A 128355-nucleotide genomic window follows, 5' to 3' on the forward strand; every position below is an offset into this window, starting at 1 on the left:
ATGTGCATTATGTTCACACAACCTGCCAACCAAGGTGAACTGAGTTAACCCAGTGCTGTGGGTAGACATAGCACGGTGCCACGCCATGCCACGCCGGCTGGTTGCGCACAACATGCCTTGTCCAATTGGCAGATGCTGAGCAAAGCCCAAAGTATCCCAGCTGGGGCTGGTGCAGCACATATGGCCTCATCTCAGAGCAGGGCCCAGTGTTGGTCTGGAGAGGGCAGCCTGCCCATCTGGATGGCGGTATGGTCTCGGCGGCTGGGAAAGCGGGGGGGGGGACTGCCTCCTGCCAGCACTGGTGACTCTTCTGGAAGTGCTTTTCCAAGGATGGTACGGCAAGGAGGGAGGGAAAGGATAGGCTGCTGGTCCCTGAGGGGAAGATGGGCCTGCAGTTTGGAGCATTCTTGGATTCAGCTCTGAACTTGCATGTCCAGGAGCATGTCTGCAGCAATAATGCCAGTGTGTAGCAGCAGCGTTGGATGCGGTCGTGGTGACACATGCCCAAGTGACATTCTGTTAGTCACTGCAGCAGAGACTGAACCCTCAGGCGTAGTCGAAGAAATCGCCCCAGTTCACGCCGTGCTAGCCAATGCCAAAGAAATTACAGTATGGTTAGCGTGTTGTGAAGCAGCCCCTACCTGCAAAAGAGGTTTGAGGGTCAGAAGTCAAAGAGCAGTTCATTTCTCCTCCTTTCTGATGGATTTTTCACTATTTTAGTCTTAACTGACGTGACCCTGCCTGACTGCAATCTGTATTTTGCATATGTTTACAATTCCCAAGATTTAAGGTCAGTTCCCAATGATTTCAGGTGCTACTATTAATGATGGCAAACTCAGGTCCCCGTGCATGAAAAACATGCTGGAAAGGGCAGCTTCATGCAATCTAAGCTGAAGCCAAGCAAATTGCGCACACTAACCCTTTGACTCAATGCACAGAACCCAAGAACCAGCTGGGCACTTCCAGAGCTGGGCGGGCAGGCAGGCTGGTGTCCCTTCAGAGAAACAACTGATTTCCCAAGATGGCGGTACTGAAGGGCAGCCATCATGGAGAGGTGGCAGCAGTGGGATGGTCTCTAAGCATTACTCCAGTTTCTTCCCTCACAGCAAAGCAAATGCAACTTACTTATTAAACGATGGTTTACAAAATCATTGCTTGGAACAAAGTGCAGCGCCGCCCTGGCATCCTGATGTGTTTTGTTTCCAGGTAATGTCAGGAAGAATGAAGCCTCTGCATCTGCTGTTCCTCTTTGTACCATAAAAAGGGATGTCGGAGCAAAACAAGCATTATTACCCCAATCCTGCCGAGGTGCTTGCTGGTATCTGAGCTGACCGCCCACTCACCCCTTGGCCTGACAGTGCAAATGTAGTCATTAATCCATGATGAAGTTACTGACTCTTCACAACAGGGAACCCCACTTGCCTGTGAGAATTCCTTGCAATCCTCCTCGGGGCTACAGTGTGACCGTAAGTTGGCATAATTTTTATTTTATTTGTCAAAACATATGTGTATTGCTTTCCATTGTAGCCAGCCTCTCTGGGTCTCTTTGCCAGGGCCTTGCTTCACCTCCTGTCCAAACCAGAGCAGTAGCACGGGCCAAAGATGTCCTGGGCCCAACTTAAGCGGAGCGACACCTGTCTGCAGCAAAGGGCGCCAAGCGTAGGGGCTGGGTGGGGGGCGCTGGCAGCGTAGAATCACGTGTCCCGGAGCCGCGTCTACCCTTCAGAGAGGGCAGGAGCCACCACAGTAGCCAAGGCACCCTCTCCCCTCTGCTGGAGGACAGGTACGCAGAGGGCCACGCTCTGAGGCTAAGATGCTGGAGGAGGACCCTGCTTGCCTCTGAAACAAGCGAAGAGTCCTTTATGCAGACGGGGGTGGAGGACCCTGTCCTGCTCAAGGCATCCTGGCCTCCAACTCAGTTCTGCCTTCCCAGGGGTTCCATCCGATATGGATCTGGGGGCAGACACTTTTCTCTGGGGCCCAGGCAGGGGATCAGTGTCTTCATTACCCCACGCTCCGAACCATGCAGTGGGGAACAATATAAAGCCTGTCTTTGTTAGAGACGGAAGGTCCCAGAAATAGTTGGAAGAGTAAATTGCTTAGGGGAAATGTTCAGTGCCCCCCCCACAAGTGCTGTCGCTGAGGAGGGTCTGCACAGCAGCTAGGGAGAGGTGCTCCCCCTTGCGGCCAAGAGAATACAGCACAGCCACCTAGTTTGAGAGTTTATTTGCTTTCTCCCATTTTAAATTGACCCAGATCCAACGTTTTCTGTAGGGCAGACAAATCACCAACTTAAGATACAAGAGGCCAGGAAAACAGGACAGAAGAAGCCCGGCAGAATCATCACCAGCACGTAAGAACAATGCCACCAACCAAAGGAAAAGCACAGAGGGCAGAAACGTTAAATACGATCCCTGAAGTACCTGAGTGAACAAAGCCCCTTTCTGGGAAGGCTGGAGTCCTGCCGCCACCCCCTCCCTCGCCACCCCCTCCCTCCTCTGCCTAGCTCGGCTGCTGCCTGGTGAGCCCGGAGGAGGTTTTAAAAGCAGCTGCCACCTTTCGGCCTTGATGCCTTCAAAGGAGCTGCCTGACCTGGACCGATGGCAGTAGCAATGGTGAAGCACAAGGCGTCAGCAGCCACTCCCCCAACAATTCTGTTTCTCTTGCTTGGGACTAGCAGCGTTTGCTGGCCAAAGCCCCCCGCGCAAGCACTGAAATCATCTAAATTGGAGGCCACACGCTCCAACCTGGTTTCAGATGAATCAATTTCAGCGATTCCCTCGAACACCCTGAAAAGTGATGGCGTTAACTGCTAGGGAACATCGTAATTTACCCCAGGTGGGGGCACGTTTAGGGATGGTTTTCCCAAGCAATGGCCTCTGCGCTGTGTGCACTACAATTCTCATCCAATACCTAGCAAACCATCGCACCCCGAAGATAGCATTAGCGTGCTTGTCAATTACATTTAAGTCCCCCTCTGCCAGGAAGATCTCTACCTTTGGGCTTTTTTGGTCTAACCTACCTCACCAAGTTGTTGTGAAGACCAACTAGAAGAATCTTGCATCCTTTATTTTGAATCTCTGTGGCAAAAGGCCTCTGCATTCAAATAGAAATGTGATTAAAAAGTACATCACGTGCTGCGCGTTTGGTTACGAAGAGCAGGTGCCAGAGTCTGGACAGGAAGCTGGCTGACGGTCCCACTCCTGAAAGTCGCAGGCAGCCACCCCACCTGCGGTGCTGGGGGTCAGGCTTAGCAGGCTTCTGGTGACAGGCTACACGGCTTGCCAACGAAGACCCCGAGCAGATGCTCCAAAATGTGTGTGTCCGGGGAAGGCCGCCACAATGAAGGCAGCCCCTACAGCCTCAAGGAGGGCCCTGGGCCTTGAGTTCAGCAGTCTCTGAAGAATGGCCCTGGGGGGATTCCTGGGAGTCAGGTGCACAATGGGAAATGGGCTGCAGAGCAGCATTTGGGGGACTTGCTCCAGCAGGACTAGGGGGCAGCCTTAGTCATCAGGGCTGCTGTGGGGCACCCCTCTGAGAAGCTGACAAGCCAGGCCTCTCCCTGCTGGAGACCCCAAAGCAGAGGAAGGGCACGGGGTTTTCACTGGGCTTTGATGGCAGCTGTGGGTCACGCAGTGCCCGAGTGAAGGCTTTCCCCCAGGAGGCAGGGGTGGCCGGCAAAGACCCAGTAACCGCGGCGCCCTCCCAGCAGGGAGCCCGGGGAGGCCGCTCGCGCCCGGGCCGGGCTGCAGGAATGGGAGCGGGGAGTGAAAGCGCCTTTTCCTGGGCTGCGCTTGGACCCCTTTTCCGGAGCGCAGCCGATCGGATGCTCTGCCCGGATCCAAGCCAGCCGCTCCCCGCCCGCCGTGAAGCAGGCGAGCCCAAGGCCGGCCGGTTTCCCGCGCCCCGCCCGGGAGGAGAAGAGTCCCTTCGGAGGAAGCCCAGGGGCTCCTTTCTGCCGCCGCCGCCCCAGGTAGCCCGCTGCCCGGCACAAGCCGCCGCGCGGAGCCCCTGCCCTGGGCCCGGCGAGGGCGTCTCAGCTCGGGCAGGCACCGAGAAGCTCCGCCTGCCGCTCCGGCCCCGCGCTTCCTCTGCGGGCGGCTGCGCGCGGCAACCCGCCGCTCGTCCCCGGCATCCCGCCTCCGGAAGGAGCCGCCGCTGCCCGCGCTGCCGTCTGCGCCAAGGGAGCCCCTGTCCGGGCGCGTGGACCCCGGATGCAGCCGCCCGGTGAGGCGGCGGGGCAGGGAGGACGACAGCTCCCGTGCAGCTCCAGGCGGCCCTCGGCTCCGGCCTCAGTGTCCCTCTCGCGGGCCCTCGTGGACACTCCGCCGGTCCAGACCTCCAGCCAAGCGAAAGCAGGCGTAGCGTTCAAGCGGGAGGCGGCATCTGGGGAGAGCGCGGGCTGATCTCCACGGAGGCTCTGCCGGAACCCGAGAGTGGCTCGGCAGTTCGCCGCCGCCGCTGCTTCCCGTCAGAGGCGCCCCGAAGGCGCAAGACCACCCGCAGGCAGGGCGGAAGGGCTGCCGCAGGGAACTCCGGGGCGGGCAAGCCTGCGCCCGAGGGTGAAGGGAGCCCAGTACCGGAGCGGCTCAGGGAGGCCGGGGGAGCCGCGAGGGCTGGGGCCGCGCCCTGTCCCTCCCGCGGCCCGCGCAGGAGGCGCGCCCGCGCACCCGTTTTCCTGCGGAGCGGCGGCCGCGCCAGTCCCCGTTCCAGCTCTGGGCCGCCCACTGGCCTCCGACCCGTGGCCGCTGCACCCGGTGCCCGGCCGCACAGGGCCACGGCTCCCAGAAGCGCCCGCCCCTCGGGCGCCCAGAGAGGCAGCGGGCCGGGCCTGTCCCGCTAGGAGGCCGGCTAGGAGACGGCGCCAGCGCGATCGCTGCCCCGCCCGGGGCCTCTCGCCCGCGCCGCTCGCCGGCGGAAGACGCAGGCATGCGCGCTGCCCCTGCCCACCCCCTCGGGGGGCGCAGGGGCGCCGCTCCGCCCAGCCTGGCGCGGAAGGCTGATCAGTCTTCCGTAGATCCGCAGCCGGGAGGTCGCAGATCAGGCCAAGGGGAAGGGACGCCCTCTCCGCCGCCCCCGCCCCCCGCTCCTCCCCTCGAGCAGGCGACCGCCTCTGATCCGAGGAGGACCTGCCCCCCGCGGCCGAAGAGCCGGGGGAGGGGAGCCGAAGAGACCCTCCCCTTCGCCTCCCCCGCCGCCGCCCTCGCTCGCTCGCGCGGCATCTCCTCCGCCCGCCCGCCCTGCCGAGGCGCAGATGTGGCGCTGCGGCGGTGCGCCCCATCGGTGCCGGTGGGGGTGGCCGAGGCGGAGCGGCGAGGCGCCCCCGGACGTCGCTCCCACAGGTGAAATCCTGCCTAGGAGCCGTGCGAAGGGGGAAGTGCCAGCGCCCCTCCCGCGCCCCCTCCGCCCCGTCGCCTAGCTGCTGGGGCGCGCACAAAGCCGCGCGGAGACGCCTCCCTCGACCCGGCCAGCGCCGAGGTAAGACGACGCGGACGCGAGCGGGCGGGCGCAGGGGGGAGCCGGGGCCCATGGATCGGGCCGGGATGGAGGGGGCCATGCTGACGGCCGAAGCGACGCCTGCCACTCGCTGGAAGCCATTGTCCCTCCGGCCGCTCCCCGCCGCCCGTTGTCTCGGCTTCCTTTCTTTCTGCAGTTGGAACTGTGGGGGTCTTTGCGCCCTTCGCTGGCCACGGAGGCCGCCCGGACGACGATCGGCGGGCTGCGGCACCTTCCGCCCCGAGCAGAGCCCCTGCCTGCCTTGCAGTGACCCCTTCCCGGACCTCCGTCTCGCCCCTTCCAGGCCAGCCTCGGAGGGAAGAGGGGAGGAGCGACTGCAGGGCCCGGGTCTCTGAGTTGGGGCACTGCGGTCCCTCCCTCTGCCCGCATGGGAACCCAGGAGGCCCTGCGGTAGCCCTTCTTCGCAGGGAGGGTTTGGATTGCAGCGGGCCCGGGGGGCCAGGCAGTGGGGATCCCCTTTCCACAAGCAGGGGTCCTGCCTTCCCTGCCCTGTCCCAGGACAGGAAGGGGTTTCCAGGGCAGACCACCTCCCGGGATGGCACCTCCTGGCCGGGCTGGAAAGACCAAGGCCCGCAGCCCCCTGGGGCCTGTCAGAGCGGAGGGCCTGAGCAAGACGGATGCGTGGTTTGCGGGGGGGGGGGAGCCAGCAGAGGACCCAGGCGGATCAGGAATGTCCTTGCAAGGCGTGCTGCCCCTCCCTGCTGGCAGCCCCTCATGCATGGCATAGCAGCAAACACAGCGGCCCAGGAGACGGGCAGGAAATGCTGGGTAAGGCCATGTGCCCCCCCAACCTTTGGGAATGGCTGGGGAGTTGCAGCCCAGCGAGGAAGATGCCAGGGAAGGCCACAAGGGGGTGCTCTGGCTCCGAGGCCAGGGGCTTCTCCGGAGTGGGAGATGGGCTTGACCTTGCCCCCGCTTCCCCCTCCAGTCCTTTCCCGACTTCACCTGTGCGGTGGAGGGTGCTGCAAGGGTGGCTGCCCAGGAGCCCTCCTCTTTCCTCGCCTGGTCGGGAGGAGGGGCAGAACAGGGTTTCTCCCGCAGGACTGGCATTTTCTGTCTGCTATCCTGGGGAAAATAATTAGCATCAAGACCTGTGCTTGTTGGGGGGGGGCTTTCCCAGAAACTGCTCTGCCTGTCTGTGGCTGGCCAGCCCGTCAGCCTGGCCTCCCTCCCTTTCTGTGGCACGGTAGAGCACCTTCCCCACCCAGCCAGGGCTGACCTCTTGCCCATTGCCTGTGGTTGGACAAGCCAGGCAGCCAAGAGGCGGGGGGGGAGCAGGGAAGCCCTTCAGGGGAGGGTTCACAAGGAGCCTGCCCGGCTGAGACGCAACAGGCGTTCCTTGCTGAAGCTGGGGGGCCAGCCTGACAGCCCCCCACCTCTCTCCATGCTGGAGACTTCAAAGAGTAAGACCTGCGGGGCTGAATATATCCCCCAACCCCGATATTTGTCCCACCATTGAGAGGCCCCTTGCTTTTGAACTTGGAGGCTCTTTGCGGTCTCCAAATTCTGACCCTCTGCTGAAGACCGCACACCTCTATCTGCGGTGCGAAGCAGCTAGTCATTAGCACGTTTCGTGGCAGGGAGTTCCATAGGTCAGCGCAGGATCGCTTCTCTCGCCTGCCTGCTCTGAAGAGGCCGCAGGTCCGTGTCTCCGGCTGCCTCCGATTTCCAGAAGGGGAAGGAGAGAGCAAAAAGCCAGTCTTGGGGCTCCATTCTGCTGGATGGTCACCCCCTTTCTAGGCGCAAAAGCTCTCCCGGCAGCTCCTGCCGCCCCGGGCAGCGCCAGAGTGCCAGCAGCTCCTGCCTTTCCTGGCTGCCAGGGCAGGGAGCTTCCAAGGGCACAAGGCCCACCTCGCCCCACCCCAGCACTGTTCCCTTCAGCTGGATTTGGCGCTGCTTCAGCTTCAGGGTTGCAAAGGCTGGAGGTCTTGCTCGGGCCGCGGTTCCTGAGTGCCCCGTGGAATTCGCTCCTGCCAGCCGACGCGGATGGATGGCCGTCCGCCAGGATGGCGTAGGAGTGGGTTCCGCTCTGGGAAGGAGGTTGAACTTCACGATCCCCGAGGTCCCTTCCGTTCTTGGCCCAGTGGCTACCAACCTTGGCATTAGACAGAGGCACGGAGGAGAGGGCTACGTTTTGCTTTGAGCATTGGGATCAGCAGGGGGGTGTCTCTTGTTTCCAGTGGGCCACCTGGCAGCCTGCTATGGAGTGGGATCTGGTCTAATCCTGCGGATCTCGTTTTAGTTCTGGGGAATCATGGGGATTTGCAACTGCGAAGCGGGGGGCATGCTGAATCCAGGATTCTGGGCTCCCGCAGACCCAGGTGTGCTGCCCTGTTCTGGGGATGCTCCCGGTTGGTTTCCCTTAGAAGGAACTGGTGCCGCGTCTTTTGGGCTCTCCTCCTGGCCAGGGGCCCTACTGGCACCCCCTGGGGGGCCCTCCAGGCCCGCCTGTCCTCCAGCAGAGCTCTCCCAGGGCTGCCCCTCCACTCAGCAACCTGGGTAGAATGCGCGCCTTGCCCTGGGGCTCGCCATTCTTTCCTCTTCCCTCTCTCCCCGCCCCCCCTTTCTGGCTGGCCTTGCGTTGCAGCGGTGTCTCTGCAGACTGCTTGGGACCTGGCAGCTGCCCAGGTGGAGCGGTCACTCAGGATACCACCGGCTGGTTGCTCAGCATGTCTTGCATCCAGAGAGGCAGCGCTGTGCTCGGGCGGACAAACGTGGGTGAGGGCAGATGTCTTGGGCTGTGGAATAGTTGGCGGTGGGGTGGGCAGAGAAAGAGCTGCCCTCCCCAGGAGGGAGGTGAACTGCTAACCGAGGAGAGGGGGCACTGCCAGCTGAACAGAGCCCTGCCCCAGGCACTGTTCTTAGCTGTTTTCTGGGGGTGCTTGACCGCACAGTCCAACCCTGCTGCCCCACAGCTGTCCAGTCTCAGGTCCCAGCTGGGAGTTGTCCCTTCCTGCGGCTTCCCCAGGTGTGGTGCTTTCCCAAGGCAGCCCCCCCCCCCGTGGCCGAGGCAATGGGAATCTGCCAGCAGCCAAACAGAATCTGACAGTCTTACCCCCTCCCCACTTTTGAAAGCATGCCTGGTGCTCGCTGCGGGGTTTGGTTCCTGCGGGGGAGTCTCAGGCTGCCTCGGCATCTCAGGGAGGAGGTCTCTGCTACTTGGCGTCAGCGTCTCACGTGTGTTCTAGAAAGGGAGAGTTCTGCAGGGCGATCTTCGGGGACGTTTCCACTCCAGCAGAGTTGTGGGGGTGAGAGCTTTAGCCATTAGTGGGAGCAGGGGCTTCTCCAGGCAGGCCTAGAGGGAGCGCCATGAGTTGCTCCCCCACCCTAGCCAGGATCCCAGAATAGCAGCCAGAGGAGGGCCCCCGAGCCCCGAGCAAGCAAGCCAGTGAGGTGTGAGGCTGCCTTGCTGCCCAGGCGGAGGGCCTCTCCACCCTGGGAGCAGACCTTCAGCCAGCTCTATGGGGTGCACCTGGCCCTCTGCAGCTGAGGAGCCGGAGGGAGGGTGGGGTCATGCTCCCCTTGGCAGATTGGGAGGAGTCCGCTAGGTGCCCAGATCGTGGCCAGGAGGACCTTTGCCTGGAGAAGGCCAGTGCTCCGGCTATGTCAGTTCCCAGCAATGTGGGGCGCAGTGGTTTGGACAGCCCGAAGGGAGGAAGTGACTCCTATATGGAGCAGCTGGCTTGGGGCCGGTTGTGAGCTGGACAGATCCTTCTCTGCCTCCCTCGGCCGCACATTTGGTGGGGCCTCGGGAGACCCCCAGCCAGGAGGCCCCTCCAGCTCCAGCTCCAGCTCCGCCTCCGCTGCTGTCCCCCAACAGCCCTGCCTCTCTGAGATGGGCTTCAGGCCCTTTGTTGAAGTCGCTTTTAATTTAGTCAGTGCTGTTGCTTCGTATTGATTTTGCTAATCACAAATGCTAACTGTTTCTCGGAAGTTGTAGGGGAAGAACAGGTTAGGCAACTAGATAGATTTTGTGGGTATTTTATTATAGCGTCTTGAGTTCTGTTTTGGTGGAAAAGCAAGATAGAAGCATCCCAAATAAATAAAAATACATACGCCCTGGCGTGCATATTTACTCAAAGGGCTTAATGGGGTGTAATCCATTGATTGACTGGCTCGTGGGTGGTCATCATTGGGAAAAGATGCCCGCTCTGCTCCCCTGAGGGGCTGAACAGAGTAGAGAAAGCCAGATCTACCTCCAGGTAAAGTTGAGGAGGACTAGCAGCTTGCGATTTTGGATGCAGTGTGGGCTTCTTCCCCATACGGTCCTGAGCCTGGAGCCTCCAGGCAAGGGACCACCTGCTGGGGTCTGGCCAGTAGACTCTCCCCCCGGCCGGCGGTCTAGCCTCCGGACGCCAGGTAGAACGGCCAGCTGCCTTTCGAAGCTGTCCTGCTCTGCCGCAGAGCTTGCTGAGTAGGTGGTCTCCTCAGGCTCTTCCCCCACCAATGGTGCGGTCCCACATGGCGGGCCTCGGGCCTCGGACGGGCTGGGCTGCTGGCGAATCAGGAGGGCTTGGAGGAGAGGCTCCTGCCGCGCCAGGGAGAGCCTGGCCACCGAAACAGACTTCTTGGCCGCTTCCTGACCACATCCAGTCCCGGCCCGGCTGGGTCGATGTGAGTCAGGACAGGAGGGAAGTGGTGGGCTGGGTCTGCCAGGCATTAAGGAGCAGGGAGCTGGGCCCAGGCACGCAGCGGCTGGGGGGGCGGTGGTGGCGGCGGCAGCTCTGGCCCCCAAACGCCTGCCGTTCAGCCTCTCCCTCCCCTGAGCTGAGTGTCCAAGCGTTCAGAGGACAGAAGAGCTCTGGGTGGGGGCTTCTTTCCGGAGGGGGGCTTTGTCCAACAGCCAGGCTCTTCCCTCCCCCTCCCCCCCAGCGTGGAGGGGCAGGCTTAGCATTCCTCTTTCCCTCCAGACCATTGGAGAAGCTGCAGGCCGACACTGGAGGGGCGTTAGGTGCCTCCACACATCTGCGGAGGAGGTCCGCCCCCTCCCCCTCCCCCTCCCCTCGGCCCTCGGGTGGGGGCTGCCTCCTCCGCTGGTCCACTTCCTCTGGATTCTAGGAAGGCTTGTTCCCAGGAATGTTCTGCTCTGGGGCCAGCTTGGTTTGGCAGCTGCTACTGCGGTGGGGCGGGGGAGCCGCTTCCCCTCCAGAGTGTCCCACCCAGCCCAGCTCCTGGGAGCAGCTCAGGAATCCAACGAGAGGCCACTGGAATATGGCAGGGGGGGAGGCCAGACTCCACAGAGGCAGCGGGGCTGCTCTGGCGATCCAGACTCTCCGCCTGGGGAAAGGGTGGTGCCTCCCCCAGACTGCCCGGGGCCCGGCGGGGCTGCCACGGAAGCATTCTGGCGCCCTGACCTCCATCCTCCTCGGTCGATCCGAATGCATGCCGCATGGCCCTGGGCCTCTGGCCACGGGGAAGGAGGACCGGGAGACAGGCGGCCCCTGGCCACATGTTTGGTTCTGGCGCCCACAAGGGCTTGGTTCAAGCAGGCCAGTCTCTCTTCTGCTGGGAGGCACCTGGCACTGGAGAGCAGGAGGCCTCTCGGGGCAGGGCTGGACTCTGCTCTGGGCATTCCTTCTGGGGGGGAAGGACCAGCCCCGTCCTTGCTCAGGGAGGAACAGACTCAGAGGGCAAAGAGGGGCTCTGACAGACCTCCCCATGCGGAAGATGGAGTGGTGTGGCAAGCGTGGGGAACCTCCAGGTGGACCAGAGCAGGGCCCGGGTGGCTTATGTCCTGGGGAGGGGAGGCTCTACATCTCCACCTGGGCCTGAGCTAAACGCAACTGGCAGGTGAGACAAGGGCTCCCCTGGTCTGTGCCTGCCCTGCTGTTGCCTGTATCTTGGGGGGGGGGGGCCGAATGGGGACTGATCTCTCCCTAGCGTCCTTCGTGCATGTCCAGCCCTGTGGCTTCTCTCTGGGTCCACCTCGTCGCGCTCCAGAGCAGGTGGGGAATCCAGCCACCCTTCGTGCCAGGTGTGGGGCGCGGCAGCGTCACAGGCCTTTTTGAGCTTCTGGTATGGTTTAGGCTGCAGCCAGGCCAGGCGCGCTCTCCTCCCTCCAGCCAGGGCGCGTGGCGTTTCCCACTGTTCGCTGGGTCACAGGAAGTGGAGCGGGGGCATCACAAAGAGCCACAGCCATGGCGTGGGTGTGGGTGCCCTGCTCTCCCCACTGAGCCTGAGAGCACAGAGTGTGTGTGTGTTGGTGGGTGGGTGGGTGTTTTGGGGCTGCAAAGACCTTTTCCTCCCTTCTGCTTGCATGCGGTAGTGTGATGCCCCCCCGCCCCGGCCTCTGCATTGCAGACAGGGAGCTGGCCTTGCTGAGGTTCCTTTCTCCCTCTTTGCCTGCCTGGGCCTGGGCCTGGGCCTGGCCCCCGCCCTCCCCTTCCCCAGTTCCAGAGGAGGTGCTTGTGCATTCCATCATGTCTGAGCTGCAGCCTGGCGTGGCCCAGCGCCAAGGCCGGCAGGGAGAGCGAGCAGGACCCAGCCTGCGCCATCCGGGTCGGGTGAGTTCGCAGGTGCCGCCCAGACCCTGGCTCGGGGGGGGGGCACAGCGTGCCAGGCCCACAGAAACTGCAGGGAGGAGCATGGGGCCCTGTGGAAGCCCTGGCTCCCTCCCCCTGCCCCTTTGCTGGAAGGAAGGAAGGAAGGAAGGAAGAGCACCCTCCCTTTCACGTGCCTGCCCTTGGCTGTGGCTGCTGCAGACGGGGCGGGTGCTCCCAGCTGGCTGGGGATGCAGGAGGGGTCAGAGCCAAAGGAAAACAGCATGGCAGGCCCCTGGCAGACAGAGCTGCCCCCAAGGAGGGCTTACGGACCAGTTTGTTGGGTCAGGCCGGAGGCAGCAAAGCAGTGCTGGCGTGCCCTCTGAGCATAAGCAGAGTGTCAGTCCTGGCAGTGCTCAAGTGCAGAGACTGCTCACCCCCTGGCAAGCTGCAGGAGGGCCGGCCTCGTGAGGGGGGAGAGGAAGAGGGCAGGAACACGTGTCAGCAGCAGGCGCGATCCTGCTGCGAGGGAGGCGGGAGGGCGTGACGTGTGTGCGTGTGTTTATCCCTGGAGCGGTCTGGGAGCTGCTCTGCGCCAGTTCATTCTTAGCCAGCTGAGCTGTAGGGAGGGGGCCGCCACGGGGGGGAGGAGGGGCTGGCTGGGCACTGCCAGCGGGGGCTCTTCCAGCCGCACCCTTTCCTGCCTCCCTCGCTGTTCCCCACTCGAGCAGCCCCTGCAAGTGATTTCCCACGGCTGGCCTGGCCTGGGCGCCCACAAGCCACGTGCCTCGGCTTCTTGTGGCTCTGGGCCCCACAGGCTCCCAGGGGACACTCTGGGGGATTCCGCTTGAAAGCACGTTGCCCCTGGCTTTTGCTGTTCTGCCCGTCTGGTGTTGGGCACTCAAGGAGCCTCTCTCTGCAGAATAACCCCTGGATCATCAGGGCGGGGGACGCTGATACTGGCTGGAATGCCAAGGCCTGCTGGCTGGGAATGCCCTCTATACAGCTGTGCCCTGTGCACAAACAGGCGGGTGGTCTGATTTCACTCAGGCCCCTTGAAAATGCGACTTGATAAGTTTTGGGGCTCATTTCTTAAACTCCCAAGCGTCATCCTGTGGCCAAGTGTCTTCCTTGTCTGCCCCCCCTCCCCGCCTGTTTTCTGTCTCGGGAAGATGCTTCGAAGGCCTCGCGGCCGCCCTTTCTCCAGCTTCAGTCGGAAAGCGCCCCCCGCCTGCCTGTTTGCAGCTCCACAGCCTGTGGGCAAGAACAAGGAGCAGCTGTTTGCAATTGGGAGCCCTTCCTGTGGGGGAGGGGGGTGCTGGGACCCACAAAGCTGGAATCATGATCTGAGGGAGGGGTCTGACGTCTTTGCCTTTGCAATGGCCCCCTTTACGCCCCAAATCTCCTGGGTATTAACTGGAGAAGCAGGAGGGCATGGGGTAACCAGCCGGGTCTTCCCTCCATCCGTGACTGATGCCCCCCCTCCCCTTCCTGCTGAGAGGGGAAGGCAGCCCAGGAGCCTCCCTGGCACCCTCCCACAACCCCAGGAAGGAGTCGGTCAGCGGGAGCCACCCCCCCCATCCATGTGGGTCTTCCCCAGGGCTGCTTTGGGGGCAGGAAGAACAAAAGGGTCGGAGAAGCAGCAGCACGGGCAGAGATGCCTGGCCCATCAGGAGCAAGTGGGGCAGCCGTGCCCACCCCTGCATTTCCAATTCCCATGCAGGCTGCAGAAGACCCACCTGAAGCTCCCCACCACAGCTGACCAGAGCAGCCCGCTCCCTCGCTGCTGGCCACCCATGCATTCCCTGGACGAGCCCCTGGACCTCAAGCTGAGTGTCTCCAAACTCCGGGCAGTGCGAGACAAGCGCGACTGGGCCCTGGGCAGCACCAAGGGCCGAACTCTGTGCCAGATCACGGAGGACGAGGGCTACCTGGCAGCGGGCCCAGGCTCTCCCCACTCCCCTCCTGACAGTGAGTAGTAGGAGGGGAAGGGGGGCTCGGGCTGCTCCCTTGCCAGTGGGAAAGGGGGGTGGGACGTCCCGCTCGCTCTCCTGTTCTGCCGTGTCTTCTACCCCCTCCAGGCCTCCAGCCACACTCCCAATGCCAAGACAAGAGGGACTATCCATTCTCCTCGCCTCCCACCGTTGACCTGAGCCTGTCTCCTTCTCCGCCAGGCCGGGACTCCCCCAGCGGCAGCACGTCCGTCTCCCCCGACAGGCAGAGCGGTGGGGAGCTGGTGAACTGCTCCAGCTTGCGTGTGAGTGTCAGCGACGGGTGGGTGGTGGAGAACAGCAGGGGATTGATTCCAACTCTGCCACACATCCCGAGGCCGGCTCATGAAGCACGTGTGTGTGCCAAAGCATTTCCGAATCTTCTTGGCATGTTCCCGCAAGTTTCCTACAAGGCAGGTTGGGGATAAAGCAGCACAGCCTCCCTACCAGGAGGGTCTCTGCCTTGTGGAAGTTCCTGCCCACCACCTTGGTAGCTTTCAAGGGGGTGTGGTGTGATGGTGGTGGGGAGAGAGAGGGCTCTTACTGACCACTAGCAAGGGCTCTCTTTTCCCTCCTCTGGCAGCCCCCGAGCAGGACAGGAAGGCTGAGTTTCGCCCTGCCAGAATGGCTCAGTAGGGAATCCGGGGCCGCGAGCAGAGGGGCCGCCCACCAGCCTGGGCTTTTGGCCACGTCCAGCAAGCTTTTTCTGAATAGGCAGTTTTACTTCCAGCTCTTGAAAAGAATATGCTTTTTCTTCTCACAAATAGCGTTTATTGGTGGTGGAGGAGACGGTGGTTTTCTCCCCGGAAGCAAGGGCAGACCCTCCTCAGTTGCCAAGCAGGGGGGGGGCATCTTTTGCTGCCCTTTACAGAAGTCAACGGGTCCTCTGCTAACACCACCAAGAGCTGGGGGGCTTGGCTGCTAGCCAATGTCCCAGCTCTTCTCAAGGCCCCTCCTCCTGCCCACCCAGGACCTGCAGTCCCTGCGCTACATTGACAGCCTCCGCAGCTCCTTCCAGTTCTTCCTGCCTCTGAACTCGGGGGGGTCGCTGCACCTGCCCGCCTCAGCTTTTCTGGCGCCCTCCAAGGAAAAGCGGCTCTCCTCAGAGGCAGCTGTGCAGAAGCAGCTGGTCTGCCGCTGGACAAAGGTGAGCAGCATCTCTCCACTGGGGTCCCCACAACAGCCAACTCGGCCAAGAGCTGTAGGGCCTGCGCTCTTCCTGGTGACCCCAGGCCCCCCCTCTCCCCTGCTGCAGTGCAACCAGCTGTTTGATCTATTGCAAGACCTCGTGGACCACGTCAATGACTTCCACGTGAAGCCAGAGAAGGATGCTGGCTACTGTTGCCATTGGGAGGGCTGTGCCCGCCACGGCAGGGGCTTCAATGCCAGGTAACACTCTACATGCCACATGGAGGGCGTGGAGGCTTTCCGGGGGGGGGGCACAAATGCCTGAAGCCGCTCCAGAGTCTCTCTTGCAGAGCGGCGCTGTGACACTTCGTTTGCAGCGGCTTGGCCTTCCACACAGGACGTGAGGCCCCGGCTCAGAAACCTCAATGCCCCAAGGAGTGTGGGAGGCCTGCAGAAGGCCTGCTCTGGGTTGTGCCCTTGAGCAGCTGTTTCATTGGCCTCCTGGCTCCGGTTTTGGACCCTGTGGCCCAAAGGCACGGGGAGGCCGACCCGCAAAGGTGGCCCCTCCCATCAGCTGACTTCTGGAAACCTAAACCCTGGCAGGAAGCCTTGGTGCTTGGGTTTGGAAGCGGCTCTTTTATGCTAGGAGCCCCCCAGCACCCGGCCCCAGAAGTCCTTGAGAGGCTGTGATGGTGGGGAGGAACCGGGCCCCCGGCTCCCCACCCAGCCACCTTGCCGTGAGCCGCTATTCCTCTGCAGGTACAAGATGCTGATCCACATCCGCACGCACACCAACGAGAAGCCTCACCGCTGCCCCACCTGCAGCAAAAGCTTCTCCCGGTTGGAAAACCTGAAGATCCACAACCGCTCCCACACAGGTGAGCCTGGAGAGAGGGTGGTTTGCCCACCCCCAGCATAGCTTCCTTCCAGACAGGCCTGTTCCTCCTGAACACGCCCTCCGCAAAGGGCCACGCTCCAGCCGACAGGCCGGGGCAGAGGCAGGCAGGGCAGCGGGATGGGTGGCCTGGGGTTTTCCTTCTTGTGATGGCCGGAAGGCTGCCCACACAGTGGGCAGGAGCCCCTTTCCCTGAGCCAGTCTCCCCTCCCGCCCCACTGGCATCTCTCCTCCCTTTTCCCTGCAGGAGAGAAGCCCTACCTCTGCCCCTACGAAGGCTGCAGCAAGCGCTACTCCAACTCCAGCGACCGCTTCAAGCACACCCGCACCCACTATGTGGACAAGCCCTACTACTGCAAGATGCCTGGCTGCCACAAGCGCTACACTGACCCGAGTTCTCTCCGGAAGCACATCAAGGCCCACGGGCACTTCATCACCCACGAGCAGCAGGAGCTGCTGAAGCTGCAGCCTCCCACCAAGTCCCCCCTCACGGCGGATGGACCTTACCTTGGTAGCGGGGCACAGATCATCGTCCCCACCCCGGCTGCCCTCTTTGGCAGCCACAGCCTGCCCCTCCCGCTCCCCCAGGCCCCCCTGGATCTCAGCACCTTAGCCTGTGGCGGGCTGGGCACGGCAGCCATTGCAGGCCTGCCCAGCCCCGTGCTGGCCCCCTTGAACTTGGCCAAGAACCCCCTGCTGGCCTCCCCTTTCTCAGCGGGCAGCCTGGGGCTGCCAGTGGTGTCCCTGCTGGCCGGCACCTCTGCCAAGGCAACTGCTGAGCGAGGGCAGGGGAGCAGCCCCCGGCCCACCAAAGGTGGCAGCGGTGGTGGAGGCAGCAGCCGGTCCCCAGGGCTCCAGCGTTGCAAGGAGGCCAGCGAGAGGATGGAGCTGGCCAGGCTGCGGACCACCACGGACAGCCTCTCGCTGCTCCCTGGGGGCGTCCTGGACCTGTCCGCTGGCATGAACTCAGCGGGAACTGCTGAAGCCCTGCCCCCGGGCTGGGTGGTAATCCCAGCTGGGTCTGTTTTCCTGAAGCAAGCGGTGGTGAACTAAGCAGAGAAAAGCGAGGGAGGGAAAGGCGAGCTTGTCCAGGGATGCTGGCACCCGTGCCCAGCCTTGGATCCAGGCGCTGCAAGGCCTTTTGCAAGGAAGAGCCGCTGAGCTGCTGCAGGGGAGCAGGAAAGTCCCCCCCCCCGGTGCTCCCAGGTTGCTCCTCCCCCCCCTCCCCACACAGCAACTGCAGCTTTCTACGACAGAGGAGCCCGTCTCTTCCGAGCAAAGCAATAAGCAGCTTCCCAGGGTAGCAGCCAGGAATGCTCCCCCCCCAATTCTGCCATAAGGCCAGGCAGGGCAGATTTAGGAGCACTTCATGGTCCAGGAGCGCCAATGCAGGGCCTGGCTCTGCCCACTTTGCCTCCCTGCCTCTGTTGGGCTGCTTCCTCTAGCACCCCATTTTCTGGAGGCCAGCAGTGCCATCTGATGGCTCAGAGGCCTTTTCTCTTCGGTTGCTGTTCACAATCTAATACTGGAAGAGCTGCTACCAGCCCCCCACCCCCACCCCCGGCCTGTACCTGGATCAGGCCTCCCTGACAAGGCACACCCCACGAGCGTGCTGCTGTTCAGACCATTCCCTGACGTGGAGGGACTGAAATGCTCATCCCCCCTATTAGCAGTTCCTAGTTAAAGCTGTGCAACAACCTGCAGAAACAGCGAGGACGGAAAGACGGCGAATCGTCCCTGACCGAGATTCAGTCTGACAAATCCACACCGGGCCCTGTGCTGCTTCTGTCCTGCAAACGTTGCAGGAGCCCCCTCTCCCCAGGAGGGATCCCCCCCTGGGCAAAGTTGGCACCCTTTATGCAGGCCTGAGGGACAAGAGCCATTTGCAGAGGAGAGATGTTGCAACTGTTGGGGCTCCCAAGGGAAAGTCCTCACATTTCAGAAGGGGCTGTGAGCTTCTCAAGACTGGCCAAGGAAGGCTGAGGCTGGGGCTGGGTGGGGGTCCGAGCCACTGGCAGGCAAACAATCCACCTGAGTAACAGGAGAAGCTGTGGGCCCCCGCAGCTGCCCATTCCCCATGCCAGGAAAGTGGGTCCTGCCGGTGAATGCCACCATCTCAGCTCCTCCTGGAACAGCCCAGATTACCTCGACTGCCCTCCTTGTAATGGGGGGTTACTCCATGTTTCCATTCCCTCTTCCTAGACAAGGGCATCCTGGTGTATCGCTCTACACTTTGCCCCCAGGGAACTCTCCCTCTATGGGCCTGCAAATGTTCTGCCAGCTGTACATCGTACTCCAATTGCCCCCACTGATGGCTTCTGGCGGACCTTTGATGGGCCGCATGGTGCCAAGGATTAAGAACCCTCTGGGCAGGGGGAGCTGGCTTCCCAAGCACACAGTATGCCCAGCTGCCACACAGCCCACTGCTCCGAAAGCAACCTGCTGGGCAACCAGGCCTCAGAGCTGGCGCACGCACGTTTGCTGTTTCTATTGCCCAGCCCAGGCTGTCAGTATTTTCCCTGTTTCTAAGTGCCTTCCAATTGTAGTTTATGTTGGGGGTGACGACCTCCTCTTGCCTCCGTTATGTTAGTATAGTTTTAAGACAGAAAGAGATAAGCTATAATCTGACCCACTGGTCCTCAAGAAGAGAGGATGCTTATGACAAGAACAATAAAGTACATGGAAATGTTTGCTGGGTGCTGGCGCTGTCTGTGCATCTGTCAAGGGATGGGATGGCATTCAAAGAAAAGATGGCTTCGCACGCCCTCCCACCTAGCTTAATTAAGCCATGATTAGACATCACACAAAAGCAAAACCAAACTGCCCACATTCTGGCTTAGTGTCACATGCGAGCCCACAACTACCGAGCCAGGTTGTGGGCAATCAAACAGACCAAGATAAGACCTCACAAGCAGCCAGTCAGGATTTTGGCCCATCCAGGACAACGCAGCACACTTAAACAGCCAGCCACAACTTCCCACTTTTAGAAGGGATTCTTTTCCCGGTCTTAACTGAGATGCCACCAGGGACGTTCTGCGTGGAAACAGGCTGTCAGGCATTACGGCCAAGGGCTGCCTGGCTTTTAGATCTGGCCACCAGCTACAGTGGCTTCTCGCTGCAAGGAAGAGCGAGCTGGGGAACGTGTCACCTCTGGGCTTGAGGGAGCAGCTGGCAAAGCTGCTTTGCCAGGGAAGCTGCCTGCAAGGAGAGGGCAAACCAGGTCTTGCCATCTTGTACCTTCAGCAACAAAAACGGGCAGCTGAGCTGGCGTGGGAATCTGCAGTCTCCTGTGTCCCGGCACCTCCTTTCTTTGAAGACAATGCGAGACCAGCTACACAAGGGCAATTTATTGGCTAGCTATAATTTAGAGGGGAGGCCAGTGCAAGAGAGAGGTTGTGCTACGTGCCTGGCTTGTGTGCTGGGCCTTGTTCCCTCCGGGACTGGATCTGCAGCTCTTCGTCCAGCCGCTCCTTGGCTCTCACCACCTGCAGGGCAGAGGGTTGGCACTCGGGAGAGAATTCAGAGGCGTGTGTGGCAGACAGCCCACAGGCACTAAGGGGCACCAGGCAGCCGCCAGAGGGCAGCACAACCCAGGACAAGCCTGGGCATCTCTGGAGCAGGCAGGTGGGGTGGGTGGAGGGGGAGAGGAGAGCCACGGCAGACTTTAGCGGCTACACAGAAAATGCCTGCCCCAGCCATCCAAGGTAACGCAGATGCTGTGCTGCGGCCCCCTTGCTTAAACCTGGGGGACTTAAAAATGCGATGCCAGAAAAAGGGAGGGGGAGGAGCTGAGAGTGGGCTTTCATCCAAGACTCCCCACCGACAACAGCCAGTGGGTCGTTTCCTCCCCTCCCGTCCCGGCCTGAGCAGGGGGGACTCACCTTGGACTGCAGGTAAAAGGAGCCCCCCACGGATTTGTCGTTCACCTTAAATAAATGCTCGTAGTTCTGCCGAAGAGAAGCAGGCAATGCCGGGGTCAGCCCCACCCGCGCGGGCGGCACTTTCGGGGGCGGGAAGGCAGCCCGGCGGGATCAGACCCAGCGGCTCGGCCTTCCCGGCCCCGCCCTCCGCGAGGCCGCCCGGCCGAACCCGCGCCGGCTCCAGGCACCGTCCGCCGGACCGGGCGGGTCTGCAGGGAACCGCGGAGGCGCGGCCCACCTTCTGAATCTCCTCCGGGCTGAGCGTGGAGACGTTGAGGATCTGCTGCGCTTCCTGGAGGCTGATCCCGGAGAAGCCGGAGGCCGCCCCGGACTGGGCGCCCGTCCGCCCGCGCGTCCCCGCGGCCGCTTGGCTGGCTGCTCGGAGAGAAGCGGCTTAGCGCCCCGCCGCGGGCCGAGGCCCCGGGGAGCCCGCGCCCCGCGCCCCGCGCGCCCGGCCCGACTTACCTGCGAACTCCTGCCGCAGCGCGCGGGCGAAGGCGCGGCCCACCACCTGGGCGCCCACCAGGATGATCTGCGCTAGGTACTTGGCCTGCAAGCAGACAGCGCCGCGTCAGCCCAGCCCAGCCCAGCCCAGCCCACCCACCCGCGCGCAGGGCCCCCGACCCGGACGCCCGCCCCCGCCTCACCATGTCCGCCGCGGGCGCGCGGAGCCCAGGACGCCCGGAGGTGAGCGCGGCCGGAAGGACTGTTCCCCCGCCTCCGGAAGTAGCCATCGAGCAGCGCCGGCAGAGCGCCGCTGTGAGGCGCCGCGCGCGAGGGCGGCCCTAGCGGCAGGCCCGGGTACTGTGCAGGAGCCGCGCGGTTGGGTTCGCCCTGCGCCGCCGCCCGGGCAAGTTCTCCGCGACTAGCGGCAGCGCCGAAGCGGCCAGCCTCGCCTCCTCCTGCCGCCCAGGCGGCCTGGGCAGCTTTGGGCCGGCCGCGCGCGAGGCTGCGGCGGAGGCGCTCGGCGGGCGCGAGTCGCTCTCGCCCTTCCAGCGGCGCGAGCAAGCGCCCCCCGCTCGTCCCGCCCTTCCGGCCGGGGGCCGCGACACCCGCCGGCGGGGCGGCCACCACCGGCCCGTGGGCCGTGCCCGCGTCGCCCGGACCGGAGGGAGCTTTCCCCCGAAGGGCGGGGCCGGCGGGGCCCTTTGCCGGACCTGGGGGGGCCGCGGGCGCGGAAGGCCCTCGCGCCGCCGCCGACCGCCGGGAGCGGGAGGAGCGCGCGGCTCGAGCCCGGTGCCGCGGCTTCGCGGTCAGCAGAGCCGGCAGAGGCGAAGTCCGGGCGGGCGGGCGGCCCCCGCTCCTCTGGCGAGGCGGCGCCTGCCGCGGGGCGGCCCAGGGAAGGGTTCGCGGACGGGGCAGCGAGACGTGCCGAACTCGCGCGGCGGGACGCCGGGAGCTGGAAACGGGCCCTGCGTGGCGAGGGGCGGAAAGGCGGCTTCGGTTGGCCTGGTTCGGGGCTGCCCTTTGCAGCTGCGTTGCGTGAAAGCGGGCGATGCGGGCCCGGAGGACACAGTTCGGGGTGTGGGTGGCCCGGTTACTTAGGACGTGACGGGACGCGGCTTTTAAGAACCGCTCTGTTAGACGTGCCGTACTCAGAACGGGGAATAGATGCAAATCCAGGTCGCGTCCAAAAATACCTTCGTGGCTTTCACCGCAAGAAGCGTATTGCGGAAGAGAAGTGATAACGAAACATACGTGGTTCACTTACGGTGACATATTAGAGTCTCCGCAGGGAGAATTCAAAATGAACTTAAGAGAAGATTTGACGTCAGAAGGATATGCATGTCAACGGTTTTCCTACGTACAATCATTAGAAAGATTTAAAGTGGACAAAAGGACTTTTGGTTTTGAACGGCATAAGACTGAATTTGAAACAACTATGTACAAATGATGCACATGTTAAAATGCATAAACTTTTATTGAAATGTGAAACAGAAGAACAAATGAAAGAATGCATGATAAATTGGGCTAAAATTTTGGTTATAACATACAAATGGAACAATGGGAGAACATGTAACTGAAAGGCCTGCAATTTACTTTATGTTAACATCTTTACCATCTCTTATCTTAAAGAGAACTGTTATAAAAGGATGCATTGTTGATGTCTGTCACCGGAAAAATTGTCTAGAGGGTATAAAGGTACTTTGAATGTATGCGGGAAACGCGAACAAGAGGGGACTTTTTATCATGCTTGGTGGGCATGTAAAAAAGCTAAAAGGTTTTGGACTCAAATACGTAAATTCAGAATTAATATACAATTGAAGCCAGAGATGTTTCTTTTGGGACTGATTAACAAAAAGTTGGAAAAAACTCATGGAACTTTGTTTTTATATATGACACGCACAATGGTGGAAGGATTCAGTGTTACCCACAGTGGAAGAGTGGATGGTGAAGACGATGGAGCTGGCCGAGATGGCTAAATTGACAGCCTTGATTAGAGAAAGGACACTGATTAATGCCAATTGGAACCCCTTTTTGGACTTTTAGTGTGAAACAGAAAAAAAATGAACTTATGATATATGGATTTGATGATTAGGAAAAATAGTAGATGACAGAAAAAATGAAAGCTATGTTGTAACCATAGGGTAAGAGTTCAGTTTAATTTTCTACTTATAACTCTGGTAAAAGAAAATCAGAAGCAATTTCTTTATATTTTCCCTCTTTTTTCCCCTGCACTTTTGGCTTTCTTCTTTCTTTCCTTTTTCTTTTTCCCTCACCTTAAATATTGGTTTCTGTTAGTCTTCATCTTTCTTGCTCAAAAAGTGAATAAAGCTACTGTAAAAAAAAGGAACGGGGCAGCATCCATTCGGCTGGGGCGGTGCTCCATCTGGGGAGCCACGCAAGAGGAGGACTCCTCCGGAAGCGGGCTGTGTTTGAATCAAAGCACGGGAGACTGGGACGGGAGGAAGGGGTCTTTCGTGGGACAGCTGCACCCAGCAGGACAGTCGGCTGCGGAATCAGAGCAAGGGCCAACTGACGCCAGGCCCGGAAGTTGCTTGGAGCACAGGCTGGGCAGGGAACGAGCCGTCCGGACCATTTTTCTCTACGCCCAAGGCGCCTCTTAACAGGACGCTTGCAACTTGCCATCCGTGGAATGCCTCCCGGAGAACTGGCCCGCCCGGCACAGCCGGAGAACTGAACGGCAAGGCTCTTGCCGGGCCCAGACTGGGCCGACGAGGGCAGTCTTGAAGCGCCCCCAAGGCCGCCTCCAAGGGCCCCCGGGCTGGGGAGAAGCTGTTGCCAGATCAGCTCCCCTCAGGAAGCAGGTGGTCCAAGGTGGCCCCCGCCCCAGGTGGCAGCAGAGCAGGGACAGCGGGGGGGAGATGCCAATCCCCACCAGGCCCCAGGAAGCAGCCTGCAGCCCGGGGCGCTCCGGCGGAGAGGCAGTGTCGGCCTGTTCTGGTGTCTGCAGCTAGTCCTGTGGAGCAGGAAGAGATGGACAAAGCTGGCCACTGTCATGGCGGCTGCTCGGGGCGGCCTTCGAAACCTGAACTGTGCAAATGGTTCGGAGGAGGAGATGATGCTACCTCCCTGTCCGGGGTGGGGGGAGAAGTCATGTGCTGCTGGCAGCGCTGTTGTGGGCAGTGGCACAGAGCTCATCCCTCCAGTGTGAAAGACTCCCTCCGCAGAGCAATATGGCACTAGCCAGCTGTTAGCGACGCATCCCCCAAGAGTAATGGAGGTAGGAATCCTCTGTTTCCTGGCTGCTGCTGCTGCCCCCCACCCCGGGCACAGAAAGTGAGGGAGAAGAGCTGGCTCTCTCTGGGCACATGGGGGGTGGCCGTGGCTGTGGCAAAGGCCAGGGCTACCCCTGCCCCTCCCAGCAAGAGCGCAACCCTCCCACACCCGCTCTTACCCACTCCTCCTCATCGACGCCCTCGAAGGAGTCCTGCGGGAGGGGGTCATCTCGGTTCCCCAGCTTGGCCACCATGGCGTTGAGCAGCTGCAGAGAGAAGGGGTTAGGGGGAGCCTTCTTCACCCCGGAAGGCAGAAGGGCCACCCCCTCCTCTAGCGTGAAGAGAACCGGGAGGGGGGTGAAGGCTCACCTCCTCTTTCTTCTGTTCATCCGACTTCTCTTCCAGGTAGGCAGAGGATGGCACGTATTTCCGGCTGGGGGCCTCCTTGGGTGCTTGGCTCACTGGGGGGGGGGGGGGAAGGCAGCAGAAGCCCCTTTTCCTCATGTCTACCGAGCCCAGGACCTCCCGCTGCTTGGGACTGCAGCTCCTTCAGCCAGACACGTGGGGAGCCAAGTCCCAGCAACATCCCCAGCCCTTCTCCAACGCCCTGGCTTCAAAAGCACTTTTCAGAGCAGATCGGTCTGCTCTTGCTCACCATGGCAGGATGCCCTGCAGCCCCCTCTGTGCCTCCCACAGGGGTCCCTGAGCAGGAGGGGCCTTGCGCTAGCCATTCAGCAGGAGGGCAGGGGCACTGGCCCTTTTGTGAGGCCCTTCCCCACTAGCCTCTCCTTCCTACCTGGGGCCATATCCTTAGGCTGCAGGCTGAGCGTGGGGTGCTGCTGGTTGGCGCCCTTCAGCCAGGCTGTGGCGGGCAGGGCAGGTTCCCACCACACCTGCGTGGCCGGGAAAAGGTCATCCTGGAAGAATTCTTTCTGTGGGGAGGAAACGACGGGACCGGGTGAGACACTGGATCCAGAAGCTGCCCTAGAGCGACCTCAGCGGCAACGCTCAGCCTCTCAGACGGGAAAGGCTCTTCCCTGTGCCTGATCCGTTACTGAATTGTGGGGGCCAGGTATTAGAGTGGGGGCCCCGCTCCTTAAGGGAGCCCCAGAGTAGACCGAGCAGCTGCAGGAGATGAAGAGGGGCCCTTCCGTGGACAGGCCTGGCTACCGGTAAGTAAAGGACCCTAGCAGTTTACACCAAGAGAGGTCACAGTTTTGGGAGTGGGGCAAATAAATGGACCCATAAATAATCTGGGAAAGCAGAGAGGCATTTTGAGTTTGTGAAGGACACCTTCAAGTGGCAACTCGAGGCTGGTCAGTTGCAAGTGCTGCTTGGCAGCGTGGACAGATGGTCTGAGGAACACACACACACACACGCACCCCACCGGCTCCAAAGGCCAGGGGCCAGCTGCCTAACGTTCTACCTTGACCCTGGGCACCCGGAAGGCCACAGGCTCTATGGAGGTCTGCCGGAGGCGCAGGGCCCGGGCAATCTCGACGTCTCGCACGTTGCACTCCGTCTTGGGCAGGAAGTGAAAGCCCTGGGCACAGCAGAGAAGAGAAACTTCCACTGGTTGCCCTGCAAGGCATGGCTCCCCAACCAGCACCCCAGGAAGGCCGCCAAGGTCTTGCGAAATGGCCTTCCCTTCCCGACTGCATGGATGCTGTGGCTGCGGACAGCCGCAAGAGGGCAGCCCAAAACCGTCTAACGCTGATCAGGCCTGGGCAGAGAAAGAGGCCTCAAGGCGTGGGGAAGCGGAGGGAAGGGAGGCCCCCAAGAGTTCATCCCTCCCTGGCGCCACCTCGCCTGTGACAGAGACGGGCCCCCCTGTGTAAAGAAGCCAGCCAAGTGGGCGCTGCAGGGCAGGAGGGCAACTGCTCCTCCCCGTCCTTTGCCCACTGTCCCGCAGGGGCCCTTTCCAAAGTCAGAGCCTGTCTCGGCTTCAGAAGGCCCTGAAAAGGTTTCCCAGCATCGCAGCCCCATTTCTCCAGGCCAGTCCTCGCAGCCTCCTCACCTTGTGGGGGTCACTGGACAGAAAGCTGTTGCACTCCAGGAAGAACGGGGCCTCCGGGACAATCTCGTAGACGAAGACCCTCGTGTCTCCCTAAACCCCCGGAGAGAGAAAAGGTAGAACGCACAGCCCAGGCCGGGGGTCATGGCTGTATTGCCTGAGCCTTGCAGTAACGTCTGGCCAAAAAGGTGGCATGGGAAGACGCAGCCCAGCCAGGAGAAGCGCAGCTGGGCAACGGCACGGAGGAAGCCGAGCCTCTCCGGGGGAGACACGGGGCTAGGCACAACAAAACAGCAATCTCTGTCCCCCAAGGATGCTGCGTGGCTGACGTGGGATGGCCTGCAGTTGCTGATGCTCCCCTGGACACACATCCCCGAGCACTTTATGCCCCGAGTTGGAGAAGCTCCCACTCCCTCCTTGTTCACCTTGCCCGTGAAGAAGGCCACGCTGGTGTCCACGTCATAGAAGGGAATGAGGGTGGCGGGAGAGACGTCCAGGCTGATTGTGGCCAGCGGCCCAGCTGCCAGGGCCTCCGCCTGGTGCAGGGAGAGCTGGCGTTCGCTGCGGCTGAGAGAAGAAGGGTGCGAAAGAGGTGAGGCAGGCAACTTCTTGCAGGCAGGTCAGGTGAAGGGAGAGGTGGGAGGCCTTACCTGTCAAAGCCAGATGCCAGCAAGTATTTGCCTCCAGAGACCCAGGTGATGCGGGCTCCTCGGCCTCCCTTGGGCCCTGGGCCTTCCTGTCAGGGCAAGCGGGGAGATGCTTCAGAAGAAGAACGTGCTGCAGCTGCCCTCTTGGCCGGCCTCAGGACTGGGATTCTCGGCCTGCAGGGACCGGCTACGGGGGATGAATGTGGGCACTGCCCCTCCAGAAGAGCCTGCCCTGACCCTGACCTGCAAGGGCTGAGCAGCCTGCCGAGGTTCATAAACTCGCACTTTGCCATCCTTGCTGGCGGTGGCCAGGCAGCGTCCATCGGGGCTCCAGGCCAGGCTGAAGATCTGAAAGCAACCAACAGGTCAACCCCCGTGGCCGGATGAGGGAGGCGTACGCCTCCAGGATGCTGGGTCAGCCACAACACTCAGGATGTACAGGGCATCCTCCAACACCCCAGGCCTAGGACGGACTCCGTTCCCCATCATCCGCCCCTGCATCCACAGGGGCTGGTGCTGCGAGGCTGCGTTCCCTCTTCTCTGTGGGATGATGTGGCTTCGTCACTGGCTGTTCTGCAGAAGGCTTCCAGAAACAACAGGGAGTGGTTGAGAGGCCATTGTGCTCCTTACCTGGTCCGTGTGGCCGTGGAGGCTGAGCTCCTGCCTTCCCGTACGCGCGTCCCAGATCCGGACACTCTTGTCGTAGGAGGAGGAGGCGAGGACATCCGAGGCCAGAGGGTGGAACTTAATGGAGTAGATCTTCTCTGTGTGACCTGGAGGGAGAAGGGGAGAGGCTGCGTTCAGGCTACCTGCCAGGCTTCCCCAGGCCGATCCTGCCTCGGCCAGCCACAGGGAGAATGGGGGGAAGGGTCAGTGGTGCTTGGCAGGAGAGGAGGGCCCTGCAGGACGCAACTCTGACCTCTCAAGACAACTTCCGGCTCCAACGGCTTCTTCTGCAGCCCAGCTGGCTCAACCCGCCACAGGCGAATCTTGATGTCTTCTCCAGCTGTGCCAGAGAGGGAAAGAGGGAAGAGCTGCAGGGAGCCTAGCGATGGGGTGGGGTGGACGGGAGCTGGACCCCTGGTGGGGCTCAGTGGCATCGGAAGGCTGCAGTGTACAGGCCTCCTGGGGGAGAGGCCCACTCCAAGACCCCTGGTTCCTACCAATGGCCAGGCGTTGCTCATCAAAGGGGTCCCAGCAGAGATCTGAGACGGGCGCCCCATTCTGGATGGCTGGCATGGGGGTGTCGGGGAGTCGGCCCGGCTTGGAGAGCTGCAAGAGACACAGAAGGAAGGCAAGCGTGTGATGGCCCCTGGCCATGCCTCCTTATCCATCGGGGTGTGTCCGCGGCTCACCAGGACACAGAAAGACCCCCAGGACAGTTTGTGTCCTCCCCATAACCACTGAGAGGGGGAATGGTGTTTCACCTCCAAGATGGCCACCTGTCCACCTGCAGAAAGCAGCGGGATGGCGATGCGATGCCGGTTGGCACAAAAGCCATCACACTCCCCTGGCGTGGTGAGGCTCAAGCCTCGCAGGTTGGTAATGTGGGTGCTGCGGGGCAAGATGATGCCCTCAATGTGCCGGAAGGCAGAACTTGGGCCTGGAGGCAAAGGCACAGGGGATGAACGGGGCTGGGAGGGGTTGCCACAAAGGATCTTTCTTGCACCCCACAGCGTCCACACCTCAACCAAGCAGAGAGGGTTCATTCCTCAAAGCAGCACAGCCAGCACCTGGGCATGGGCATGCTTGGATGCTGAGGGAGCCACCGGTGCCCCAGTCCACACGCTTACCCAGAAGGTTCTGCAGGGACCGCTGGCTCGGGCTGGAGGAAAAGCCACTGGTGACAGAGAGGGATAGAGCAGCGCTGGAGGGAGACGTCAGAGAGCTGGCAGGAGACGGCAGGCTGCTGCCCACCTGGTGGGAAGCAAACCCCTTGGTCAGCCTGTGCAAGAGGGCCCGAGACCAGTGCATGGAGGGGAGGAATAGGGGGCAGGCCCCGCTTAAGCTGCCTCAGGCCCAGATCATCCCTGCTCACAGGAAGCCGGGGAGGGTGTGCCCTTGGGACGCGGGCATGGCTACCCACACCCAGCCAGCCCTGGCCACTCACGCTTATGTCCAGGTCCTCGGCTTGATCCCCCCCCTCCGTGTGGGAGGAGGGGGGGTCTTGGCTGTCTTGGTGAAAGCGAGGAAGGCAGGCAGAGATGAAGGCCAGGCTGGGCCGGCGGGCAGGATGAAGACTCACCCTCTCCACCTGGAGCAAGAAACAGGAAAAGCTTATGCCGGCCAGAGGGGCCAAGCCCCAGGAGGGCACTGCTACGGGGCAGAGCGTTGCTGCAATCAGGAGCGTGGGTGAGTGCCTGGCCAGGGCTGCATCACAGGCCAGAAGCACGGAGTCTCTCCCTGGAGAATGCCAGCAGGAGAGGGAGGCCGTGGGCCCTTTGGGGCAGGCCTGCCCGCTGCACGGTTCTCTGGAGGTTCCTCTGCTCAAGAAGCTGCCACTGAGCCAAGCCCCTCGTGGAGTGGAGGGGCACCTTGTTCTTTGGAGACCTCGGAGGGCATCAAGGAGGGGCTGGCGCTGCAGCCAGCGCTAGCCTCCACAGCTGGCAGGTCTTGGCTGGGCGAGCTCCACCCTTTCTTCTGGCTGCGCCTGCCATGACCCTCACCTGCGTGTTGTCTCCAGCCCACCAGGCCCGAGCAGATGTTGCCGGGACGTTTCCAGGACAGTCTGAAAACAAGTCTTCGTGGAACTCCTGTGTAGACTGCGAAACAGGGAGGGGGTGAACAAGGTCTGCCTGGAAGGCCACACGCCAGAGACCCCCACGTTCTCCAACGCTGCCAGCCCAGCTGTTTACCTTCCGGAGCACCGAGTAGCCAATGGGAACAACGGCAGAGTCGCTCAGCTGCAGCACCTTCATCACTTCGCAGGCCGTCACGTCCAGGGCCAGCTTGGGGAGCTGGGCCATTCCTTGGGTCCGGGTCTCCAGCAGACACTGGTTGACTGAGCACAAACAGAGCGAGTGTGGTGAGTGGCACCCCCACCCCGCAAGAGCCCTGCCCAAGCAAACCGTGGAGGAGACTCACCTTCTGTCACTGCCGGCCGGGCAGGCTGGACCTCGTAACAGAAAAGCGCCTCCTCTCCCTGGAAGGCAAGAGTCGCCTGAGCTGCTGCTTGCAGGGCTCCTTTCTTGCCCCCCCCGTTTCCATGGGGGTGGGTAAGCCTGCTGCCAGGCAGCCCCACGACCCAGCAGAACTTACCTTCCCTGCCAAGACAAGAAGGGCGGTGCTGGGATCAAAGAGTGGGATCAGAGCCCTGGAAGGTAAGAGGTGCCTACTGGAGATACGGGCAAGGGAGCCACGGGCCCACATCCAGATGCCACGTGTGCCAAAGAGCACTGGCTGCTCCCTCCCCAGAGCCCTCCTCTGAATCATCCAGCAGTCCCTCGCCAGGGTGCCAGCTCCCTCTGGGAAAGTGCCCCCCCAGCACCTCTCTGCTGCCCTTTCCACCCCCTCCTCCAAGATCCAGCTTGGAGAACAGCCTTCGGCTGCACCTGCACATCTTTCTCGGCATGAGGCAGCTGCTCCAGACTCCCTCCGCTGCCCCCACCCCATGCTCCTGGGCCAGGTGCTGCCCCACTCATTGCTAGGTCCCCCCTTCTCCCAGGCCAGCAACGCACCCATCCGCAGCAGCAGAGCCTTCCGCCCTCATTTCCAGTGGCCACCAGGGGGTGGGAGAGAGCCTTCTCTGCCCAGGACCCGGAGTGGGAGTGGGAGGCCCCCGGCTGGAAGGGCCCCTTCAGGCATCCCTGTGTTGGCAGCCAGCCAATGTCACACCCAGTGGTGGCACCAAGGTGCAGCCAGGAGGACCTGCATATCTATCTGCCCTTGTCAGCACCCACTTCCTCATTTATGGTTTCCACGTCATGCTCTGTGATATACAAGCCCCAGGTTGACATCTTCCCCACTGGCCCTGCCAGGAGCCAACCACCCCTCTGCCACACCCCCAGGGTGGCCCCTCTTCGGGGTGCAAGGAGCCGGGCAGTCGGCTGGGCCTAGAAGAAGGCAGCCCCCGCCGCCCAGGAGAAGCAACAGAAAGTACAAAGAAGGGGCAATCCGTCAAGCCAGCTGCTGGCCCGGGGATTCTCTGGAGGGAGCCAAGGTAGGCAGCCTGCGGGGCGAGAGTCTGGGACACAGGCAGAAACTACCCTCTTGGATGCAGGTCCAGGCTGCCCTGGCAGAGTTCGGCCCAGGCCAGGGACAGGCCAGGGACAGGCATGGTGGACTGCTATCTTCTTGGCAGACACACTCTGCTATCTTCTTGGCAGAGACACACTGCGGGGGGGACAGGTAGAGGGGCCACCAACACTGGTGACCTTCCCGTCAGGCAGCAGGAGACGGCGGTTGAGGGCGAGGGCGAGGGCAAGGCATGGTTTCGATTGCTCCCAGCCCTCCGGAGCAGTCATAGCGACTGGAGAAGCCAGGTGAAGCTCTCCAAACAACACGCCCTCCCAGCTGCCTCCTCCCTCCCTCCCTCCCTCCCCAAACAGGCCCAGCCGGTCCTCTTTCTTGGGGGTGACAGGAGCACCTTGAAAAGGCGGCACGCCTGACTGGCTGCCAGGTGATCCTGGCACGAGGCCTGGGTGTGATGCAGGCACCCTTGTGCGTCAGTGTGCGCGCAGGAGACCGGGGTATCCTTCCAGCTGGACCAGGCTGAGGACCAGACGGAAAATGGGCCTGTCCTGGGCCAGGTCTGGGGAAGGTCGGGGGCAGCAAGTCTGCTCCTCCTGGAGGTGGGTCGGCAGGCAGCCCTGAGATGCTCCCCACCTGCCGTCTGTGGGGAGAGCTTGAAGTGGGGCCTCAAGACGGCCCAGGAGGCCAGGCGTTCTCCCGCACCTTGCGCGGTGAGGCTTGCTTGGGAGCCCAACTCCTTTTGCACCAGGGCCCAAGACCTCCCTGGCGATGGGGGAGCAGCATCGGGGCCGAACCACAAGCGCTGGCATTATGGGGCGAGCAAGAGGGCGTCCAGTCCCACTGGAGGGGTTCTCCAAGCCCCCAGCGATGAGGCGGCAGGCAGGGGCCTGGGGCTATGAATGATGGCCCACTCCTCACCTTCCCCCAGGTGAGACTGACCCCCCCTTCCCAGCCGAGGAAACGAGGGCGGTTTCCCTTGTCTAGATCCAGTTCCTCGTTCCAGGATGGACAAAAGGGCCTTTTGACCATTCTTGCCAGCGCTGCCTCTCCTGCGCTGCCCACGCCCCCTCCGTGAATGTGGGCTAGGTTTCCCTGCAATGGCCGCCATCCCAGTCCATGTGGCACAATGGGTGGTTGGTGCCACAATCGGAAACGGGCCAACCTGCAGAGCCTAGCCTGAGTCCTCAGCCCTCTGGAACAGCATTTGGAGAGGGAGCTGGCCGTGGGCCTCCCACCACAGGCCCCCTGCCCGCTGCCTACCAGGACAAGGAGCCCTCAATGCTGACGAAAGCTCACACCCAAAGCAGTGGGGAGACACCTCCCCCCACCTCAAAGGAAACGCCAGCTAAGGATGAAAAGCCAGGCGAGTCTGGGGGCTCAAGCGCCGGCCAGGAGCAGGACAGGAGACCCTAGTTTCAGTCCTCTGTAGGCCCAGAAGTCAGTGAGGACTTTGAGCCTGGCGCTCTCCGCAGGCCAGGGCAAGCCACTTCCCCAGACGCTGCCCGACAAACGCCTTCAGCCACACACTGGCAGTTGGGGGGTGAGGGCAGGAGTGGCCCCCAGTTTTCTCGGCCGTGTGCAGAGCCGGGGAGGCACTGAGGCGCCCCCGAACGGCCTCAGCTTTGAGCAATACCCCACGGCGGAGCGTGGCCTCTCGGGGCCTCCGCAGAGACACGCTGCGAGCGCTCGCCCGGTCCATTCACCCAGGCAGCGATGCCCGCCCCGGTACTCAAGCAGGGAAGGTACCGCCACCCCGGAGGCCCAGCTGGGGGGGGGGCAGGACGCAGCTCCGCCTGCCGGACGCTCCAGAAAGCCTGCTTGGCGCACGGAAGGGGCGGGGGGCGGCCTGGCCAGGAGACCAAGTGGATGCCTTTGCGCGGCGGCCTCTGCCGTGCCAGCCAGGGCCCCGGGGGGGGCTGCGGCAGGGTCCAAGGCCCAGGGAGGCACGGCGCCCCCTCCCCATCGCGCCCCGGCGAGACGGACCCCCTCGCCGCTGCGCTGTCGACTCCGCCGAGGGGGCGGCCCCGCGCCGCGCTGGCGGCTCCTCCTCCCGGGCTCCCCAGCCAATCCGGGCCCGCCGCCCCGCCGCGGCTCCGGGGAGCCGCAGCCGGAGCCCGAGCCCGCAGAGCCGGGGCCAGCCTGGCCGGGAGTGAGCCGCCGGGCGCCTCCGCCTCCGCGAGCCGGCGATGGAGCGGGCGCCGCAGCAGCCCCGCCGCGCCGCGCGCTAGGAGCGCCCCCGCCTGCCCAGTCCCGGCGGACCCGAATCGGTGAGTGCCCCGCTCCTCCGCCGCCGCCGCGGCAGCCCGGGAGGCGCCTCGCTCCGCGTCGGGAGGGGATCGGCTCCGGCGGGGCGGGTGGGCGGAGCGGGTCCCCGGCGGGCTCCGCCGTGAAGCTCGCGGGCCCTTCGGGGCGGCCTCCCCGCGCCCTACCGCGCAGGGCTGCAGCGGAGAGCAAACGGAGGGGGCGAGGAAGGGGTCCTTCGGAGCCGGAGCACTTCCCCCTCCCTGCCCCCTCGATTTGGGGCAGGCTCAGCCGACCCAGGGCAACCCTGCCTCCTTGCTGGAGCTGGCAACCCGGGCATTATTATTATTTATTTATTTGACTTGTCCCCTCCCATCTCCCCACAACAGGGGACTCTGGGCGGCTTACAACAAATTAGCTGAACTCTCCCCTCTTCCTGGAGAGGAACTGCTGACTTGTCAGGAACTGGCTCAGCCCTGGGCACCTCTGAGCATGTGCAAAGTGCTCTTTCGGGGGAGATGGGGCCAAGTCTCCAAACTGGCCAGTAGACACCAACCCGTCCAAGGGCTCCTCTGTCCCAGCTCCACTGGAATGGGGCTTTGGCAAACTGCATGCCTCTCATGGAATCCCGCTTCCGCCCTGCCCTGGGTGCCATCCCAAAGTGGCAGAGCCCCCTCCCTCTGCCCCTTCCCCCTTCAGTGAGCATCAACAGAAAGATGCTGAAGCAGCAGAGCGCAAACCCAGAAGAGCGGAGGGCAGTCCCCCCTGCTGTGCCTTGCCACCACCCCCACCCCCACCCCGGAGCAGGAGGAAGCGAACTCCCTCCTCCTTGACCCTGGAGTGGCTTGGCAAGGCAGTCTTGCCCTTCTGCCGCCACTGCCTCTGGGCATCCCTGGAAAGAGGGCCCAGGGCTGGATGACAGTTCCCTCCCTGCCCCTGCTGAATTGCCCCCAGGACGTCTGCCCTACAGCCTGGCTGGGGCACCGGGTGGGGGAAGGTGCCAGAGTCCGGGGAGATGGGCCTGCCAGCCATGGGCCTCAGAGGGGCTCCTCCCTCTGTGCTGCCTCCCCTCCTGCTCTTCAGGGCAAAGAATTCAGGGCTGGGGAGGCACCTGGGTCACTGCCAGAGTAGGCTGGGCGGGGAGACGTGGGCAAGACAGGTGGCGCTGCAGGGCTGTGTGGAGGGGCATCCCACCTGGAGGGCTGCTGGATCCCCACTGCTGCCACTCAGGTTGAAGCTGAGACTTGCAGACCCGGTGCCAAGAGGAACAGTGCCCAGCAAGGATGGGTGGAGGAAGAGTATTACGAGAAGCTGCTTCAGCGTAGCCAACGCCTACCTGCTGCTTTAGTTGGCCCAGCCCAATTGGGCGAGCCACTTACAGGCATCCCTTGTGCCCCTCATCGGGTGGGGACCTGCTCCTTGTTATCAGGAATACAGAGCCCAGGTCCTGCCCTCTGGATCAGCTGGGGGGAAGACCGAGGAGGATGGCTGGGAGACTTTAGGAAGGGCACAAGAGGAGAAACAGGCACAGCCTCCCCGCGTGGCCTGTGCTCGCAGAGGGGAACCCTTTGCAGCCCAGGGACCTGTGCACTTGAGAGGGCACGCTGTGCTGAATTTCTGTAGGAACCCAGACATCGAGGCCGTAGAGGCGACTGCTGGTTCAGGAAGGGTACGCAACGCAGGGATTTCTCATGACTAAGCAGTCAAATTGGCCTCAGAGTAAGAGTAATCCAAAAGAGGACACCCAGCTGGGAACACCCACAAGCAGGACTCGGGGACTGGCACACCTCCTGGTAGACAAGAGAGAATGCCTCTTCCTGGTTGCACCTGCGCTTCGTGGAACCCCGGGCAGAGAGGAGACCTCAGTCTGACCTCAGGCGCGTCATCCCTCCAGCCCCACCTGGCTGGCTGCCTCCGCCCAGCATTGCAACCTGAAAAACAGCCCCTGCTGCCGCGACTGCGGTCACAGCATTGGAATTCTCTTTCCGGCAGTTCCTGCGTGTCGGAAAGGTGGTCTTTAGGGTGGGAGCATGGTGCGGGGAGAACGCTAGTCCTCCCGCGCAAGGGCTCCAGATTCACTGGGCTGCTGCAATGAACTCCTTTCTGGCTCGCCCCCTCCCCAGCACCTGGGGGAGAGCTGGAGAAGCAGAGGCGGATGCCTGTCAGGCTGGAACAGGAATGCTGTGGTGGGAAGGTGGGAGGTTGCCAAGCCCTCCAAGTCAACGGGGGGGGGGCAGGGGAACAGAGCAGAGGGGAAGCTAGTAATTAATCCACGGGCGGGGGGGAGCAGAGTGGTTCTCTGGGGCAGCTTGCTCCTATTGGCCCCCAACAGCCCTAGCAGCTCAGCCCAGGTGAAAACCTGCGTTTCCTGCCATCCCTGGGGGCATGGATGTCAGAGCTCTCCCCACACCCCACTTCCTGGTCTGGCTGCAGCCTTGCACCTTCCAATGTGTGGGACCAGAGGCCTGGACAATGGCTGCCTTGTGTGGAGGGCCTGTCAGAGAGTCCGTGGCCTGGGGTGGGCGCGTGGAAAGGCGAGGATGCCTCGATCTGGGTGAAGCTGTGCATGGGCCACCTCTGACTGGTGAGCTTCTTCTGAGCCTCCCATCAGGAGAAACTCCAGTGGCACAGCTTGGGAGTCCCCAGTTTCTTACCCCCCACTCGCCATTTGCGAGGAATGCCATGCTGGGCCTGACCCCAAAATTCCAAGCAAAGCAGAGAGGTGCTTGCCATGCCCTGCCCTGCCCTGCCTCCCCCCACGGCTGCCTGGCTTCCTAGCAGCCTGGCCACGGGAATGCGGGTTGGGCAGCTCCTCCCTGGCCTAATTAGGGGTTACGCTTGCACAAGGCGACTGACAGCCTGCCACTCAGGCGGCTGCGGCCGAGGGGCCCTGCACAAACACAGGCAGGCACGCACACCCGGCCACCTCTCTGCCCCACAGGGCCACCAGGCCGGGTCCTCAAAAGACTGAGCTGCCCTGGAAGGTGGCCTGGCCCCTCTCCAGGCAGGGCCATGCTGTGGCCGTGCTTCCATGGCTCTGGAGGCGGGAGGGGCTGCTGGGGTGACCCAGGAGGAGCAAGGGCAACACCAGAAGGGGCCGACTTGTCCTGGCCTCCCCCGCAGGCGGGGAAGGGTCGGATCCACTCGCAATGCCTTACAGGGAGGAGACACCGCTCAGGCTCAGCGAGAGTCTTTGTGAAACCTGAGCTGCCGGTTTCCCAGCAAGTCCTCCTGCTCCAGGCCCCAGACTGCGTGGGACCGCCCCTCCCTCCCTCCCTCCCGGCTCTCCCCAGTCTGAAGGGTCTGGGACATCAGTCCTTTCAAACAGCATTTCCACCCCAGCCCAAGCCAGAGGATAGCGCCCAGCACCCAAAATCATCCCATGCTGAGTAGCTGGGAAAGGAAGAGGCGGCCCCTGGGAGACCCCAGCTGTTTTGGCAAGCATTGCGTGGCCGCTGTAGTCTTGACTGGGGAGCAAATCTCGTGTGACCGGGCACGCCTTCAGCAAATAGTCAGCAAGAACCTCCCCGCAAGGTTTCGCGGAAAGGCAGAACGAAGCTGGGTAGAAAAACATGGGGGTTCCCCTGCCACATGGCCCCCTTGGCAGCTGCAGCAGCCCCAGGTGTTTGCAGCATGGTGGCGCCCCCCCAGCCCAGCCTGTGTGGGGCGTGTCCTGAGCTCCCCAGGGGCTGGCTTCAAGGGAAGGATGCTGTGGGTCAGCGAGCCCTCTGATCCACTGCCAGCCACCGCACGCTTTGGGCTTTTTTTAGCAGGAGCCTGAGGGAGCGTTTGGAGCCGTCTCGGGCTCCGTGCAGCATCTTGCAACCAGATGGCTCCCCAGCTCCTGCAAGCACGCCCAAGCCTTTGCAGGGGGCGCAAAGGGAGCCCTGCTGGGCCTGTGAGTTGCGTGGAGGCACGGCTGTCTCCCGGTTGGCATGGGGGGAGGACACAGGAGGTTGCTTATCAGCTGCCCGCACCTCAAGGGCTCCCCCACAGAAGGTGGCGTTAGAGCTGGGGAGATCGCTGGGGGCCAATGCAACAGTCACCTGGCCCAGGTTCATACCTTGGGCATTGCTGAAACTTCATTTCTTAATGAAACAACGGATGAGGGTCTCACAACTGTATTATGTTGGTAAGATCCCCCCCCCCCCAATGCTCCCAGTTCTCAAGGAACTTAGGACAGGGCTGGTGCTGGGGATAGGAGGTTCTGGGAGCTGCTGCAGCCCCCTCCCCTCCTCAGGGCCCAAGCCAGGAAGGTTGACCTTTCCGCTTTCCTTGTGACCCCCCCCTTTCCCAGCCAGGTAGGCGAATGGAGGGGTGGGCAGAGCCCAGATATGGGGCTGGGGTGGGGGGAGCCATAGGCCAAGATTCCCCAGCAGCCTCCCTGCAGCCCCTGCCCCTTCCTCCTGGCTCAACCCATTAGGCACCAAGGCAGAGATGTGCCCAGCTGCTCTGCCTAGGAGTGGGGCTGGCCTGAAAGCAGTCTGCCTGTCGCTCTTCCACCGCTGCGGGTGGGGGCACAGTGCCCCAGTGATAGAAGCCTGGTCCCTGAATCTGCAGTCCCCTGGGGAGAGGCTTTTCTCCTTGTCTGACACAGACCCTTCCCGCCCAGCAGTATCCCCTTGCCACAATTGGCTCCCTTGCTCGTATGTGCCAACCCTGGAGGAGAGGCCTGTAAACCACCTCTGCCAGACCGGCTGGGTGGTGCAGCTGCTGCAAAAGGCACAACGGGCAGAGGATGGAAGACAGGCGAGTCAGCGAGGAACCGCCCCAAAGGAAGCAGGCACAGGCAGGGGCGAGCGGGAGGAAAGGGAACACCACCTTTCCCAGCGCCCCTCTTTTCCTACACCCTCAGGAAGGAAAGGCTGCGTTCACCTAAGGCCCGATGGCGGGTGGCTAGTTGTGGTGCTGTGGGGAAGACCATGGCTGGATTAACCACATGTCAATCAATGCCCTCCCAAAGAGGGCATCTCCTTGCAAACTGTGGGGCTTTGTGAGAAATGGGATCGACTCCATTGCAAATGTCATGGTTGGATGAACGACCTAAATGTGGGTTTTCAGCCGCCTTGCTTGCAGTCCTGGCTCCGAGTCCTCATGCTGTAGCTGAAGCTGAAGCATGGAGTGGGGCCCGGGGAAGGATCCCTGAGCGCAGAGTCAGAGCCATCAGCGCATCCTGCGTGGTGAATTCCACCAGCGCCGGGTGCTTTGTGTGCAGGGAGCCCTGGGCTACCAATAGGCTGCAAGGGGGCCCGTCCATCTCTAGAATCACCGGAGGGGCAGAGGCCCCTCCCTCTCCCTGCAAGACAGTTCACTCGCCAGCCAGCCAGCAAGCTCCGTTCCTCCTCCAGCTGCACATTCCTGCGTTTATCACCTGGTGTGCAGCAACGCCAGTTTCTAAGAGAGCTCCTGACGGGCCCCTTTTGCCAAATCTCGCTTATTAAATGAGGTGACAGACAAGCCCCATGTGATCTCATTTTGGCTGGGGGGCAGGGAGGGGGGCACACCTGAGCTGGTCTCCAAGCGAGCAATGGCGGCCGTCCTTGCCAAGAATGCAGGGGAGGGTGGGTTGCCCTGCTCAGCTCTCGGGTGGGGATGGGCATAGCTACAACTCCAGTTTCTGTATATAAGGATCCCTCCTTTGCTGTTTTTCCATGGTTTTCCATTAAACTAAAAATCAAAATCACAACACCCCCGCTCCCTGGAGAGGGGTCAAATCAAGCCTGCAAGCTAGAAATGCTAAGTGCCTTCAATCCTGAGATGCTCATTTGAAACCCAGTCTTTCAGAAAGTGGTACTCCAAAGCTTGGGGCGGTGGGGGGAGTCCAAAGGTCAGGAAAGGGGGACACACGTTTGGGAGGGCTGCACGGGACTGTAGAGCCCCTTCCTTATTCAACCAGGAAAAGCATCTGCCAAGCTGGGACCTGCCAGCCAGTTTGCTAAAGTTCTGCAGAGCTGGGCGAGGGGAGCAAGTTCTTGCCCCAGTGGGACTAGTGGGATGGAAACTGCACTGCTGTGGACCCCCTTCTGTGGTGCGCTGGGGGGTCCAGAGACCCACCTCTTCCTTGAAGCTGACAAGAGCATGGCAAGCCCCAGTTTCACGATGGTGGTGGGTTTTCCTGGCACCATCGCAATTCTCCAATGGCCTTCAAGAGTCTGGCCGACTCCAGCAGGCCTTGCTTGCGTTCCCAGGAGAACAGAAATGAAAGTGCTCTGCGCTGCATAATTCGAGGCTTGAGGGACCCGAAGCTGTGCCTGGGGCAAGGAAAGGGGGCACTGGGTGGACACAAGAGGTCTCTGAGCCATTGTGACACAGCGGCGGCCGAATGTGCTCCCATTCCTTTCATACATGGAGCTCTTTTGCCCACTGTGAATGGGAGGCAGGGTACTTGAGGTCTGTGGAACGGCAGCTGGGTTAGACGGAGTGCCCAAAAGTGGCGGTGTCCGCCAGCTGCAGGGACTGCAGTGAATGAGGAAGAAGGTGCCTGTCAGGGCAAGCACATTTCCCAGCCCCAAAAGAGGAGGCCCTCGTGGCAGAGCCCCAGGTACTCCCAACAAGCCAGGTTCCCTTTGCAAATGGCCAGCTCCTCCCCTCTTTATCCTCTGATGCCCCCTGGCCAGAGAATCCAGAGCCCCCCCTTCAGACATTGATCCCTGGAGAAGACTGCAAAGGCAGGCAAGACTGAAGGAAGGCTCTGTTCCCCTGGGAAGGGAGATGGCTTACGTTCCCTGCCCCGTGCTGATCACTGAGAAGGTGCCAAATTCCCCATCTGTCTCCATAGACTGAACCAAGATGCCGGGGCGGGGGGAGTCCATCTCTCCAACAGAGAGAAGCCAAGTTTGCCTCCTAGAAAAATCCTGGGGCAAATACCCAGAAGGACTTGTAACATTAGAATAAAAGCTTGGGAAAGGGTGGCCCACAGGGGCTTTTCAGAAATGACCACAAGGTCAGAAGTGACCCATCAGCCCTCTCATTTTTGGTCTGCAGAAGCTACACCATGAGGCTCCCCCTGATCTGGATACTGCTGCTTTTCCCAGCTGGGATCCTTGCCCAGGGCTGCCCAGCCAACTGCCAGTGCAACCAGCCCCAGACGGTCTTCTGCATCTCCAGGAGGAGCCCTGTTGTCCCACAGGGGTTGCCACCAGACACGGCCCATCTGTACATGTTTGAGAGCGGCATCCGCTCCCTGAGCGAGGACAGCTTTGCAGGGCTCTCCACTCTCCAGCTGTTGGACCTCTCCCAGAACCTGATCTCCAGCCTGCCACGCAATGTCTTCCAGCCACTGCCAGGACTCTACAACCTCGACTTGTCTTCTAACCAGCTGCAGGAGATCACCAACGAGAGCTTCCATGGGCTGCACCTGCTGGAGCGACTCTACCTGGACCGCAACCGGATCCAAGTCATTCACCCGGCTGCCTTCGACTCACTGGAAAACCTCCTGGAATTGAAGCTCCAGGACAACCAACTGCAGACGGTGCCACCTCTCAACCTGCCCACCCTCCTGCTGCTGGACATCAGCCGGAACAAGATCACTGCCCTTGAGGGGGGCACCTTCCAGGTCCAGAGCCTTGAGTCTCTGAAAATCGCTGGGCTGGGCCTCAGCAGCTTGGATGAAGAGCTCCTACAGGGCCTGCGCAATCTCCACGAGCTAGACGTTTCAGACAACCTGCTGGCCAGGGTGCCTGGTGTCCTGAACCAGCTGCCTGGGCTAACCAAGCTCAGCCTGGCAGGGAATGGTCTGATCTCTCAGTTGCGGGCAGAGGACTTCCAGGAGCTCCAGCGCCTTCAGGAACTGGACGTCAGCAATCTTAACCTCAACAGCCTCCCCTGGGACTTCTTCGGCTCCTTCCCCAAACTCAGGGCTGTCACCGCAGCGGAGAACCCCTTCAACTGTGTTTGCCAAATGAGCTGGATCGTCAGCGGGGCAAGCCTCAGCAAAGCCTTGCTCCGGAGGTCAGAGGAGACCCGCTGCCACTTCCCCCCCAAAAACGCAGGCAGGCTGCTTCAGCAGCTGGAGTACGCAGACTTTGGCTGCCCAACCACCACCACCAGCACCACCACCTTACGGGCAACCAGCCCCAAACTGGCCACCCCTATTGCCAGCAGCAGGCCTGTTCCCCCAGAGCCAAGCACAGCCAGCCCCACCGCCAGGGATGGCAGCCTCACGCCTACCCCATCCCTTGCCCCGGAGCATCAGCCAAGCCCTGAAGCCGAGCTCTGCCCACCGCACACCTGCCTTAACGGGGGCCTGTGCCAGCCAGGTCCCGACAGCCACCTGGAATGCATCTGCCCCCTGGGCTTCGCAGGCCTTTACTGTGAGGTGCCCAGGGGGCAGGTGACCTCTCCGCCAGAGCCCACCCGGGCCAAACAAATAGCCATCAAGCACGTGGGGGGCACCTCCTTGAAAGTGGACCTGCAGAACTACATCCGGTCCAAGACTCAGCTGAAGGGGATCCGCATGACATACTGGAACCTCTCGGGCCCGGACAGGCGGCCAGTCACCCTCAGCCTGCCAGCCACGTTGCCTGAATACACGGTGCGGGCCTTGAAGCCCAATTCCTCCTACCACATCTGTGTTGGGGCCCTTGGCGACAAGGCCCACGAGGAGGACTTCTGCGTGGAGGCCCACACGCTGCACCTGACCCACCAGCAGCATGCCCCCGTCATCCAGAGCAGAGGTCCCAACCTCCCCGTGGTGGTGGCACCTTCCGTGGCTGCCGTGCTGCTCTTGCTGGGGGCGGCAGCCGCCGGCTCCTACTATGGGCAGCGGCGCAGGCGGCAGAGGAAGGCCCAGGCTGCTCCCGGGGCCGCCGGCTCCAGTCCGTTGGAGCTGGAGGGGGTGAAGATTTGCAGCGAGAAGGCGGAGCCGGCCGTGCAGAGTCCCAAGACCGCAGTGCCTGTGCCCATCGGCTTGGAGTGCGAGGTGCCTCTCATGCAGCCTCATTATACAGGCACTGCCACACCGAGGGCACTGGGACCTTCCTACTTTTAGGGCCACCAAAGGGCCCTGATCCAACAGCAGTCCTGAGTCTCCCTAACGGCAAAGCATCTTCTTGGTGCTGGGAGGGAGGTTGTGGGTGGTGAACACCCAGGGAAAGGGCTAGAGAGCTGCACCGAGAGAAAGAGGCTGCCTCCCCATGGCAAGAGGAACCCGTGTGCCGGCAACCTGAGTCCTCTGCCGAAGGCAGCCCCAGTGACACAGACCCATTGGGGCAGCTGCGAAAAGAACCCCAAATGAAGGAGCAGAGCCTCTTCTGTTAACAGCAGAGGAGGAGGAAGGGCAGAGACGGGGCCCTCTGGGTGCCCTCGGGGGGAATGAAGGGCTATGAACGCCGAGATCCTATTTGTAACATTGATTGTGTCCCGTTTCTCTTGAGAAATCACTTTTCTAACACAGACTGATACTTTTTGTAAAACCAGATGATAAATGCTTTTGTACAAAAATAACAGGTTTGTACAGATTGTGCAGACTATAAATGCTTTTGTACAAAAATGGGAGTGAGTGTGAGCAAGAAAACATTGCTCACAGGGCGCACTTTGCAATACAAACACACCAAAAAGTCCAGTTCTCGCAGCAGACCATGTGAATATGCTGGGGGTGGGGGGCAGAGGGCAGAGTACGGAAAACACCCCCACTGCCCCTGCCCCGTTGAGACGGGTGAAGACACCAGGCTGCCCCCCAACGCACCAGACCATCTGCCTGCAACGCCACAGTACTGTTGGGCTGCAGCCTTGTGGGGCAAAGGGCTTCATAAGGAGGGGCTCCCCGCCTCTGCCTTCTCCAAGGAGCTGGGGGGCCAGTTACACCCTCAGGCTTGGCAGACCAATTGTGCCTCTGTGCAGGCGCGCCCACTTTCTCCCTTGTAGGCAAAACCTGGTCTTCCTCCCAGAATTCATGAAGAGTTCATTCTTCCTGAATCTGGCCAGAAGTGATCCAGAACAGCCCTTCTGTGCCGTTCTTGGGATCTAGCAGCCCAAGGCCTGGAAACTCCCTGGTGGATGCAGAGTACTCTGTGGGGATGAGGCTTTACCCCGATGCCAGCTGGGACGAGGACAGGTGCAGGTAGCAGCAAAAGGGCAGCAGACAAAAAGGCCATGCAACGGTTCTGCAGGGAACCACAGAGAACTGAGGAAGCCTGGCTGTCAGTGGCCAAAGACAATTCCCGATCCGGGCCGCACACTTCCCAGGCGGCCCTGGACACACCGCCAGGGAGAGCAGCGGGCAGCAGGCCTGGGAAGGAAGCCCACAGGTCGGGTGTGTGTGTGTGTGGGGGGGGGCAACAGAGCTAGGCCTATTACCTGGCCCCTACCTGTCCTCACTAGGGCTGGAGCAGGTTCTTCCAGGTAGAATCAGCTGGGGCTTTAATGCCTGGATCTGACCCTCGAGGGCTGCCCAGGGTTGGATTCACGGAATGCGTTAAGCCACGTTGGGTGAGCCGAACCAGAGTCTGGCCCAGTCTTGCACATTTTCATGGCAGGCAGAGCAGTGCATCAAAGTGATAGATCTACGCTGGAGCCAATGTAAACCAAATTCAGTACCAAGAAAATCTAAACGCTGCCTGAAAATTAAGCGCAGGCCTCTGTTTTGCATAGTTTGCTCAACCTTTGTCCAACCTCTCTAATCACAGGGAGGCCCTGCAGGCATGACCACGTTTGCAGACCCAGGCAAGGAGATGGGTTCCTGGGCTGACCTTTGTCCGAAGAGCGGGAGTGGGGCCACTTGGCTCCAGGCCTGGAGAAAGCAGGATGGGCACCTGTGGAGGCCAAGGAGAGGGCAGAGTAACAACCCTACCACTTCCAGAGGATGCCCATTCCTTGAGGAGAAACCACCTCTCAACAAAGCAGCCCCCCCACCAACCTGGCAGAGCAGTTACCGCCTCGTACCCGCAGTCCTCCTCTTGGCAGCGTGAGCTGCAGCCCTGCCCGAGCCAGGCCTGAGCAGTGTTTACACAGCTGCCTCTGCCTGCTCCAGCCAGCTTCTCCCACCTCCCGAGCCTGCTGCTGCTGCTCCTGGATCAGGCAGGCACCACGTGGATCGCATTAGAGGATCCGCCTGGAATTCAGGCTAGAGCCGTGACCCGGCTCTTTCCTCGTGGCTGCGAAGGACGAGGGTGAGACTGAATGTTGGCCCAGTGACCAGACCCACACTGGTTGGGGCTGTGCAGCCCACAGGGCTAAATTATGGTTGGCTGGTTTGGAGCTCTGCGTGTTGTATGAATGGAGGCAGTTGGGTTCGGCTGATAAACCATGGCTAGGCTCACAGCTGGCTCTTGTACTGGGAACACAGCCTTTGAGCGGCCCAGCCAAACTTCCTTCGTCTTCCTTTCTCCTCCTGAGGCCCCCACTCTGAAGCAGCCTGCTTCAGCTGACCAGAGGGGACCCTAACCATGTGGGCGCAAGTCCCAGAGCAAGCTGACCCGCCCATGGAGGCAAGGGCCAGTCTCCACAGAGGACCAGAAATAAGCGAGTGCTAGCTTGCACTCGCAACCTGCAGGCTGCACCAAGGATGCTGCAAGATCTCCCAGCTGCACTAGGAACACAGATTTACCAAAGCACAACCCCACACCACGAGGAGCCCAAGAGAAAGAAGCATCAACTCTCTCCCAGACAGGTGGCACGGCCGCCCTCAAACTGCCAATCTGGCCAACGTTCCTAATGTCAAATCCTGCTCATTTGGGATGTCGGAAAACTTGTTTTAGAAACAAAAAGCAACAGAGGCGTTTGCAGACCAAGCCAAGGACACCGGGGGGGGGGGGGGGGGGATGGTCGCAATTTCCATAGGAAAGATTAAAAGCCCAGAGAAGCACCAGAGCAGCCTAATTTACAGAGCTGCAGGCTGTGTGCGGGCCTGATCCTGTGACTGAGAGGGCTTTTCCAGGGTCAGCCACCCATTCCTGGCATGACGAGGCCCCTGGCCCCTGGCCCCTCCACAGCCCTATTACAGCAGCGGAAGGGGGTTCCAGGTTGCGGCTGCTTCTGGAGGCTGGGGGCAAAGCCAGAGCCCCCTCCCCCGCTCTGGGGCCAGGAAGCAACTGGCCTGCTTGGCCTACGCATGGTCAGGGGAGACGGAGAGCTCGGGAGTTCCTGGCCCAGAGGGAAGCTGGGGAAGGTTGGGGGCACTGAGGAAGCTCCCCACAGGGACTAGCTGACCTGCTGAATGGGCCCTTTGTCCTCCCCCAGCAGATTGTTCAAATTAACATCCCAGATTCCTGCGAAAACTGCTGCTGAGCAAATATTTTCCTTATGAGCCACGTGGATTTTCCAACCGCAGCCGAGAGGGGAAATGAGGAGGCGTGGGGGGAAGGCGCAGGCAGCAGCCCCACGGCCAAGCCAGCCCCACCCTAGGGTTCTGGCCGGGTGGAGTCTGGGCCCTGGCAGTCAGGGAGGTCGGGACTCGCCAGCCGCTCCCGAGTCCCACAGGGAGGGCAAAGGGCTGACTCGCAGCCTCCAGAGAGGGGTGCGGAGCCCCCCCACCGAGGCTCTGGCTTGGGCGTCCCTTTGCACCCCCAGCTGGGGGAACCGGAGCCGCCTCCTGGAGTACCCTCTGGAAACCTTGCCAGCTGCACCCACAAGCGAGGCCAGCTACCCATTCCTGAGGGGAGGCACTCCGAAACCCCAGAAAGCAGGCCTCCCCTTCGGACACAGGCTGAAAGAGAACCTTGTGGGCGGCTGGGGGCATGGAGCATGGAGCCTGCCGAGAGGGTCGATGCTGGCAAAGGACGACGGGTGACTGGGTTTCCTAGAGAGCTGCCAACCAGCTCCCCCCCCCGCCCCCGATTTCAGCATCAGATGAGGCTCAGCTCCAAGTCTCAAGCCTGGGAAACGGAGCTGCCTTCCCAGCCAGGGCCCGGATCCATGAGAAAAGGCGGCCCACGAGGACGAGGAGGGCTCAGGGTTGCCAGCCGTGGCTCTCGCCCAATACCCCCACCCCGAAGTTTGTTCAGCCATCTTCAGCACTGCCACGATGCAGCCCGTTCTTACTATCTAGAAGGAAAGACAAAGCTTGTCCATCTGCTGGGTGGGGGCAGGCTGGAACATCCCCTCCCTCGCCATTACTATCAAAGCAGCCTCCCAAAGCAAAACGGCGGGGGGGGGGGCTTCTCTCCACAGTTGAATAAATTGCCCTCCCTTATTACAGCATTTTAAGTTTGACCCCAGCAGGCCTTTCAGGGCCCTCAGATAATCCCACGAGAGAAAACCACAAGTACTTTCCAGTGGGCAATGGGGTGGCGGGGGGAGGATTCCCCCAGCTCGGCAGGATTTAACCTGTCCACCTTCAAAGAATACTTGGGCTGCTGAATTGGGTCGAGCCAAGGAGTCTTGTCTCCCTTCACTATGCGCCAAGGGGCGCCAATCTACAGCCAGCATAGCCCATGGGACCTGCCGAAACCCTGAACGTGGTAGGAAGCGGTGAGGCCATGGACCAGCAGAGTTCCCAGCTTTTCCCTTCCTGGCTGTTGGGGTGTACCCCATGAGCTGCTCCCAAAGCCTTCAGCCCTCACCAGACTGAAGAGTGGCCCTGGCACAACCCATGTGGGTTCCCTCCCTGCAGGCTGCCTGGCACTTGGGGTGCTCCAGTTGCCAGGGCTCCTATTCCCTGGACATGGGCCCTTGGGGTTGCAGCTAAGGGCTTTGGAGGACTTGTGGCAGACATTGCCGCCCTGAGGCAGGTGGTCAAACTCTTGTGCTGAGTTGGTGCCCTGCTTCGATGCCCAGGGCCCATCCTCTGCATCTCGAGAGGCAGCATGGCAGGGGGCGGGAGTTTTCTTGGCTGGAAACCCAGAAGAGCCGCTTGGGCCCCCAGAGACCGCAGGCCTGCTCCAGCCAAGGAAGCTGAGCAGGAGCTTTTTTGCAAAATGCGGGGGGGGGGGCAGCATGGGGACCAAGACCCACCACACAGAGCTGCTGCACCCACAAACCCTTCTTGGGAGGTGGGCAGGGCTGCCCTAAGCCCCCAGCATTACCTGTGCTGGGAAGGCTGAGCCCATGGCCTCTGGTGGGCCCCACACCGTGGGGCCTCCTGAGTTCCCTGGTCTCCTGAGCAACGAGGCCTGCTTCCCCCAGCGCCGACATGCCCCTCACCAAAGCCGCCTCCGTTCCCAGAGTTACCCTGGGAACCGGACGGCGGGGCTCTGGCGCTGGCAGCAAAGGGCTGAGCTGAGGGCACAGCATCCCCTACTAAGGAGGGGCCGGGTAGGCAGAGGGCAGCCCCTGCCGCTGGCCCTTGCGCTTGCTCTGCGCCCCCGATTCAGACTTTGGCTGGAGAGCAGGGTCAACCCCCTCTTCGCAACCCGGCAGCGCATAAGGCCCGACCGGTTGCCAAAAGGAGGCCCAGCTTAAAGCCCACCGGGGCTCCCTTTGGCTGGGGGCAGGAGGAGAGAAGTCCCTCACCTCGCCCAACTCCAGCCAAGCAGCAGGGGCTCTGCGGGCCACCTGTGAGTTTCTGGAGCCGTGAGGAAGGGTCAGCGGCCTGCTAGGAACAGCCCCCCTGCTGGGGGGGACCGAGCCGTACCGGAGGAAGCAGCTCTCCGCGCTCGCCACCTCCCGGGTTCCCAGAGCCCGCTCCCTTGCACCCGCGTTTATCAGTTCAGTGGCACAGGACGGGCAGCCTCGCAAAACCCCGCCGCAGAGGCGGGCGGATAAGCCGGCACCGCCAGCCGAGTGCATTCCTCAGCAGGGCTGCCGGCCTGCGGCCAAAACAATCGCTTGACTGTGCGCCACGTTTGCAGCCGTCTCGTGGACCAGGCGCTGCCAGGAGGCGGCGCCTTCCTCCCCCCACCTGAGCCCTCAGAGGGACGCCCTGAAGAGCAAACGCCACCCCAGAAGCGACAAAGACGCCGAAGACAAACTCGCCTACAGAAAGCCACTTGGACGACCTGAAGATCTGGAGGAAAACACAGGCCGACCGTTTCCCCGGTCTGGTGACCCGGAGGTGACCTTAGCTCGCCAGAGGTGGCTAGTTTTCAGAATGGCAGGTTGCAAAGCTCGCATCATGCTTCCACCCACATCGTGCACATTTCCCAATTTCATCCTGGAGCAGGCGGGCCCCCCTCTAGCTGGCTGCTTTGAGGGAGGCCTTCTCCTGCAGCCCCGGCAGCACCCTCCCCCAGTGAGACAATCTGTGTGAGCGCAGCGGCTGGTGGCCCCAGAAATGTGGCAGCTCGGGCCAGGCTGCTTGAAGGAGCAGTGCCCATCTCATTGCCAACAGCCTCTAGGCCCACCATCTGAACGCGAGGCCAAACAACTCATGCCCCCGCGTGGCAAGCTCAAAGGGCGGCACCCCTGGGTCCAGCAACTCCCACCCCTGCTTTTCTTCCCCCAGCTACTGCGCCCCTCCACCACGGTCCACACCAGAAACTGCCGCCGCCACCTTACCTGGGGGATGCACCCAGAGTGATGGAAGCCAGCGTGCCACTCGGTTGGCGCATGTCCCAAAGCCAGACTTCCCGTTCCGTCATCTGGAAGGAGATGAGGCTGTGGAGGGCTGCCTCGGAGAGGCCCACCTCTCCCCAACGCAAAGGACCCTGCCGGCACTTGCGGGGAGATTCCTTTCTGAAGGGCTCAGAGAAGGGCCCCCCACCTGCCAGAAAGGATTCCTCCCCCTCCCAAGCCCCCCCAAGCCCCACAGGACAGAGTCCACACCTGGTTGGAGCCCACAGAGAGGAAGCAGCCTTCGGCGTTCACCCACAGCACCTGGGCCTCCCTGCCGCTCGCATGTGCCAGGACAGTCTGTGGGAGAAGACGAGCTACGCTGAAGGGCCAGGCAGGGGCTCTCTTGCACATCTCTACCTGGAGGCAACCCCATCCCCACCACTGGAGTGAGGCGAAGAAGAGCCCCTTTGGATGGGGACGCCCAGAGAGAAGCCAGGGAGTCCCTCCAGATCAGCCCCTCCTGACTAGTCTGGACTGATGGAGGGCTCCAGGTTGGGGGAAGCAAGAAAAGCTGCAAGGGAAGCGACCCCAAGGGCTCCTGACCCCTTTGAGTGGCCCTGTAGCGTGGCAAGCAGCCTTCTCCTCAGGAGGAGGACAAATCTGCCCAGGAAGAGAAATACTGCTGGGGTAGCAGGATCAGGGGCTTTGTGGTGGTCCTGCCAGAGTCCCAGCCAGGCGAACAGTGGCTGGGCAACCCAGCTCCACTGGCAGGCGCCAGGGTGGGAGAGGGGCTGCTGGGCCAGAGGGGGTCGCAGTGCCCCCCGCCGATCCCAACTGCCACTTCTCAATATGAGCCCCAGGCCCCAGAGTTGCCAGCGCGGCCCAGGGCGGAGGCCCACAAGCCTTGCAGAGTGCCTCCCAGCTGCCTGTATGACATTTCCCCCTCAGCAGGAGAACCGACACAGAGCCGGGCCCAGCTGGAGCCTTTCACCCTGATGGGCAGCCCAGCTCTGCTGAGCTCCTGGGATGGGGAGGGCCCATGCCCGCCCAGCAGCAATGCTGTGAGAAGCTTAACACCCCGGCTCTCTTCCAGACTGGTGGAACTTGGACAGGAGAGAGCGTGTGAAAGAAAGTGGGCATGGGGGTGACTCCCCCCTTAGGGGATTAACTGCAAATCTTGGTTGCTGAGGGGACCTTGGGAACATCTGGACGCACAGCTCTGGTGTTCCCAACCCAAAGATGTTGCAGAGCTATTCCACGTTTGTCTCCTGATTCTGAATGTTTGCAAGGAACAACCATGGTCCGCTTCACCCAGATTAATGGCTGCAATGCAGCCCGGGGGAGGTCGCCTTTCAAGCTCACTGAGAAACTTTCACGGGTGCCTCTACCTGGAAGCCGGGGGGGCACGTGGGACACGCTGCATGTGAGAAGCAAGAATTACACTACTGCTGTCCTGCTGTAAGACTAGGGAGGGCAGCAGGCCGCCACGGCTGACCCCAGGAGAGGTGAAGCCCTTTGGGGTGCCAGGCACCAGACGTGTTCTCTCCCAGCTGCAGAGACAGGTGGGGCAGCGCCCAAAACCAGCCCTTTGGGGCCACTGCTGTTGCTGCAGTCTCCGTTGTTTGCTGCCGCCTGTTCTTCCTCAGCAAGGCAAGCGTGAAGAGTCGGAGAAAGTGCTACACCCCCTTGCTGGGGGGAGGCAGTGGAGAGAGAACCCCAGGCCCCCGAGCCCCAGATTGGACATTTGATGCAGGCCCAGGCTTGAAGGGGCGGAGGCTCCAGACACCCTCCAAAAGGACCAAAAGCCTGCTGCCAAGGGAACGCACAATGGTGTGGTGCCTGGTGCCCGATCCAGCCACATCAGACCTTTCCGCCCAGGAAGAACAGAAAGGCAGGTCTCTCCCCTCTGCCCCAGCTGCAGCCGCCACCAAGCCACCCAAGAAATGCAAAAGAGGGAAGAAATAAGGGGATCCAGGCATTCCGCTGCTGGGAAGGAGCAGATGCCCCCCTTCCCGCCCCTGCTGCTCTCCTGCGCGGAAGGGTCCCCAAGGAAGGCATCTGAGGCTTTGGGCAGCAGAGATGACGCACGCCGTCCCTCCATTTCGTGGGGAAACAGGAGGGAAGTGGCAACCTCCAGACAAAAGGAAAGCCGCCACGTCAGCACCGCAAGGAGAGTGGGGAAAGGAGCCCCCCCCGCCCCAACCTGCCTCCCCAGCGATATTCAGTTGCTTGACTCACAGTCATCTTGGAACTCAGAGCGACTGGTTTGAAACTCCCTGCCAGAAACGCCTTCTGGCCAGGACGTTTCCTCTGACATCAGCCCCCTCCGCTCCCCTCCCCTCCCCTCCCGCCCTGTGCTGCCTGGGCAACTCAGTTGAGCCTCCTCGGCCTCTCGCAGCCTGCAGCACCGCTCAGATCCAGCCCCAGAGGCTGAGACGCCCGCATGGCCCTCCGTGACCGAGCTCCCTCCGGGGCTGAGGGGGCCCGCCAGGACCCCTCCTCCCCGGGCCCCCCCCGCAGGAGCAGCCCCTGCTCACCACGCTGCAGCAAGGGCCCAGCACAGGCTCTGCCATCAGGCGAGCGAAAGGAAACTCCCCGTCCTCTCCAGTGCGCACAGGGGAGCCGGGGGTGGGACGCCCTTTTACTCCGCACAGATCCCAGGGCCACTTCCTTCCCCATGCGCGCTCTGTGGCTTCTCCTGCGCCGCTTTCCCAGATGTGTAGTATGGGGGGGATGCAGCGGGAGCGGAAGTCTATGCCACTCATCCCGAGAGCGCAGGCCGTGTGGGGGTGCTCCCAAATACGGGTGACTGTTTCCCAGCTTCCCATGGCCTCCTTGAGAACCGGGAATGCTGGGGACGGCCTGCCCGTGAGCAGGAAAGCTTGGCTTCAGCCCGGTTGAAGGAGCCCGGTACCCCAGCCTGACCTCAGCTGGGGGGGTGTCCCGTTTGCAAGCAATCCCACTCCCAGCTCTGAAGCCTGAGGAAGCAGCCCCCAGGCATGGGGGGGCAGGATGTGCTGAATGCTGGCGGTCCACAGGTCATGGAGGGCAGAGGGTGAGAAGCGCCAATGGCGATGTCCGGGGTCAAACCCCGCAAGGTCTCCAAATGAAGCCTGGACATGGGCTCAGGTAGAGAAGGCGGACAGCCTCTGGGATGGAAGGGGGGCTCTGCTGAAGCCGGAGCAACAGCAGCAGGAAAGGACCAGGCCGAGCCTCTCCACTCCCTGCCCGGAAGGCAGCAGCAAAAAGCTGAGGCTGAAAGGCTGACCCCCGCCAGCCCCCCCATAACTTCGTCTTGGAGCTGAGGAGCTGAACTCCTGACGCTGAGGCGCCCCGGAACAGCTTCCCCTTAGCACCCCAGTCACCCAGGAGCTGCTTCACGGACTAGCCCCTCCTCCTGAGAATTACCCCAGGGTGGGGTGGAGTTCACACTGGGACCTGATGGTGTCAGCTGAGTGGCGTTTGCCCCCCTACCACCGGTGCCAGGCGGGCCATCTGCCCTTCTCCCTTTGGTACCCACCCCGCAACCCAAGAACACCATACCTGGCAGGCTACTGGCTTGGCCCGTGGATCAAAGATGCGCAGCTTTTTATCCTGTGGAGCAAAACAGGGGCCCGAGGGTCAGCAGCTCAGCCCTCACCCTGGGGCCAGTACCCAGAATCCACCTCCCATCAGCCAGGGCCCCAGAAAACATGGGGAGGGGTGACTAATCCCAGACCTGCTGCTAGCAGATCTCCTCCTCGTGCTCTGGCCTTTGGGGAAGTGTCCACTTCTGGCCTGACGGCAGGGAGTGGGGGGTGGCCAGGCTGTGGCAGCAGCCCCCCCCTTCTGGCCCGACCGATGCCACGCCGGGTCCCAACGAGGCTGCAGAGCAGGGCCAGGCAAGGGGGATGCAACTCCTGCAGCACATTCTCCTTCTGGCCCTGGCACTCTGTGGTTGTGGAGGGGGACAGGCCTGGGGACCCCCCGGGGAAATGCCACGCCCCCCGGGGAAAGGCTGCTTCTTCCCAAACTGGAGCCACGAAGGCACCCAGGGGCCTCTCCCGCTTCCAGGGCAAGAGAATGCAGGCACAGATCCCAGTCTGATGCTCCACTAGATGGCAGCCAAGGGCAAGCGGCCACAGGAGGCCACGCTGGGCGGATTGTGGCCATCTCTGACTTTCCAGCTGTGCATCTCTCTGGCACAAATGCCACTGCCTGGAGCACAGCGCCCCCTGGTGTTCACCTGCAAGACAGGCAGCAGGAGCAAAGTGAGCACCAGGCCTGCTCAGAAAAGCCCAGAGCAGCACGTGGATGGGTCCAGCTCCTTGTTCTGGCAGGGGCCCTTCCTGAAAAGGCCTAGAGCGCTCTGTGGGGATCAACCTTCCCTGCCAACCCAGGGATCTCTGCTTCCCCACAGCACTCACCTTGCAAGAAGTGCCCAGGAGCGATCCATCTGGCTTCCAGGCCAAACTCTGCACCTGGTTCTGGTGAGGCTCCAGCTCTGAAGGGAAGAACAAAGCAGGTCTGGTATTGTGGGAGGAGTCACCAAATGAGCCCATCAACCTGCAGGCAGGCATCCCCCCCAAACAGGAGCCTGTCACGCACCTGGGTTCCCTGCCCCTCCTGACCCCCAAAAGCAGGGCAGGACAGATGCAAGCAGCTAACGTCAGCCACGTACCATTATAGCTACCTGGCAAGCGGTACGCTAGCCTGGCCGGCGCTGAGCTGCCCTCTCAAGAGGTGTGCTGGACTCCATGACCTGCCGGGCACGTGCTTGGGACCACCCGGATCATAAGGGAAGGCTCCCCCGCCTAAGGCTGTTGATGACTGCAGCGCCATGGCACGAGGGGGCTCATGCTACGTTCCAGGGAGGAGCCTTCCCTCCACCCTGGATCTCTCCAAGCCACAACGATTAACCTTGATTTACTGAGTAAGCCACAACTGGCTGGGCTTGCACAACATGCAACAGGGGTCACCTCTTTGCACAGAGACAAAACTGAGCAAACTTAATTATTGCTCGGTTCCATCTGGGTCGTTTCATCCTGTCCCGAACTCCTGTGGCAAGGAGGCTTTTCCGCCTTCCGCCCCTCCTTCCCGCAAAGGAAAGTGGAGCGGAGTCAGCCAGGGCACTTCTCTCTCGTAGACAGGTATTCTGGCCAGGTGAGATGCTCATGGCATCCTTGGGGCATATGCAGCAGGGCACGTGTTTTGACTAATCTCGCCTCTAAGGGGCAGGTTCAGCAGCAAGTGCCACTGAACTGGTCCAAGGACAAACGTGAGGAGCTGCACGAGACGCCCTTCTCAGCAAGGCAGCAGCTCTGGGCAATCCCAAAAGTTGCCGTCAAACCTACTGCTGCTGCTAGAAGGTACACAAGCCCTGCCGGAAGGGCTCTCGGCAGACAAAGCCCTCTCTGTCCTCGGAATGGAAAACGCCCCTCCGTCTGCAGCTGCCTTCTGAAATCGGAGTGGCAGTGCCTGGACGGAAAGCTGCCGCAGGGCTCGCAGGCGGTTGCTACGCAACAGGGCTCGCCGTGGTTCTCGCTTCTCGCGCCTGGCTTCTCTTGTTGCTGCAACTGAGACAGCTCCCTCCTCCTTCCCTTGCGGAGCTCTGAGGGTCATCTGCCACCCTCTTTCTGCCACCTTCCCCCCAGCATCGATCCATGCCGTGCAGGCAGCAGCCCCAGAGGACTGGCCTGTGGATGCTCCAGGAAGGGAGGCAGACCCGGCTGGTCATCTGAGCTCTGTGCTGCTTCCACAACAATTTGGCGGGTTCTCTGGGGAGGACCCACTGCCCGGGGGGAGCCTTGCCGGGCGTGCAGGAGTATCTTCTGGTGTTTGCTTGGGGACAGGTGAAGGGAACAGATTGGGGGAGAACAATGGGGTTTGCCTGGGCTAGAGGGCCCCTCCCTTTTCCCCCAGGGCCATTTGGCTGCATCCAGGATCCCTGGCATCTCCTTCCCCACCTTCTGGGGGGGATCAAAGGATGCCCACTTACAACCGTACCAGTAAGGTTCTGTCGCTGCTCCACATCCCAAATCTTCACTGTCCTCCCAGCTGCGCTGGCCAGGAGGCCATCTGCTGTGGGGTGGAAGAGAAGCACCTCCACCTGGCTCCCCTCTGATCCCAGCGTCACGTGGGGGGAAGACGAGAGGTCCTGGCCAGACTCACGGAGACGCCACACCTTCACCTGTGGGCAAGAGACCGCCGGGCAATGCTCAGCTGGTGACTTTGTGCCACGAGAAGCTCAGCATTAGCTCTCAAGAGCCAGGAGGATGCCAGGCTCCCTTGGTGGGAGGGCTGTGGCCACGGGGCAAGGCTTTGGCTAAAGTACTTTGGCGCCATCACTCTTTCACCTTGCAGAATGTGCACACATCCCCCCTCCCACGGCAGCCTTTGTGTCAAGGCAGCATTGTGGCCTTCAATGCTCAGAAGGGTCTAGTTTGTACTCCAAAGCTCCCACCCCATAGTTCTGGGCCCACCAGAGACACCCCCCACCCCCCCAACATAACCAACCCAAAGGCAGGACCAGGTTTTTCACCAAGGCCTACTTAACGGAGGTGCTAAGGTCCCAAAGGGTGGCAGAAACGTAGCAATGGGACAGGAAGGGTAAACCTGGGGATACCGTATGGGAAGCTGGACATAAGCTCCCCCAAAACATGCGACTGGGAGTGGAAAACCAAAATTCCATCTGAAGGACCTCCATTGGGTCCCCGTGTTGCGCATCGCCTTCATACTGAATATACCTCTTCTGAAGGGACCTGACATCCTCGCAAAAAACAAAACCTGGCTTGGCACCCGCTTGGTCCACCTTGAGACTGGCTCTTGTGTTGCCACGCTGACACACCCTTCAACCCCCAAGCTGCTTGCATGCCCTCGCCAAGACCTGGGCAACCTGTCCCCCGCCTGTCCCCACACAGAGCCAGGAGCAGCTCTTCCAGGGAAGGGGTCTTGGGGTCGAAGCTGCGCAATGGATGCTGCACTTACAACTTCATCTGCGGAACCGGTGGCCAGGAGTTGCTGGTCAAAGGGAGAGAAGTCGAAGTCCGTTACCACATCTGGGGGGAGAGAGAGCAGCTTGTCGTTAAGCTCCTAGAGAGGGACGGCACCCAGAGGACCGGTGCCAGCACGGTCAGAAGCCTGCTGCCCATGGCCAGCCGTCTATTGCAGTCACAGGGCCGAGGGGTGCCGCTTCTCCTCAAGGAACTACTTCCCAGCAAGTGGGGGCGGGGACAGCCAGGAGGATTTGAACTGGAGACCCTCAAATCCCTTAAAAGGGTTGCGATAACTGCTTTTCCTTCCCAGCATCTGCAGTAAAAGGGTCGCTGTGGCGCCGTGCCCTTGATTCTCCAGCTGGGAGCTCCCGGGTTCAGGCTGGACGGAGGGAGCCTGAGGCCTCTGCAAATGCCAGCAGACGCAGCCCTATCACATCTGAAAGTTGCGTTTCCTGCTGCAGCTGCAGAACCAACTGGGTTTGAAGAAGAGAACCGCCCCAGGCCTCTTTAATCATCCCAAGCAAAAGAGAAGGAGGCCCCCTTCCTCTGTTCCTGTGCAAAGCTCCCTCCTTTAGCAGCCATTGCCAGCCAGCTGCCCCCCCCCCCACAGTCCTTCCTCTGTGGCCAGTCAGTCTGGTGCCAACTGACCCTCCCTGCTCCACCCAGCGGGATGAAACTGCCTTATTGTCCCATGGGGGGGTTGGGGGGGAAGAGTCTGGTGCGGCAATGATCCTCAGGGAGGCATTTGGTTCTCTGTGCAATTTCCCACTTCCGCAAGCCCCTAACAATGGTGACCCCACAAGGCAGGAGGAGGCATGTTCCAAGCCCCCCTGCCGATCTATGCACGTGCCCATCATGCTCCAGGCACCGGCTATTCAGCAGCTACCTTTCCTGCCCTGGCCCCCCAAGTGCTTTCCCACATGTGGGGAGGATTTAGCCCCCCCTTGCTTCCACGAGTGGGTCTACGTGCTGAAGAAGCTGTGGCCCTCGGAGGCTTGGGCACCCCACATCATCCTCTGGGTTCCATGGGGGTGGAAGCAAGGACGGCCATCCAAGGGCTTCTCCTGCTTCCCCCGGGCTGCAGTGCGACAGAGACTTTGGGCTGCAAAGCCACCAGAGCAAAGAGGCCTCTCAGGAAGTGGGGGGGGGGCAGCTTCTGGCTTTGTGACCAACCAGGCGATGCTTCTGCTACATCAAGGCCAGCCAACATCCGGGTGCTTCTTCCTCCACCTCCAAGGGAGAGGACCGGGCAGGAAGGAAGGAAGGAAGTGCGGCTGCCGGATTACAGCTTCCAGAGGCTGGGAGCTGAGCTGACAGCCAATAGTGCTGGGCCCATGGTGGTGGGGTGCAATGACCCTGACTTGCCGCCTGGCTGGGCACTTAGCAGAACCAGATGCAGGCGCCGCTCAGCTGACTCAGAAAGGCCCTCCAGGCCTGGAAACGGCTGCTGCTCCTTCCCACAATACCCCCACTATGCACCCTCGGGACAGGGAAGTTCAATCCCCGCCCCCCATCTATCTGCAAGCAAGCTCAGCCACGGAGGCTCAGCGCAACTGGGGCTGGGGGAGTCTTGCCTGCCGGTTCAGAGTCTGCCAAAAGTAGGACAAGGCCGTTGTGGCGGCGGGGTGGGCAGAGCCGCATTCTGAGCGTCACCCTTCCTTTCAGCAGCTGCTCAAGGAGCAATTGCAACAGAGGCATGCTTGTTTTAAGCAACCTGCCAGCAGAACTGAAAGCAGCTCGTGCGGTTCTCTCTTCCTCTAAAAAGTCTTTTTCTCAGCTAAGTACTAACCCTTTCATTTCTCTGCGCAGGAGAACAGCCCTTGGGATTTCTAGCCCGTTTCCCAAAAAGGCCACTCCCCACCCCCCACAGCTTCTGTAGCTCACCTGAATGGCAACGCAGATGAGATACAACCCTCTTGATCCCCTCTGGGGTCTCCAGAGGCACAGCGCCAAGCACGCCTGGCAAGAGCAGAAACAAAACCTATGATGCCAGCTGTCTGGGCAGCCCCTGAGCAACCCTCCCGCCAGGCGAAAGGAATGGAAGTCTGTCCCTGGCTGTCCTACCACTCAGAGCTGCCCTGAGCCTGGACAGGTGTGTGCTGGCTTCTGAAACTGGCCACTCTTGGACCTGACCCAAAGTGGACGCTGCAGCCAGGTCTCCCTGTACAACAAGGACTGGAGGCAGCAAAACCCTTGGGGGGAGTGGGGTTCTCCTGCCTGCTCCCACCCAAATCAGCCCACCCCTGATGTGCCACTTTGCAAATTCCAACCCTAAGGCCACTGGGAGGCCCCTCAGCCCTTCTTAGCTGCAGGGGGCCAACCAACAGGAGACGCTTGATGGAAAATCAAGTCAGGAGGGAGCCGCCCAGTGAGGAGGGGGTGCAGAAGCCAAGCCAAACTTGGAGGGGAAGGCAGAAGGGAAGACTGTCCACCTGCCTTGGAGCCTCCCCAGCAGCCAGGCTGTGGCCAGCTTCAGGGGCACCCAACCCGTGTTCCCACCCTCAACGGGGACACAGTTGGACTTTGGGATTTTTGCAAACTCCTTGCCAGGTCAAAGTGCAACCATAGAAACGTGCCCCATGCTGATTAGCAGGGCTGGGCCGTGCACCATCTTACCTGCCAAGTCTGTGTTGAATGCAATCCAGCGGCAGTTGGCCTTGATGTGGTTCCCTGAAGCAACTGGGCCACTGCCTCGGATATCTCCAATCCAGGCCTGCCGCAGGGAGAGGAGAGTGAGCTGAGGGGAGGGGAGGGGAGGGGAGGGGAGGCCTCCACAGAACTACATTATCCTGGGTCAGGAACCAGCAGGGAGCTGGGGAATCCTGGCCCTGAGCAAGCAGAGCTGGGGGGGCCTGAGGGTGAGAAGAAGGCAGTTCTGGCTGGAGTTGGCCAAACGGTAGAGGAAAAGCCTCCTGACCGGCTGCAGCCGCTTCCCAAGAGCCAACAGCCGAGAGCATCTCCCCTTGCAGTAGGGAACCCCCCCCCCGTCCTCCCTCCAGCCGGAACTGCTCTTGTGCTAATGGCCCCTTGAGGGCCGCGACTGTGAGCTGCGGTCCCCCCCCCGGCTTTGCTCCTTCGGCCCCATCCCAGACCACCGGGTCAAGATTTTATTTTACTGTATAAGATGGGTAAGGCTGCCCGACTCAGCTGGGGTGATTGATTGACACCCCTCCCCTTGCCCACAACATATAGGGGGAAAAGGCCACACAATCCCCATTTGTTGCGTTGTTTTCTCCCTCCGCTGCAAAGGTCCCTCCCTGAAGCACCCTACAAGCCCTTTCCCAGGGAGACTGAGGCTGGCTTGCATGGAAGGAAAAGCTGCCAGCCCGGGGAAGCCGAAGCAAAGCTGAAGTCTTGTCCCCTCCGGGTCAAACTGAAAACAAGGGGGCACTCGGCTCTGAAGGGCTGCACGGAAGAGTTAAGTATATCAGCCCCTCGGATCTTCGCTAGGCGCCGGCCTCGTCCCAGGTGGCCCAGAGGTGGCACTGCGCCATTTGAGGACTCTTGAGAGCAAACCGTTTTGTCGGAAATAACCAAACGGAGTTGTGTGCGCAAACAGGGCTTCTCGCCGCCATCTCCAACAGGGAGCTCAGCGGGCCACAGGCTGGACCGCTGAGAGAGGGGCTCGCTCGGAGCTTTTTCCGGCAGCGCGGCCCTCCCGTAGCCGGAATGATGCCCGGCGCGCCCCCGGCTGCTGCGCGGACTCGAAGCTTCCCGGCCGCCTCCGCCGCGGCCTCGCCGGCAGCTCCAATTTCTGCGGCGGCGCCAGCGGCGGGCGAGACACCTGCCGGCTCGGGCCAACCGCGCTCTGCTCCCTCGACCCCGCCAGAACCGGGGCCGCGCCCTCCGCGGAACGCGTGTCCAGGACGCCCGCGAGCGCCTCGAGGCGTTGCCGGACACCTTCCGGCGGCCGCGGGGCCCGCCAGCGCCCCCCCTCCGGCTCAGCCGAGGCCCGCCGGAGCAGCGAACGCACCGGCTCCTCCCGGAGCGGCGGCGCGACCCAGTCCCGGCGGACCACCGGCCCGCCTCGCTCTCAGCCAGGAGGTTCAGCCCGAGCGGCCCCGGGCGGCCGAGGTGGCGCCAGCTCTCCCGGGGAGCGGCGGGAGCGCATCTCCGCGGGGCGCCCACGCGAGCGCGCGCGGCGCAGCCCTGCCCGCCGAGCGGCGCTCCGGAAGCGCAGCCCTCCCTCGGGGGCCCGTCTGGGGGGGCGCCGAGGGCTTTCTCCGGCGCCGGCCGCCGCGCCCCGACGGGGCCGAGCCGAACGGGGCACGGCTCCCGCTCGAGGACCCGCCGCCGCAGCAGGCAGGCAGGTGCGGCGGCCCACAAGGGAGCGGGCCCGCGCCGCCGCGCTCCCCCGCGGCCGCCACCCACCTCCTTGCGGGCCACTTTGGCCTCGGCGTGCCGGAACTTGGACGCCCTGAACCGGCTCATGCTGCCGCCGCCGCCGCGCCCGGACTCCGAGTCCGCGGAGGCCCCGCCCCTGGCCCCGCCCCGCGGGCCCCAGAATTCTCGGGGGAGGGGCCGCCCGCGCCCCGGCGCGCCTCGGACGCCGGCTCCCCCGCCAGCCTGCGCGGAGGGCCCCTCCCTGTGGGCGAGGCCGGCCAAGCGAGTCGGGGCTGGAGGCCCCAGCTCGCCCCGACGGAGACCAGGCAGAAGTGACACTTTACTGGGGCGGGGGGGGTTCCGCGCGCAGGCGCCACAGCCGCGGGGGCTCCCGGCGGGATCGCGCCCGGCGCTCCCTCCCGGCGGCTTCGGCGCGCGAGAACCGCAGAAGAGGGGCCCCAGAGGCCCCCACCCTCTCTTCCGGGTTCCTTCCTCCGCTGCCCCCTTTTATTCGGTTTTCCCTCCAGAGCAGCGGCCGGCCGATTGGTGGGTCCGTTCCGGGACGCCGCCACTGGCCCCCAGCGGGCTACTTCATTGGCCCTTCGGCCCACCGAGAGGCCAATCCCGTGCAGCCGGAGGTTCCAGGCGCCTTCTCATTGGCTGGAGCGGAGAGAGTTCCACAGCCGGGACGGGGCGCTTCGCCCTCCCTGCGGAAAAGGGAGCCCCGCAGCCCGGAGGTGCCGCGTTTAAAGCGCCGCACTCGCGGCCGACCCAGCGACCACCTCGCTAGGTCCGTCCCCAGCCTGGTCCTTCAGCCTGTATGGCACCTTTTATTTCCCAAGTCTCAATAAAGCCAAATAAAAAGACTTGAGACGAGGCTTCTTTAAGATAACAGATGTATTTTGATCAAGACACAGCTGGGTGACCCCAATCAACACATTCAGAAGAGATGTTGATGGAATCACACCTCACAAAACAAACATCAGAGGCTTTATAGACATTTAAATCTGTAATCAGATAGTACATCCCCTCATACCCATACAAGGGATTTTTGGGACGGTCTGAGCAAGTGAAAGGTGGTTCTTAGGAAGGTAAACTTAAATGTAACTTTTTCTTCTGGTTACCAAGGGAATGGCATACAAGATTTTTCTTATCTTTTCTGGAATGTAGGGCCCCACAACTGTTGCAAAAGCTTGGTAAAACAAACAACTTGTACTCAGCTAATTGCTTATTCGAAGACAATCGGGCATACAGCAAAGAGATGGGGGGGGGGGAAGAAGAAACCAGTGCTCTTTACAAAGCAAAAGCAAGTTAACCCTTTAGAAATAAAATAGAGTGCACTGTTACAGGTATGGTTAAACATTATGTGAAGCATATATACTGTATATATATAAAATATAAAATTGTGTATATATAGAATATAAAATTGTGTATCAAAATAATGCCCTTCAAGCCTTCCGGCGGGGCCCCGCCCCCCGCAACTGAGGCCACCCCCTCGCCCTGGTCCCCGAAGCAGCTGGAGAGTCAGGCTTCCAAAAGCTCCTTCTTTCACCAGCACGTTTGCACTGGGCAAAGAACCGTTATGCTCCCCGGTGACAGCCCTAACGGAACAAAAACGATACGGGTCAACCGAGGCCGCAGAAGAATTCGCTTCAGCTGTCCCATTCCGTGCCAGCAGTAAGGAACTCCTTGGGTTACTCCAATCAGCTAGAAGCGATGGCTCCCGTTTACTTCAATACTGCATCGGTGCCTTTCCACAGGTCCCTTGGACAGTTCTGATTCCGGCTGTTTTTGATTTTCCTGCTCCCTGCAGTGATGTGGTATTGCTGAGGCTCTTCTGTATCTTGTGCAAAAGGAAAAATAAAGATGAATTACCTTTAACGCCAGTAAGCAGACCAATGCTGAAAGTCCTACTGTGCCAGAGATAACGCCAGCTCAGAAGCTGCTTTTGTTTTTCATGCATTTTAAAATGCCACTTCGGGGCCAAACTGGACTGAAAAACAGGCCATGTATGTAATAAGAATAAAATAAATAAGAAATACAGCAACCAGTTTAGAATAGTCCTCTGCACTGCCCTTGGATTCTGGGAGATGCAGAGGAAGACCTTGATAGCCCTGCTGGATGACATGGAGGAAACTTTAAAAACCCTGGGCAGGTAGACTGTGGTAAATGTAGCCTCGTGCCCATTAGGACACCGCAGCTTGGCGTAATTCAGGCACTTGTGCAGTGGAGAAGCTTTGGGGAAGCCGGCAGTGACGTCCCATGCTTGCAACCTATTGGATGGGAGTGTAAGCCTGGGAATGCCACCCCTTCTTGGCACTGCTGATGGATGCAAACTAGAAAGGCATCGATAGGGATCTGCTGGAGGATTCCGTGAAATTTGCCTGGGGAAATACCTTAACTTCCTGGTTAAGGTATTCAAAACCGGGGAGCAAATAAATGAATAACGAAGGTGCCTCATAAACATGAGTATTGATCACAGCACCCTAAACCAGCGCCTCCTTCTAACTGCAGGCAGGACTAGCCACTCTTCTGAATGCTGGCAGGGCCGGCAAGCCAAATGTGGGTGCTTCCGTTCAGGCAGCCCTTTGGGGAGAGAGAGAATGGGAGAAGCGCCAGCCTCAGCAGCTTCCCGCCCCGATGCAGGGCTAACATCTAGCTGGCAAAGCTTCTAGTCCTCAAAGAGTTGGCAGCTGTGCCAGCCAGGCCACCTACACATCAATGCAAGTGCAGTGAAGGAACAGCAAGGAGGGGGGGCGTCTCCACCTGCCCCGGGACGCCACTTCTGCTCCACCAGACAGAGGGCCAGAAGAGGCGCTGCCCTCCGGCATGTTCGGTTACGAGCACCAGCTCGAGGACCGGGCTTTCCCCGGCCCTCGCGGGAGACGGGCTCGAAGGAGGGGAGAAACGCCCACCTGTCCCCGGGAGGAGGGCGGCCGCGAGCCTGTCCGGCCCCCGGTCTCGCCCATGTCCTTCCTTGGACCGGCGGCGCTCCGGATCTCTCCGACCGAGCTTAAGGAGGGGGCAGCAGCGGCCGGGGTCCCGGTCTCCGCGTCTGCTTCCGTCGGCCCAGCCCCCCACCAAGAGCGGCGCCCCTCTCCGGGGGCGGCGGGCGAAGGTGCTTTCCCTGCCCCCCACTCTGAAGGGCGCCGACGAGTGATGCCGCGGGGAGCGGGAAATCTTAACGCGATCCTCTGGGCTCGGCCAGCGCCTGGCTCGGCACCGTGGGAGTGCGCCCCGTGCGTTCGGCGAGCGCTGTCTGCTTGGGGATGCCTAGCCGGCGGCTCCCAGCTGGACCCAAGGCGTACCCGAATACAGACGTGCTCGAGATCCTCGCACACAGCGAAGCCCACCCCCGCGTTTCTTGAGCGAGAGCGGGGCGGGCACTAGGACCCAGAAGCACGCCGGAGCGGCGAGGCGGCGGGGTTGACCGCTGGGAAAGGTCGGCTGGGCCCTCCCTCCCCCACCACGGGCCCGCGCTTGCGCACTCGGGCTCCCGGCTTGCCGGCCTGAGGTGCGCAGGCGCAGTGCGGCTGAGCGACCCAAGATGGCGGCGGGGTGCGTCTCGCGCTGGCTGGCGGAAGCGGCAACCGCTGCCGGGAGCTGCCGAGCGGGCGGCGGGGGGCCGCGGCGGCTGGCGGTGGCGTTGCGCCTGGCCCGCTGGCGGAGCGTGGGCCCCGCCGCCCCCATCGCATCTCGCCTGGCCCTGGCGCCGCGGATCGGAAACCGCATCGGTGAGAGGTCCGGGGAGCCCCCGGGAGAGACAAGAGCGCCTCCGAGGGCGGGCAGAGCGCGGCCCCCCTTGCTGGGTCGCCTGGCAAGGCGACGCTCCGGCCCTGGAGAGAAGGGGAGGCCCCGGGCCCTGCCGGCTTCTGTGCTTCGGCCTGGGCCACGCACGGGCCGCGGGGCGGGCGGGCCGGTGCCCGGGGGGCGGGCGGAGCGGAGCGGGCCGGGAATCCGGGGCGCGTCGCGGAGGTCGAGCCCCTGCGCTCCCCTCGAGCCGGCAGGCCGTCCTGACCCTCCGTCCTTTTGCCAGGGATCAGGCCGCTCCCGCTCGTCTGGGCCGCCGCGTTCCACACCAGCTTCCCGGCCTGCAGCCAAGAGGATTACTACCAGATCCTGGGAGTGCCTCGGAACGCCAGCCACAAGGAGATCAAGAAGGCCTATTACCAGGCACGCCGCCGCGCAGACCGTGGCCCTCCGCGGGGAGGCCGCGCGCGCACGCGAGGGGGGCCTGCGTAACGGGGCGCCTCGTGTCCTCCCGCAAGTGCCAGATCGCGCTTTAAAGGGCGGTGCAGCGGGAGAGCTGGGGATCCGCCTTTAGGCTGGGGGGGGGGGGGAGAGGAGACCGGCAGTCTGGCTGGGGAGGTTAAAGAAAGCAAAAGAAACGCGGGGATGATGACTTGCCTGTGGTACGTTCAGATAACAAGCTCGCATAGGAGTCTTTTTCCTCTCCAGCCTTAGAGCTAGAGAGAGCACTGTGCCAAATGCCTTCTCAATCCTGCCACGGTGCATCCTGGATAGTAATTGATTAAACTCTGTTTTAAGTACCTTTATATTTCTGTTTATTCCGTGCAGTCTTATATCTAAAGTAAAGGATTGGTAAAGTAAAAGCCAGCAACCTCCCATTATGACAGAGATTTTTTGCATTATTCTAATATTACCAGAGAGGTTTTTTTTTAACATTTCATTTTGAAATGTGTATGCAAAAGCAGAATCTCACAATCCAATCCTTCTATTTGGAATCTCACATTGACAATGAAGATCATCTTGAGAATGTGATCTAACTGAGGTGGTCAGTGCTTGGCGGCAAGACAGCCTAGATTTCTAGAGTTGGAGGCAGCTGTTTAGGTCATCCCACACTCTTTCTCACCGGAGAAATCCAAATTAATCTAGCACCTCTTTTAATCTTGTTTTTTCCCTCCATTGATAAATCTTTGGATTGTGTTATACCACTGTAGGGGTGTGATACTAGCTATACATAATAGAAAGGTGAGGACCAAGAAGCGAAAAGCCTTTGGGGAGCTTTTAAAGCAGGCTGGAGATAAATGCTACCCATGGCCACTGCTGATGGCTGTGTGGGATTCCCAGTATCGGAGGCATTTGCTGCAGGGCCCAAGGAAAAGGATGGCGCTGGCCTTGCGGGTGGACACAATCCCCAGAGCACCTTGCTGGCTGCTTGTGGGGCAAACTACCAGCATAGGTAGAGCTGTGGTCTGATCCAGCAAGGCTGCTCTTATGTTCTCCTACTACTGATGCTGATGAAGGCTGTTTATATTTATCCCCTCTCTTTAAACCCTTCTTTGTTTCTCTCGGCTTCATCAAGATAATTATTTCTAAGGGTTCTGAACTGCGCTACAAAAATGTGTGGAGCTGAATGCCTATGATTATGATCTGTGGTAGATTGGAGTGAGGAAAAGAAATAGTTAAATTCTTTTTTCTTGTCTATAAAATATATGTGAGCAAAAAAAACAAGCCATCAAGAACTGATGATCAGTTTAATTATTGCTTTGCTGTTGTAAGCAAATAAATTTGCTGAAGAGTAATTGAAGGGTACTTAAGAAATTAGGTCATATTGTGTTTGGTTAATGTGACTTGTCTGATCTAATTTTGAAGATAGGGGAAGAAAAAAGTTAAAAACTATTTTAAATAGTTGGAATAAATATTTTACAGAAAGTATCAATGGACTTGCTTTGAACTGGTGGCTTTTGGAATAACTTTTCTTTGAATCACAATGGTTTTATTAAAAAAAAGTAACTGTTAATGCTAAGTGATGTTATGCTTTTTAAAATTTTCATCTGCTATCTGTAGTTTAAATGCAACACAGTAGATTTAAAATTCATTGGAAGAATTCCCACCACATAAAGGCAGGAATCAGAATGAGTCTCTTGTCCACAATTTTTACTTTTGTGTTTTTTGTTTGTTTGCTTAGCTTGCCAAAAAGTATCATCCTGACACCAATAAGGACGATCCTAAAGCAAAGGAGAAGTTTTCTCAACTGGCTGAGGCCTATGAGGTAGCATGCTTGTTCTCTGCATTTCACCCTCCTTGGCTTTTGGAATTGAGGCGCTCTCAAAGCAGTGTCCCCTGGATGACTAAGATCTTGTGTCATTGACAGGTCTTGGGAGATGAAGTAAAACGGAAACAATATGATACCTACGGGACAGCGGACTTTGGCTTTGGCTCGGCAGGTTCCAGGCAGCAGTATAGGCAGAGTGGCCCAACTATTGATCCTGAGGAGCTGTTCAGGAAGATCTTTGGGGAGTTTTCACATTCCCCTTTTGGGGACTTCAGTGCTGTCTTTGACCAACCTCAGGAGGTAAAGATGAAATGTGTGTGAAAGTGAATTCTAACAGAGACCCCTGGTGTGTAGGGTGCCTCAGGGCTTTCACTCCGCCTGTTTACATCTACGCAAGAATGCTGTTTGTATATCTCAACTCTAGGCCAGCCAGGTGATGCTGTCAGGTCTTGTGCCAGTCTCTGGAGGCTGTGTGAGTCTGGGTGGGGAAGAATAGGCTTAGGTTCCCAGATGGCTGTGCGGTTTTGAACCACCCAGGTCTAGAGATGTTCCACTCTTAGAACTGAATGTGGTTGCCCCTCTCTTTTTGGAACCAATGTCCAACTTGGATGTCTTGTTGGATCCACAGCTCCTGCTTGAGGAGCCAATGGCAGCTGTGGCCAAGAAGGCCTTCACACAAATTCATTTAATGTGCCAGTTGTGCCCAAATCTAACCAGGAGCCCTTAAAACAGTCTCATGCTTTGGTCACCTCACATCTGGATTGTTGCAATGCACTGTACCTGGGGCTGCCCTTGAAGATCACTCGGAAGCAGGTCCAGAGTGCAGTGGTGTGGACAGTGACAGGCATGTCATGATATGCCCATTTAATATCTCTGCTGTGTGAACTTTTGATGCAGTTTATAGGTGATCGTGCCCAAGGCCTGGGAGAAAAACCCTAACCCTAAAGATTTTGTGTTTAAACACACTTGGGAATCGTAATGGCATAAATATGCTAATGATGTACCTTTAGGATTTACCAGTTTTTCAGAAGTAACAAATAAATTCTCTTCTGAATGACTACTCAGATTGAGGTTTTGCTGTGTTGGTTTAAATGGAACAATTAAAAATGCACTTACAATTACAGTGATTTTGCTCAACTTCATGGCTAAATTGGAAATTATTTTTATACAAATTCAGTAGTTATCCTTTTCAGTATTTAGGTTTTAAGGGGGAAACAATGATACAGAAATCTGTTAACAAAGGTAGGCTTCTGAGAGAAAATAATGTGAAGAAGTTGATTACAAATTTGATTTTTGATTCATTACAGTTAGCAAATTTGATTGTATTATGTTGGACTTTTTTTGTTTGTTTTGGTACCTTCAAGTTAGTGTTGACTCCTGGTGACTGCCTGGACTGGTCCCTGCAGTTTCCTTGGCAAGGTTTTTTGGAAGTGTTTTGCCATTGCCTCCTTCTTAGGGCTAAGAGAGAGGGAGTGGCCCAAAGTCACCCAGCCAGCTTTCATGCCTGCGGCGGGACTAGAACTCACAGCCTCCTGGTTCTAGCCTGGTGCCTTAATCACTGCACCAAAAGGGCTCTCTCACTGGTTTTACAGATAATTAATTTTCTGAAGGATGCGACAGCGCTTTTTCTCAATCTAGACATGTTTCCACTCTCCCTTGCTGTTCTTCACGGTATGCAAAATGATGGCTCAGAACTGTGAGCTCCAATCTCTGAGTGGGCTGTTTCTTTCTCCTTTGTAGTACCTAATGGACCTGACATTCACCCAGGCTGCAAAGGGCGTCAACAAGGAGATTGTGGTGCAGATCAACGACACGTGCCAGCGCTGTGATGGCAGAGGGCATGAACCGGGCACCAAAGTAGTGCATTGCTCCTATTGCAACGGGACCGGCACAGTAAGTGCAACAGCAGGGCAGGTGGAAATGTGTGAGCAAGGCCACAAAGCTTTGGTGCAGGGACCGACTGGGCACTCTGCACTTTAGAGGAAGATAGCCTGTTCCTTGCTCTAGATGGTCCTAGAGCTTGACACCGTGTGCTGGCTGGGGGTCCAGTTTCCATCATGGAGGAGAAATTGCCCAACGCTTCACCTTCCCTTGTGTCTTCTTTTGGATAGGAGACGATCAACACGGGCCCTTTCGTCATGCGTTCAACGTGTCGGAGGTGTGGTGGGCGAGGCTCGGTTGTAACTAACCCGTGCGTGATGTGTCGTGGCTCTGGCCAAACCAAACAGAAAAAGACTGTGATGGTCCCAGTTCCAGCAGGTGTGTACGTACCAGCTGCTCCTAAGGAAGAACAGCAACCGCTCTTCTGTGGTGAGAGAGCGGTGAGGAAAACCGGCCCTTGCAGAAGTCAGAGCTGGGCGCTCTGAACATTAGGAACACGATCCAAGTGTGCTCGGCCTCCCAAGCCCAGCTGCCACGAGAGGGGAGGAGAAAGTGAGGTGCTGGGTGAAGGTAACCGTGCCTTTGCTTTGGCTTTAGGTGTGGAGGACGGGCAGACCGTGCGAATGCCTGTCGGAAGGAAAGAAATTTTCATTACCTTCAGGGTGCGTATTTACCTGCAGCTTTGCCATATCATGCCCGGTACTTGCTGTGCCCTTGAACTATCCCCCCTGCCTACTTCCAGGTCCAGAAGAGCTCTGTGTTCCGGAGGGATGGTGCAGATATCCACTCGGACCTCTGTGTCTCCATAGCACAGGCTGTTCTGGGAGGTACAGCGAGGTCGCCAGGCCTGTATGAGACGATCAGCGTTATGGTACGTTCCTTGCCACAAAAGCAGAAGTACAGAAATGGCTGCTGCTTTGGCCGCTCAGGTTTAGCGATGCAAGGAAACATGAAGGGGATGTTACCCTTTTGCGTGGAAGGCCGTAGATCTTTTCTGTGGAAGGGCTAGTTCTGTGTTTTTGCATGGAAAGGATCAGATTTGCACTTCTGTTCTGCAACAGAAGCTTTGCTGCTCCGTTGGTGCTTTCAGGTTGTGCTCCTTTTGCTTCATGAGAAAATGGGCATTTTCTGTGATGTTCTGCATCTCTCCTTCCCAAGACGGTCTAACTTTCACAGCCTGGTGTATGAAGTCAGCCCCACTGTCTTAAAGTGTTTACTCCCCATAAGTGTTTTAGTAATGGCGGCTGGTTCTCATATTTATCAGATACAGTATGAGTACAGGAGCATTGTCCTCCCATGAGTGAAAAACAGCTGTCCAGAAATGGTTTAATCCAATGCGTTCTTCTTGTGCTTTCCAGATCCCCCCTGGTGTTCAGGCTGACCAGAAGATTCGAATGAGTGGGAAGGGCATTCCCAGAGTTAACAGTTATGGTTATGGAGACCACTACATTCACATCAAGATCAAAGTTCCCAAGTAAGCGAGAAGTCTGGGCATTTTGGAGGAACAGGTTAGAAGAGTTAATTGGGTGGCATGAAAAGGAGCCTTTGAGGGGAGCCACCTTCCTGGGGTTGCAGCTCACGAGTCTGATGATCCCGACAGAATCCCCTTTTGCGTCAGCCTGCTCCTTTTGCGAGAAGTCTGTGAAAGCAAGAGACCCTGGCTTTTCTCCAGACTCTTCTACTGACCTGCCCTATTACACCTCCTTCTTCCCCTCCTCAGGAGGCTGACTGATCGCCAGCGAGCCTTGATGCTGAGCTATGCCGAAGATGAAACTGATGTGGAAGGGACTGTGAATGGCATTGCCAACACGACGACCGGTGAGGCTGCGGAGCTGGCAGATTTTGGCTGCACTTTGGGGCTGGCAGGGCATGTTTTGGCAACTGTTGGCTCTATTTGGTGATGTGAACAATGGCCTTGAACAATGTGGACTGCAGTGGGATTGTGTGCGTTACACAGCAGGGAGCAGACTTCTGCGAAGGACAGCCTTCGATTCAGTCAAATAATTCATTAGGAATAAGGCGCCAGACTGCTGTGCTTGAGGTGGTGTCAGCATTTTCCCTTAGGCAGGAAAGGGCTGCTGTTGTTTGTGTTTGCCTGATACGGTTAACCATGATTCGTTTATCTGTGCTTTACTCAATTTTCTGGGCTTGTACAATGCACTGAACACTACTGACCCCTGAAGCTGAATAAGTGCAACACTCAAGGTAGCAGCGCGGCTGGCTGATGGTTCAGCAGGCGGAACAAATCCCCCAATTGAGAGCATTTTTTGGCCCTCTTGTAGCGATTTCCATGCCCTGTAGTGACCCAAAGGATGCTTTCAGTTGGTGGAAAGGCCATTCCTTGACCTCTGATTCACGAGTGCCTTTTATCCTTTCCACAGATTCAGGGCCCGAGACTTTTGCTCACCGATACATCCGGAGGAATTTAGCAAGTCCAGCAGTGGAGGGGGGCACTTTCCTTTAATATAGTAATGTTCTCTATACCACTGATTGGCATTAGAATGCATGCCATATGTGGATCTGTTACAGTTCAGTGAAAGACTAATGGATAAGTGATAGAAATAAAACTGTAACGAGGAGGCCAAAATAGTTGCTGTGTGCAGGAAGTGTCAGCAACAACACACCACGCCACACAGTGCAAGGGGCAATCTAGGAGAAAGGGAGGAGCCCAAAAAGCCCAGAATTATTCCTGCAGGCACTTTCCATCAGTGGAGGAAGTTCAAAGAAAAATTGAAATGAAAGGAGTGTGTCCCATTTCCCTGTCATTTGACCCTTCCTCACACCCCGGGCAAAGACAGTCTGAAGAAGGGGAAACAGCACCTTCTCAGCTTCATCTCCCCCACCCCGAGAGGCTGGGAAATGACCTGAGGCGGACAGTGGTACTTCCCACAATGCATATTGACCCAGCTCTCTGCTGTTTGTGTCTAGGTGGCAGGGGCACGACTAGAACAGGGGCAGGCGAGGAGAGGCCTGAGGCAGGGGACGGCACAGAGGGATTCCTAGCTAAACTTAAGAAAATGTTTAGCTTCTGATTAGCTGCACCAGAGGTAGGAAGCCCCTTGTGGTCTTTCCATGCACAGGTCTCTGTGTTTGCTGTTTTCAGAAACATTAGTGGGGGTGGATGAAGCTGTAGGGAAACCTCTCTGGAGCTGACGTGTTCCTTGCTGGTGACTGGAAATCTGTGAATAGAAACCTTGCAACTTAAACCCTTCTGTTAAATGCGGGTTGCCGCTTGGACCTTTCTTGTACCCCTCAGGCTGCTTCACCTTACTCCCAGGAGTTCCCAGCACTCATAGGGCAGCAGCTGCGCATGAAAACAAATATAAGGACCAGAGGAACTGGTGTTAATAGCGGCAGTTTCCATCCCTCAGCGTTACACTAAAGACTCCTGGTATAATTGCAGAAGACCTTACATTTAATTAAACGTTCCTCAGTTCTTGCATCTGGAAGCTTCCCCCAAACATTGCAGCAGATCTGGAGCCTGAAAAGCAGCTTTCAGGGGCTGGGGGGACTACAGCCCTGGCTTGGCTATTGAGAGGCTGTTCTGTTACCTAGCTCTTTCTCACAGTCTTTGTATGGGTCATAGACTACCCTTTTTCTTTTGGTCCTAGGAAAGCGTTCTGCTGAAAACTAGATGACTGGGAAGCAGCAGTCTGGAAGGTGTGATGCTGGAGATTTTGGAACCCAGGACAGACACATCTTGAAGGTGCATAGCCTGAGGGTTACCTTGAAGGAAGGAGGCCACTGCCTCTAGATGTTAGACTGCAGAATTGTCAGCCATAAGAACCGTGGAAGGTTCTTGGGCTTCCTGGACTTGCTTCTCTTCTGGACAGAGGCAGACTGCTGGGGGGGAGACCTGAAGAGCAGAAATAAAGTGTACCTTTCGCCGAATGCAGAGTCCTATCCTGAGGTTTGAACAAGTTCCCCAGAGAGCTCCCAAGATCACACTTGGTCCCATACTCCAGAAGAACAGAGAAGGGGAAGGCACCTCTACAATAACGCTGTGGTGCTTTGCTCCAGAATCGAGTGCTTCGGCCTGGGGTGGGGATGGTGAGAAGGGTTGTCCCACTGCAGATAATAGCTGTATCAGCCAAGGACCCACCGTTACAAACAGGCTGTAGAGGAGTCAAGTTTTTTTCTTCAGCACATCCCTGGGTTAGAAATCTTACCTGACATGCTCACCCCCTTGGTTTTAAACCTAGCAAAGGGACTGAAATGCTAGCAAAGTTCTAACTGTGGCTTATCAAGTACTGTCACTGTTGCGAGCAACAAAACTGATGTTGTGTGTGTGCAGTCTTCCAAGTCTGCATCCAGAAGCCCACAAATGTGACAAAACAGACTCTTGTGTTCTTGTTATCTGTGATGCTTCTGGAAATAAGGGTGATGTGAGAAATCACTCTGGTTCTGTGTACATTGTGTTTTATCCCAGGCCTGAGAAAAGAGTTGTTACAAGTGAGAGCAGAAAAACAGGTACTTGAAGAAAACCACTTATATAGCAGTTGAGCCTGTAGAACATAGGAGCATCTGGCCACTCCAACTGAGCATATGAATGACCACCATCCCATCCTCCCCAACCCTCTTGCATCTGCCAGCGCCATAGCTCTCAGCTTACACGGCTACCATATGCAGGTTGCCTCCCAAGTGAACTGGCTGGCAGGATGATCTGGTGTAAATAATGAATTTACGTTATAAAGATAATCTGAATCATCTGTCTGCTTCTGCCTTTCAAAACTTGGTGCAGTTGGGAGGGAAGAAATGGAGGAATACAAGCGCTTTTTGTAGGTGGGAAGGGAAATTTTATCTTTCAAGTCTCTTAGTGCCTGAAGTCAAGATTCCATCCAAGTCTGTTCTGGATGTGGTTAAAAAGAGGTGGCTTTGGCTGACAGGTTAGAACTTCGGCAGGTTGAGAACTGGGAACAGGTTACTAGTTTTACACCTTCACTGCTCAAAACAGCTTGTGCTGAGGATGTAGCACTGACCTTGTTTCAAAATGGGGCTTCTGAGTGCTACACATTATGAGAATGGAGAGAACAACTGGCCAGCAGCTACTGGGTGGCTTTTCTGCAGGTTTCAACCGACCCACAGGTTCAAATCCTCCCCCCCCCCCACTGTTTATGTATCAGTACAACAGTTGAACATCAGCAGGGGTACCTGTGATTAAGTGCTAAACTTGCATTTCTAACAACTCTAGGCTTTGTGGGCACCTAAAGGCTGGGTGGCTGGAACTGCTGGGCCTTGTTTCCAAAAGAAGAGGCTTGTCCACAAACTCCTCCACCCCCCACCCTCCCCCAGCAACTGCTACCAGCAGCATCAGGACAATCAGAGCAATTCTGTTTATTCAAGAGAGTGCAGATGTCATGAGTGGGCCGTACCCTCCTTCTGTTACAGGTCCTTAAAAGCTGCTTTATGATCTGCCATCCACTCTTCAAATGTCTGGGCCATTGGGTTGAGGTCAAGGTTAAGGCAGTATCTCGAGCTGGGCCCGTGTGGTAGAAATGGAACATGTGAGCTAGCTCTTGGCTACCAGGGAAGTCCAGTTTCTCGTATGATTCAGGTGACATCTGCGGAAAGAGAAATGCCATTAAGAGTAGCCAGGAAATGAGCTGGCTGCAAAACATGTTGCTTGTGCTACTCTGGGGCCAGAAAATGCATGTATGCTGGCCCAAGTGGTCAGGACACTATTTAACGTATAGATGCACAAAGGCTGTCTGAAGAATCCTGGACTGCATTGTTTCTGAAGCCATCCATGGGCCATCTGGCTTGAAAGATCAGTTGCTATACGCACCTGAAGACCTCCCCTATCGTAGGAAGGTGGTCAAAGGATGTGGCTCACCTGGGCATCTCTCACAGCCTTCCTGGTGCACCTTGCTATCAGAACTGTATATTCCACTACAGTGAGTTTGCAGGTGCTCAAGCCAATCTCCTTCCCAGTGAATTTTTCTGGCTCTGTCAGTTGAACAAACACCAGCCCAAGGTCAGCCACTGCCGTGCCATCCAAGGGCACCTCTCCCATGGGAATAGCTGCGCAGGAAAGAAGGAAAAGGAAGGATCACGAGATCCAGCAAAACGCAGGGATTAGAGCCAAGACTGGGGTGGGGGAGGTGGAAAATCACCCGTGAGTGGATGTCACAGAATCTTCGCGGGGGGGGGGGGGGGCTTGTTTAATGACCATACTGGTATTTCTTCCATGTCTATTTTAATTTGAAATAGGCATGAGCTGCCATGCATCACAATCAGCTATGGTGAAACTGGTTTGTTGAAACCAGGATGCTCTTGCTCTTCTTTATATTCCTGTTCTTTATGCCCAGCTTTAATGGGTGTTTTTAATTTCACTTAATAAACAAACCCGGGGTGTGAGCTTAAGCAGCATAGGCACTGGAAAAGCCACCTTTACCCAGTTTGTGGTCTTCTCCACCTGGGGCTTTCCGAGGTCGGAAGATAGTGAGGAAGTTTTCAAAGTAAGAAGAGAGCCTCAGGCTGGTCACAGGCACGCCAATGGCCCAGAAGTACTTCTCCACCTCGCCTTTACCATCAAAATGTGGCACCTCCAGCTGCCCACTTGTCAGCTTCTGCACATTCTCCAGACTGCCGTACACCACATAGTTCGAGACCAGCTGCTTTGCCAAGTCTGCGTGTTTCCCCTGAACAGGAAGCAGACATGGGTTTGGCCTTACAGAATTCACCTTCATTTGGCGATTTTTTAGCTGTACCTGCTAGGAGGCACAGCTTCCTAGAAGGATCTGCAACAAAGGATATGATGTTCAAGTCCTGGTCAAATGAAAGAGACCCTGCTGAGAGGCTCCATTTCCTTACAGGTTCCAGGGTTCAAACTTTGGTCATTTTCTGCCAGTGGGAAACCCAGGACTGCGGGCACGGCTTTGTCCCCGGGTTGGACAGCCAAGGGCCAGAGTAATGCCACCGATCGGCCGAGAGCCGGTCTGGACGGCTAACCAAGTAAAAGGGGCAGCAACCAAGTGGGTAAACAGAGGGAAGAGCGCACACCGGCCTGGGAACCAGGGAACAGTCTGGCTCTGGCGCAGGAAACCACAGACCTTGAGCAAGGAGCCAACTTAGGGCTGCCAAGGGCCCGGCAGCTCTCTCCCCCCCACCTTCCGTGCCAGCCAGTATTGCAGCCCCTGCGAAACAGCTCAGCAGCTGCACGCTGACATCTGATCTGGCCCCTTCCGGTCTAACTGATCTGTTTTGTCACCGAGACAATGATCTCTGTGAGCCCTCTGAACGCAGGCCAGGGTCCCGCATCCCTTTCCAGCAGCTTTCTGTTGGACAGACCGGGAGGGACCCTGCTCATGAGACACGCTAAGCCAGGGAGGGTTCCTCTTCGCCGAAAGGCCACCCTGCTGCTCAGGAAGGAAGCGACCGGCTCTCTTGAAGGAGGCGGCGAGGCCCCGCTGCCGTCAGGGTCAGGTCAGGGTTAGGCTCTGCCCGAAGGGCGGCTCCGGACGCTCGTGCGCCTGCACCCGGCCGTTCTGCGGCACAAGCCGCCCCACCGCCATCCCCGGGATCCCCTCCGCGCCCGGGCCGCCTCCCGCGCTCGCCGCGACGCTCCCACGTCCGCTACAGGGCAGGCCCCGCAGGGCGGCCCCCAGGCCCGCCCTCGCCGCCGCGGCCCCGCCACCGGCGTCCCGCACCGCCGAGCTCGGAGGCGATGTGGGCGCCGAGGCAGCCGGGGCCGCGCAGGGCCCCGGGCCCAGCCCGTCGCCGCGAAGACCGCGACCGCCGCCGGCCCGTCGCCCGGCTCCCTCGAGGGGGAAGCGACGCGGCGCCGGGACCCGCGCCGAGCGGGACGGGCTTCCGCGGGACCGCCGTCCCGGCGCCCGCCCCCTATCGGCTGCGCGCCGCCACGGGAGGACAGCCCGGAGCGGGCCCGGCGGGGGTCTGCTGCAGCGCGCGGCGCCTGCCACGGGTTGCCGACTGGCGTGACGCGCACGCGCACGCGGCCCTACCGGGCTCCTTCCCCGCGGGGCCGCCGAGCGAGGGAGCTGCGCTTCGCCTCCGGCAGGGGGCGCGGCGACGCCCGCGGCGCTGATAGGCGGAGCACGGCTCCTGCGTGTCCCGCGCGCTTTGTCCGCGTGACAGAGGGGGGCGGAGCCGGCCGGGCGGAGCCGCGCTCCCTGCGTTCGCGGGAGCCGACCTGAAGGGCCGCGGAGCAGCGGGGCGGCTGGCAGGTAACGGGCCGACGGCGGCGCTCGGGGGGCGGCCGGGCCCGCTCCGCTCCTCCCCTCTCCCTCCCGGCCCCCCCCCGCGCCCTTCTCTTCGCGGCCTTTCGGCCGGGGGGCGCCGCGAGGGCGAAGGGCTTTCTGCCTGCGCCCCCGGGCGGCCCTCCGGCTGCTCCTGGGCCCGGTGGCTCGGCCGCCGCGGCTCCCAGCGCCCTCAGCGGAGGCGCTGAATTGCGCGGCGCCCCGGCCCCGGCCCGGGCGGCCGGACTCGCCCGCGTTCCTCGAGCCCTGCCTGAGGCGCGGCCCGCGGGAGTCCCGGCGGTGCCAGATGGCTGGTTTGGCTCTCTCCGAGCAGGACGTCGGAGCTGAACCGGACCCAGCCCACCAGGCGAGGCAGGATGTTGTCTGAGGCAGCCGAGGGAGCGGACGCGCCCGAGAGCCCTTCCTACGAGCGGGAGGAGGAGGAGGAAGAGGAGGAGGGGGAGGAAGAGGAGGAGGAGGAGGGGGAGACCACCAGGTGAGCGTCCTGCTGCTGCAGCGGGGCCGGCGGTGGCTGAGAGGCTGAAGCGCCCTCAGAGGGCGGACGCGCCCGCCGCGGCCCCGGACTCCGGCCCCTGCAGGGGAGGCCGGCTTCACGCAGGGGTTGGCGCTCCCTGGGGCTGCCAAGGCCGGGCTGCAGTCGGTGCTGCGCAGTCTCTTTGGTCCTGCCCGCTCCGCTCTCCGGGAGCGAGCTTGCCTGGCAGGGCTCGGGTGCAAAAGACCTTTCCGGCCCAAAGCTTCCTCTCCCCAGAGGCGAGCGCCTGGCCTGCGGCCTGTCGAGGATCTGAGCTGAAGCCGCCTGCCTCTTTCCCTGCCCCCACCGCGGTCTCTCCACAGCCCCACAGACTTGTCTGAGCTGCTGAAAGAAGGGACCAAGGAGGCGCACGACCGTGCCGAGAATACCCAGTTCGTCAAAGATTTCCTGAAAGGCCGCATCAAGAGGGAGCTCTTCAAGGTACGTCCTGCTTTGTCCCGTTCTTGGGCCTCTTGGTTCCGGGTGGGAGGGAGGAGACCAGTTAACCCGTGTTGTTCGACAAACCCGTCTCTGGAGAGGAACAGCCCTGTCTGTGGCACAAGATGGTGGGTTTTTCCGGAGTCCCCCCTCCCTAGCTTCCTTCTTCTCTCAGGAGATCTTTTTTCTTCACTGGATTTGTGTCGTTTCTTGGACTTACAAAGCACCAAAAACGAAACCTCCTTCCGTCCTAGACGGATCAAACCTGGAGGTGTTTGTTCTTTCTTTCGCTGAAGCAGAGGGATGTTGCTGTTCTCGGACGCGTTGGCTCAGGAGAGCACGGGAGCCTTGGGCACCGCAATCCATCAGACTGGCTTAATACAAAACAGCTTGTTCACGTTGCTGCCCTGGGATAAGTGGACAGAAACTGCTTCCCAGGGGGCGGGTAGGGGAAAGAGGAGCTGGGTGGATCGGGAGCCTCATGGCTCCTTTGTTCTGTTGCAGCTGGGCACCGTGGCCCTTTACTTCACATACTCCGCGCTGGAGGAAGAGATGGAGCACAACAAAGACCAGCCAAGCTTTACCCCTCTGTACTTCCCTTCGGAGCTGCACCGGAAGGAAGCCTTGGCTAGAGACCTGGAGTATTTGTATGGGGAAGGCTGGGAGGAGAAGATCCAGTGTTCAGAAGCCACTCAGCATTACGTGGACCGCATCCATCATGTTGGACAGCATGAGCCGGAGCTTCTGGTGGCTCATGCTTACACCCGCTACATGGGGGACCTTTCTGGGGGTCAGGTGCTGAAGAAGGTGGCCCAGCGAGCACTGAAGCTGCCAAGCACTGGCGAGGGGATCAACTTCTACACGTTTGAAAACATTTCCAACCCACAGCAGTTCAAGCAGTTCTACCGAGCCCGGCTCAATGCTCTGGAGGTGTCCAAGGAAACCAAGGAGAGGATCGTCAAGGAGGCCAACAAAGCTTTTGAATTCAACATGCAGGTGGGCGGCTGCTGGGTTTAAGGGGGCTGGCTGCAGCAGCCCCTGCCCAGTTCCATCCTTCTGGGGCTGGGTGGGCCAGGTCCTTCCCTTTCCAAACCCTGCGAGGCCGGCCTTTTGGGCGCCTGAAATTGCTCTCTTGAGTGGGACCCATTTCTTCCTCCTCGGCTCACATCCGTAAGGGCCCAACCAGCCAGCAGGGCCAGCCTCAGGTTTATGTGCAGGCCCAAAGTGAGGCACATCTCTCGCAGCAAGGCTCACAGGCCCAGCAACAGTTCTGCGGCCTCAGGTTGCTGCCTGCCTCCTGCTCTGACCCCCCCTCAGGGGCAAGCCTGCAGCTTCCCTCCAAGCGGCAAAGCAAGGCTTTCTGCTGCAGAGGCCAGTCCCAGCGGCCCACCCGGTCTCCAAAGCTGTTACAGCTGCGGAGCTCCTCACTGGTAATTGGAGCGCCTTCTGGCTTGGGCCCAAGGCACGGGAGAAGCAGCCCAGAAGGGTTGGGCCTAGGCGAGCTGGAGCACCCGTAGCAACCGCTGCTGTGGTTCACGGCAGCCGGGGACTTTGCCCGCAGGTCTTCGAGGAGCTGGACAAGATTGGGGCTTTGTTAACAGAAGAAGCCCAAGATGGCGGCCTCCCAGCACACGATGGGAAAGGAGACATGCGCAAGTGCCCATACTACGCTACGAAGCTCGGTAGGTCCCAGGCTTCTCCCTTGTTCCTCATCAGCTCTGTGCTGTGTCTCACGGTCCTTTTCTTCCTCTTTTCTTTCTCAGGTGGCCCCAAGGACCCTGCCTGCCCCTGCCACCTCGCCTTGGCCGCGTTGAAGCAACCTACCATCCAGCTGGTGTTGGCGGCCTGCATTGCAGTCACTGCCGGAATTGCGGCCTGGTACGTGATGTGAGGCTGGGCACCAGCTTCCCGTTGGCACCTGCTTGATGAAATTGCTGCTTTTCCCTATTGACAGAAGTGGACTTTTAATGCCGGATTTAATTGAGGAACCATTAAATGCAAATCCACAGTGTACGAACGCCTGTGTGTCCAAACCGTTCGGGGTAGAATTGAGCAGGGAACCTTGGCTTGGGGGGCACGGCCTGAATGGTTTGAGCTTCGTGGAGGGAGGGCATGTGGGGGCGGGCAGGCAGCCCTCTTACCCAGGTGCAGAATACGCTACTCTCCTTTAGTTGTAGGCAGGGTCTCTGACTTGTACATATGGGAAGTGGTAACGGTTTAATTTTCGTGTAATTTATTATGGTGATGCCTCTGACACAATAAAATTGATACTTTAGTTTGTGGTTTGCCTGATTTGGGGAAAGCACTTTCTAGACTGTGGGCAATCGTCCTGCTCACCTGATAAATTGCCTCATGAATATCTTCCCTGGCACGAGGGTACCTAAGCGTCTTGCCCGCAGCCCACTGAGAGTAAGAGAAGGGCAATTTCTCTTGTCCTGAAATGAGGGGCAAGATGAGCTCCAGGTAACTTTTGGTCCTTGCCCCCCTTGCATAAAACCTGAAGGAGTCTCCCCATTCCTCCTCCCTCGGTGACTGGAGTGGGGCCACTTCCACTCCGCCCCCAGAGCCAGGCCCAGGCCCTAGATTATACCCCAACATACCTCCCCAATGCACAGCACGCAGCCTTGAGGGTCATTCTTTTTATTTGATTACAAACACAGAAGAGCTTTGACAGATTTTTCTGAAGAACAGGATGAGAATTCCCTGCTGGTTCCAAAGGCCTTTGAAAGCCCTTAAGCCCAGCCCAGGCCTACCTGCCTTCTGCAACCTCAGTGTGGCAGCCTTTGGGCGAACAGGTGCCTGGGCAGTGCCACACCCAGGGGCATACATGCTCGAGACAAGTTAGTTCAGGCCACCCATCTGGAGAATTTAGCCAGGGACTCAGACCAACCGCCTGCCATCCCATCGCAAGCCTCGAGCTCCTGTGCACCCTAGCTCATCAGTGCAAAACAAGGGCTTTCTAGCAGGACTAGTGCAAAATGGAGTGTATGTGTGCAAACAGTTTCACATTTCCATACAGTAGTTATTAAGTTTAGTACCCAAAACACAAGCAGCCACAAAAGGGAACTTGGGACAAGCACATTTCTTCTGGCTCAGGGTTGGCTTGGAGTGGTGGGGCAGAGAATACCTGCAGCCAAAGCACCTGGGGGCTACCTCTGGGCCGCCTGCACGTCTCTGACAGGCAGACAGGATCCACGTCCAGCCAAGGCCGCCCAAGGGGAGAGAGCTGGCTCAGACAAGCAACGAAGAAGCAGAGGAGAGATGATGGGAGACCAGCTCTCACTGCTTGCACGGTGCACAGAAGGGACACCCCCAAACTGGCTGGGGCGCTTCTTTCTTCTACCCTGAGGTCTCTGAGCAACTCTTGCAGGCACAGCCCCAGCAAGCGAGGGCAGTCTGGCCTCCACTGCTGGCCTGGCCGTAACAGATCTGGAGCCCAATCTACAAAGCGCAGGGAGCTGTGTGGAGTCCAGAAACAAACAGCCTCTTCGAAAGTGCAAAATGCAATCATAGACATGGGAACCACCAACACGGATTAAAGAGAATGCCGCCTTTAAACTTCCCCTTTGCTAGGAAGGCAGACCTCCGCAACACCAAGGGCAGTCAGAAAAGCACTGGGCTTCCGGGGGAGGAATGGTGAGCTAAACACGTCTCTGGGGAGAGCAGAGACGACAGCTGCGGCAAAGACTGAAGAACTGGTGAGTACAACAGACTGGTTCTCCGGAACCTCTCTGGATAAGGACGGGAGATCGCCCACGAGTGCTGGGAGACGAAGGGATTCATCATCAAGGTCAGGACTGTGGGCGACGCCTTTTAAAGGATGCTAAGTTCGCTAACCTTGCTTCTAATCACTTTTGGAAATTGCTTATTTAAATATCTTAAGGCTATTAGAGTTCTTTGGAATGACAAGTCTGAAAAGTCACCTGATGAATGTATCTTCCTGAACCAAAGAAAACTTAACTACAATTTTAAGAACTTGGAATAAATTGTAAAAAACTAAACAAGATTTTGAACTAAGAAAGTCATAAACTAATCAAGGGTCCGAACAAATTTAGAATATTGAAACTTTCACTTTAAGATTTTGGAATTAACTATATATAAAATAAACAGCTTTTTGTGAGAACCAGAATTATTTTGACTACTGCAAATCATAATAGAGGTAACAGACCTTATAATTTGAATTGGACACTAGAGGGGACTAAAGTCCAGGCAAAAAAGAAAAAAACTTGCCTTTAAGATTGGGATTTACAAAATGATGCAAAACACTATAACATTTAAAATATTAAAGGAGATCTTTGAAGAATGTGGCCAGAAATTAGTAGCCACAATATCAACAATATCAGTAACAATGTCTGCTTCTGTGGATAGACTACCGTAGGTCTAAAGGATGTTAATGAAGGAACGATAGATGTGAAACAAATTTTGCTTGAGGCAGGAATAGTGGAATCAGAATATTGGGTAAAAAAAAGTGTGGTTTACAAAATAGACGTGGCAGTCAAATGGGAAATTCAAATGACAGGAAGAAATGTGGATTACAAGATAAAGCCAAGATAAAGACTTTACTGGGTACACAAAAGAAATTGGCTTTGAAAATCAAAAGGGAAACACAAAAGACAAGCCAAGACAATGACCTGGATAATGACTTTCCACTGGATTTACAAAAGAAGTCTGTTACAGCCTCGAAGAAGTCTTTGCAACGGAAAAAAGGACAACATCTGAATGAATTAAAAATCAAGATTGTTAGAAGTAAAAGAAAGGATATATACAGTTGGTTTGTTTGATCAAGATTAAAACAATACATATTTTTATAAAGCTCTGGTAACTCTTTATGGACTGTTTGCTAACACCAGGACTGAAAAGTTTATGATTTATGGTTTTATGTATAGAAGGGATGGGTTATGCGAAGAAGAGATATGCGTAACTTTATAAAGGGGGTGATGAGTTATCCAATTTGCTTTTACTTGTCATGGAAACTAGAAGTCTCTTCTTTATTCTACTTTTCCTTTTTTTTCCTATTTTTTTTCCTTTCTTTGCACTTTTTATTCTTTGTATCTCTTTTTCTCAGTTTAATTTGTATTTGCTTTTACTACAGGTAGTCTTTGACTTAACAATTGGGAGCAGGATTTCTGTCACTAAGAGAAGTCGTCATAAAGCGCGTCTGCATTGCTTAACAAAGGCAATCCCGGCAATCCCAGCAATCCCAGTTGCTGTCATTAAGCGAGGATCGCAGGTCGTTAAGCAAAGCAACTTCCTGCTGGCTTCCCACAACCAAAGTCAGTGAAGAAACCAACAGGAAGTTGCAAGTCCCAGGATGGCAGCCAGGTAAGTGGGGAGGGAGTGACAGGGTGCATGGGGTACGCAAGAGGCGCCATGCACATTGGGAAGGGTGCATGGGAGTGCAAGAGAGGTGCCCTGCGGGTTGGGGAGGGCGTGTGGGGGGGGTGTCAGGAAGGGTGCACGGGGTGCATGACAGGCACTGCATGGGTTGGATGTGTGGGGGTGCAGTGTGGGTCAGGAAGGGTGTGTGGGGTTGTGAGGAGAGTGTGCAAGATGCACTGCACAGATTGGGAAGGGTGCGCGGGGGGATGTGGAGATGCACAAGAGGCGCCATGTTGATCAGAGAGGGTGCGCGAGTGGCCAACGCAGTGTGAGTGCAGAGGGACAGGGGCGGGAGACTCACCCCAGTGACCTGCGACCTTCCGTGCCGGCTTCTCCATTGACTTTCTGGGGAAGCTGGCAGGGAAGGTTGCAAATGGCGATCACACGAGTGTGGGGCGCTTGGCAACTGGTTTTAAGTACTAACAGGTTGCCAAGCACCCAGATCGATCACATGATCGCAGGGGTGATGCAACAGCTGGTTGTAAGTCCCTTCATTCAGTACCGTCGTAACTTCGAATGGTCGCTGAATGAATGGTCGTAAGTCAAAGACTACCTGTATTGTATTTAAAATCTTTAATAAAAAGTGTAAATAAAAAAAAAAGCCAAGCGCATCCACGGACTTTGTTCCTTCTCATTCCACATGATGCAGATTAGTGGTCAAGGCATCACTGCTTGGCCGGGCTCTAGCGGGTGAGGCATCCGCACAGAGAAGGCTGGCCATAGCCAAGCACCAGGAGCTCCTTGTCTTGGGGGCAGGACAGCCATCAACACACACGCAAGAGGCCCGTCTGGCGCAGCTTCCCCTCCTCATCTCCCTCCCAGAAGCCAGTCCAGCAGATCCCTGGGCAGCCTTGGAGGCACCACAGCCCCCCAAAGCTCTCTGGGTGAAGGAAGAAAGGGAAGACATTAAGCAGGAAAGCACTGCACATGGGGAAGTCAAACCAGTGGCAGGAGGAGGCGGCAGCAGAGGTCTCCCAGCTCAGCAGGCCCTGCTAGCACATGCGCTTGTACGTGTAGATGTAGGCCTTGCAGTTGGGGCAGGTATGGGTCACATCCTTAAATTCATCTATCAGGCATGGGATGAAGCAGCAGCCTAGGTTGCACCTGGAAGGGAGAAGAGAACCGTGAGGGGCAGGAGGTGGCCCCTTTGCATCCACAGCACTCCTGCAGGGGTCAGAGGGGCAAAGCAACCCATCCTGCAGAAGCCCCAGATCCCCCCTTCCTCCACTCTGAGTGCACAAGACAGGTCTGTCGGAAAGCCCAGATGCCAGGATTGGCTTACAGAAGCAAGCACCCTCTTCCGCCCCCCCCGCTCCGAACACAGATTTCACAGCTGCCCCCCACCTACCCTATAAAGCAGCAGAAGAAGCCCAGCAGAAAGTTCATGAGGCCAATTTCATGAGTGATCTTGGTGGTGATAGCCTGCTGACAGTGTGGGCACACTGTTGGGACAGGGGCAGCCTGGAAGATCTCACCCTGCAGGACCGTCACAGTGGTTGCAGTCCCCGATGGCACTAGAACGGTTGCTGTTTGGCCTCCTGCAGGGGCGTAGGGGCCAGTTGGGGGGTAACAGCCCATGGGGGCATGTGGTCCTGGGGGCATGCAGTAGCCTCCTAGAGAGAAAGGGCAAGAAGGGAGTTGTTTAAGGCCCAGAAAGCTCCAGGGGAGACTCACTCCCCGGGCACTGCCATCCTCTCTCTCACTGCACCCCATCTAACAATCCAGTGCAGAGAATCCATGGCCACCTCACGGTCTGGAGATCCACCTGTCCCAATTCTTCCCTCTTGGTTGCACTCAGGACTTCAGGAGCTGCCTTGGGCCAAAGGAAAGCAACCGCCTGGCGGAGCACGTCCTGGCCAGTGGCCGCACTCAGTTTCACGGCCTTGTTGCCAAAGTCCGGTTTAGGGCAGGGCAGAACCCAGGGATCCCATGCGGAGAATACACCTGCTGTTCTGCTCAGACCAGCCCCTCGCCTTCTTTCTCCTCCAGGAGGAGGACTGTCACCTTTCTGTTCTCTGGAGTTTGAGAAATCTATTAGGGGTTAAAAACATGGGCTGCAGATGATCATCTGCCCTGCTGAATGACTTAACTATTTTTCTTGTGGCTCGTATTGCTTGAACCGGAAATTTATATACTGCCTTGATATTTCAGGATAAGGATAAGGAGGGATAAGATCCTTTTATGCAAACAGGACGTTCTCTTCTGCCATACGTGGTTTGTACGCCACTCCCAACACCGAGCAGCTTTTATGCTGGCACACCCTTTCCCATAGGGGGGTTGAAATGGAGTACCTGCCGGCTTCCTTTCACGCTCCACTCACCAGGGGGGAGGTAGGGCATCGAGCTATCTGCTGGCACAGGTGGGGGGATGAAGCCCGGCTGGGGTGGCAACATTGCTTCATATGGTGGGGGGCCAATATCGGAAGGTGGCAGTGCCACGGCTGGAGAGCTCCTACCTGGAGGAGGACACAGAACATTTGGAAGAATGGGGCGCAGCATGCACAGAACTGTGACCCAGAGGCTAACCCTGCTCCTGGGATGGCGAGGAGCACCTGCAAGGCCCAGGCCGGGTTCATGCCCAAGCAGGAGTCACAAACAGGCATGCTTTGCTCCTCTCCACCCGGCCCCCATGCCAGGACCTTCAGCGAAGAGGGAGATCTTTGGAAGCTGTGGCCCTCCACGCGCGTGCACACCATCCACTCACCAGTGGTGCCTTACCTGCTGGGAAAGAGAAGCCATCCTTCTCTTCTAGGGGTGGTGCAGATGGCCCCCCAGGGTAGGGTGGAGGAGGATCACTGGACATGCTGGAAAAAAAAACAGATGCAGAGCTGCCGAGATGGGGAGAGGCAGGCTGAGGCCTGAGACGGCGGTGGGGCAGGGAATGTCAAGGCCACTTTTGCGCCCTGAAAGGTGTGAAGGAAAAAGCAGAAGATTCAGCAAGAGGAGAGGGAGGTGGCTTTGAAAGTCCTTTCAGCAATCGCCCAGACCCACTTTTTTAACGAGATGGGCAGTGACAAATTTGATAGATCGATCGATAGATAAAACTAGTTCAGATCACGGCTTTCCTTCAGCACAAGCAGGCCTCCTGCCTCCTCTAGGGCAGCGTCGGAAGCATAAGGTCCTGTTAGAAATCTACTTCCTCCACTTAAAGTAGGATCTGCAGGATCTTGCAGCTGGCGTGGCTTTCTCAAAACCCATCAGAGGCTGCAGGAAACTGGCCTGGCTGGCCGAGGCCAGCCGTGGGACTGACTCACCCGAACAGCATCCCGCCACGCAGTTCCTGCAGTCAGCCAGCCAGCCAGCCAGCCAGCCACCTCCTTGACACTGGGGGCCATCAGCCAGAACCACTAGTACCTTTCTAGCCCAAAGCAAACATTTTGTTTATCCATTCATTGTACAAACACGAGAGGACCTCGTCAGATAGCTTTAATTTACTCCTTTATTTCTGGGGCTCATAGGCCACCCGGTCAACTGACTCTGACTGCAATCTTCAGCCAAGTCCCCCACGAGGGAGAGGGGAGCGATGGCCTTTCTACAGAGGAGGGCGAGGGTTAGGGTCTGCTCCAGCCGCTTCAAGCGTTCAAGGGAGGAGAGCAGCAGGAAATGGCCAGAGACCACGGAGGGTGGCGGGGGGAATAGCAACTGCGTGGTCTCTCTTTATGGGTCACTTTGAAGGGGGCCGGCTTCGCGTCCGGGAAAGGCCTCTGGGGCTGGGAAGGGCGGCCTGCTGGTCTTCTGCACAACCCGCCCTGCGCAGGCGGGAAGCCTCATGCCAGCTCCGGTGCGCGTCTCGGGGCTGCGGAATCCCTTCAGCCGGCAGGCCTCGGGCCTGCGGGGCAAGAGAGGGCCCTCCGCCCTCTGAGGGCGGCCGCCGCTGCGCCGTCAGCGGGCCCCCGGCTCCCACGATCCCGCCGGCTGGCAGCAAAGCGGCCGAAGGAAAGGCCCAGACCCAGCAACGAAATCCGTCCTCTCCGGCCGAGGCAGCAGCCCAAAGTCACCGCACAGCCTCCGGTAACCGCGCTAAGACCTGCCGCCCGCGTGCTTCTTCGGTGCAGCGGTCTCGGCACCCAGGGGCCAGCAAGGGGGCCCCGGGCCCACCTCGGGGGCCAGGAGCTCCGCGGCCGGCCGCCGGCCAGGACCGCCGCCTCGAGGCCCCCGCGCGCCCCCGCTGTCGAGGGAGCCGGGCCCGCGAGAGAGCGCGGCGCCTCGGAGAGGGGGCCGGGGCGCCGCCGGGCGGGTTCTGGCCCGCCGCGCCTCCCCGAGGTCGCAGCCGCGATCGGGAAGGGCGGGAGGCGCGGGCGAGGGCCCCCCCGGCGGGCCCGGGCAGGCCGTCCTGGCGGACAGCGCCCCGCTTCTCGCGGGCGACTCCCCGGCGCCGGCCGGACCCCGGGGCCCCGAAGCGGGTCCCAGCAGAGCCTCCCCGGCCGCGTCGGGTCAGAGCGGGCCTCCGCGCCCCGCGCCGCCCCCGACGCTGACTGCGAGACGGCCGCTTCTCCGAGGGCGGCTACCCCGCCGCCGCCCCGGCCCCGGCCCCGGCCCCGCGCAGCCCCAAGGGCAGCGGCCCGGGCCGCACCTGCAGCGGCCCGAAGGCTTTCGGGCTGGGCAGCGGCGCGCCTCGAGGGCCGGCGGCTCCGCGGCGAAGGACGACGCGGGGCTGCCGGCGAGGGCCCGGAGGAGAGCGGCGGGCCCCGGCTGAGGTCCCCGCGGGGGGCGCCGGGAGAGGTAGTCCGGGACACCACAACCCCCAGCATGCCGCGCGCGAGGAGCCGCTCGCCGCCGCCGTCGCCCCGCCCACCTGTCGGGAGGCGGCCCCGAGGAGGTCAGCCCGAGGCGCCCCCTGCTCCGGAGCTCGCCGGAGCGCGGGGCGGGGCCTCGGGGCGGGCGGGGCCAGTCCGGATCCGGGAAGCCCTCGCCCCCGCCCGCCCGGAGCGCCTCCCGGGCCACACGCGTGTCCCCACGGTCGTCTGGACTCGGCGGGGCTCGCGCGGCTGAGCGGGCGCCTGGAGAGCCGAACGGGCCGTGCCCCAGCTGACGATGCCGGTGCCACGGAATGCGAGCGGCAGCCCTGGGCCCTCCCTGCGTCCTGGCTGAGGTGGCACCGAGCGGCCTCCAGAAAGGGTGCTCTGGCACCATTCCTCCTCCAGCTGGAAGCCCCCCCAGTCCGGGGCTGCCCGAGGGGCCCGAACCCTTCCCCACCGCCTTGGTCGCTCCCTGGCCTCAGCAGCTGGAGCTCAGTGAGGTGACCTGCCTGGATCGGCAAGGAGCAGGGCGCCGAGGGCCAGCCTGGCTCCCTGGGCCCTACAGCAGCGCCTCCTGGCTGGGTCACCTCTGCCCAGCCTTGCATGCCCCCAGCGGGCGGGCCACCCGCGTTCCAGGGTCTCCTAGCAACCAGGAGAAACTTTCCACGCCCATCAGAATGCCAGCAGCCAGCCGCTGACGCTGGATCTCGGCCTCTGCCCGCCCGCCTGTGGCGCCAAGACCCGCGAATCTCCCTGAGGCGGCCGGGGACCCCCAGGAGCGGGCAGCGGGGCCATGAGCCACAGCCTCTCCTTCGTGGAGCTGATCAACCTGGCCATCGGGACACCGGAGCTGGGCAATGTCAACTTCAACGCCCTGCATTTATTCCTGCACAGCCTCGTGGAGCACCTCCAGCTGCAGGACGTGAGGAAGGAAGTCACGGCCGACGAGCTGGAATTCGTCAAGCCGCCCCCAAGCACGGTGGCCTCCGTGGCCACCTCTTCTGAAACTGTTCCTGTGGCCCACGAGTCCAGCTCCATCTTCCACCAGATGCACGAGAGGATCACGGCCATTGAGAAGCAGCTGAGGTTCCTGAACGATACCCCTGACACCGCTGAACTGCTGGTGCGCACCCAGGGCGTGGGCCAGCCCACCCAGGACATGTGGCAGATGATGCAGCTGAAGAAGAAGATGGAGTTGAACGAGGAAGGGATGACCAAGGTAATCCTTTCCGGTGGTGGTCTCTGCTTTGCTCATGCTCCCCTGCCAAGCCCTGCCTTTGCTAACAGACTGCAGGGCCCCAAACTGCACTGCCTCCACGCTTTGAGCAGGCCCTGAACTCCCAGGACCTGGGAAGCAGAGACCCCACTGAAGTCAGTTCCTTGGCTGGCCATCCTAGCCTTGAGTTCCCCAAGGCCTCTGCTGCCCATTGGGCAAAGGGGTTTGAAAAACAGGGATTTCTTTGCTGGATGAACAGAGCAAAGACTCTGAGCGACCAGAAATGGTGTAGGTGTGTACGTGTATGGGCACATTTGTGTCTGGGAAGGAAGTCTGAGGGGTGCACCTGTCCCCTTTTTCCCTTTTCTGAGACTCATGCACTGCTTCCCCAGCACTCTCCACAACCCCCTCCGCCATCTCCTCTTTTTGCCATTTGAATGAGTTGAGAAAACACCTACAGAGCCATCCCCGTTCCTGTTGGATGGAAGACATCTGGGTTTTTCTCTGGGCAGAAGGTCAGGTTTCCAACCTGAGTTCATAATTCTCCACCTTCCTCCTGGTCAAGCAACTTTAGACCATTCAGGCCTAATTAGGGATCTGGGGGGCAATTGATCTGGCAGTGCAACCACGAAGGGTCCTGAGATCAAAGGAGTGGATATCTGCCCCCTCCACCCCTTCCCTGGAGTGCAGCAAGTGTGTGAAGGACTTCAAGCACCACAGAATCTCCAGCCACCCGTTGGTCCTTTGGCTCAACCCGAAGTGACTCCTTTTGTTTTCCCATTCAGGCCATGAACACGTTGCAGGACCTGCTGAATAACATTTGCTCCCTGAAAACAGCCACGGATGGCTTTCAGCAAGAACTGGGGCAGCTGAAAGAGAACATTGTCCAAGTGAGTGCTCCTGGAGGAAAAGGGGCCTCTAGGGTGTCTCCTGGTGGTCTGGCCTTTCTCTGGACTGGGTCCACGGATGGAGACAGGCCTCTGCAGAAGGCCTAGCTGGAACAGGAAGACTCCTCACATGTCTGCAGGCTCTGATGCTGGTCTTGCTATTAACAGCTCAACGGAGAAGAAATGAAAGAGCGACTCCGGGGTCTGGATGAACAGGCCAGGATGATGGAAGAAATGAAGGAACAGCTGGTGAGAGAATCCCTCGCCAGCCAGCAGGCAGACCCTTGGGCTCTTACCACTACCTGGCTTCCCCCAGCCCCCCAGCCCCTGCCTCTCTCACCTCTCCTTTTGCCCCCTTGCAACACGCCTGTTGAACCTGCTGGCAGAGGGAGCAGGATGAGGCCTTCAAATGGGTAGGCAGGGTGTCAGTGAGCGTAGAAATGGGTGTGAGGTGATGTGGTGGAACTCCAAGGACTCCCCATCCCTGCTTCTTCAAGAGCTTGACCGGGTCTTGAGAGCCCTTGGGGAGGTTATTCTAAGCGTCAGGAATGAAGGAATGGCACTTCTGTAGGGGGCACCTAAAATTTTAATTAAAAAAGTAAGTACGTAACGTTGTTGGCATGTAGGGCTTTCTCTCCAGGGTGGGGTGCCATTCCACCGCTTCTACTGGCAGGACTGGTGCACGGGGGGCTTGGGGCAGGCTGTTCCCCCTTTCCCAGAGCTCATGCCTTTTCTCAGTTCCCGCCCGCTGAACAGGAGCTCTTGAGTGTGCAGGCAGCCTGTGGGAGACTCCAGTTTTAATCCTACCTGCATCCCCACAGTCCCTGTCAGAGAAAGCTCTGCGGCTTATAAGAGCAAAGGCTTGCCCGTGTCCCTTCTTCCAACGGGCTCGACCTCTCTTCTCCCCTCTGCGGGCACAGGACCTTGTGAAAGAAAGGGTCAGCATGTCTGCAGATGCTTCGGATGTGGTGTGCTGGAGTGCCCTTTGCGAGACGCTGACTGGCAGAGTGAGTAGAACTTAATTGGGGGGAACTGCCCAGTGAGCAGCAAGTTTCCTCTGCTGTGGCCCTCGATGATGGATCACTGGAGGGGGAGCCGGTCTCTGAGCAAGCCAGGAGCCAGAGTCGGGGCCCTGCGGCTCAGAAAGATTTCCAAGGGAAATCGACTGCCTGGGTGGGATGGGTAAGAGGAAATCCTCTCCCTGAAGCCCCAGATGTGGCATCAGGCATCACTCTGTGCTAGCGTAGTATCGGCTAGCCTTAGTGGCAGGAAAACCGAGCCTTGGCACGATGGTAGCAATCCAGCCAATGCGCAGGTGAGTCGGATTTGGATCCTTGGATAAATTTGGTCCATTTGACTCACTTGGGAAGGCAAAGCTAAGCAAGAATCGGGTGGATCTGGAGGCCAGGACCTCCCTAGCTGGTGGGGAGGAAGGTGGCGGGGGGGGCGGTCCCTGCACTGAGCTTCTCCCCAGCCCTGCTGGTGCCCCAAGAGCTGAGCAGCAGAAGTGCCCCTTTGCAGGAGCCTCCTGCCTGTGAGGCACAGCTGCCTTCCCACCCTGTGCTGGCATTTCAGGGCACCGAGGAAGAGGAAGAGGAAGAGGAAGAAGGGGGCAGAGAGAAGACGTCCCGGGAGATTCTGGCTGTTTTGGGCCAACTGCCTGAGAAGCATGAAGCTCTCCTGAAGCACATGACTCAACTGGAGGCCCAGTTGAAGTACCCAGGAGGTGAGGCTGACAAGCAGGATAGGGTGCTCGGTGGGCCCGGAATTGCCACTCTGGGTCCTCCATCAGCTGCTACACCCTGTGGGGAGAATTGGGATGATGTCCAGCTGGGGTTGCTGTCTTCTGGCCCTCAGAATGAGGCCCTCTGCCTGCCTTGAGGTCCTGAGGACAAGGATCGGCAGCTGGGGTCAGGTGGGGCCCTGTCTCCAGCTCAGAGATACCTTTGGGACCCTAGTCTCAAACCCCAGGCTGGTTAAGCTTGGGCAATTCTAGCACAAATCTTTCCCCCCCCCCCATTTCTTACCTCAGTTTTTGAAATCCCCCCTGAGCTGAAGTCGCTGCTGGAACGGATGGAGATGTTGCAAACTCAGAGCAAGCAGGTGCCTTGGCGAGTACAGTCTGGTAGGGGATGGGCGTGGGTTGCCCTGCAAGAATATAGTTCCACAAACATCTGAAGCCAAACTGCACCCAAGAGGGATCAGTCGGTCTGAGGAACCACAAGATTTGCAGGATAGTAGAAGTTCAGGGGCAAAATGTTAAGAGGGCAAATCTCATCTGGTAGCCTGGACATACTCAACAGCCCATTGCCACTGGGGCGGGGGGGCAGCTTGTCAGAGGTGGCAGTCCAGTGGGGAAGAAGTTCTGTGTTGAAGCCACCCTTGCTCGTGGCAGCAGACAGACGTGAAAGCACATTCAGAAACCTGCCTGTGTGAAGCACCTGGCCAGACAGGTCGAGGCCTTGATTCTCCTGAGTGCGAAGGGCTTTGCAGCCTGTTGATGAACGCAGTGAACTGCAGGAAAAGTGCTAAAGCCCTGAACAAGCCCAACACAGATCACGTCTAGCTTTGCCCAGACACTCCAGAGCCCAGTGGAATCGCTTGCAGCACCCAGCCGTGCCAGATCCTGTTCGAGGAAGGTGCTAGTCACGGCAGTGGCTGGACTTGGGCCAGACCAGGGAGCAGACGGAGACGCTTGCTTCTTCCTCAGGGAAAGGAATCTCTGCAAGGAACCCTGGAGCAGATGGAGAGGCTGAAGGAACAGTACGAAAAGCTGCAGAAGGGGGTGGAGAGATTAACCAGGAGTACCTCGGACATCCAGGTAAGGGACAATTTGGCTGAGCCATTCTGGCACTCAATGACCTTCCACAGCTTGTGGCTGGTGGGGAAGGAACGAAGCTCCTCTTTGCTCTAATGGGCCACTTCTGTGGCTGCTTTGTTCCTGAGAGCAAAAAGCAGAGTGTTTTCCAGGCTTGTAAAGTGCTGTTGGTTCTGACAGCCCCAAATGCCTGGGTAGGGAGCCAAATGGGTGGGATTTGGGAACACCAGTTGGCCTTATTGTTCCAGAATGTTTGGTTTGCATCTTTGGGGGCATCTTGAAAAAAACCCAAAAGCCCCGTAGAACTCATCTTCTTGCCTGATACATTTATATATATATATTTTAATTGGAATTTAGTAGTTTAACTCGTTCAGGATTTTTTAAAAGTCTGACTGCACGTTCAGACAAATCTTGTTTTTTTCTAATTGAGAAGAGAGTTTGGAAGCCCAAGTGTGCAGTCTAGAGTTTGTGCTATGACTGGAGAGACAGTGACCTCTCAGCTGCACAAGTGGATATCGTGCACACAGCCAGCCTAAACTGAGAGCCTCTGCAGAAGTTAGCTGGAGGCTTCAAGCCAAGAATGTTAACCTTGTTCAGCTCCTGTTTTTTTGTGGGGCTGAGCCCCAGCCTGGACAGTTGTGTTTGAGCACGAAAGACAGTCTGAAGCAGAGTTTTTACTCCCGCCACAGGTCATGCGCAACATGTTAGAGCAGCTGGACATTAAGAAAGCCGATAAGGACTTGATCCAAGAGGAGATGAATGTGGTGAGTCCCCAGGAACTGGGGGAGGAAAAGAAAGTGAAGGAGATGGTCTTTCATCCACCCATATCAGTTCTCTGGTGTGAAAAAAAAAAATTGGGAAGAGAAAACGGGTTGGAGTCTCTGATGAGGCATCTGGTTGGTTCTTTCTGACCTGAAATCACCCCAATCTCAAACAGAGCAGAAATCACAGAGATTCAGGCATGTCTGTTCCAGCATCACTGCTGATTAAGTGAAGTAACATCACCACCCATATAAAGGAAATGTCTTTCTTAAGAAAAAAATGCCACTTTTTCCAGATAGCGGTTGGCACAGGGCTCCTATGCCTTTAAGGGAAGGACGTTCAACTGATCTAGCTTTCTCCTGGGCCTGCGTGCGCTGAGCAGCAGCTCAGGGAGTTGATTCCTTGCCTCACCTTCAGTCATTAAAGCAGCAGGAGCCTTTCTGAAAGCAAAGGGTGCCAACCCCACTCACCCCTCTTCACTTGGGCAGCAGCTGTCAGGAAATCTGGCTACCTTCAGGGAATAGCTAGAAGGTTTTCCCCCTTTGCCTCATTACTTTTCCTGTCCCCCTCTGTCAGCTCCTGGGGGCAGTGAGGACTCATCTTGTCTGTCCCCCAGAAAGCTGACAAGAGCGCGCTGGAGGCAATGGTGAACCACGGAGAGCTGCAGATAGCCACCAGCCAACTGAATGAGATGATGCAGGATCTGCTGCAGAAGATGTCTCTGCAGGACAAGGATTGGCAGAAAGCGCTAGAGAAGCTCTTCGTTGACATGGACTGCAAGGTGACCCCTCCCTGCCCAGCACTCCCCAAGGGACCTTTGCTGCTGCAGTGCACACAGTGGTCCTCCCTGGCCAAAGGGTCTACTCAGCCATCCTTGCTGCCCACAGCTGGACCGGATGGCCCTGGATCCTGTGAGCCGACAGCTGGAAGAGGTGTGGAGGTTCATCAAGAAGTACCTGAGCGAAGGCCCCCGCTTTGATGCTGACAGTGCTGCTGGCTTTAAGAAGTGAGGACTGTAGGGAGGGCAGGGCCCAGCTGGGGGGTTTGCATAGCCTGCTGGAGGTGCCCTCCCACCTGGGCAGGCCGCTCTGTGGGTCTTCAGACCCTGTGGTGATGGAGGGGGTCGTGGTGACCGAGACGTATGGGCCGCACGTGCTGGGAATGCAGCCAGCGCTGGGGCAACGGGCCGCTGATTTGTGCCTTGCAGGCAGCTCTTTGAGAGAGTGAAATGCATCTCCTGTGACCGGCCAGTGACCATGATGACCGGGCCGTGAGTATCCCCAGGGCCTTTCTGGGACAGGCAGTGGACAGAGAAGCAGGCTGCTGCATTCACCTTTTTCTTCTTTGCAGACACATGATCACCGTCCGCAGGGCCACTCTGAGGCCTCGTCCAGCCAGTGCCAATGGCTATGAATACCTGTCCCAGCAGCAAAAACGGTTAGGGATGCAGCTGGGAGTGATGGAGGTGGCTCCTTGGCCTGGGCCTTCCTCACTTTAGGGTCAAGGCTGGCTGGGAACTCTGGGAGAAGTTATCCCTGAACGCCCAGAGGAAGTGCTTCCATATTCTGGCAGGAGGCTTTGCATTCCCAGTGAGGATCAGGAGAGATGCCTCGTTTCACCCCAACGCTGCATTCCCTTTGTTGCTTCCCTGCCACATGGCACACGTGCCTCTTGGGTAGAGACCCAGGAGGACACCCCATCTGCTTGCTGGCAGACCAGGCAGCCCCAGGGTGCTGAGCTGGCCTGTGGCTCCTTCCCCAGGGATCACGATCCAAGCGAGATGAGTGGCAACCTCCCCTTGCAGACCTGCTGGCAGTGCCAGGCCCATCACCAAGCCTGCACCCTCAAGCACCTGTCCCGGTCCCAGGACCTCACCACCCTCTACCCTTATGGGGACCCGACTGCCATCACCTACGACAACGTGAGTCACTGTGAGGGCCTGCAAGGAGCAGGCTTGGGAAGGGGGAGGGAGGGGAGAAATCCTGCCTGCAGGGTCTGCTGGAGCCCATCCAGCAGACCCAGCCGTGGCAGGTGGACTTTGGGAAGAAGCTCTTCAGTGGTGGCCATGCTGCTGGGCCCAAGGGCAGAAAAAGCCTCCCGAGATGGAGGTTCCATCTTGGTAGTGGTCTAAAAGGGACTGACCAGGCTGCTCTCTGGCCACAATGCCTTCCTTTCCCATGCCTGGGGGAAGGCTGCTTTCTGCAGCTCACAGGTGGCCCCTTTTCTTTCCGTACGTCTCGTCTCAGACCGAGGTAGACATTCTGGGGGTGAACGGCGTCCTTTACAAAGGCCGGGTGAGCTCACAAGCGGCAGAGCGGGCGTTCGCCCTGCAGAAGGAATTTGCAGGTGGGTGAAGTGGCCACCTTGCGTGCCAGGGAGGACTGTCAACTGCCCCCCCCCCGGGACCTCCAGATCCTTGGAGAGGGCTTGGTTGCAGGAGGCAGGTCTATTCTCCTGTGAACGCTGCGGCCTGTGTGCCCAGCAGCATGGGTAGCCACGAGGCTAGGAGGAGATGCCCGGAATCTCTCCCCAGCCGCAGAACTGGGCGGGCTGCTCTGGCTTAGTCTGCTCAACCTGTTCCCCAGCATTGCTCCCTGCCTCAAGAGAGAGTCTGGGCCAGCCATCTCCCTCCTCACTAACTGGGCTGTTCTGTTTCCTCCCAACACAGCTCTGAAGTTTCCCCGGCCTCCAACGGGGGTGCGCATGGAGCGAGTCCGTTCCGCCTTTGCAGACATCAGCACCGTGCCCTACCCCCGTGAGTAAGCCAAGCCAGCCTTCCCACACTGCCCAGGCTGCTGCTGGTCGGCCACTCTCAGTCCCTCCAGCCAGGAAGAGCATGTAGCCAGGGTTCCGGTGGTTCCTTTTCGGTGGGTTTCTCCCACTGCACCGGAAAACGAGAAGGGGCAAGCGTGGCAGAGCGGTAAGTTGGTTGGCTCTTGGGGAGGAGTCCTGATCCCCTCTGGTTTCTCTCCTTTCCAGCCTCAGTCCTCCGTCGGGTGGGGTCTGCAATAGCCAACAGCAACCGGCAACCGCCGCAGCTTAGCTGTGACCCTGTGGACAGAACAATCATCAGTGCCACTCTCAGCCACAGCCACGTTCAGAACGGAAGGGACATTCCAGGCCTGTGAGCTCAACTTTCCATGAGCCCAACCTCGTTTCCTCTCTCTTGTTAAACGCATGCCCGGCCTCCCACCCAGACAGGGACAGGACGCAGTATAGGTTGAGGTGTCTTGTGGGGTCCTTTCCTTCCCTCTCAGCTGGCTGTCCGGGCCAGGCCCCTCACCCGACATCCGCTGTGGCGTCTTCCTACAGGCAGCCACAGCTTTTAGCAGACTATAAAGTGACGCCTGTGCCCTGGCATTACCTTCGCTGGAGATTTGGCCATCCCTGCCAGAGGCCAGAGGCTTGCCTAGCTTAAAAGGGGGAGGCTCAGTCCCACGACTCACGTCAGATGTGCAGCAGAACATGGGCCAAGTTGGCACCTCACTCCTTGGTGAGCCGGGATTCCCAAACAAAACATTCTTTATGACGATTGTGAACGCAAGTCCCCTTCCTGCATTCCAGGGGCGAGGCCAGCAGGAGATCTGCCCCGCTGCCCAGTTTGGGTCCTAGCATTTCCAGAAACCCATTTTGACCAACGCGCCTCTCCTCCCCTCCTCCATATGGGACCCCCAGCGGCATTCCGATTCTGCCCCTGTTCGTTGAGTGACAAAATGATTCCATAAAGACGTTCTTTTTCTACGCTCTGCAAGCTGCTGCCTCTTCTCTGCAAGCAGGCAAACGGGCCTGCCCCCCCCGCACAGCAGTCCCTTTGGCGGGTGGTCGGGAAGGGGGAAAGCCCCCGAAGCCCAGTGCAGGAAGGGGGAGCTGGCGGCGTACGCTCACTGGCTGCCTGCCTGCGGTGGAAAGGGATCAGCCCAGGCTGGTGGGCTGCTGCGAAGAGCTGCGGCGACGCCCGGGGCCGTGAAGCCTGGACGCACAACGCAGCCGGAGGCTTTGGGGTTTTGCAGAAGGGTGGGCCGCCTCTGGTGGTCTTCGCGATGCCAGCCCGTCGCACCCCAAACCGCGCGGCTCCCTGGGCAGAGCCTGCCTCACCCTCCTTCCACGCCTGCCAGAAAAGCGCCTCCTTTCCAGCATGGCGTGACGGCCGGGGCGAGGACGCGGCAGCGACGGAGACTGGGGGGCGAGGGGCGCTCGGCCCGTGCGCAAAGGGATCCAACCCCCTTCCCGGGGCCAGGCAGAGCGCCTTGACTCCCCTGGGAGGAGGACTGGCAGGCAGCTGTGGACCACGTTTCCCGTCAGCCCTTGCTTTCCGTGCAGAGGCGGCGCTGCGGCTGGAGTGACGGGGCGGACGGCCAAAGAGAAGCCCGCAGGCCGGTGGCGCGCGGAGCACCACGGGAGGGCGAGTCATCGCGCCCCTCCCACCCGTCCTCGTCGGCCAACGAGCAACGCGGGCCCTGCCAGGCCGGCGGTTCTGCGAGCGCGCTCCGCTCGCGGCGGGAGAGCTCCGCGGACCCCTCACCGCCCGCTGGGGTTTCCGGCCGCGGGCCGAGAGTCGCAGGAAGGATCGAGCGCTGAACAGGACCCGCAAGCCGGGTGCCCGCTGCATTCAGGGCCCGGGACAGAGGCCGCGCGCTTGCGGGTCCTTTCCGGCTCTGCGGGACGGGCACTCCCCCACGCGCAGCCCCTCGCCCACGGCTCGACCCTTTCCCAGAGTCGGCTCCTTTGGGAGGTCAGCAGGAAGGCTTCTGAGGACGGGAGCTCTGCTGACGTCCGCCTGTCCCACCCGGTGCCCGCCATCCGTGCTGGACTTCATCTCCCATCATCCTCAGCCAAAGCGCGGCTCCGCCCTTGTCCTGCGCTTCCTCTTCAACGTGCCGCAGTTCTTACTACCCTCTTCCTGGCTCTACCTTGGCCGACTTGATTGACGGCCCGTAGCGCCGCCCCTTCCCCTTAGGGCGGGTCGAGTGACGGGAGCTTGTTGTTACCCGCGGAGCGCGGCGCCTGCTGGGAAGCGTAGTCCGCGGCGAGGCGAGTGGGCCGATGAGGACCAGGCGGGTGGGGCGTGATGACTCGCCTTCCCGTGGTGCTCCGCGCGCCAGCGGCCTGCAGGCCTGCCTGACGGGCGACTCAACGGGGCGACCGTCGCTGCTCTTGCCCTGCCATGGGCTCCCTGCTCAGCCGCCGTATCGCCGGCGTGGAGGACATCGACATCCAGGCCAACTCGGCCTACCGCTACCCGCCCAAGTCCGGTGAGGCCCGGCCCTCGCCGCGGCAGCCCCTCCGCTGGCGCCCCCAGCCCCGACCCCCGTCCGTCTGCGCAGGCGCCGCCTGGGGGAGCCCTCTCCGCGTCCGCGCTCGGCCGCCTCTCGGCCCCCGGCGGCGCCCCGAGCGGCGAGGGCAGCGGGGCTTGCGGGGGGGGCGGGGCTTCCATGGCGCGAGGCAGTCTACCCGAGCTCCGGCCCGCGGGGGCACGCGGGCGCGGGACTCCCCGGGCATCCCTCGGGCGGGCCCCGGGTTCAGGCGGCCGCCTCGCCGGCGGTGCCCGGACGGTCGCCCGCCCCGAGCGCTGGACCGGGGCCCGGGGCGGGTTACGGGCGCCGCCTGCCTGTGCGGGCCGCGCGGGGGCCGCCGCGCCTGAGCGCTCCGGCGCGTCTCTCTCGGCTGCAGGGAACTACTTCGCCAGCCACTTCTTCATGGGCGGGGAGAAGTTCGACATGCCGCACCCCGAGGGCTACCTCTTCGGGGAGAACATGGACCTCAACTTCCTCGGCAGCCGCCCCGTCCAGGCAAGCGCGGGCGCACCGGGCCCCCCTCCCGGGCGGCGCGTGCTCCCCTGCCCGAGCGCGCTGCGGGGCAGGGAGGCGGGCGGGCGTGGGGGGCGGACGTTTTAAGGAAATAGAGGAAAACCCCGCGTGCCGGAAACGCTGGGCTCCCTCGGACGTTCCCCCGATTTATGGATTTGTACGCAACCCCGGTCCTGTAATTAACGGTACGCCGAACTCGCTTCTTTCGGGGATTGCGAAGGATGCTGGAGCGTAAACCGAAGGAGTGGGCCCGCCCAGGAGCGAGTTTAGCGTGTCGTGCAAGTAGCGCTTCAAAGTCTTTGACTGGCCGCATCGTGCGTGTTACACGGGTGCTGCGGGGAGGGGGGGCAGTTCTCCCATCCCTGCTGCCTGGACCAGGTCACACTGCCTCTCCGCCATCCTCTCAGCCTCACGGGCTCCTGGTTTGTCTTTCCAGTTTCCCTACGTAACCCCAGCACCTCACGAGCCGGTGAAGACCCTTCGAAGCCTGGTGAACATCCGCAAAGACTCCCTGCGTCTGGTCAGGTACTTAGAAGCAAACTGTTCTTCCGGCACCCGCGATTCCCGGTCTGTTTCGGCTGGAGGAGCTTAAAATGCAGGTTGCGTGGTCCTACCCCTGCAGCGAATGCCAGGCCTGCGTGTTCGATTTACGTAGGAGGAATTTGCTTTGTAAAGGAGTTCCCCTGCCTTGTTCTTGATTCCTTCCAAATTACACCCTTATTTTTCAAGACGAGCTCCCGACTGGCGGACGTCTGGCTAAACAGATTGTTTTGGTTTGAGCTGCAGAGTTCCACGCGATTGACCCTTGCGCTGTATAGCTTTTAAGATTGACTTCAGGGGCTCTTCCTGTTCTCTGAATGGCCTGTCATAAGTGGTCAGGCAGCTGGGAGTTGCACTGGTTAATTGGGAAGGAAGCAACTGAGAGGCCCAAGCTGAGGGACCAGCAGAATCCTGGCAGAGAAATTAAGTGAAAATGAAAGGTGAGACGGCCATCGATGCTGAACGTGGATTTTGTCCTCAGCTATTAAAAAAAAAAGTATTTTGTCTGTTCTCGTCACTATTTTGTATTGTAATCCCTTTCAAAAAAAAGTAAGTAACAATGCTAAAGAAATCTTTGGAGCCACTTTAGAAGAGATTGCCAACGGCATAATTACGAGGGGTGATTACTGTTGCTGCTGCAGTACTTGTAAAGGTGTGAGAAGCGTAAGGAGACTGAGAGAGTTCAGCGGCTAAATCGAACTTTTGCTCATCGAGAAGATGCAGTGGGAAAGTTTCACTGTTGTGCCTCTGCTGACTCAGTCTTCCTTGGTGCAGGTATAAAGAAGATGCTGATAGCCCCACAGAGGAGAACGGGAAGCAGAAAGCTTTGTACAGTCTTGAGTTCACCTTTGACGCCGATGCCCGGGTTGCCATCACCATCTACTGCCAAGCAACAGAGGAACTGATCAGTGGCATGGCTGTGTAAGCACAGGAGGCTGTGGTGTTGGACGATGAATGGGCCTGTCAAATCTAACTTTGGCCCAAGTCCTGTTTCTTTTGGTGGCATGACATGTTTAGGGATGTGAATGTTGCTCACCTGGCCACAACTGACCAGTGGCAGCCCCCAGGCTCATTTGCAGAGTCTGTCCTTCTGTCTGTAGAGGAATTGGGAGTCAAATTAGGAGGGAATTGGGTCCCCACCGGCCCAGGGAGAGCCAAGCCTGCTTACTGGGATGGTGACTCTGGCCTTTGCCCTTCCCCTGTAGCTACAGCACAAGGAACCCTGCTCTGCAGTCGGAGACGGTGCACTACAAACGAGGGGTCGGCCAGCAGTTCTCGCTGCCCTCCTTCAGGATTGACTTCTCCAACTGGAAGGATGAAGAGGTGTCTCTCCCTGCCTTCCAGCTGTTTCCCGAGGAGACCAGAGTCAGGGCGTTTTGCTTTGCGACCTGGCGTAGATTTGGCTTCCTGTGTGTGTTCTTGAGGGCTTGAATGCCAAGCAGTTCGGTTCGTTTGGCACCAGAGCCAACTGGCCTGGCTGCCGTGAAATCCGTCTGGGCTGCTGGGAACCACAGAGAGGAGCTGAGAGGGCAGGAAGGCAAGCCGTTGCCTGGCCTTGCTTACCTTGGCCACGGACTCCGTTCCCTCTTTGAGGAGCGATTCTGCCCCCCCCATCCACAAGCAGGAGAGCGAGTGGGCGAGCGGCACACACTCCGATGCCTGTGAGAGAAATGTCCTGTTGAGCTCCCAGCGTGTTGCTCATCTGCTCTTGCCCTTTCCTTCCAGCTGAACTTCGACCTGGACCGGGGTATTTTTCCAGTGGTCATCCAAGCCGTAGTAGATGAAGGCGATGGTATGGATCAGAGTCCTGTCTGCAGTTGGGCAGTTCCTCTTGGGGCTGATGCCCGTCTCTCTGGCTCTGGCTGGGCCAGGTGGGGGGCTGAAAAGGAGGGCCAGAGGGGTCTAAAGAGTGCCACCCTCTTAATAGTTTGGGATGCTTGGAAAGAAAGGCGGGCTTTCCCATTCAGCCAGCCTCCTGCACTCCTGCAGAGAGCCATCCCAGCTGCTGGACTGAGCTGCTCCCTTAAGTCCTTGGGCTTTGAAAAGCTGGGGGGGGGTCCCTTTTGCCCCCTATCCCAGGAAGGGAACCCCTTGCCTCCTGGTCTTGACTGAAAATCCAAGTGGTCTCGAGCAGAGGTTTCACCTGGGGGAAGGGTTGCCTCATCCCGGCCAGAGGCTGCAGTTGCCCCAGTGCTGGACTCCCTGCCCTTCTCACCGGCATGTAATTGCCTCCTAGTTGTTGTGGAAGTGACTGGCCACGCCCACATCCTCCTGGCTGCCTTCGAAAAGGTAAGAGCTTGGCTTACAGGCCTCTGGATCCTTCTCCTCCTCTTGTCCTGAGGCAGCCTGCCTTAGCTTTGACGGGCACCTTTAACTCCAGAGGGCGGTGCAGCATAACATCTGGAGAAGCGGGGATCTGCGTTCTAGGCATTGCAGGTGTAAATTGGGTTGGGTTTCTTCTTCATAATCCAAGGGGTGTTTCGCCTCTGCTTTTTCGTGCTGTAGATGGAAACATTTGCATCTCCTGAGCTTTGGGTCTTGTAATACTGCAAATTCAGGACTCTGCAGCAACCCCAGAAACCGGGTTGGGGGGTTTCCTTCGCAAGCAACTTGGGCCACTTCTATTCTCTTCAGGCAGGCTTATCTGTGTCTCTTTTCTCTTGCTCACTAGCATGTCGATGGTAGTTTTTCCGTAAAGCCCTTGAAACAAAAGCAAATTGTAAGTCTTTCTGCAGTTCTGGGGGGCTGGGAACTGCTCCAGGGAAGCCCTCCCCCCTTGTTCCCTTATTACCTGGCTTCAGTAGGGCAGCAAGGGGTACCGTGGACTTCTGGCCCCGCAGCTGGGAAGCGCTGTCGGGTGGCCGGTGGCGGGAAATGCCCAGACTGCCCTCCGGTCCGAGCCAGGCTGCTGTTCCAGAGCTGCTGAGCAGAGAGGGCTGGGCTTGACACCGGAGAGGAGGTGCAGGATCCTCTTGGATCTTTGGGGGGAACTTTTGGAGGCAGTTAATGCTGTCCTTTTCAAAGCTCCCTTTGCTGCTGGACCTGAGCTTGGCCTCCTTCTCATTATAACTTTGAAAGGGCCTTCAAGCATTTATTTTGACCCAAATCTTGGGGGGTTTATTTAGAGCCTTAAAAAGTTTTTTTAGCTGGGTTTTAGTCATTTTTATTGTAAACAAGAACCTGGAATGTGCTTGGAATGGGCACAGGTACCTTCGCGTTCTTACAATGCCAAAGTACTGGCCTGCTTGTCCTGCCCCCCCCCCCCCGCAGGTGGACCGGGTGAGTTACCTGCTGCAGGAGATCTATGGCATCGAGAACAAGAATAACCAAGAGACCAAGGTAGGGAAGGAGCAATCCTGGGGCACTCGGGAGCCCCTTTCAGCCCAGGGACAAAGCACCGTTAGTTCTCCCTGGGCTTCTTGGTCTGCGCAGAGAAGAATTTCCCTCTGGGGTGGGAGGAGGGCTCAAGGTTCCTGATTCCTCTGCCCCCACTGCCACTGCTGCTCAGGGGCTTGTCAGCTGGAGGCTCCGGCCGGACCGAGGGGACCCTGCTCTTCTCACTGCAGGGGCTCCGGGTCCAGCTGCATCCGTCAGAGCTCTCAGTAGATGCAGGTGTAGGAAAGCAAGGGAGCTCTCAGCTAATGAGTCCCCCATCCCCTGACAGCCCTGCGATGACGAGAACAGCGACAACAGCAACGAGTGTGTGGTGTGTCTATCAGACCTGCGGGACACTCTCATCCTGCCCTGCAGGCACCTCTGTCTGTGCAACTCCTGTGCCGACACCCTGCGCTACCAGGCCAACAACTGTCCCATCTGCCGTTTGCGTACGTAGGCGGGAGGGGCAGGGCAAGGAACCCGGGCGATCGCAGCGGTCTCATTTGCTTTGGGTATGCTTGAGACCTGCCCGACGGGGCTGCCTGGGGCACTGTCCTGCAAATTCCCTGGGGAGCCAAAGAGCGGGTCCCCCTTCGGATGTACAGCAGGGGCTCCCTGAAAGGGCAGTAGTCCCCAACCGGTCTGACCCCTTTGCTGCCCCCGATGTCCTCAGCCAGTGAGTGCTTTGGGCGCCTGACGCCTCAGAGGAAAAACATGGGCGCAGAAGAGCAAAATGACCTCTCTTACGTTCCCGCACAGCTTTCCGTGCGCTGCTGCAGATCCGGGCAGTGAGGAAGAAGCCAGGAGCCTTGTCACCACTCTCCTTCAGCCCTGTCCTGGCACAGACCCTGGATCGCGAGGAGCATTCGGTAAGCCAGACCTCCTGCAGGACCCCCCGCCCCTCGTCTAGGTCGGCACTCCCGCCACAGCCAGGCTCACTCACCGCCCCTTCTCTTCTCCACACACTTTGAAATGCTTCCGCCAGGTTATTGCCGTTCAGTTTCCACAACTTGCCTCTGTCAACACAGAGGTTGTATTCCTTGTCTGGAAACATTGCTGTGAAAATGGCAGGAGGCAGAGAAAACCCCCCTGTAACTCATGAGTCAAACTGCAGGGCATCTGCTAAGCAGCTCTGGAGAGCACAGGAAGTGCTTTTTGGAAAGAGAGGAAGTTTGGGATGCTAAGTTGTTTTTTTTTTTTTTTTTAACTTTGCTGTGTTTTAGCCCCTATGTGAGGTTTTTATTCTCGATGTTTCTGGCCAGCTTGAGGGTTGCCCTTAAAGGTGGGGCATAAATCTGTGTTATAAATCCAGGCTCTGGCAATGTCTTTGTGTGGTTGCGAGAGCAGAGCTAGCAAGGTGCGGACCTCGTTCACAAGCGGTGGCTGTCCCCGCTTGGCTCCCCCCACAGTGCTCAGACAACATCCCTCCAGGGTACGAGCCCATCTCCCTGCTGGAAGCCCTGAACGGCCTGCGGTCTGTCTCGCCGTCCATCCCATCGGCTCCCCTCTATGACGAGATCAGCTACACCGGGGTGCTGGATGGCCTCCCTCCCTCCAGCAGGCCCCTCGGGGGGCTCGACCGAGGCACGGAGAGCAGCCACCAGAAGACCAAGCGCAGCAAGTCTCCGGACAGGTGAGCAGTCAAGGGCCGGCCCACGCCTGGGGGATCCCGCAGACCCCTCCCACTTCCTTAGGGGGGTAGGAATGTTGGCTTTTCCTTTGGGTTGGTCTCTGCGGTGCCTGTGGCGCTGTCTGCTGGAAGAGCTGGACCCCTGCCTTGGAAGCCCCGAGGGCTCAGGGGGAACCACGCCTCGTGGCAGACACACGAACAGCAGCTTGCACGCACCATCCACCACGTACCACCAGCCGGGTTAGGTTAGACGGTAAAGAGGAGGTTGATGTGGCAGCTTTCCCTTGTGGCCACTACAGCCCTCCCTCCACCCCACCTGCAGTGCTCTCCGGTCCCCCTCTTCCCCAATCCACGAGGAGGACGAGGAGAAGTTCTCAGAAGACTTGGAGCTGGAGCCTCCTCTTGCTGGGACTGAGCATATCTTGCGGGAAGACAGCTCTCCAGAAGTGAGTGTGTCTCTGTGTTTTGGAAAAGCTCTCTGTATCCTCTTCTTCATTGGCAGTCTGCTGTGAGCCCAGCCACACGGCTTGTGGGACGGCGGCCGCAGCCGGGGAATATGTCGGGGAAGGCACCACAGCAGCAGCCGTGGGCGTCTTGGCACTTTCCCATGGCTGAGGCTCTGCACCCCCTGGAAACACCCCCAGGCTCTCCTCGTGCCTGCTCCGTGCACTCCCTGACCAAGGAAGGTAGTTCCCGTGGAGACCGTGAACATGAGCAGATTGGGAGTAATAAGATCAAAGAGGATCTGTTTCCCATGAGAGCATCATCCCTGGAGTTCTTGGGTGGTGCCTCCCCCATTTCCAGCAGATCTTCCCCACTTCCTTGGGTCCGCAGCCCAGGTCCAGGCTGAAGCTGAAGCTGAAGGGGCAGGTGGTGGCTTTCCCAGGGCGTGAAGTCCTCCCCGAGGGTTGCGGGAGGCCCTTCTGGCAGGAATTGGTGAGGTTTTTCCCTTGCGCTTTGGATGCGTTTTCTTTGGCAAAGTGGACATGGACACGCAAAATAAAACAAAATATTGGAGCGGTAGAGTTCCCTATCTGACAGAGATCCCTGGTTTACACTCGACGTGAGGAACAGAGCTAAGCCTGCCCTGTTCTCCTGTCCTCCAGAGCCTGGCAGCTGAAGAAGCTGAGGTGGTGGCCCCACTGCCACAAGGTAAGCCCCACTGGGGACTCTGGGCAGGCACATTAGGGCTGGACGCATGCTTGGTGTGATGGCTGCAGGAGGACAGATGATTCCCCCTTGTGGAGCTGAGCCCCAAAGGGGCCTTGAGGAAAACCAGGATGGGAGCAAGAGACGGAGGACCAGGATCTCTAGGCAGGGAAGCACACTGGGCCAGTGGGAGGCTTCTAGGCAGCCACAGGGCACCGGGTTGGGCCTGCTTCAGCTTGTCCCGTTCCAGGCGGCTTCCTCTGCTGTCCTCTAGGTAGCCAGCCTCCCTCCGTGGAGGACATTGTCCAGGAGAGCAGCAAAACCTGTGAGGCCAAGATCCGGAAAATGGAGAGTGAGCTGCCTCCCGACATCTCCCTGCCAGGTAATGGCCCACAGGGCGCCCAAGGAGCCCAGCCTGGGGTTCTGGTGCTCCTTCCTTGCAGCTGGGAGGGAAGAGCCCACTTCTCTGCCCCTTCCTTCTCCTGCTTTCCTGCCTTCTATAACTCCCTGGGGGCTGCAGGTGGGAGAGCTGGGTCTGTTCCCTGGGCCCACCTGGCCTTTTTCCACAAGGAAGATCAAGCCCCACACAGATGCCTTGCAGATCAACATAAGAGATCCTGGCAGAGGAAACACCCCAGGATGGGCCTGGCACATGCCTTCGTGGTCTGGAGAGGGCGGGAAGCGGTGGTTTAAAGATGGCCTGGTCCAGCGACTGCTTACGGGCAGGGTGGGGGCAGATGGGACCTGCTCCCCATTCTAGTGCCATGCATGGCCAGGCAAGGGGCGTCATCTGTTCTGAGCACTTTTTTTCTAATGTCTCCCTCCTTTCTGTCTGCCCCCCCCGGCCCCGCCCCACCTGGGCAGCCCTTGGCCTGGACGCCTGCTCTGTTGGGATAGAGGAGTAAGCCGGTACGTCTTCTCTTTCCTTCCTGTGTGTCAGCAGACGCCTTCCCTGAGGCTGGGCTGGGGAAGGGCAGCCAGAACCAGGGGGTGGGCACTCGTTCTCGTTCCTGGAGGAAGGTCTCGAGTTTGGTTGGCCCCTTCTGCCCACTTTCGCCTAGAGAGGATGAACCAGGCCCAGTTCTTCCAGCAGCTTTGCAGCATCCGAACAGCTTCTGAGTTTCTGCAGCCTGCTTCCCCCAGCCTCCCTGAAACCCTGAGAGCATCATGGCTATCACACTCTCCAGCCTGCCTCTCTTCCCCTTCTCCAGGGTCTTCCGACTTCACCAGCGCTCTCCCGAACCACAGGAGCAGCAGTTCCGGGCAGCCCTTCCTCTTCATCCAGCCCCACCTCTGCGCTGAGAGTGGGCCGAACCCGTCCTAAGCACCTGGCCAAAGGGCCCCGCCCCAGCCGATGAATCAAACTCCAGGCACCCAGGCCGCCTGTCTGCAAGACGCCAACGTCCTCCACTTCCCTCCTGCCCTGAAGGGATGTAGATTCAGATCCAAAGCAAGATGGACATTGTTTTTTCCCCTTTGGGCCCAGTCTCTCTCTCTCTCTCTCCTGGGTGTGAGTCTTGGTAGGGATGTGCGTGACCCCCTTTGGCAGCCATGATGGGGAAGGCCGCCTCCTGGTCTGCTGCTGTGGACCTTCCCCTCCCCAGCGGGGATTGTTCGCAAGCCATTCCCCTCTGCTCCCTTGCTTAGCCATTCAGCTTGGCTCCTGGGTTGGCTCTCATGTGCAGTTAGCCAGATGGGGCCCTCCATGAGACAAGCCGGGGTGAAGCTGCTCCCTCCTGCTCCCTGCATCCGAGCCCGCGAGCCGGAGGGCTGTTCTTCCCATCTCCCACCCAGATGCAACGCCTGTCACCCGCCGATTGTAGCCTCAGAGTTCTGGGCTGCTTTCTCCCCTCCTGGCCCGCCCTTGTGGCCTGTGGCAGGAGGCCTCTTACACTGCTGCCAGCCACTCTCCCCCTGCCCCCTCACCCCCACGGAAGTCTCCTCTAGTGCCTGTCTTCTCTTTCCACGCCTAGAAGGTGTGTTCCTATATTTATAGTAATAAACCTTTCAATGTCAGTTTCTGGTGCCACTCTTGATTTGGAGCACAGGAATGGAGGCACTGGCCTGTCAGCCCTTTGAGGTAGTCCAGATCAGGAAACCAAAAGCATGAATTCCAATACTGCTTTTAGCGGAAGGTTGATCAGACCCTGGTTTAGGGTGCAGCTCTTCCCCGTCTGGGGCATTCCCACAGCCCGCTAGATCGCCAGCCTTTCCTGCTGCCCCAGGGGACCTTTGCAGACAGCTGGTCAATTCCGCCATAGCTTTGCAGCTTCACTTCCACCCCGGCCTTGAGGTCAGATGGCGCTTCATGGAGGTTTGGAGAGAGGATTCAATGCTTGGCATGCATTGCTGATACACAACTGTAAGCTTCCTCTGGGTTTATCTGCCCACGTGACTTGCTCACATTCACACCTGCGAAGGGCCCTTTGGTGTAGTTGAAGCAGAGGGGGATGGCCTTGCGCAGCCTCTGCAGGGCACCCTTTTCAGCTGCTGGTAGCTGCCTTAAGGGGTACCCCCCAAGGCTTCTGTCCCAGAAAGGTGCTCACGCCATTCTGTTCAGCCACCCCCAACACAGCAAGGGAAATGGCTACCGGTTTGCTTTTTACCAGCTTGGGGCTTCAGGTCCAGCACCCAGCTACTCCTAATGCCCTCTCTGGCAGCAACCCCTCTTGCCCCCTGTATGGAAACCTCACCCTTCCCCCTGGCATGGACAGGCAAGCAAGACCAGCTGGAAACAATTTCTTGACCTGCTGACCTGACCACTGAGCCCGTTTGGTCCCAGGGCCTGAGAGGCAGGCCCAATCAGGCAGGTTGCGTCTGGGGTTCAGAGGGGAGAGGCCTCTCGGTTGCAGGAAGAAGTGGCCTGTCTCCTCAGAGCTGGCTGGCTTTAGCATGCCGTCTGTGCGCCTGGCCCCACAGTGCTGGTCCTCTCGCTCACCCTGCATCACGTAAGGGTTAGCCTGCCAAGATGGCTAGGGGGGCTTGGGGAACACGTCCGTGCTCTAGAAGGGAGAGCTGTCTGCCCATGCGGTCTTCCGGGAGGAGGGTTTCGGCAACTGAATTGCCAAGAGGCGTGTTTGCTTTTAAGGGAGGGGGCTGAGCTCCTTTCCTAGGGCAGCCTAGGCAACATCAAATGCCCTTTGGGCAAACGTCGTATTCCTTTATTAACCAATTCTGCCAAAATCCAGATTAAGGAAAAAAGCTGGGAATTTTGTTCCACAGAAAGCAGAGAAAGGGTGCTTAGGGACCACATGGGGCCAGGAGTCCGACTGAGCCATTCCCAGTCTTGCCTGTACCTACTTAGTCTTTTGGACGCCGAGTTGGACGCTTCCAGGAGTTTTGAGTGAAAGCTGCCAGAGGCCTGTCAACTCTAATTCAGTGCCATGCCTTATCCAGGCACGCAGGCTGTTTCCACACACATAACACGTCCCTCTGATAATGGGCAAGGCTAGGGCTCTGACACCACTGAGTGCTTGGGAGGGGTACGCTATTCTGCCCCACAATCCTGCCCTCCAGAGTGGCAGGCTGCAGATGAACGCAGATCAAAATTTCCCTGCATCCCATTGCCTCTGGGGGACATTCAGCTCACATCCTCAGAGAAAAGCACCCCCCTCCTTCAACAGCCAGTCTTAACCCCGATTTCGCTGCTGCTGCTGCTGCTGCTGCTGCTGCTGCTGCTGCTGCTGCTGCCGAGCACCCAGCAGAATTAGGTCAGCTGCTGGGGAGATTCCCACAGAAGGCTTTTCCAGCTTCATCTCCTGCTCCCTCCTGGGAATCTGCAGCCAAGGCAGGAGCCCAGATTGGTGACCTCCCCCCCAGCTGGGCCTCCACTGGGTGCAAAGCTGCTCTGGGCTGGCAGCGGAGGAGGGCAGTTCCCTGCCTTCGAAGAGGCAGGCAAGGAAGGGCAACACTTGAGACAGGCTTTCTACTTTGCTGCCTCACCAATGCAGCAGTGACACTGGCACCCCCCCACAAGGGATGCATGAAATGCATATCACCCCCAGGCATAAAGGAGTGGAAGGTCACCCCACGGGTTGCAGAGCTCACTGGGATTTTCTTCTCAAAAGGGGCATCAATCTCACAGGATTTTACTTACTGTAGAGGTTTCGAGAATTAGGCACCGGATGGCTGTAGGGCGAGAGTCCTGGAGAGCGCATTGGGCACGCTGCATTTTGCAGCCTTCGTTTCTGCACAGCAGTCAGATCCACACTGGGGGGTCTTTTATCTGTACTTTCCAACCTTACTCTTAGGGATACCCTCAGGTTCCAGCCACGGAACCCTACAGGGAGCTTTTGCAGCTCCACAAATTTCCTGGAGGGGCTCATTAAACCTGGCAGCGTTGCAAACTACTGGTCTCTTAGTATCTAATTCCAGGTACTGCACAAAAGACCAAGGCAAGGCAACGGAAGGCAGAAATCTCACGGGGCCGCTTTGCCTGGCAGAGCCCCAATTTCCCCACGCCCCCCTTTAGGAATGAGCTGGCCCTCCCCAGCCCCTTTTCTTGCTGCAGGCATTAAGGCTGCCAAGACTGCTAAGAAATGGACCGACTGGAACTGTGATAAAGATCCCTTGGTATCTTCCCCATTATGGCAATCCACAACTGCTTTCTACTTGCTGCGGCAGAGCTCAAGATTTTGAGTCTTGAGATGCTGCAGGTTAGGTCTGGCCCCCCACTATTTAATGACAGACTTCAACTCTGGCATAATTATTTCTGAAAGAATAAGTACTAGCTGAATGCAGTCCAGGACAAAAATGGAAGAACGGTCGCAAAATCTGGTCTCACTCGGTATACCCATTAAGGTCCACGACTGCTGTCCAGGTTCAGCCGTTGCTCCCAGCGCATCTCCACAAGGCTTAAAAACGATACTGGAGAATCACAAACAAAACAAACCCTTTTAATCCAAGACATTTAAAATGACTGGCTGACGTGCTGTTCAATAAATAAGGACAGAGGCCAATATGACACCTTTTGGGGGAGGAAAGATGCGGCCTCAGAGCTGAAGCATCTCTGAAGGGGCAGAATTTGCACACACAACAGGTAGGCATACAGGAACAAGAGAGATGCAATATTCAAAAATCATAACCTGAAACACAATGAAACTGCATTGTCAGGGCATCTTCGGGCAAAGGGAGATCTAAAAGCACAACATCCTTCAAGAAGGCGACACGCTACGCCTGGGATTTGAATGGTCCTTCCCGCTTTGAAGACAAGAAGCTATGTGCAAAACAGCCACGTGATCCCACAGGGCTCTGGGACAAGCCATGATGTCATCACAGGCATCATGATGTCATCTTGCCAACTGAGCAAATTCTGAATGGTGTTAACTGCATCACGACGTGCGTGATGTCACTTGCCCCGTGATGGACCCCTGGCACTTTGGGCTTCCCTAACCTTTTAGACAAGAGATACCCCAGACAGTGCAATCAGGGAGGTGAAGGGGCCCCCAGAGAAAGGCAAGGTCTGCCCAGGATGGTGCCCACTGATTCGTGTAGGCTGATTTGCCTTCAGCAGCACAACCAGGCCCCCTGCGCAGCGCAGCCACTGCCACCTGGAATCCATCAGCAACACCTTCATGCTGCTCTGAACCCTGCTAGCAACTCCTTGATCAACGCTGGAAGGTAAATGGAACACGTGGTAGATAGCACCACTCCAGCATTGGATCTGATTCTTCACAGGGTATGTCACTGCTCTATGGTGCCACCGAGCTGCCACGTTTGCCGGCCATGAGCAAGACCTCAGAGGCCAGTGCACCCAACAGAGGGAAGCAGGAGCTGCAAGTGTCCCATCCCCCCCAAGCCCTTTTCCTAAGCCCCCCCAACACACACACAGAAGGTGGGGGGTCTGCCCAAACTCCCAAGGCCCAAGGAAGGCTTCCTATTCCACCACGGCCAGGACTGTCTTGGGAGTGTCAACTTTAGAGCCGAGCTGGGAAAACAGTGACCCAGGCAATATTGGGGAGCGGAGCTCCTGGAAACAAAACCATCACAGGGCAAGCAAAGGAGTGGGCCTTCACCTGGACTTCCCAGGGTCTTCCCACCCCCAATGCAAATCAGCAATTCCTGTTTAGCACTAAAGGTGTAAGCCTGCTGCTTTTTCAAGTTTGTGCAATGAGTGGTGACCAGAACCACATGCCTTCCAAAAGAGAGATCGTGCAGGCTCTATTAGGTCATGAGAGCCACCCCTGCCTAGGTGTGCAGCTCTCGGAAGATGCTACTCACCGATACTGCAGGCACAGGAGGCGGCGATGGCGGCTCCCCAGTGCCTCTTAGGGAAATGCCTGCCTTTCAAGAGGCGCACAGCATCAGGCTCAGTGCTCTGTTGCCCTTGAGACAGCTGAACCTGGTCCACGAGCGAGGGAGCAACGCTTTCCCAATGCTCTTGAGGGACCAGAAATGACATGCAAGGCTTGAACACCGGGCCCTTCACTCCAAGAGCTTACAAGGAGCGTGGGGACTCTCTTGTGCAAAACACATGGCTGGACGCACGGAGGGCCAACAGGCAGAAAGGGCTTAAAATCGCACGCTCATCTTGCCAAGAGCGGCTCAAGCCTCCTGCTTCCACTTGGAAGGAAGTGGGAGGCACATCTGCAATTGCACTCTGGGACCCAAAAGTAGGAGAGAGCAGGACACCTTCTCAGGCCTTGACTTGGGAGCATTTCCCCATCCAACTCCTCCCATACTTCCACTCCACCCCCCTTCAAGGCCCAGTCCAGACTAGAGGCAGAGCAATATACACAGGGTGCGCATGTACTTCAGCACACACACATTTCAGCATGGAAGAGCAAAATGCTTTCCTGTGCCTTGCCTGCATCAAACGGTGAGCCAAGGGAGTCCTTCCGGCAAGGGACGTGGCGGCGACAAGCAATGACAACAATCTGGGAGGCCTCAGCTGTCAACAGTCCCCTTGGCTCCCGGTCACCTCACCAAGGATCACCAGGCAGTCCTCGGCTTGCTGCACAGCGACCCCCCATCCCAAGCATCTCCCCGCTGCACAGCGACAGAGCCCGGGCAGGGGAAGAGCAGCCGCTCCCCTCCCTTGCAGCACTGGTGCAGCAGCGCAGTGGTCATCAGCCCGCTGGTCTTTCCTCCTGCTCGGGCTAAAGATGGGAAACTAGCAGTAACAAGAGGAGAAAATCTGCCAAGTCCAGGAGGGGTTGAGGGGCGGAGCCACTGTGATCTTTTCACCATGGAGCTGTAACTTGCAGCGATGCCACGAAGGACCTCCCTAGAAGAGAACCATGATTGGCACCGTCAGTGAACAAGCATCTGCTCTGCCCGTCCCAGCCTCAAACAAGCCACTCTGCAGAAATTGAGAGGCACCCTCTGCTGGCCCTGACCATCGCCTGCTCCACCTGGGAGTGTCTCGTGACACAGAATGCTGATGAATTAACTAGCCATGGTCACGGAGGGCAAACCGCCCCAGAAACACAACCAAACTGTTGGCCTGAGCTGGGCAGGAGCTTTTTTCCAGACCAGCTGCCATGAACTGGCACATCTCTCCCTCCCTACCCCCATTTTAATGTATTACTAAAAGCAAATTTCTTTTGTGTTGGTTGCCAAGGCAGCTAAAAAAGCCATGTTTTTCTATGCAGCACTAATGGGATTCAGCAATGCCAAATTTCACTGCGTGCCCTGATCAACCAAGGCCCGAAAGTGAGGCAACTGCCAGGCCGGGCTGTAGCCTACCTTGGGATCACATGGTCCGGCTGTACTCAATGCCACTCTTGGCTGAAATGCCCGACCATGGCAAAAGGCTGCAGAGAATGCTCTGGGCTTGGCGATAAATCCGCTGGGGAATCGTGCAGGGGCTCAGATTGGCCAAAGTTGAACCAATGTGCTGAAGATAGTCGGTGCAATGCTGTTAAGGAACCCACAAGTCCAAAAGCGCAGCTAAAAGCCAGCAGCAGCAACCCAGAGGCACTGTAGCATCTCATTGTAGGAGTCTGGATGTCACAGAGACAGCGAGCATGGGCCACCCACCTCTCCACGGAAACCCAACTCAGTGCCAAGAGGTTAATGTAAACAAGATCTGCAATCCAGCTGCATTCTAGGTCATTCAGATTGTGTTCCATGGAACCTTAGAATTCTGCAAGAACTTGATGGGGTTCATTAGATAATAAGGGAGGAAAAATCATTCAAATATAGCATTATCCCTCAAGGTCTGGACAGCTGGGCTCAGCAAATTTGGGATGCCAAACTAACTATGCTTTATTTTAATTGTCAAAAAAGAACCACAACCATCCTCCTCTGAATATAAATCACTGATGAGCCAAAAGGGCATTCCAACTCTGGAATTTCTTTTCACACAGATTCATCAGCCCCTGAGAATTCAAACGATCCTGGAAGTGCTACTCCTAGAGATGCCACCGTCTTTCAAGCTCTTTCACATCTGCTGCATCTTATCTGATCATGTGGGCTTGCACGTACCCAAGAGTTCATGGGAAAATGGTGCTGAGGCAGAGTGGCTGCCACGCAGGCTAGACTATTCTAGCTCTGAGCACGATGTCCCTATCAAAAAATAAGCCTCAGCCATTGGCTTCTGCTCACCGGAACCGGGGAGGCCGTTTCTCAAAACTCAGACTAGCCAAGGGGCTGCCAGATCATTAGCAAAGGATATAAGATTGTCCACGGCGGGTGTCCACCATTGATGTATAGGACGTAAGTGAAGCCATCCTTGAGGACCCCTCTGATGGAGTAATAGTAGGGCAAGTAGTGATGCTGCTTAAAGTCTCTGTTTTCATAGAAGTGTATCGCCGTGTTGTTTGTGGTAAGGACATGCAGATAAATGGCTTTGCAGTGATCCTGGGCAGTGGTCGAAATGTGATCTTTCAGGCTTTCCAACAGAAGAGATCCTACCACCGGAGCAGCAGTGGTGTTAGAAAGGATAAGGGAGCAACATGCACACAATCCTCATTCTTCACTGCTACTATACTGGCACAGGCTCTGAACTGATCAATAGGCTGATAACTAGCCCTTTATTCTGAAGCAAGATTTGCTGCATGCCTGCCATCCCTTCTCCACTCCAAACAGGCCATACTGTTTCCATCCTCACAACCCAGGGAATCCACATTCAGTGGGGTCTTGCCAGGATAACGTTGACCAGTGGCCACAGCATTTAATTACAGAGTAAGGTCACAACAATTAAGATCTGCTTTTTGAAAAGCGCTGTGTGCATAATAAGATGTTAGCTCTTGCTCTTCTGTCCCAAGTATGTAGCCAGTTTTTTATACCATTTAAATACTTGCAAACAATACAAATATTAAAAACACGGTTACCTATGCCATGCTTTCGGAATTCTTTTACCACTCCTAGGCTTAAAATGTAAGCAACCTGAGTATCGACTGGAAAACCAGAAGCTAAAATGTCACCATCCTAGAGAGAAACTCAAGAAAAAGACACAGTGAAGAGACAGATGTATGAAGCCCATTTTTTAATCACGCTCAGTGCCCATTAGCCAAACAGCCACATCCTTCTCGTTTGGACAGGAAGGCAGGAAAGTAGGATTTGGGGCCCATTAGCAAATTTCCCCCTATGCTCAGAGAGTAAAAAAAAAAAAGTGGAAAAGGAAGCAGGAGGTCCCAAACAGATATTGGCAGGATAAAGGCACAGAGTTGGAAGGGCAGACTATGAAGTCAGTCCCAGGTCTCTGTTAGCTGATGCGATCTTCACACTTCAAAGCTTAAGAATGAAAGCCTGAAGGTCAGCAAGTTGCACCATCATTAAAAAGAACAAGAATGACTTGGTTGGGAGGCCAGGATGATGCAATCTTTGGTGGCCTCAGAGAAGCCAAGGCTGTGCAGGACAGAGACTCAGAACTTACCTCTTTGTGCACTTTGGCTCGACTCTTGATCTCAGCAACTATCATTCCCACAATGGTGCCACGGTAAGTCGCTGCCAGGGAAAAAAACTTCTGGTTGGAGGTTATGTCCCGATACCATGAGTCAGGATACCTGTGGAAGTAGCGAAAGGAAGAAACCAACAAATTTCATATATGCAAGGATACGCAGGTCAAACCACAAGCATTCCAATAAAAAGAAAATGTGGGTCATTAAGCATAGTATACACAACATTTCTACTAATTAATTCCCATCAAAATACTTTTGCCAACTAAGAAAACTTCTGAGAAATTTATACAGTAAATTTTAGTATTTTAGGTTCTTAATGTAGCATTTACTAAATATTTCATGTAGATTCCAATTCTATTTAGGGCATCAGAAAATGCAAGAGGTTCCCAATTCAGTTTTTTCTGAAACTTACAGTTCTGCATGTAGCTTTACTGGCAAACTCTTTAACAGTGTGATTTCCCTGAAATATCAGCGTGTTCTCTAACCACCCTCCAAAAATATATGGGCCTCCTCGCTAGTTAGAGCCCAACCGTTCTGTGCTTATGACAAGCTCCAGCAAGATGACGAGATCTAGATAGGGATGGGGATGAATGGCCTTACAGCCGGGTGGGGAACTGAATGAGATGACATTGTGTCATGTTATCACCTCTGAGCTGTCAACGTTAAGCAGAAACCCAGTTATATGCTCCCTTTTACACCGTTCAAGGACAGATCTCATTCTGGCTCAGCGAGTGGCTGCAGGAAGAAAAACGCAACGTACTCGATGGGGAACCAATCACCACAGAGCTGTTTGACTGTATCTATGTCATCATGACACAAAAGGCGAAGGTATATCTCGCTGAGTGCAGTCGGAGGCACCTCCTCTGTCATTCACACCTGCGTGGAAGAGAGATGCAGTTGGTGGGGGGGAAGGTTTTGCTGCCAGGGTCCCACTCATCAGCCCTAACCCAAATCAAGATGTTGCAAATAGCCGTCCAGTCTCCAAAAACCACTGCTTAAGCAGAGAAAGCTTCCAACCATTTTCACACTCTTACGATCTGCTGCTTCTTTTGAGCTACAGTCCTTTGCCAGAGTATTTTCCACAGGAAACTGTTGATAAAGTCAGCAAACTCTGACAGGCTGAGTAGGCACATCTAAAACAATTCCTAGCAAACTGCTGTAATAAAATTAAGCAGACTGTCCAAGTACAAGAGAGCGAGGTTACATGTACATTCAGGTCTGCATGAAATGGTAAACTGACACTTTCCTGTTAAGCAAAGGTGCAAAAAATCCAGGCTCTGTACACGTTATTTACATGATGAAAATAAAATTCTTGTCTGGGAGCAAAATAATAGAGTTTCCTTTCTGTTCCATAAAGGACTATAAATAACCCTGCACACTAACAGCAATATAGACATCTGCCTGTCGGGACTGAGGGAAATTAAAAATGCATGAGGTCTGAAATGCACTGGTGTCAGCTCCACAGGTACGCGAGAAGGGAAGCATCAACGCTGCTCATCTTTACTCCTTCCAGAAACATCTCCTCTAGAGTTACCCGACTCCGGAACGGTGTACCGCTGATTTATTTAAAAGTAAATTTCTCTACCCATATAACGATACAGTTGAACCCGCGCTTTCTCATATGGTAAATCAGGCCTTCCAAACCCACAGGATCAGGCAACAAAGCTGCAACTAAACACCTACCCCCCGACAAGCTCTACAGAAGGTACTTTTACTGAAAAGCGCCCAGGATGAGGCTCCCTGACCGAGGCCCGCCAGCCTGCCGAGCAGGCCGGCTGTTCTCGAGCCTGCTTCGCTCGGCGAGGCGGGAGGCTTATTAGCGCCGTCCAGAACCCCTCTACAGCTCCGGCGGCCAAAACCCACTTATTGCGACCGCTGCCCGAAATCCGACTCCCGCCTCGTTTCTCTGCAGTCTGCGAGGGCGCCAAGAGCGAGCGACTTCGGACTTCGGCCGCCGCAGCGCGGTTCTGCGGGAGGCGCCCGAAGGCCTCCCTGTTCGTTCGCCCCGCGCCGAGGGGGCAGCGGGGTCCCTTCCGCCCTCAGGGAGCGCTTGGCCGGCGAAGGGGACCCCGGGAAGGCCCCGTCCCCCTGAAAGGGCCTCGCCGGGCGGTTGCGCGGCCTCCGTCTTTCCAGCGGGCCGGCCCGGCCCGGCCCGCCACCGCCGAGGCCCCGGGCCCTGTCGAAGGCGACCCGGGGGCACCCTCCGCGCAGGGACCACCGCCAGCGCCCCGGCCCGCCCACCGAGAACCGGCGCGGCCCGCAACGGGCCGGGCTCCCCGCCGGGGCGCCGCGCCCCCGCGCCCTCACCTGAGAAGGGGCGGCGGCTGCCCCGGCTCGCCGGCGACCTGGCTCAGCGCATCCCGAGGCAGACGCAGCAAGGCGGCGGCGCACCCCGCAACAAGGCGCCGCCCCATTGGCCGCCGCGCACGGTCACCTGACCGCCGCCGCGCCCGGAGGCCACGTGACCGAGGCGGCGCGCAGGCGCAGGCGTCGCCCGGCCGAGCCTCCGCGCCCAGGGGCAGTCTATCGGTTGCTGCCTTGGCCTGCGCCCGACGCGCGGGCCAGGAGAGCGCTGAACCGGCACCCCCGCCCGGCCCGGCGGCGCCCCCCGCCCACCTTTCGGGGCTGCTCCTGAGCACGGAAGCCCCGCCGTGCCGCGCCCGCGTCGCGTGACCCGGCCGCCCAGCCCGGCGTCCGCTGCCTCCGCGGACCTGACGCGGTGCAAAAACCGCTGGCCGCCACGACGTTCCCTGGCGTCGGGAAGGCCGCCCGGCCGGCCTAAGCAGGCGGCGGCGGCGGCAGCCCGGCCTTTAAGCGCTCCGGAGGTAGGGAAGGAAGGCACTTCCCCCTTCCGAGCCCCGGCTGTAATCGCTTCAGCCGGAGTTATTCCGGCTCGGCGGCGAGACCGGAAGGCCGCTCCCGAGAAGCGCCGCCGCGGGGAAGGCAAGCCGAGACCGTCGCTGCGCACGCGAGGATCGGCCGGGCCTTTGAGACGAGTTCGCCTTAGCGCGCCCGTGATTGCTGCGCGGTGCAGAACAGCGAAGTCCCGGCTCCGGGGCTGGTTAATCAGGGCCGAGAGCGCCGCGCGCTGCGCCCCAACCAGAAACGCGCCCGAGGCTAGAAGAGCCGCACGCTTTTAGACGGGGGGCGGGCGGGGAGGGGATCAATCTTCGCGACCGTGCGTGGCTCTCCCAGGGGGCCTCTGCGGATCATAAAATATTCTTAATCGTAAGTTGCCAGCTAAGTAAAAGGATGGTTGCAATAAACATTTTCCCTAATCAAATTTGCATTTACTGTCAGAAAAGAAAATGCTAGAGACTGCTTGTTTTGAAGCAGAAATCTGCTGTTTTAAAAACGACACAGGTTTTTCACATAAAAAGACCCATTAAAACAGCTTACAAAATGTGACTTAACTATCCTTTTGCCATTTCTACGTCCTATCTATTCACACCTTTTGTTTTGGTGGACAGGAAAACAAAAGTTGCCCAAAAGGGTTCTCAGTGAAAAAAAAAGAGACAAATTCTGCCGCCTTCTACGGTTAAGAATCATACTGAGCGAACAGCAGGAAGAAAAAAGTTCTCGCCCATTCAGAGGCTGGAACTGTACAGCGGGTGGCCAATCCAGTACGGCTGCGTGCGTTTTCATTTCCCACGTTAACGTCCAGCACCATCAGTTCTCTCCTCCAAGAAAAGACAATCTCTTTCCCTAGACTTGTTTCTCTATTAAATATAGATTTCTCTTTCCAAAAAAGAAAATAATTGGCTCTCTTTGTAAGGCTTCCGCAAGGCATGGAAAAGATGAAGTGCTGGACTGAGCTGGACCTGAGGCGTTCAGCGGATGGGCCGGTAAGGAAATGCCACGCCTGGCATGAACGCCTGCACAGGATGAGCCGGGAGAGCCGGGTGAGCTGCGTGGGCAGGGTACCCCAGGGGAGGGGTATGGATGGGAGGATAAAACCCTGGGGGCAGAGCAGCATGGGCTGGCGGTTGGACCGGACCTGAAATCACCAGCTGGAGCAAGCTGCAGAGGAAGAAGAGAGACGGCCTCAGTGGTGGACTGGCTGGGACAGACCCTGCCTTCTACCCTTTGGTTTAAGTGCGGCGTGCTTCCTTACTTGTTATGCGGCAGCCCAGAACACACCGTCCTTAGATTCTCTGAAAGCAAAGCACAGAATGAATGAGAACAAAGAACCACAGGGAGAAAAAACAAAGCAGTCCATCCAAGACCACCCCAAAGGACTCAAACGGCTACAGGCGCATAAGAGAAGTCAGAAGCAGGAAGGAGTAGATGCGCAACTAGAGAAGCCCCAGAATTACACAACTGGGAGAAGAGAGGTCAATGCCGTACAGACCCACAAAGGTAGACTGGGGTGGAGCCGCCCTGTCACATCTTGTCCGAAGGCTGACCGTCAGCCCCAAAAACTGCCGGCTCCCCACCAGCCTGGATCTGGGAAATGCTTCCTGTTCTACAGCCACTTAGAGGGAAGATGAGAGATGCCACATAGGGGCCAATGCCCAAGCAGCACTCCAAAAACAGGTTGGCCCACCTTGGTCTCCAGTGGCTTGCCACGCACTGCTGCCCAGCCTGACCTCAGCAGCTGGTTCACGTCTGTTCGTGCTCTTTCCTCTGCCCAAAGGCGGGGACTTGGGCTGGGCATTTGCGGGAAATACCTACCTCTGGTCCAAAGCAACACTCCAGAGGCCATGGCCACTTGCAAGACCTGGGCCAGCCGGTCCAGAGCCAGCTCAATCTCTTTGGACGCGTGCAGCGGGTTCAGCCTGTCAGAGAGAAGGCGCACGTCCTCCACAAGGGAGGCCATTTGCTCCCCGGTCACCAGCCCCAGGCGTCCGTACAGATTCTTCTCCGTCAAGTGCCCCTGGAGCAGCATCAGCACCTGGAGGACGCTGAGGTGCAGCCTGGAGTACAGCAGCTGGCAGTCCCTGTCACAGCTGCCCAAGGAGTCACCGGCCACTTTCCCACTGAGGGCGCCACTGGGGGGCGGGGGCTTCCGTCTCTTGTAAGCCAGCGGGGCCTTCACGCACCAGCAGATCAGGCCACAGAGCGGCGTGAGCTCCAGAAAGCCGATGGGCAGGCTTGTGGCAATCGGCGTGTTCAGAAAGGTGATCAGGATCAGCCGAGGGTCCTCGAAGATCCAGGAGACAACCATCTCCAGCAAGTCGGGGGAAGGGATGAGGTCGTCTGGAAAAGAACGGTAAGACATTGGCGGGGAGGTGGCTGACCAGCATTTGGGCTGGCTAACATACGTCGGGGCTCTCTTAGGTGGGTGGAAAGGCAGATGCCCTAGAGCTGGGGCTCCAGCCTCCCCTTACTTCCAAATGCCATCTCTGCCTTTGCCACAGCCTCTTTCGACAACGGTCACGTTTATTTCACTACAATTGGTGAGAATCTCCATGTCCTGTTTCTCTGTGAAACACCCAAGGCAGCTAATAATGCACGGAGGTTAATTAAGACTGAACAACCGTGTCAGTGAAACAAAAGCAGCGTGCAGCTTAAGCAGAAGCGCTCTTACAAGTGACCTTCCATGCGCCGAAAGAGCAGTCTACACAGCCACCACAAACTGAAGGCAACCGGGGAGCGCGTGCACGCACACGTACACAAGTTGCGCATATCAGGATTCCGGAAGGCGCCCCCGACCCTGCCTGGGATGATTCCAGCTTTGGTACGCACAGCGGCCGGGTTCACACGTTACAACAAGCTGGGACTCTTAAGGCAACGTCCATGTCACGCGTACGGGATGTCTGAACGTGGGTCTCTCCTCAAAGGGGTGGCAGAGGGGTACCTGAGGACAGGTCGTACAGCATGGTGATGGCGGTGATGAACTGGCAGCAGAAACGAGGGCTGGCGCTGAAGATGTGCTGGAGGGTCTGGACGGAGCCGGGCACCAGGCTGCAGTAGTCGTCCACCAGGGCCTGGGCCAGCCTCACGCAGTAGACGGCCGGGGTGCACTGGAAGGGAGGGGCCGGGGTCAGGGCCGGGCCGGGGCCGCCCGCCCACCCCCGCCCGCCCGCCCGCCGGCCGGGGCGCACCTGCAGCCAGGAGGCGACGCACTCGAGCACGGGCACCCGGCAGACGGCCACGGCCATGGAGACCAGCTTGCCCAGCAGCGCCATCCGGCTGTCGTCCGCCTTGTTGCCCTGCGGGGTGAAGAGCGCCGAGAAGACCACCTGCCGCACCGCCTCCTTGCTCTGCTCCTGGAAGTAGCCGCACAGGATCTCCAGCAGCTGCAGCTCCTGCACCGGGTTCAGCCTCTGCGGGCACAGCGGGCGTCAGCGGGCGTCGCCGCGCCGGGCCCCCCGCCCCCCGGCCCCCCGGCCCCCGCCCACCTTGGGCTGCGCGCCGCGCTCCTGCAGCGCCTGGAAGACGAACTCCTCCAGCAGCTCCACCGGGCCCGCGTCCCCGGCCGGCAGCGCCGCGCTCTGCAGCTGGGTGCTGACCAGCACGTCCAGGTGGTACAGCGCCTCCTTGGCGGCGCTCAGCGCGTCCCGGCGGAGCAGCGCGTGGCGGACCTCGCTCATGGCCGACCGACCCCCGACCCGCCGACCGACCGACCGCCCCGCCGCCGCGCACGACGGCGGCCCGCCGCGGCCAAAAAGGGCGGAGCGCCGCAGCGCCCCCTGCCGGCGGCGCCGCGCGCGCGCCGCCTGCTAGGCGCTGCGGCGTCACCGCCCGGGCCGGGGGGGAGGATGCCGCTGGCGGGGTCGCGGTGGGCCTCGGGACGCCGGGGGGCTGGTGCCACCCCGGCCCCGCCCGGGCCCTCAGGGCATCAGGCAGGGGCGCGAGGGAGGGTGGCGTTGAGGTGCAGCCCCCCGACGGCCCCTGGAGGAGGGGCGAGCGTGCCCGGCGGCTTGGAGACCCCAGCGATGCTTCTGTTCCGCGTTTTCCCGGGGATTCCCCCCCTCCCCTGGGCAAGCAGCCAGCCCGCGCCCCGGCCCCGGCCCCGGCCCCTTGGGATGCTGCCACGCTGCCAAGGTTCGCCCGGGAGCTGAGAAGCCGGGCAGGTGCGCTTCAAGGCCCCGATAAGGGGGCTTTGACCCGGAGCTGCGGCGGGGGGAGAGCCCTGGAGGGCCCGGGGGGCGAGCCAAGCAGGTGCCAGCGGAGGAACGGGGAGGCGGCTCTGTCAGATCTCTCTCCCAACAACGATCCTGTGAGGTGGTCCAGCCGAGAGCGAACAAGTGGCCCGGAGTCACCCGGTGAGGGCAGAGCCACGGCACCCCTTTCGGGGGTTCTCACTCTTTTGTATCAGCTCATCAGCGCCAGCCCTCTGCCTCCTGTTAACGCCAGCCTCACGAACGTGATCCTCCCTTGGCAGAAATTACCCCTCTGCCAGTCAGCACCTGCTCAGATAAGAAGCAGAATAAACAGCTGCCAAGGTCAAGGGTCCAGCCTATTTTAAGGGGGCCGGAAAACCTGCTACCCCACTAGTGGGGCTGGACCTGCGCAGGTAAGGAGCCAGGCCTGTCCCTCCTGGAACAGATTTCGGGGTTCTCGGCCCCCCTTCGGCTGACCAGGGGACCCCAGTGCTGCGGATGAGATCCACTGGATCTTTCTGGCCCTCGTGTTTGGCTGGAGAGAGGGAGCAGGACGTGTCCGCTCAGACTCACCACCCGCCTCCTGAGGCCAGCTACCAGGGTGGGACGGCCTCCCATCTTCCCCTCCTTTTGCATGCTGCTTGCAAGGACAAGGGTGGCCCCGAGGTCAGCCGGAGAAGCAGGACCCAACTCCCCTGGCCCCCGCCCACCCCCTTCCCCTGAGGGAAGGAGACTTTGACAGGGAAGCGTCTGAGGCAGGCATCTCTCGGTAAGGATGGTCAGTCACACAAGGCAGAAAACAGGAGGCCGCTCAGGCTGTGGGGGAGCTAGAGAAGGAAGGAAGAGGACTCCGCGGGCAGAGCGCAGGCTCCCAGGCACGGATGCTGAGCCCCTCCACAGTAGCCCTTTGCTGCCCCTCGGGTTTGGTCCTTTTGCCCCCCAGCTCTCGGTGCGCCAGAAGGGGTGGCTCCGCTGCTTTCGCCCGGTTGCCTCTCTCTGCCCCACCTGGCTGGCGTGAAGACTGCCCTAACAGCTGGATGCAGCTGTGCGGCCTTCAGGAGTTCCCAGCCGTGCATCGTCTGTCCAGAGCCCTGTCCGGAGGGAAGGGCACGTTTCTCAGCTTGCTGCGGAGCTCATTCGCTGCCTGGCTGAGATGCCCGTGAACCCCCAAGCCCCTGAGGCACCCGCCTCTGCCAGTGAACCAAGCAAAAGCCTTCCAAATTCTCCTCTGACTTTCCCCAGGAGTGGTGAAGTGCCCTCTCTTGCCCCACTTGTAAGCTTCCAAATTCCGATGAAGTGCCACCTCCTGCAATTTGCAACATTTCTGTCGTATTTGTGGACGTATGAAGATACCAAGTGTTGCAAACACCCCCGTTGTAGGTTTACGAGCAAATCAAGGCTCCCCTTGCACTGGACTGATGGACAAGTGCACGTTCTGCAGAAAGTTGACGCCACCATATGCATTTGACTCTGCTGTGCCAAGTTTCGTTTTCACACTATTTGTGTGATGATTTATCAATGCACCCGAAATGCTTCCTGGTTGCGCTGGAGTGGAATGGCAGAGAGCGCAAGGCCTAGAATAAGAGAGGACCCGGCTGCTCCCTGGGGGTGCAGGTGCCGCACCCTCCTTGCTTCCTTCTCTTCTACAGGGCAAGGACCATGAAGATCCTCTTGCTGGTGGCCTCCCTCCTGCAGCTCGCCTTCTCCCTGAGAATTGGCGCTTTCAACATCAGGGCCTTTGGGGACAAAAAGCTCTCCAACCAGACCATCTCCAGCTTCATTGTCCGAGTGAGTCCTTTGGCTGTACCTGGGGAGACGCCAGTCTGGCACCCCGGTCCGCCCTGCTCTCCAGTGCCTTCGGAAGTGGCTCTGGCCCATTTATGGCCTGGGTGCAGCTTTCCTCACGCGGGGATCCCACTGCCTCCGAGCGCACGAGATCAGTCTCTCTCGGCCATGCTGACCCAGATCTGTCTGCACTTGGGCACTCCAAACAAACGGGGCTCCCTCTGCTTTGTCTCTCCAGATACTGACCACTTACGACCTCACCCTCATCCAGGAAGTCCGAGATGCTGACCTGAGCGCCGTCAAGAAGCTGATGAACCAGGTCAATTGGTAGGTTTCATGGTTGCTGGGGATGAAGCCCCTTTGAGAGGCAAAGCAAACCAACTTGTGGAGCCCCCACTGCGTAAGCACAGGGAAGGAGGGCAAAGTCCTGGCAAACGCTAATCTTCCTAGCAGAGGGATTTTTCTGCTGGGATGTCCTTGAGGAAGTACAGACTTTCCCGGGCCCGGTGGGACTGCAGCTCTTTCGGGAGATGAGCCAGCCATATCGGCACCTCCGTTGTCTTTCCAGGGCATCCCCGGATCCCTACAGCTACCTGGTCAGCAAGCCTCTGGGCCGCAACAGCTACAAGGAGCGGTACCTCTTCATTTACAGGTGAGGCCTCAGGTGGGGCCCAGGTGGAAGCATCCAGGGAGCTGCCAGAGAGATCCTAAAAGGCTGCAATCTGTTGCCAGTCTTATCTAATGACCTTAATCCCCAGTTGGTTTCTGGCCTCCTTTGTGCCTTCAGTGAACTGCTCGTTATTCTGTGCATTTGCGACATGTTACACGCAATACAAAATTCAGCAAAATTAAAAAACGCAAATGCACCCCTTTCCAGTGTTGGGAGTTCTTGATGCACAACACCCCCCCCCAAGCTTTGAAGTCCTTTGTTGCTGTTGTTATGTCTTGTATATAATAATTGCTTTATTTGTTTGCTCTTAACTTCTTTGGGTGTTCTTGTTGGAAAGGTGGGAGATCAATGAAATAAATACACTCCCTCCTGTCTTCTCTGCCCTCTGGAGCCTCTTAGTCATCTGCTCCCCTCTGACCATAAAACACAGCCCTTCCTGGCCCTTGGGAGGCCCCCTCCTCCTCACTCTTCCCCATCCGCCCCTCCAGCTTCCACGGGGCTGATCTTCTAGAGATGGGGGACAGAGCCACCGGAGGGGGAGAAACTGGTGGCTGCTAATTCTCTTGGCCCAGGCAGGACAGGGTCTCCCCGGTGGAGAGCTACTATTACAACGATGGCTGTGAGCCCTGTGGCAACGATACCTTCAGCAGGGAGCCCTTCGTTGTCAGATTTGCTGCCCCTCAGACAGGTAAGCCGCCCCTGTGTTCCTGCTGGGCTTCTCGAGCTCCGGTGGCAGAAGAGGCGGCAGCCGGCGTCTTGGTACCATACAGTACAGCAAGGAGCAAAGGCCGGTGCAGGGCACCCCCCCCAAACGCAGGCCAAGCAGCTTTTGGGGGGAGTGGCGGCCCTGCCAGGGCCCAGAAAGAGGCGGGAGGTCCACAGGAAGCCCCTGGGAGCTGGGAAGGGGACACGTTAGGCTCAGCCAGGGTCCCCACAAGCCAGGCCTCTCTGTCTGCCCCCCAACCCAGCGGTGAAAGAGCTGATCCTCGTGCCCCTGCATGCGGCTCCTGAACGTGCGGTGACTGAGATCGACGCTCTCTTTGACGTCTACCTGGCGGTGAAAGCCAAGTTGGGGGCCACGGTAAGCCCCTCTGTTGGAGCGGGCTGAAGGGCCTCCTCCGCCTTTCTCTTGTGGGCCACTGGCAGATGGGGGACAGTAGCCCCTTGTCCAGGGGCTCAATCCGGCGCTGGCCGGGGCTTCCTGCTCTTCCCCCTGGCAGGATGCCCTCTTCCTGGGAGACTTCAATGCTGGCTGCAGCTATGTCCAGACTGAGGACTGGCCCTCCATCCGCCTGCGCACCAGCAAGGACTTCCAGTGGCTCATTCCGGACACGGCAGACACCACGGTGACAAACACGGCCTGTGCCTATGACAGGTGGGTGGCAGGAGGCAGCAGCGGTGGCCCACAGGCTGTCCAGCTGGACCACTTCCTAGGGGTGGGCAGTGGGAGGCCCTCTTTCCGTGTAGCCTCCTACCCAGGCAACGTCTGCCTTCAGTAACTCGCCACCTGGCAATGGCTGGGCCAGACCCAGGGCCTGTGCCCACCAAGCACTAATTGGAGGCCTCTGCGGGAAGGCCAGGAGCAGCATCAGAGCAGCTGTCTCCCAGGCACAGGTCGCAGAAGGAATATGCTCTCGCTCGGACTGGTCATCGACGAGCAGCTCCTTCCCCATTAATTAGCGCGCTCCCGTTTTAAAATCTTCTCCCATCGCTTCATCCTGTGTTAGCAAATGTATAAAGAAGGCCTTCCTCTTGTTCCCGAATCAGTCCCCCTTCTCAAAGCTTTCTGCTCCCCCTGAGCTTCCAGTCACCCCCTGCTTCTTGTGGTCTTTCTCCAACGGTATCCCGTGCAGGATTGTGGCAGCGGGCACCAAGCTGAAAGGGAGCATCCTGCCTGGAACGGCCAAGGTGGACAACTTCCAGAAGACCTTCGGCTTGAGCTCCAAGGATGTGAGCATCCCTTTGGCCCCTCCGTGGGAGAGAAGAAAGGAAGGGTGAAACATCTGGGCTGGGGCCAGGGCCAGGACCAGAGGTTGCGCCCCCAAACTCCAAGGGGTTCCCTTAACATGAGGACTGCCTCCCTCCTGGAACACGGCCCACGGGCCTCTCTGTCCACCTTCTCTGACCAAAGCTGACCCTTCCAACATGATTATTCCAGGAAAAAACTCACTTTTGTGAGTTGAAGGGGATTGAGGCCAGGGGACGCTGCTTTTGGGTCATGGCACCTGTGCTCTGAGGGCTGGAGGTTCTGTTCTTCACACCTCATCCTTGCATTGGAAACACATTATGGAAGTCTTGCTTCCTTGTCTGTGCCCTGCTGCCTGTTGTTATACCACACTGCACGTGGCAGCACTGTTCCTGATCCAGAGCGCCCCTCCTCTGCCTTAGAAACTGGGGATTTGGCTCCTGTTCTGACACTGTTTTCCTCCTCTGCTCTCCCTGGCAGGCCTTGGCTGTGAGCGACCATTTTCCAGTGGAGGTGACACTGAAATCTGCCTAGGGCCCCCTCAGGCCCCAGGAGTGCCACATAAAGCTTCCAGCTCCACCCCAGCCGGCTCAGGGGCGCTGCTCTGATTCCCACTGGGCCCCAACATAGACACAGGAGGCTGGCAAAACCTCAGCAGGTCCCCTTTCTGACCAAGCAGAAGCCGTCTCTTCAGTGTCTTGAAGTAATAAAAGATCAACCGCATTCAAATGCTTTCCCAGATTTGATGAGTGACAGCAAGCTGCCAACCTCCGCACAGTCACAGAAGGTGGAAAAGCGCCAGAGTCCCCACGGAGCACGCAGGCTCCCAGCCGCCGGAAAGGTGCCTCTTCCCAGCAACGCCCCTCCAGGGCAGCCAAGAGACGTCCCCTGCAAGCCCGCCTGGTCCCAGCAGCTGCGCAGAGGGAAGCCATGCAGCCCGTTGCCCACCCTGGCATGGCTGCCGGCCATTGGGACCTCCCACCCGCCCCTCTAAGGGGCACCAGGAGGCACCCTAATCCTTCATCCTGGATGCCAAAGGGGCTGCTCCGCTCTGCAACTCATCCTCCAGCAGTTTGGAACAAAGGAAGGGAAAAGCTGCCCTCTGCTCAGCTGCTGCACAGGGAAGCCCCGGGCTCTGAGCTACCCCCCCCCCCGGGTTGCTGGGAAGAGGCTGCGTGCACCAGTCAGCGCTGCTCCAGCTGCTCTGCCCCACTAGCATCCTTGTGCCTGGCAACCCCTGGGCGCCACCCAAGACGTTGAGGAAGCTGAACCCAGATCCTTAGCTTGACTCAGATGCCCTGGGTGGGGAGGGGGAACTCCGGGGCTCCATGCGTCTTCCTGGCAGGGCTGCTGTTGGCCAATCGCTGGGGGCAAGGACCAGAGCCACAACCCATGCCAGCCACACAGATTGCAAACCATCCAGTCTTTTGTAAACCCGAGAGCTCTTTCCCAAAGCCAGTTCCATCCTGCAGAATGGTGAGTTGCACAAGGTGCAGGCAGCCACAGAGTTGTGACAGATGTCGGCTGTTCTCGAGCCAGCCATCTCCAGCCGCTCCCTCCAGTGCAGGACTACAATCTCCATCACCCAGCCAGCAACCTCCCTGCTTCTGGGTCAGCCTCCCTGGGGCTTGGCCACCTGTTAGGCAAATGGGCATCTTAGCAACAAAGGCTAGACGCACACATCAGGCTAAACCATGGTTTACTCCAGATACCACAACTGATTTACTGTAATAATCTAAGCACCAACCATAGTTTACAGCCCACCGTGGCTGTGTTCATGTGAGACACCAAGCCCAAACCAGATGTACCGCGGTCTGGCCGGACATTGTGCGAATGCAAAGTGTGTCTTTGGCTGGGACATTTCCAAACAGGCTCCCTGCTGAACTCCCCGGGGTGAGGAATGAGGCAAGCCTTGACCTGGATTCCCTCGGAAACAGCTGAAGCGATTTGGAACCGGGAGGCGGCCAGCTTTGTCCCCAGGCTCTTCCTTGGTTGTTCTGCTTCAGACCAGGGCCCCTTCACTGCCTGGGCAAAACAAAGCTGGCTGGCCTCTCCTCTGTGGGGAGCCTGCTTTCTTCGGGACCCCTCCCAAGCCGCCCTGAGAGGAAATGCCTCCCCCTCGCTGTGGGGCATGGAAGCAGGACCCCCAGCTTTGGGCTGTCCACTTCAAGGAATCCTTAGAGAACAGACGTCCTGGAGCCTCTGTTACCCTTCCAAGTGAACGGTCACGAGTGCCCCTGCTCAGCAGGCAGCGGGACACAGAGGTCTCACTGCAGCTGGCCAAGCCAGCCGCTTCCCCAAT

At 58.8% G+C, this 128355-nt stretch overlaps 12 protein-coding genes across 26 annotated transcripts; 7 read left to right on the forward strand and 5 right to left on the reverse strand.

Moving 5' to 3' along the window:
• The first annotated feature begins 4124 nt into the window (after positions 1 to 4124).
• Positions 4125 to 18700, forward strand: GLIS2 (GLIS family zinc finger 2). Of its 2 annotated transcripts, none has more exons than XM_088147830.1 (7): positions 4125 to 5478; positions 13720 to 13967; positions 14171 to 14253; positions 14958 to 15134; positions 15243 to 15376; positions 15875 to 15993; positions 16258 to 18700. In XM_088147830.1, exons 2-7 carry the CDS (start codon positions 13793 to 13795, stop codon positions 17061 to 17063), a joined length of 1494 nt encoding a protein of 497 aa, XP_088003956.1. In that variant the 5' UTR covers positions 4125 to 5478; positions 13720 to 13792; the 3' UTR covers positions 17064 to 18700. The 2 variants fall into 2 exon arrangements, with proteins under 2 accessions (XP_088003956.1, XP_088003955.1); XM_088147829.1 differs by having other exon boundaries at positions 4126 to 5478; positions 14078 to 14253.
• Positions 18701 to 19342: 642 nt separating this feature from the next.
• On the reverse strand, positions 19343 to 59575 carry CORO7 (coronin 7). The gene is made up of 36 exons (XM_088147759.1): positions 59418 to 59575; positions 57663 to 57759; positions 56931 to 57005; positions 55039 to 55109; positions 54058 to 54241; positions 52479 to 52555; positions 51616 to 51666; positions 48343 to 48429; positions 48076 to 48158; positions 43322 to 43454; positions 42732 to 42806; positions 40937 to 41530; positions 40128 to 40321; positions 38826 to 38954; positions 29530 to 29584; positions 29356 to 29413; positions 29127 to 29272; positions 28938 to 29033; positions 28382 to 28525; positions 28065 to 28188; positions 27699 to 27874; positions 27435 to 27543; positions 27191 to 27277; positions 26902 to 27044; positions 26515 to 26619; positions 26275 to 26360; positions 26050 to 26191; positions 25628 to 25717; positions 25037 to 25153; positions 24407 to 24542; positions 23980 to 24071; positions 23790 to 23876; positions 20396 to 20480; positions 20169 to 20305; positions 19892 to 19957; positions 19343 to 19495 (listed from the first exon to the last, which is right to left on the reverse strand). The coding sequence occupies exons 1-36, from the start codon at positions 59475 to 59477 to the stop codon at positions 19409 to 19411; spliced, it is 4278 nt and encodes a 1425-aa protein (XP_088003885.1). The 5' UTR covers positions 59478 to 59575; the 3' UTR covers positions 19343 to 19408.
• On the forward strand, positions 32590 to 42135 carry VASN (vasorin). Its single transcript, XM_088147828.1, has 2 exons — positions 32590 to 32729; positions 39688 to 42135. Exon 2 carries the CDS (start codon positions 39698 to 39700, stop codon positions 41690 to 41692), a length of 1995 nt encoding a protein of 664 aa, XP_088003954.1. The 5' UTR covers positions 32590 to 32729; positions 39688 to 39697; the 3' UTR covers positions 41693 to 42135.
• Positions 59576 to 62774: 3199 nt separating the features above from the next.
• DNAJA3 (DnaJ heat shock protein family (Hsp40) member A3) lies at positions 62775 to 71978 on the forward strand. Of its 2 annotated transcripts, XM_088147837.1 has the most exons (12): positions 62775 to 63103; positions 63406 to 63542; positions 65302 to 65385; positions 65488 to 65688; positions 67129 to 67281; positions 67500 to 67647; positions 67867 to 67931; positions 68012 to 68140; positions 68628 to 68743; positions 68990 to 69087; positions 70198 to 70316; positions 70881 to 71978. In XM_088147837.1, the coding sequence occupies exons 1-11, from the start codon at positions 62917 to 62919 to the stop codon at positions 70299 to 70301; spliced, it is 1422 nt and encodes a 473-aa protein (XP_088003963.1). In that variant the 5' UTR covers positions 62775 to 62916; the 3' UTR covers positions 70302 to 70316; positions 70881 to 71978. The 2 variants fall into 2 exon arrangements, with proteins under 2 accessions (XP_088003963.1, XP_088003964.1); XM_088147838.1 differs by lacking the exon at positions 70198 to 70316.
• Positions 71979 to 72580: 602 nt separating this feature from the next.
• NMRAL1 (NmrA like redox sensor 1) lies at positions 72581 to 75224 on the reverse strand. The gene is given in 4 exon segments (XM_007445510.4): positions 72581 to 72722; positions 72725 to 72830; positions 73103 to 73290; positions 73664 to 75224. Coding segments are annotated over 4 exon segments (660 nt in total). The 5' UTR covers positions 73959 to 75224; the 3' UTR covers positions 72581 to 72651.
• An 80-nt stretch (positions 75225 to 75304) lies between these two features.
• On the forward strand, positions 75305 to 78712 carry HMOX2 (heme oxygenase 2). Of its 2 annotated transcripts, XM_088147839.1 has the most exons (6): positions 75305 to 75455; positions 75802 to 75963; positions 76323 to 76440; positions 76942 to 77433; positions 77999 to 78119; positions 78201 to 78712. In XM_088147839.1, the coding sequence occupies exons 2-6, from the start codon at positions 75845 to 75847 to the stop codon at positions 78326 to 78328; spliced, it is 978 nt and encodes a 325-aa protein (XP_088003965.1). In that variant the 5' UTR covers positions 75305 to 75455; positions 75802 to 75844; the 3' UTR covers positions 78329 to 78712. The 2 variants fall into 2 exon arrangements, with proteins under 2 accessions (XP_088003965.1, XP_007435974.2); XM_007435912.4 differs by lacking the exon at positions 75305 to 75455 and having other exon boundaries at positions 75482 to 75963.
• Positions 78713 to 79061: 349 nt separating this feature from the next.
• Positions 79062 to 87198, reverse strand: CDIP1 (cell death inducing p53 target 1). Of its 3 annotated transcripts, none has more exons than XM_088147842.1 (5): positions 87064 to 87198; positions 84534 to 84619; positions 84137 to 84271; positions 83165 to 83429; positions 79062 to 82920 (listed from the first exon to the last, which is right to left on the reverse strand). In XM_088147842.1, exons 2-5 carry the CDS (start codon positions 84616 to 84618, stop codon positions 82809 to 82811), a joined length of 597 nt encoding a protein of 198 aa, XP_088003968.1. In that variant the 5' UTR covers position 84619; positions 87064 to 87198; the 3' UTR covers positions 79062 to 82808. The 3 variants fall into 3 exon arrangements, with proteins under 3 accessions (XP_088003968.1, XP_088003967.1, XP_025027383.1); XM_088147841.1 differs by lacking the exon at positions 87064 to 87198 and adding an exon at positions 86389 to 86561; XM_025171615.2 differs by lacking the exon at positions 87064 to 87198 and adding an exon at positions 85070 to 86365.
• Positions 87199 to 87342: 144 nt separating this feature from the next.
• On the forward strand, positions 87343 to 95988 carry CUNH16orf96 (chromosome unknown C16orf96 homolog). Of its 2 annotated transcripts, none has more exons than XM_088147832.1 (16): positions 87343 to 87773; positions 88556 to 88660; positions 88826 to 88906; positions 89479 to 89664; positions 90233 to 90383; positions 90690 to 90760; positions 91368 to 91478; positions 92165 to 92239; positions 92854 to 93018; positions 93125 to 93243; positions 93445 to 93507; positions 93588 to 93674; positions 93999 to 94158; positions 94484 to 94583; positions 94906 to 94992; positions 95217 to 95988. In XM_088147832.1, the coding sequence occupies exons 1-16, from the start codon at positions 87348 to 87350 to the stop codon at positions 95363 to 95365; spliced, it is 2136 nt and encodes a 711-aa protein (XP_088003958.1). In that variant the 5' UTR covers positions 87343 to 87347; the 3' UTR covers positions 95366 to 95988. The 2 variants fall into 2 exon arrangements, with proteins under 2 accessions (XP_088003958.1, XP_007435972.3); XM_007435910.4 differs by having other exon boundaries at positions 89578 to 89664.
• A 1320-nt stretch (positions 95989 to 97308) lies between these two features.
• Positions 97309 to 106754, forward strand: MGRN1 (mahogunin ring finger 1). Of its 3 annotated transcripts, none has more exons than XM_088147835.1 (17): positions 97309 to 97489; positions 97908 to 98026; positions 98481 to 98569; positions 99359 to 99505; positions 99790 to 99907; positions 100310 to 100376; positions 100821 to 100873; positions 101256 to 101303; positions 101855 to 101923; positions 102249 to 102408; positions 102719 to 102828; positions 103369 to 103592; positions 103912 to 104035; positions 104696 to 104741; positions 105013 to 105120; positions 105603 to 105647; positions 105950 to 106754. In XM_088147835.1, the coding sequence occupies exons 1-16, from the start codon at positions 97402 to 97404 to the stop codon at positions 105641 to 105643; spliced, it is 1611 nt and encodes a 536-aa protein (XP_088003961.1). In that variant the 5' UTR covers positions 97309 to 97401; the 3' UTR covers positions 105644 to 105647; positions 105950 to 106754. The 3 variants fall into 3 exon arrangements, with proteins under 3 accessions (XP_088003961.1, XP_088003962.1, XP_088003960.1); XM_088147836.1 differs by having other exon boundaries at positions 105636 to 105647; XM_088147834.1 differs by lacking the exon at positions 105603 to 105647 and having other exon boundaries at positions 97310 to 97489.
• A 2858-nt stretch (positions 106755 to 109612) lies between these two features.
• NAA60 (N-alpha-acetyltransferase 60, NatF catalytic subunit) lies at positions 109613 to 117649 on the reverse strand. Of its 5 annotated transcripts, none has more exons than XM_088147858.1 (7): positions 117295 to 117649; positions 115344 to 115459; positions 114559 to 114688; positions 114014 to 114110; positions 113356 to 113590; positions 112425 to 112588; positions 109613 to 111963 (listed from the first exon to the last, which is right to left on the reverse strand). In XM_088147858.1, the coding sequence occupies exons 2-6, from the start codon at positions 115451 to 115453 to the stop codon at positions 112432 to 112434; spliced, it is 729 nt and encodes a 242-aa protein (XP_088003984.1). In that variant the 5' UTR covers positions 115454 to 115459; positions 117295 to 117649; the 3' UTR covers positions 109613 to 111963; positions 112425 to 112431. The 5 variants fall into 5 exon arrangements, with proteins under 5 accessions (XP_088003984.1, XP_088003983.1, XP_088003982.1 ...); XM_088147857.1 differs by having other exon boundaries at positions 117200 to 117647; XM_088147856.1 differs by lacking the exon at positions 117295 to 117649 and adding an exon at positions 116891 to 117046.
• Positions 117650 to 117900: 251 nt separating this feature from the next.
• On the reverse strand, positions 117901 to 121195 carry INTS15 (integrator complex subunit 15). 2 transcript variants are annotated; one of them, XM_088147847.1, is made up of 6 exons: positions 120928 to 121195; positions 120631 to 120795; positions 120384 to 120549; positions 119258 to 119782; positions 118698 to 118737; positions 117901 to 118603 (listed from the first exon to the last, which is right to left on the reverse strand). In XM_088147847.1, the coding sequence occupies exons 1-6, from the start codon at positions 121117 to 121119 to the stop codon at positions 118414 to 118416; spliced, it is 1278 nt and encodes a 425-aa protein (XP_088003973.1). In that variant the 5' UTR covers positions 121120 to 121195; the 3' UTR covers positions 117901 to 118413. The 2 variants fall into 2 exon arrangements, with proteins under 2 accessions (XP_088003973.1, XP_088003972.1); XM_088147846.1 differs by having other exon boundaries at positions 120631 to 120852; positions 120928 to 121194.
• Positions 121196 to 121369: 174 nt separating this feature from the next.
• Positions 121370 to 126776, forward strand: LOC103056014 (deoxyribonuclease-1-like). 2 transcript variants are annotated; one of them, XM_007435918.4, is made up of 9 exons: positions 121370 to 122045; positions 123282 to 123420; positions 123656 to 123744; positions 123986 to 124069; positions 124660 to 124775; positions 125056 to 125168; positions 125308 to 125462; positions 125941 to 126037; positions 126534 to 126776. In XM_007435918.4, exons 2-9 carry the CDS (start codon positions 123292 to 123294, stop codon positions 126585 to 126587), a joined length of 837 nt encoding a protein of 278 aa, XP_007435980.1. In that variant the 5' UTR covers positions 121370 to 122045; positions 123282 to 123291; the 3' UTR covers positions 126588 to 126776. The 2 variants fall into 2 exon arrangements, with proteins under 2 accessions (XP_007435980.1, XP_088003980.1); XM_088147854.1 differs by lacking the exon at positions 121370 to 122045 and adding an exon at positions 122126 to 122401.
• Positions 126777 to 128355: the final 1579 nt, after the last annotated feature.

This window comes from Python bivittatus, unplaced genomic scaffold (genome assembly GCF_059951505.1).
Source record: "Python bivittatus isolate LINGU-HERP-01145 unplaced genomic scaffold, Pbiv_v1 ctg000560_np1212, whole genome shotgun sequence".
Taxonomy (NCBI): Eukaryota; Metazoa; Chordata; class Lepidosauria; order Squamata; family Pythonidae; genus Python; species Python bivittatus.

What these genes read in the sequence shown, in the direction of transcription:
- HMOX2 (XM_088147839.1), top strand. Translation starts at nt 75,845, where the DNA reads ATGTTGTCTGAGGCAGCCGAGGGAGCGGACGCGCCCGAGAGCCCTTCC. An exon ending in GAGGAGGGGGAGACCACCAG is followed by an intron (nt 75,964 to 76,322) that starts GTGAGCGTCCTG and finishes GTCTCTCCACAG; the next exon opens with CCCCACAGACTTGTCTGAGC. An exon ending in ATACTACGCTACGAAGCTCG is followed by an intron (nt 78,120 to 78,200) that starts GTAGGTCCCAGG and finishes TTTCTTTCTCAG; the next exon opens with GTGGCCCCAAGGACCCTGCC.
- DNAJA3 (XM_088147837.1), top strand. Translation starts at nt 62,917, where the DNA reads ATGGCGGCGGGGTGCGTCTCGCGCTGGCTGGCGGAAGCGGCAACCGCT. An exon ending in TCTTTGACCAACCTCAGGAG is followed by an intron (nt 65,689 to 67,128) that starts GTAAAGATGAAA and finishes TCTCCTTTGTAG; the next exon opens with TACCTAATGGACCTGACATT. An exon ending in AAATTTTCATTACCTTCAGG is followed by an intron (nt 67,932 to 68,011) that starts GTGCGTATTTAC and finishes GCCTACTTCCAG; the next exon opens with GTCCAGAAGAGCTCTGTGTT.
- CORO7 (XM_088147759.1), bottom strand. Translation starts at nt 59,477, where the DNA reads ATGAGCCGGTTCAGGGCGTCCAAGTTCCGGCACGCCGAGGCCAAAGTG. An exon ending in TCCTGGGCACTTCTTGCAAG is followed by an intron (nt 51,667 to 52,478) that starts GTGAGTGCTGTG and finishes TTTGCTCCACAG; the next exon opens with GATAAAAAGCTGCGCATCTT. An exon ending in GCCCGGAGGAGATTCAGAAG is followed by an intron (nt 19,958 to 20,168) that starts GTGGGCCGCGCC and finishes TCTCTTCGGCAG; the next exon opens with AACTACGAGCATTTATTTAA.
- VASN (XM_088147828.1), top strand. Translation starts at nt 39,698, where the DNA reads ATGAGGCTCCCCCTGATCTGGATACTGCTGCTTTTCCCAGCTGGGATC.
- CUNH16orf96 (XM_088147832.1), top strand. Translation starts at nt 87,348, where the DNA reads ATGAGCCACAGCCTCTCCTTCGTGGAGCTGATCAACCTGGCCATCGGG. An exon ending in ACGAGGAAGGGATGACCAAG is followed by an intron (nt 87,774 to 88,555) that starts GTAATCCTTTCC and finishes TTTCCCATTCAG; the next exon opens with GCCATGAACACGTTGCAGGA. An exon ending in AAGAAATGAAGGAACAGCTG is followed by an intron (nt 88,907 to 89,478) that starts GTGAGAGAATCC and finishes GCATCCCCACAG; the next exon opens with TCCCTGTCAGAGAAAGCTCT.
- INTS15 (XM_088147846.1), bottom strand. Translation starts at nt 121,119, where the DNA reads ATGAGCGAGGTCCGCCACGCGCTGCTCCGCCGGGACGCGCTGAGCGCC. An exon ending in AGTGTTGCTTTGGACCAGAG is followed by an intron (nt 118,738 to 119,257) that starts GTAGGTATTTCC and finishes CTTTGCTTTCAG; the next exon opens with AGAATCTAAGGACGGTGTGT. An exon ending in TCTGGGCTGCCGCATAACAA is followed by an intron (nt 118,604 to 118,697) that starts GTAAGGAAGCAC and finishes CTTCCTCTGCAG; the next exon opens with CTTGCTCCAGCTGGTGATTT.
- NAA60 (XM_088147858.1), bottom strand. Translation starts at nt 115,453, where the DNA reads ATGACAGAGGAGGTGCCTCCGACTGCACTCAGCGAGATATACCTTCGC. An exon ending in GGTGATTGGTTCCCCATCGA is followed by an intron (nt 114,689 to 115,343) that starts GTACGTTGCGTT and finishes CTACTTCCACAG; the next exon opens with GTATCCTGACTCATGGTATC. An exon ending in GAGCCAAAGTGCACAAAGAG is followed by an intron (nt 114,111 to 114,558) that starts GTAAGTTCTGAG and finishes GTTTCTCTCTAG; the next exon opens with GATGGTGACATTTTAGCTTC.
- CDIP1 (XM_025171615.2), bottom strand. An exon ending in TGGCTTCTCTTTCCCAGCAG is followed by an intron (nt 84,272 to 84,533) that starts GTAAGGCACCAC and finishes GTCCTCCTCCAG; the next exon opens with GTAGGAGCTCTCCAGCCGTG. An exon ending in GATGCCCTACCTCCCCCCTG is followed by an intron (nt 83,430 to 84,136) that starts GTGAGTGGAGCG and finishes CTTTCTCTCTAG; the next exon opens with GAGGCTACTGCATGCCCCCA.
- LOC103056014 (XM_007435918.4), top strand. Translation starts at nt 123,292, where the DNA reads ATGAAGATCCTCTTGCTGGTGGCCTCCCTCCTGCAGCTCGCCTTCTCC. An exon ending in TCTCCAGCTTCATTGTCCGA is followed by an intron (nt 123,421 to 123,655) that starts GTGAGTCCTTTG and finishes TTGTCTCTCCAG; the next exon opens with ATACTGACCACTTACGACCT. An exon ending in ATTTGCTGCCCCTCAGACAG is followed by an intron (nt 124,776 to 125,055) that starts GTAAGCCGCCCC and finishes CCCCCAACCCAG; the next exon opens with CGGTGAAAGAGCTGATCCTC.
- MGRN1 (XM_088147834.1), top strand. Translation starts at nt 97,402, where the DNA reads ATGGGCTCCCTGCTCAGCCGCCGTATCGCCGGCGTGGAGGACATCGAC. An exon ending in CTGTCCCATCTGCCGTTTGC is followed by an intron (nt 102,409 to 102,718) that starts GTACGTAGGCGG and finishes GTTCCCGCACAG; the next exon opens with CTTTCCGTGCGCTGCTGCAG. An exon ending in GGTGGCCCCACTGCCACAAG is followed by an intron (nt 104,742 to 105,012) that starts GTAAGCCCCACT and finishes GCTGTCCTCTAG; the next exon opens with GTAGCCAGCCTCCCTCCGTG.
- GLIS2 (XM_088147829.1), top strand. Translation starts at nt 13,793, where the DNA reads ATGCATTCCCTGGACGAGCCCCTGGACCTCAAGCTGAGTGTCTCCAAA. An exon ending in GGCAGGGGCTTCAATGCCAG is followed by an intron (nt 15,377 to 15,874) that starts GTAACACTCTAC and finishes ATTCCTCTGCAG; the next exon opens with GTACAAGATGCTGATCCACA. An exon ending in CCACAACCGCTCCCACACAG is followed by an intron (nt 15,994 to 16,257) that starts GTGAGCCTGGAG and finishes TTTTCCCTGCAG; the next exon opens with GAGAGAAGCCCTACCTCTGC.